The 144,179-nt window shown below is 39.6% G+C and overlaps 4 protein-coding genes and 1 pseudogene across 6 annotated transcripts; 4 read left to right on the forward strand and 1 right to left on the reverse strand.

The window, feature by feature from the left end:
- Positions 1–2,805: 2,805 nt before the first annotated feature.
- On the reverse strand, positions 2,806–15,107 carry rraga (Ras-related GTP binding A). Its single transcript, XM_056235192.1, has 10 exons — positions 14,986–15,107; positions 12,625–12,709; positions 10,568–10,667; positions 9,960–10,026; positions 9,639–9,861; positions 9,192–9,287; positions 8,023–8,145; positions 4,829–4,920; positions 4,633–4,748; positions 2,806–2,957 (listed from the first exon to the last, which is right to left on the reverse strand). Exons 2-10 carry the CDS (start codon positions 12,649–12,651, stop codon positions 2,854–2,856), a joined length of 948 nt encoding a protein of 315 aa, XP_056091167.1. The 5' UTR covers positions 12,652–12,709; positions 14,986–15,107; the 3' UTR covers positions 2,806–2,853.
- Positions 15,108–24,353: 9,246 nt separating this feature from the next.
- hdx (highly divergent homeobox) lies at positions 24,354–48,392 on the forward strand. 3 transcript variants are annotated; one of them, XM_056235185.1, is made up of 11 exons: positions 24,354–24,482; positions 28,961–29,220; positions 30,009–30,155; positions 32,508–33,473; positions 34,783–34,836; positions 34,949–35,095; positions 36,549–36,735; positions 36,876–36,955; positions 37,039–37,131; positions 47,877–47,999; positions 48,082–48,392. In XM_056235185.1, the coding sequence occupies exons 2-11, from the start codon at positions 29,185–29,187 to the stop codon at positions 48,229–48,231; spliced, it is 1,983 nt and encodes a 660-aa protein (XP_056091160.1). In that variant the 5' UTR covers positions 24,354–24,482; positions 28,961–29,184; the 3' UTR covers positions 48,232–48,392. The 3 variants fall into 3 exon arrangements, with proteins under 3 accessions (XP_056091160.1, XP_056091161.1, XP_056091162.1); XM_056235186.1 differs by having other exon boundaries at positions 37,042–37,131; XM_056235187.1 differs by having other exon boundaries at positions 34,955–35,095.
- A 7,876-nt stretch (positions 48,393–56,268) lies between these two features.
- Positions 56,269–98,775, forward strand: rps6kal (ribosomal protein S6 kinase a, like). The gene is made up of 22 exons (XM_056235184.1): positions 56,269–56,507; positions 59,123–59,179; positions 61,505–61,621; positions 66,946–67,027; positions 67,123–67,203; positions 69,128–69,207; positions 70,776–70,882; positions 72,458–72,495; positions 75,784–75,926; positions 77,317–77,387; positions 77,611–77,699; positions 77,829–77,893; positions 80,522–80,624; positions 80,731–80,858; positions 83,540–83,662; positions 84,859–84,948; positions 85,029–85,187; positions 87,869–88,030; positions 88,115–88,191; positions 90,072–90,189; positions 98,160–98,300; positions 98,374–98,775. Exons 1-22 carry the CDS (start codon positions 56,442–56,444, stop codon positions 98,500–98,502), a joined length of 2,226 nt encoding a protein of 741 aa, XP_056091159.1. The 5' UTR covers positions 56,269–56,441; the 3' UTR covers positions 98,503–98,775.
- Positions 98,776–100,708: 1,933 nt separating this feature from the next.
- On the forward strand, positions 100,709–109,871 carry si:ch211-274f20.2 (calnexin). Its single transcript, XM_056235190.1, has 13 exons — positions 100,709–100,925; positions 101,037–101,110; positions 102,355–102,413; positions 103,240–103,381; positions 103,465–103,546; positions 103,735–103,927; positions 104,111–104,279; positions 106,272–106,362; positions 106,442–106,600; positions 107,415–107,534; positions 107,617–107,716; positions 107,794–107,872; positions 109,709–109,871. The coding sequence occupies exons 1-12, from the start codon at positions 100,860–100,862 to the stop codon at positions 107,868–107,870; spliced, it is 1,332 nt and encodes a 443-aa protein (XP_056091165.1). The 5' UTR covers positions 100,709–100,859; the 3' UTR covers positions 107,871–107,872; positions 109,709–109,871.
- Positions 109,872–110,798: 927 nt separating this feature from the next.
- Positions 110,799–119,049, forward strand: LOC130070706 (uncharacterized; annotated as a pseudogene).
- Positions 119,050–144,179: the final 25,130 nt, after the last annotated feature.

Here is a 144,179-nt window from a genome sequence, read left to right on the forward strand (position 1 = left end):
TAGAATCCTTACTAAAAGTGTACGTGCGTCCGAAAGCCAAAAATGGCGTACGCAAACAAATATTCTGACTTATAAAACCGTGCGTACGCCAGAACCTGCGCAGAATTCACTTTATAAATCCCAGTCAGCGGAAGATTGAGCACACTTGCGTCTCCTCCCTGAAATAACCATATATGGAGCTTACAACGCCTAGTTTTACTATGCATATCCTAATCTGCATATCATTTGCATATGATTATTCATCCACGTGATAACATATGTTTAACGGTACAAGACATTTGGAAAATATGAAATACGGATGTGCCGTCACATTAGTTACATTAATAAAAAATAATTTAGTAGCCTATATCCTTGCCTTGTTTTTGAATAAATAAATCAAATAGTGTAAAATACATTTCAGAGAAAGTTTTTCTCAATCTTTTCCACTGGCCAAAGTTTAATTGATTTATATTTTTAATGGAAACAGATAGACCTTGTAGTGCATTATTTGCACAAAACTGTTTTCTCAGACAATCTGCTATTATCATGATAAGCAATTATCTCTGTAGTTAACACATTAAAACACAGCATGACAGAGGGAAAGTGTTTGAAAGCATTGCATCCACAACAAATATTTCTATTCATTGAATATAAAAAAATGTTGTAACTTCTCAGTAATGATTTCATGTAATTTAAGTGTCTAACTCCATTCATCAGAATGGCATATTTAATCTAAATGTTTATATCAGAAGTAAAACAGTTTTATTTATTTAAACTGTTATTGTGAACATATTTCACAGAACACTGTATTTATGATTATAATGAAGATTTACGGTTTTAGATAGGCTGCGTCAGTTTCACTAAAGAACAAAGGGATGGACATTTAAAAAGGGATGGATGTTTGCTTCATGTGATAGGCTTGGTGAGTGAAATTATATTTGTATTATCTTTCTGTATACTGTATGTATAATTTTCTTTAGAATGTCGGTCTAAAAGTGACCAAAAAGACATTTAGCTCCAGCTCACCATCGGTGTCACCAAACTGCTCCGTCTCCAAAACGTGCGTACGCACGGCTCAAAGTTTGCTTTAAGGTGCGCACATTCTCCCGTCAAGTTTGTTTTTTATAGATCACAACCTTTGCGTGGAAACTGGCGTACGTACGTTTCCAGCCCCGTTTTGTGCGTACGCACGCTTTATAAATGAGACCCCTGGTGACTGTGGGGGCCATTTTAGTACAGTGAACTCATTGTCATGTTCAAGAAACCAATTTTAAATGATTCGAGCTTTGTGACATGGTGCATTATCCTGCTGGAAGTAGCCATCAGAGCATGGGTACTAGCCTCGTGAGACCATCCTGATCTCGCGAGCTTTCAAGGTTTCACTCGCAGATCAGTCTGGATACTTTCCGTTAAAGAAAATTTGGGAGCAGTTCACCAAACGAACGTCCAATCAGCGTTGGCTTTGAGGCGGGTTGAGGTGTGACGCAACGAGAAGCGCGTCAGTTCAGTCTAAAGAACATGTCGGCTTCAGCGGATGAAACTAGCATCAGCGTGGCTATCGAGCGAGTTTTATCGGAATTACAGAGTATTTCTTCACTGAAAGAAGAGCAAAACACTGCTCTGGAGGCTTTTCTCAGAGGAAAAGATACGCTCTGTTAGTACGTCATATGCTTCGTTGATCTGATTGGTTGATTTGGCCCGTCTATCACCAACATAGGCCAATCAGCTAACCAGTATTTTCGCCCCTTACCAAAACTACTTCAACGGAAGGTTTCCAGATGGATATGCGGAGCAAATCCATCTGGCGGAGTCAGGTTACATGGGTACATGGTGGCCATGAAGGGATGGACATGGTCAGAAACAATGCTCAGGTAGGCCGTGGCATTTAAACGATGCCCAATTGGCACTAAGGGGCCTAAAGTGTGCCAAGAAAACATCCCCCACACCATTACACCACCACCACCAGCCTGCACAGTGGTAACAAGGCATGATGGATCCATGTTCTCATTCTGTTTACGCCAAATTCTGACTCTACCATCTGAATGTCTCAACAGAAATCGAGACTCATCAGACCAGGCAACATTTTTCCAGTCTTCAACTGTCCAATTTTGGTGAGCTCTTGCAAATTGTAGCCTCTTTTTCCTATTTGTAGTGGAGATGAGTGGTACCCGGTGGGGTCTTATGCTGTTGTAGCCCATACGCCTCAAGGTTGTGCGTGTTGTGGCTTCACAAATGCTTTGCTGCATACCTCGGTTGTAACGAGTGGTTATTTCCGTCAAAGTTACTCTTCTTTCAGCTTGAATCAGTCGGCCCATTCTCCTCTGACCTCTAGCATCAACAAGGCATTTTCGCCCACAGGACTGCCGCATACGGGATGTTTTTCCCTTTTCACACCATTCTTTGTAAACCCTAGAAATGGTTGTGCGTGAAAATCCCAGTAACTGAGCAGATTGTGAATTACTCAGACCGGCCCGTCTGGCACCAACAACCATGCCACGCTCAAAATTGCTTAAATCACCTTTCTTTCCCATTCTGACATTCAGTTGAGGATTTCAGGAGATTGTCTTGACCAGGACCACACCCCTAAATGCATTGAAGCAACTGCCATGTGATTGGTTGATTAGATAATTGCATTAATGAGAAATTGAACAGGTGTTCCTAATAATCCTTTAGGTGAGTGTATAAACTGTCAGTCTTTTCCTTAGAATTGGACTTTATAACTCACAATTGCAAAGATGTCAGAATGTAAGAGATGTAAACTCGCAATTGCATCTTATAAAGTCAGATTTGGGTGATATGAAGTCAGAATTGTGAAATATAAACTTACAATTGCGAGAAAAAAGTTCAGACACTCAAACTCTCTATGCTGGCAGTCTAGCGCATGCGCATGTGCAGACTGTGTTTGGGCCCGTCCACACGCTCAAGCTTCTCAAAGTGTCTCCTGGCGTTCCGGATGTTGATGAGGGTAGCAGCAGAAGCTGGAAGAGAGAGAGAGAGAGAGAGAGAGAGAGAGAGGCTTTACTCTGGGTCACAATGTGCTTTTCTCAAACCTCATTTGGAGTGCAGATGGTGAAAGAACGATTTGGAGGTGTTTTGAAATGCAAGGAAGGACAGTTTCTAATTGCATGCAGGTTCTGAAAGCTGCTAAACCTGTGTGTAAATGAGGAACTGTCAAATCCAACACAAGTTAAGCATGGAGTGCCACAAGGTTCAATCTTATGTCCCCTATTGTTCTGAATTTTTCATTATTGTCAGTCACTTGTCAAGTGATTTTTTAAAAACTTGAAGCAGGAGAATAAAGGCTTACTCTACTTCTCAGTCAATTCTTTCTCCACTTTTATCAGCTTTCATTCTTGTCTTCTGTTTATTTAAATAAAAGACTGTGTGAATGATCAGACAAGCCACTCTATCAATGCCATTATTTGAATAAAAGTAAATAAATTGCTGAAGATACAATGGAATATGCTAATGTATCATCAAACATGGCAGTGATGAGATGGAATGAAAATCAATCGAACCCTGGCATGAATAAGGTTGAGATGTTAAGACTATAAATGCACATTCTGTGGCATGGCTTCAACTTTTAAATAGAAAAAAAAGGAAAATTAACCACTTAACCCTTCATATTCATAATAGTGTAATACAGCACAATTATCAGTGATATCCAACACATACACGTGTTGACATCTAAAATAAAAAATGTGTTTCATGGTTTCACTGCCCATTTTTAAAACCAAATTCCTACACCTATTATAATACCTACATGCATCTTTCCCTGATGCAGAAAAGTTAGTTCATGCATTCATGACTTTAAGCCATTAGAGAATTATAATAATCTAGTATCAATGTCCTAGTCATGAATAAAGTCATGAATTATGTTCCCTGTGAACTATTATGTTTTTATTTTAAGCTCTCAATTTTGTGTATTATGTTCCCTGTGATTTAACATGTTTTTATTGCTAATGTTATTGTGTAATTGCTATTATGTAAAGCACATTGGGTTACCGTTCTGTGTATGAAATGGGCTATATCAATAAACCTGAACCTAGTCACCATAATCAAGCTTCAAGTTTCGTCAAAATGCAGAAACTAGGCAGATCCAGAAATCTTGCTGATGGATGCCCTTACAATTGAAACATACTACTCAATTACATTTATTTAATGAACACGTGACTAGTATTACCCACTCTGAGTACGGTAATTTAGAAAATATTTGGCAAAAATAAATATTTTAGTCAAGAAATACGGCTTAATTGTCATGAAAATGTCACCCAAAAATTACAGAATCTTGGAATTATATAAGAGCTGGTCATTTGTGGTCATGATATCCCCGAATAAGCACTGCTTCAGTCTAAAAATCAAAGAAAGGAAAGATTTCTTTCCCCAACATGTTAGACCACAGTTGAGTGTAATAACTAACCTATTAACCTAAGTTAATAACTAATGATCTTTGCAACGGAAGTGAATCAATCAAAACTAACTTTAGCGGGACAATAACTTTATTCTAGAGCTGCTGTAAAGCCCAAACAATCTGTTACTTTAATTTCCTATTATCACTGTAAAGCTGCTTTGAAAAAAGCGCAATATAAATGAAAGTGACTTGACTTGTAATGTGAGATTATCAGGTGGCAAAACCTGCATGCTGATGCTTACGTATAGACGGGTCTGACATGATCACCATGACGTAGGTGTTGGACGTGAACACGTCGATAAAGGCAGCAAAGTTAGAGTTTCGCACTTCCATGCTTTGGAAAGAGGCCGCCAACTTGCTGTGGGACAGAGAGAAATGTCAACATGACCATGACGTCGTGTTCAGAACTTACAACTACATGAGCAGAGTCTGACTGACCTGCAGCTCAGCTTGAACTGCTTGATGATGTTACTGATCTTCTCAAAGCGGTGAGCGTCACGCTGTTCCTTACACTGATAATGAGAGATCACCTGACAAGACACAAGTATACATGTCAAATCATTCGTTTGTAAAGCACCTTTACACAACAACTTCTGTTCATGTTCACTGCAGTTTTCCCTTTTTTGTGTGTTTTGTTTGCAGAGTTCGACTGAATCTGTATACATGTCAAACAGCAATTGTTATTTAAGCTAGAAGTGTCAGAAAACTGACCACAGAAATAATCTGCTCCTGCCTATTAAACCTGCTCAGTATCCAAAGAACTACAGTTTCAGGCATTTGGTGTTGGGCGGTTTAGGATGTCTGGCACCAGTTTACCATGATGGCGGAGAGTGGAAGAACGCTGACTCTCTCACTTTTTGCATTGCATATTTTCAGATAATCTGGTGTTAAAGGATTAGTTCAGTTCAGAATTAAAATTTCCTGATATTTTTCGACCCCCACATCATCCAAGATGTCCATGTATTTCTTTCTTCGGCCAGGATTTTTCTCCATATAGAGACTTCAATAGGGTTCAACGGTTTGAAGGTCCAAATTGCAGTTTCAGTGCCTCTACACGATCCCAGCCGAGGAATACGAGTCTTATCTAGCCAAACCATCGCTCATTTTCTAAAGTAAAATAAACATTTATATACTTTTTAACCACCAATGCTCATCTTGCTCTAGCTGCGAATGCGCCACACATTACGTAATCACGTTGAAAGGTCACACGTGTTCCGGTTCAAAAATGTAGGATAGGGCGAAAAACTCCATCTCATTTTCTCCTCCAACTTCAAAATCGGCAGACATCGTTGCTTTAACTCAAACGTTATCTAAAAAAAAAAAAAAAAAAAAGGTAGTCTTTGCACATTCGCTTTGTAAACACTAGGTCCGTACTTCCGCCTACGTCACACCATCAACGTGATTATGTGGCGCATCACAGCTAGTGCAAGACAAGCTTTTGAGGTTAAAAAGTATATTTATTTATTTTTAGAAAATGAGCGATTGGTTTGTCTAGATAAGACTCTTAATCCTCGGCTGGGCTCGTGTAGAGACTTTGAAGCTGCACTGAAACTGCAATATGGACCTTCAAACTAGAGGGCTGCATTGGGATTGAGTCCCGCCGGGTCCCGCGGGACCCAACGCAAATCTCGCGGGAGCGGGCGGTTTGAACTTTGCTGCGGGCGGGAATGGGCGGACAAAAAAAAACCCTGCGGGATCGGGAGGTTGCCTAACGACATGATGGAGATGTCAATGATGTGGAAAAGAACCTTAAACGAGGTATTTACAGCACAAAACCTGAGCAAGGCAAGTCTGACATTTACTATTCATCTTCCTGATCAGTGCGTCAGAATACATGCAGGCCAGGGAAACGAAACCAACAACCCCATGAATCTCTTTAATAATAGCAATACAAATACGCGCTTTTTTTTCCTGCGGGACGGGAGAAGACACAAAGTCAATGCATCTCTATTATTGTGCGGGAATAAATTCTCCAAGTTTTGCGGGTGCGGGCGGGAGTGGACATACATATTGCGGGAGCGGGCGGGAGTGTAACATACGTTGCGGGAGCGGGCGGTAATGGTCAGAAATTCGGCGGGCGCGGGCGGGAGCGGGATGAAGAAAACAGTCCCGCGCAGGACTCTACTTCAAACCGTTGAACCCCATTGAAGTCACTATATGGAGAAAAACCCTGGAATGTTTTCCTCAAAAACCTTCATTTCTTTTCGACTGAAGAAAGAAATACATGGACATCTTGGATGATGTGGGGGTGAGTAAATGATCAGGAAATTTTAATTCTGAAGTGAACTAATCCTTTAAATGATGATGTGACTATGGATAAAAAGTTAGTGTTTGACAGAGAAGGTTGTGTGTTTCACTTATAGCAATTCATTGAAAATCTGTCCTCAAACCATCCTTTTGTTGGCAGGCAACAAGCCCTCATTGGCAACATGGGGAAAGGTGGAACAAGGCACGTGTTAGCGACTCTGGATACCAATGGTCCACGGGGCCCTATTGTCCATTCAAGTTCCCCTGAAATTTGAATGGACCCTTCACTTCAGCAGGGATCTGGCAACACCATAACTATTTTGAAGCGGTTATGTCCAGTTTTTCAAAGTTTTCACCTTTCGTGCGCTCAGTGTGATTGGTGCCAGACCTGGTCATTCATTTTTGATACACTTATTAAAGCCTAGTTCACACTACATGATTTTAAAACGTCGGGCTGAACTGTGCGGTTCACACTACATGACTTGCTCTCTGTGAAATCAGGAGTGTTCAAGTTGTTGAGCTACTTCACACCACACGACACAACGTGATTGATCCGCAACAGGAGGTAACGCACTACACGAGTTGACAACAACTCTGTCACCCAACGATTCTATCTTGTCTACAAACCACGTTTTGTCACGAAAAATCACGCGATAAAACGAACCGGAAATGACGCCAATACCCAGCTAAGAAGAACACAACACGCGAACATGCCTTGCTCTGATTGGCTGCAGCTCATGACATCACGTGAGCTTGAGTCGTGCGAGAGCTCTGGATATCTAGCATGCTAGATATTTTTCTGGGCTCGGCGACGCGTCTGTGAGGTGTCTGCGAGCGTCTTTAATGCGTTGTTGGCTCTTTCATACTAACAGATTGGCGAGCGTTCATCGCCCGCTAATCTCCCGCGATTTGCACGCGATAACACCCTGACCTGTCGGCGAGCTCAACGATTTGCAAATCGGGCTTAAAATCATGTAGTGTGAACTAAGCTTAAAACAACCTCTGAATAGCCAGAGAACTGAGCAATGAATCGTTTTTATGTGAAGTCAAAATCTAGTCAGAATTCTAGTCAAAATCCCCACACCACAATGAGTTGTGTGCTTCGTGCAAAAGCATGACCATGCAATAATTCAACTCACTGTTGATTGTTTTCATTATAAATTAGTTTTTGCAGACCTACAATTTAGTTCTATAGAGCTGACAAATACATATAAAACTAAATTTTTAGTTTAGTTATATTTGACCATGTAAAACTGCAAACATAAAATGACAATAAAAGCATAACATGAGGTCATGCCGACATTTTGCAGCGTAAATTTGAATATACCGGTATGCAAGTATCGTGTGCAATGTGTGCAAGCACTGTGTTTCAGTTTGGTACAAACCAGGAAAGTAGCTCTTTCAAAAAGTAAGACTTCATCTGCCTCAATGATCTGAGCGAAGTTGCGCAGGTTACACTCAAGCTGCTGTACATTAGGAATGAGCTGATACACGATACTGGACCACGCCTGCAGACACAAACACACATGACAACATATTCAACTTTCTTACTGTCGGATTGGTGACTTATTTCATACTCAAACGTATTCAACTGTATTCTTTTAATGTCTTTTATCCATTTTTTCCTTTTTATCACTAATCGTTTCTTTATGAATTCCATACATTGATAGCCATGTACCATTTAATGTTATTCATTTCTACTATATATTTTGATATGTTTGATTATTTTCAAATGTAAGATCTTTTGTGTCTTCCTTTGGAATTAATTACTTGATGTACCAAATCATATCGAAATATGCATCTCTGCAGAGAATGCAAGATCTGCAATATGCTCTTAAAGGGAAAGTTGTCCCAAAAATGAACATTTTGTAATCACTTACTCGCCCTCAAGTTGTTCCAAACCTGTATGAGTTTATGTCTTCTGTTGAACACAAAAGAAGATATTTTAAAGAATGTCAGTAACCAGACAGTTAACAGTAGCCATTGACTTCCATACCAGGAAGAAACATTACTATGAAGTCAATGGGGCCCATCAACAGTTTGGTTACCCATATTCTTCAAAAGATCTTACAGGTTTGTAACAACTTGAGGGTGAGTAAAGGATGACAATTACATTTTATTGGGTGAACTATCCCTTTTAAGGTGTTAAAACCACAATGGCTTATTCTGTGTGCCTTACAAGGACCATGGTGACCTAATAAGACCTGCTTGGATACAAATAACAATAGGTACTACTTTCCCTAGTCCCTTCCTGTTACATAGGCACAACATCTAAAATTTGTCGTTTCAGAGGACACTGGGTTTCTTCTGCTGATGCTTCTCTTTTTCCTCTCCTTGCATTCTGCAAATATCTTACTTCTTTTGGGCCTTTCTTTCTACTCTGATCTTCACAAACCTCATCTGTTGGATACAATACTTTGGATATTACTTACTTTGGATATATATTACAATTAAAGTGGTGTAATAGTGCAATTACAATACTTTTTTATATACAATATATTTTTTTTTTATATATACAATTTGTTATTCCTTATTCAAATGCACACAGTCTTACTTTATACAGCGTCTCGTCCCAAATGGACGTTCTGAAGCAGGTGCAGGCTAGTGGGCGAGACAGTCTTTTTAGGTCCTCCTCACGCTCTTTAAAAATCTAAATAATCACAAAGAAATGAACAGATATTAATTGACACTGTTTATGTGGATTTCATTGTATTTTACCAGTCTGAAGACAGTCTACATGGACTTGCTCAAGACTCCTTACAGTAATGAGAATGAGATTGTCTTTGCATTTCAGTGATGAGAATTTGAGGGGAGGGAACATGCTTTTGTACATTAGAAAATCTTAGTACATACTAGTAGTTAGAGACAATTAATATAAAATGGGGCCATTTTTGGGATTCAATGTGACCCAGACGTCTTCTTGCAAGCAGGTTTCTTGAGATTAACAGTCAAGGGATTACAAAAAAGTCCTCAAAAAAGGAAGTTTCCGCTCATATCGTACCAGGTCTCTCTGGTCCTCCTGGACCAGGTCCATCTTGTGTACCAGGCAGAAGATCTTTGCGTCAGGCGAGTTCTGCAGGATGGCTTCCAGACACGACTGGTAGTAATGCATATCTTTCTCCAGCTCTCGGCTCTCCACGTCAAACACATAGATCAACACCTCTACATTGCGAAAGATGTTGTCTCTTTGACTCGTGAAGTAGTTTTCCATGAAAGTGTCCTGCCTGTGCAATTCACATGTAAAGATGAAGCGAAAATTAAATCATCTTCACAAAAGCCATCCAACAAAACTCTTTCGCACAGGGGTGCTCGTGACACTTACCCACCGCAGTCCCACAGGTTCAGCACCAGATTGCCCAGAAACCGCACATGAGAGTGCTCCACATCAACTGAAATGAGAAAATACACCTGATTTTAAGCTTTCACTGATCAATATTGATTTGTTTAAATATATATTGTGCCTGGATCGTAGTTCATACGTGTCATAATATATGTTGACATTAACATCATGCATCAGGTCTCATTTTAATTAATGTAAAACAAGGGAAATTATTTAATATGTTATGCAACTCTACAGTACAAATTAAAAGAAGTACCACAAATGATTTTTTAAGCCACTGAGAACAATAACCACTGCAGAAAACAGCCCTAAAAATAGTAATTTTTAAAACAAAATATATAGCAAAGGACCAGTAAATGTTTTAATGTGTTTTGGGAAAATTTCTCCACCTCTGCAGCCCGAAATCTCATTTGCACTTTTGCATTTTCTAACCTGAAGCTCTGATCACAAAAAACACATAAGAGCCTGGTGTCGCTGAAGTAAAACCTGATGCGTCTCGAGGTGTCATGCAGGTTTGGAACAAAAGGAGTTTGAATCAAACATGACAGGATTCGCATTTTCTAGGGAACTATATCTCGTAAATGTCATACTTGTGGCTCCAAGGCGGCGAGTGTCTCTGGCGATGTAATTTGCAAATATAATTGACCTCATACTGGTCTTTCCTGATCCACTTTTACCCATCAACAGCACCTGCACACAAAAAAGAGAGAGGGTCATTTCATGAGGGGAGAGCTGGAATCTATAAATTAGGGCAGTGCTTCTCAAACATGTGGTTCGTTTTACATTAAAGCTCTTTGTCGCCATCTCTGTTCGGAATCTGCAATTGCAGTTATTCGCGGAATTATCAACTTTACGTGGGTTGTGCCTCGGCACGGCACAGCACGGATGAACACAATGTTTTGAGGAGAGTGTGTGTCTGTCAGTCGCCGCGCCGGTGTCGATACTGGCATTCAGAATCACAGATGCAACTTTTTGAAAGTATGACCAACATAATCATTTTCACCGGAAAATGTCATCTGAACAAGTAACATCCACTTTTGTTCTGAACAACTAAGGGGGAAAAAGCATTGCAGTAAATCACGCTGATTAAATTTAACAATCGCTTATCAGATCACGTCAAACCGTGCAAAATATACTTTGTTCTCAAATTGTTAATGTTATCAACATCAGCATTGCGTGACTACATTTAATGCCCTTCCGATATGTATCCTTGTTTTCGCATGGGTCGGTTGCAGTCTCTTTTTTTTCCTGTAGCCACTCAGAAGTCTTACATTTTACAACGGGTGAATCTCCAGTTGTCACTGGTGATTGTCGTTTGAACCTTTCTGGATCCGCCATCAAATTGATAAGTTTAATTATATCAAGTGCTGTGAGAAAAGGGTATAAATCTCCACCTCCTGCATCCTCACACGCAATATAGCCTACTAGCCGAGACGACTCCTTTATGTGTTCAGATGTGTGTGTACAGATGTGTGTACAGATGTGACGTAATGACGTAAAGACATGCTCGAATCTCCCGCTGAAATCCACCAGTACCACTGGAGTTAAAAACATTATTACAAGCTTACCGTTTTGAATCGAGCTAAGGCAAGCAGATAGCGTTGAACACTTGCTGGTTATGTATTTGCTCAAATTTATTTTGGATAATTTTTAACCCAAAAAAGCTATGGAATGCAGCTTTAAAATAAAGCATATAATCTGCACCTAAGATTATCCTTGTAGTACTTTGTATGTTATTCCAACCGAAACACCACAGAAAAAGAAACTGTTTGTAAAAAGTGATTTTCTCTGCTTTTTGCTCAAAATGTTGCTTTTTTATGAAACTCGCCCACATTTAAGTGAAGCTGGAATAAAATGTTTAAAAGCAGAGGGTCTGTTCTTTCATTTGATATATTGCATGTTCAGATATTCACACAGCAAAAGATTCTGGGGGCCATGAACCTTTTGTGAAAATGATTCAACGCTGTGGCTGGCAACTTAAAAAAAAAAACACAGAAAGGGAAAGAGTTAGCATGGAAAAGATCAATTTTCTCACATGTTGCGTCGCGTCTGGTTAGGACACGGTGTAGGCTCTGGTGGTATGGTGGATTTTTGTCCATATTTTGTTTAGATATAATATGATTACTTGAGAATGTCATTGTTGTATGGCATAGGAATCATGTCATACCCTATGATTATACCCTATGATTATGTGAATCGCCGCCACTGGATAAGATGTTTTTTTTTTAATGGATGTCAAAAAAAAAGAAAGCTGACATTTCCTTTCTAAGTTAAAGATCGAGAGATTATGAAAAATATTTTTAAAGTGTATACGCAGCAAGAAAAAACAGCACTGAAAGCTGAAAGAAAATATGAATATAGCCATGCAAGTGCATTTACGGTTTATAATCTATATAGTTCAATAAGCTTAGAAAATATGTTATCTTAGAAACTTCAAAAGCTTTGCATATTAATTCTAAAGCTAAGTTATATTATACATTATATTGATATTCATTTAAAAGAAAAGCTTAATAGATACAGTGACAGTCCGACAACGGACGCACACATTGTTCATGGCTGTATAGTGTGTGTGGTAAATGTTTTATATCTTAAAGTGAAGTGAAACACATCAACAGTCACGGTGTTATATAACAGTGGTTAAGCTCACCTTCTTCTTCATGGCTGTGCTGGACATTTCCCCGCTGGACTTCACTTCACCACTGTAAACCACTGTAACTGCAGATTATCAAAACCTGCAACGAGACCAGAACACACACGTCATCACTCTTCTGTCTGACTGAGTGCCACAATAATCAGGACTCCATTAATTTAAAACTCTGTAGGTTTTCATCAGTACTCAGTCACCTTTATCACTGTAGGACTTCTCATTCAACAATGTTCTGATGTAAATCATTTTATTCTACATAACTGATGAAACTACATAACTAACTCAATCGATATCTCTGCAAAAGAGCACATGAAATCTGATCTCCCACCCAAATCTGATTTTCTGCAGATTCTGGTAGTTTTTTTGTTAAAGGGGTGATTCAGGATTTTGGACATCGGGCCTCATTTCCAAGTTAGCTTTATCAGTGGAGACAGTTTTCAAAAATTTTCATCCAGTCGTTCCAGTTGCATAGTTCGCCGGTGCTAGGCTAGCGCGAGTCAACGGTAACTGCTAGCCTGCCATTAAAAACAGTTTTACCCACTCCACAGTTCCCCAAAAGCAGATAAATTATAACGCCAGACTATCGATGTAAATGTCTGTCTGTGTGTGATTGCTTTATACTGACCTTGTGTACTGTATTTTTTTTTCTTTACCTCATAATGTAACCACTGTGATCTCCTGATGTGTGAAAACTTTTTTAAACATTTATGATACAAGCCTTCATGAGCTGCGCTTGTATATAGAGTTGTGCAGTATGACATCACTTTGTAGACCAAAACGCGGAAACGAGTTGCATTTGAGCACTTCCAGTTCCATCGTCCCGAAGTCAGTGGGTTTTTTGAATGGGGTTTTGGTTAAAAAGCTGAAATAAGGTCTATGGTGAACACAAGCTCAAGACACTTTCACGTTTTATTCTACGACATTAAATACACCGGTATTACCCCACTCGTGATTTTTTTAAGCTGTTACGTGTCTTGAAAAAAGGTGGCTGCTAGCAAGTGTCTAAATGGGACTACAGGGGCTGTCGAGGAGATTAAGCAGCATCACACTGAACAGGTAAACCCGCTTTTACAGCATCGGTATGCTCATAATTGTGCTCTTACAAACTATTCTAACTCAGACGTTCTGGGAAAATGTTTTTAGATAAAGACTGAAAGAGTTGTCAGAAGTTTAGTGATGGTGACGTTGAATCCGTGGGAGCGTGGTGGTGTTCGTTTATAGCCTACCTTTAGCTTTTCACTTCTGGCATCTGCATTTAGGCTTCAAAATTCAGAAACATTGTGTTCATCTGTGACAATTAAGGATGATCAAAATGGCATTTTCGGTTTTTAAATTCAGATTCAGTAAAATTATTGAATTTAATCAAAAAAGTCTAATAATAATAATACAATTAAAAAATAATTTAAAATAAGAAAAGACAAAAAATTAAGTCATTTTTGGTTTTCGGCCAAGTGCATCCAGAAGACAGTGTCAAATCTACGGTAAACAATTAAGTTGTAGTAACCTGCCATTGTTATCTTATGGAGCAATATCTCTAGGCTACATAATCTAAAAAACTGCATAACCTCGTGTGTAGGTTGATGTTTAATATAGCACTGAAAATTCTATTTGAATTATTAATTTCACCAGACACAGTTAGAAACTTAATGGCACGTACGTTTGGAAACTTAAGTATTAATAAATAAATTAATTATTGTGTATTAGATACGAAATAAAATCTGTACATTTACAAAAATAAATAAATAAACACCAAGAGATCGGCAAACAAATTATGCTCGAGATTTTCCAAGAACTTTGAGACCTTTTGCATCCCTATTTGAGTCGATTTCTAGTGGATGTACGTTATATGGTCCGTTTCCCTCAGGTTCGTTCACACACAGGTGTCAATCAGACTGAAAAGTACTACTACATCATCATCTTCGTCATCATCGTCATCACATGTTCCAGACAGTAACGTTTGACAACGACAGAGTGCCTGAATTAATTTGCCTTAAATGTGTTTCTAACAACCTCATTTGTGAAATACATGCTATGGCTTATGCTACACGCTATTTGCTTTGAACATTTGTCCAATACAAAGACAATCGAGCATTTTTCTGTGTCTTCAATGTCCAAACGAATTCTGAGGGCAGAGACGCGCTGTGGTTTTGCAAGATCGGGTATTTGTTTGTCACTTCCCGCTAATGACTTAACGTTACTCAGATCTTAAATACCATATTACGAAATGAAGACTGTTCTTTGTTTTCCTCTGCTGAAGTCGGCAACTCTACACTACTAGCGCTGTGCTCAATACGACAGAAGAGTCGAAATAGAAGAGACGCTTGCTGTTAATGTGGGTAATGTTGACAAATAATCACATACCTGATTAAACTCCCCATCGATGTTTGTGTCTCCTGCAAGTTCGCGAATGGTGACGACGAGCACGTGACTAACAGCTGCTGTCTCGCGATGACTTGACACACTCCGCTCGGATGACGTCGGCGCACAAGTGGCATTCACGTGACTAGAGTCACACTGTTTATCTTGTAAATACCGAGAATGTCTTTCACATTATTATTATCGGAGCTTGACATTGTTGTCGTTTTCAGTATTTTTCTGTGGACAGTTCTATTACCTTTTAGATTGGGTGTTGTTAATGGGCTTTGCGACGAAAAGCACTCTATAGTATTATACAAGCCGACCAACCCCCCGCCCCCACCCAGCCCCCCTCCCTCCTCCCTCCCTCCCTCCTCATCCCCCTCATCCATGTATAATAATATAATATGTATCTTCTGTTAACCTTCAACAAGCCTAGATAAACCCAGATAAACCTTCTGTTATTTAAAAAAAACCGTTTTGTTTTGAATAATAACACAAATTATTTTACACTATCACTAAAAATAATGCTTTATGTATATTTAGGGACATTGTTAATGAAAATATTAACTAAATGACACCCACTACCTATTATTGAACATCTTTCCTGATCTGATTCATGCATTCAACTTGAATTATAGCCTAATGGAATAATTAAGTCTAATTCTCAACTTTTTGTGCTTGCTCTTTTAAATTGCCTAGAATATCTATTTTCTGTATCATTTGTAATTTCAGTTTAAAAAAAAAATTTATTTTGTGTCTGTCCCTACGTTTTGGTCAAATCTGTTACCTCTGTTATAAAACAACATAAAAATCTCCAAAGCATTCATAGAAAAAGCAGGTGACTTGTACCAAGTAATGTCTCTTCCTCTGGCGGGAAACTCTGCAAGGCACTGAGAGGTATGTCGTTATGTCATTATTCTGCTCTCATTAATTTGGACAAAATGTTTAGGATACACCAATAGTAGATTAATTATTTGTCAAATCTGTTATTGTGATATTGTAATGATCCCAGCCTAGGGGCCCCGGGGAAGGTGCTAGTCCCTTGAAGGTACTGTCAGCCATTGTCCATATAGTGGGTATCTTCTTGAATGTGTGTCCTAAAATGTCTTTGTAATAAATTAGATAAAACTAGGCCCTCCCACACAGGCACTAGTCTGCCGGAGGAATCTATGGGAACACTGGGGAGAAGTGGAATCAAATACCAGCCTGGATGTCCTTGGGTCGGTGACGCCATTCCTCCCAGGGTCCTAACGTACCCAGCTTTCCTGGCACGCCACTTACCCTGGTATTTCCTCCTATCCGGCTTAAGGGTGTCTTTCGGTGATGATGAACGGTGATGATGTTGATGGTGAGGTGGTTTCTTGCCAGGGTTGAAGACAGCACACTCCTTGGTCTCCAAACAGCAGGAAGGTCTTCAGCCGCCCATGATGTCTCTCTACTGTCCTCCAATGGAAGTGCTGTAACGTCTGCTGGATCAGGAACTTGGGAACGAGGAGCTGGATCTTCATGTTGTCGCCTCCTTCTGGATCCGCCGATACATCAAGCCCTGGTGTTCCCGCAGTTCGACCCGGTTGGTTGGTTGAGTGGTGGGAGAGATGGTAAGTCCCTGGAGCATGTCGTCATCACCCTGGGCACTGGTGAGCTGCTCTCTGGAGAAGGGTAGGCTGGTGAAGATAGTGTCCAATTCTGGCCCCGTTGGAGTGAGGGCGCAGAATTTTCCGTCGGCCGCTCTGTTGTTGGTTTGTGAAGTGTTTGAGGCGGTGGGAATGCTAATTGGAGGAAAGCCAGGGGTCGACGTGGAAGTCACTGGGCTGTTCGTTGCAGTGGGAGGGGAGATGGTGGTTTCTGAAGTCTTTATTTGTTCCAACTATTTTGCCAACTTCTTGTCCCTCCTCTTTAAACACTCGCTGACATCTCTCTCCAGTGTCGCCACGGCATCCTTAAAGGATTCCTCCATTTTAAAGTCCACAGCCTCTCAAAAATACACTTCACGGTTAAGAGAACTTTCAACAGAGTCTTTAAAATCCTTCTCCAGTTTTAAAACAATGTTTTAAAGAGCAACCACCTCAGCACGTAGCTTTTTACACTCACATTGTTGTAAGAACCGTTCATCATTAAAACCAGCAGATGTATTAAAAGAAGCTGCATTATCTTGATTAGTCGTCATTTTAAAACACTCTTCTCAACACAGCTTTTAAAAATCTTTAAATGTCCCCGTACGGGCCACCATATGTAACTCTACCGATTAGGCCGATTGTTACAATATGATGAAAGCACATAAAATTCAGTTTTTAGACATGCAATTTGGTATCTGGTTGGATGTTAGCATCTTAAGCTAAAGCACAAAATGGTGTAAAATGTCAACTCTGTTATCATCAACTCTGTTAGTGGTTTAAAACATTTAACAATAACAGAGTTGACAATGAGTAACAGAGTCAAATATTCCCATCACATTTAAGCATCTTGCATTATTTTACATTTATTATGGAATCTTGGTAATTTTACTGAAAATTATACATTGGTTGTATATCATTCCAGGTTAAGGAAATTGAAAAATGGATGATGCTGTCAGCAGCAGAAAGGCAACAGCAATACGAGGCACTGCGAGATGCAGACCCTATTCTGGGTTCAGACTACATGATATCAGCCTGATTTTAGCACAATCTGTTTGACGTAGGGTGTCGTGGTGATTCGTAAACGACAATGGGCGTCAGAACAGAAGAATCCATCGTTTTATCTTGTATAGTATGTCATAGTGGATGACAACTGATGCCACGTCTGTGAAGCTTCACGATGTCATGACAGAAAGACTTGCATGTTTAATTATTTTCGGTCCTCCGCAACGGGTTCTGTCACTTCTTTGAGATTGACCAATAGGAGGCTTGATGTGTTGAGGCCTGCCGGCCCGCGAACTTGTGGTTGGGCATGGTTTCTGGTCCCACTCACACAGCAACCAGGAGAAGGAAGAGGAGGCCGGTCACGAGCTTGGCTTGACCAATGAGAAAGGTGCAATTTTCCAGCGGGAAAAATTCATTGTTTGGAAGCTGACTCATTTGTGTGATAGAAGTAAGTTGGTAGTTTGTGTCCCATTATGATCTGATTAATATAACAAGCATACAATACATGCTACAAGGAGGTGATATACCCCAGTGTGCAAGGTGTCACATTAACATTAATCTGATAGGAAGCATGAATTTTACATTATCTAGTGGTTTTGTCATAAATCATGCATAAAACAGTATACTGTACAAAATACACTATATAAGACAGTAATAATCATACACGCAATGTTCTGGAAATATGCGTGTTCCTTCATAGAAGGTGTTCTATGAATGAATGGGGAAGAGTCATTTTTATGGACATTATGTGTTTCAATAGGGAAATGGAGAGAGAGTTAACTCATTCACATTCCTTCTGGTCATAAATGGTTTTCGTGCCTGGGTGTTACTTGCACTTCGGGGGTTGTCCACAAAACTCGAACACATAGTTTGGCTGCTGATATCGTGTGAATGAGGGTTTGTTTTGAAATTTGTAAACCTCCTCTCCTAAGCAGCACTGTCAGCGACAAGGCTACTTTCCCGGCGGCAATCCAACCATCTCCATTGACTTTGCATTGCGAGAAGCTGCCTCCTTGTCATTTCTGACTTAACAAAAACAAAAAACAAAACAATGTCTAAAAGCTTCTATGTGACAAGGTGTAGAGCAAACAAGCTAAAAAACCCAGAAATAAGTTTTTATAATCTGTCGATGTGTTTTTAGTCTAGATTTGAACTGACAGTGTGTGTCTGCTTCCCAGACAGTGTTAGGAAGACTATTCCAAAGTGTTGGTGCTAAATAGGAAAAGGATCTACCGCCAGCAGTCGATTTTGATATTCTAGGTATTACCAACTGGCCGGAATTTTGAGATCGCAATAGACGTGAAGGACTATAATGCGTTAAGAGCTTGCTCAAGTTCTGGGGAGCTAAACCATTTAGTGCTTTGTAAGTAATCAGCAATCTTTAAAAATGTATACAATGTTTAATAGGGAGCCAATGCAGTGTTGACAGAACCGGGCTAATATGGTCATACTTCCTGGTTCTGGTAAGAACTCAAACTGCTGCATTTTGGACCAGCTGTAGTTTGTTTATTAAGCGTGCAGGGCAACCACCCAGTAGAGCATTACAATAATCTAGCCTTGATGTCATGAACGCATTAACTAATTGTTCTGCATTTTTAATTGAGAGCATATGACGTAATTTAGATATATTTTTAAGATGGAAAAATGCCGTTTTACAGATACTAGACACGTGACTTTCAAATGAAAGATTGGTATCAAAGAGCACACCCAGGTTCCTAACCGACGACGAAGACTTGACAGAGCAGCCATCAAGTGTTAGACAGTATTCTAGGTTATTACGTGATAACCGTTATAAGAATCTCTGTTTTTTCAGAATTAAGTTGTAGGAAATTATTAGTCATCCAGTTTTTTATATCAGCTATGCATTCCGTTAATTTTGTGGATTGGTAAGTTTCGTCAGGGCGTGAAGAAATATAGAGCTGAGTATCATCAGCATAACAGGGAAAACTAATGCCATGCTTCCTAATGATATCTCCCAAGGGTAGCATGTACAGAGTGAACAGCAACGGTCCTAGTACTGAGCCTTGTGGTACGCCATACTGAACTTATGATCGATAGAACATTTCTTCATTTACTGCTACAAACTGATAACGGTCAGATAAGTATGATTTAAACCATGCTAATGCAATTCCACTAATGCCAACATAATTTTCCAGTCTATTTAATTAAAAGAATGTTGTGGTCACTGGTATCAAATGCAGCACTAAGATCGAGTAACACTAATAGAGAGATACAACCACGATTGGATCATAAGAGCAAATAATTTGTGACTGATGAGAGCGGTCTCAGTACTATGGTACGGTCTAAATCCTGACTGAAAATCCTCGCAGATATCATTTCTTTCTAAAAAGGAACACAGTTGTGAGGATACTGCCTTTTCTAGTATCTTTGACAGAAACGGTAGATTCGAGATCGGCCTGTAATTGACTTATTCTGTAGGATCAAGTTGCATTTTTTAACGAGCGGTTTAATCATAGCCAGCGTAAACGTTTTTGGTACGTATCCTAATGACAAAGATGAATTAATGATATTAAGAAGAGGATCAATGACCTCTGGAAGCATCTCCTTCAATAGCTTAGTCGGTATAGGGTCTAACATACAAGTAGTCGATTTAGATGATTTAACGAGTTTAGAAAATTCATCCTAAAAAGTAAAGATGAAAAGTACACACAAAAAAACAATAGTTATGAATACTCTGAACTTATTTTAATCGAGTCCACTAAAACAAGGATATTTCTTAATTTTAAACGAACTCGCGCTTGCTAGCTCACAATGTCACACTCAAAGTCAAATCCAATAAGTTAAGATAACTCATAACATTTGAGGACACAGGTTACCTTAATTCGTTTAATTTTAATAGTTATGAGTACTCTGAAATTATATCAGTTGAGTTCACTAAAAGAAGATATACATTGCAGTCAAGAAATTAAGTGATTAATTAAGTGATGATTGAGCATTAGTGATGAACACCTGCAGTTAACAAGCAGAATCACTGAAGGAAAGAGGAACAACAAGAACAGAAAAAAGAGAAACACAAGAACTATAACTGGCTTCAGCCACAGCCTTAGATTAAATCAGCTGAAGATAAAAGAAGACATTAAATCTCTCAAGATCTCAGCAGAGGAGGATTAATCCACTCAACAAACAGCATTACCAGCTTCACTTATTACTAACCAGGAGTGCGTTTCCCGAAAGCATCGTTATCCAACTATGATCGCAATTTCCATTGAACTCTATTGGTAACGACGAAACTTGCGACCATAGTTGGCTTTGGGAAACGCACCCCAGACTGACTTTATTTCTGTCAGACGTCTACAGAGGTTCTTATTGAGAATTAACAGAGGTTTAGATGTTGATGATTTATTTAGTTTCATTTGAAGACACCATGATGTTGATCAGTGTTTGCTTTAGTTGAAGCAAGTTTTTAGACGGTTAGTTTTTAGATGGTAAATGGAAAAAGTTCAGCACAAAAAGGATTAGTTGGTGGGGAACTGACCCATATGCATTTGTACGATCGAGCCAAACTGAGGGTACGTTTACACGACAACGATGTGCTAAAACGGGAAAGTTTTTTCTTTGTACAGATGACAACGTTATCAAAACGATCCCCGTGCACACAGATCAGCGAAAACGACATAATGTCAAGTCAAGTCACCTTTATTTATATAGTGCTTTTTACAATACAGATTGTATCAAAGCAGCTTCACAGTGATAACATGAAAATAATGCAACAAACTTTGTTTCTAGAGGAAAATTGCATTATCGTCCACCTTAAAGGCACACCGTGTAACTTTTGGCCAAAAGAGTTGACGCATATGAGTTATTTTAAATGATTCCTCAGGCCAATTTACAGCTCTTGACACTATCAATGCTCCGAGCGGGGCTGCCCTCTTGACATACCGCCTATGTAAGTTTGGAGAAGACGCACCGGCTTTGGCCAGATCATGTGACCTGGAGAATGTATCGCAGGGAACACGGGCAAAAGAGTAATCCACGGAACAGGCAAGAAATCCAAAAACCAAGAGACATGAAACCAGGGAGAATGCTCGGAATTGCAGTGTAACACTAAACAAGACTTTGCAGATAATGAATGAGAAAACCAGGCTTATATGGGGTGAGCTAAACAAGATAATGAGACACAGGTGAATGTGATAATGGATGAAGAGTCCGGGCAGTGAGTTATGGGAGATGTAGTTTGTGAGGGAATGACAATAGTCTGATGTGGAGTGCACTCTGGTGGCTCTCAAGGGCACTACAGCTGGTGACGTTACATCATGTCACAATATATTGCAATACAAAAATAAATGCAACAATATGTATCGTGGACAGTGACAATATGTATTGGGTATATTTCACCCAAAATGAAAATTACTGTGCGTGAAAAAATCAAGTTTACAGAGTTTTAGTGTCAGAACTACATTAAACTACTATATATAATGTTGAATATAATGTAGAATAATGCAATGGGGGAACATTTGTAGGGTCCTGTTAATGCCAAGTGTCTGATGTTACCAGTAAAAGGGTCCAACATTATTTTAAATATATCTAGTCAGTGACAGAGTGCAAGCATATTCGTCTAAAATGATTCTGTTTTCAGGTTCAGAATCATGAATATTTTTTATTCTGGTGTCACTATTGTCCTGTGCATTGGGTTTCCAGCACCTAGTCCAAGCCTATTCTTTTACACACCCAATGTAATACCTAATTTACCATTTTGATGGAGTACCGCAATAATATCGTATCGTGAGTTCAGTAGGCTACAACCTAGAAGCTTTGCGCAGTTTCACTATACGTGAAATCTCACGGCCCACAGAGAAGGAAATGAATATTAGTTTTGTTTGTTTTTTGCGCACAAAAAGTATTCTCATCGCTTGATAAACTTAAGATTGAGCCACTGTAGTCACTTGGACTATTTGAACGATGTCTTTAACTTTTCTGGGCCGGCCAGTTTCGATCCCTTAAGAAGCCTATGGAGGAGTGATCCAGCTCTCAGATTTAATCAAAAATATCTTAATTTGTGTTCCGAAGATGAACGAAAGTCTTACGGGGTTGGAACAACATGAGGGAGAGTAATTACTGACAGAATATTCATTTTGGGGTGAGCTATCCATATAATCTCTTTAAATATCACAAAATAGCCTTGTCAGTCACTTTCTCATTAACACAAGATGTAGTTTTTGTGTGTGTGTGTGTTTTGGTGGGAACAAGCTAAACTGAATGGAGATCAGTTACATTCCTCAAATGAAATAGTGATGCAGGAATATGAATGATTACCTGATGAAGCAGTGATCAGGGAGAAGGAGATAAAGCAGGATAGTATCAAATCCCAGGTCAGGTGATGATCCTATTGACTACAACTCAATGTATGATCAATGTCAGCATTATCAGGAGGGTGCTTCTCTTTATATAATTGTCCATCCTCATCTGCCTTCACTAAAGGAAAGAAGGCAAGGTGCTCTGCAAGCTCACGTTCAAGTCATTTGCACTTCAAAAAAATCTGTTAAATGTCGTTAGAACTTTAATCAGGAAATTCCTAATAAACATTCCTAAAGCAAGATGCATTTTTAAGAATGTAAAATGGATGCTTTATTCAAACACTACTTTTTTTAATGAATGCATCTCATTGCAGTCATAGCAGTACAAATCAAACGCAAATAACAAGCACGCAAAACAAAAGAACAGAGAAATAATTAGGTATGATGCACCCTAGTTTGAAGAATGTTAATATAGTGCGTTACTCATTTGTTCCTGTAGTTATTCATTAATGAAGGAACAGTATTCTGTGTTACACAAATCACTGTTAATAGTTCAATGTCATGTCTCCACACATGTGTCGGCTTTCGTCAAAATGTCAATGCTGATCCAACCTTCTTAAAACACTGAAATGTCCAACTTGACCAAAATGATGGTTTGGATCAAAACTCATTGTATCAATGTCACCTTGCTAACGAGGAAAACCATATCGGAAGCAAAGTGAACTGAAAACACTCAAAGAAACAATGCAAAGACCCTGCAAACCTGAGTGAAAGAGAGAGTCTTGAAAAATAGTTAGAGAGATAAAATATGAATCCATATTTAGATTAGTATATCTTTCATTTGTTTAGCTTAGTAATCAACTAAAAGTGTTTATTTACTAAAATGTGGATCATTTACATTAAAACAGATATAGACATGTCAGAGGGCTTAAATAGCCTATGTCTTATCAGGACTTGTCCCATTTGAAATAGAGGAAATGTTACATTAAATACTTTTTTTTCACACTCCGTTTGGGGTGAAGAGACACTATAAGCCGGTGAAGTGTACTTTTAATCATTTTTATTCTCTGCTTTTATTTTAATTTAGTATGCATTATATTTATACTTTATTGTGCATCTGTTGTGATTATTTTATGGTTATTTTTTTTTTTTTTTTATGTAAAGCACTTTATATTACCATTGTGTATGAAATGTGCTGTATTAATACAATTTCCTTGCCTTGCCTCTTAAAATTTCTTAGGTATTATTTTATTAGCCTGCTTTATTACTTATATTTATGATGGTTATGTTATCAAAACTATCAAAAATGATGTTATGGTATTTTTTTCCTTATAGAATCTATAGCCTGGTATAATAATATGTATTTGTGCCCAGTATTCCCAGTAACTTGTAATCACCAGTAGCATCAGTGGTCTTTCTTTCGAAACCTCCACCCTCACCTAACAGTGGTGGGCGGGGTTTGTTTGTGTCAGAACGATGATTCTGCATCTCCATTGGCTCGTGTCATCTCCGACGTCACGATCATGATTAGAATTGATGATCGGACGTTTTGATTTCATTGTCTAGCCAGGGGATTCGTAAGGAAATCTGCTGAATTCGAGGGGGCCCGTTGATTTCTCAACAAAAGGTATCTTCTTTTAACACGCCAAGGAATATTGTAAGGTTGTGGTGACAGCACGGGTCTCATTCCAAATAGCCCGTGCCATACATTTATACCAGCATCGCTTTTCGAGCAATGCAAAATTATAATAATAATAATAAAAGTTTCGCGTGGTGGATTTGGCTCGCGCGTGGCCTCCTGGGCCTCTCTCGCGCACTAGCGCGCGTCAGGAATTTGTCTCTATCCTTTTCCCCCCTTTTTTTTAACCACTTTACTTCAGTTTAGTTTCGGATTTCATTTAATTTGATACCCCAACCCCCCAGCGTTTTATCTCCGAGATAAGGGTGGTCGTATGCACATTTTAGCTCTGTTTGAGATTATTATGATTTCATGCACGAGCGCAAATGTATTACGTGATATTATTTAAAACGCACAAATGAAACGTCGGCGATTAACGTTACCATACATTTTTCTGAGCATTCCAGATATTCACATGATACATCGGATCAACTGTTTGTTTACCATGAGCTGTCCGAGCAGCAGTGACACGCTAACGTTAGATGTTATTGAGTGTGTTTGTAATGGCGCGGGATGGAGACTTTAGCACTGCAGCTAAACCGCATCAGCACCGCCACTCATCACAACAAACACATCTCATGGTTACGCGATTACGCTGAGACACACAGCATTTGTATTAACGCAGTTTTAACTTGTTTCAATTTATTATAGGGAACGGTAATATATTATCTTGGACGAAATTTAGATTTCACTACATTCACGTTGTGATGAAAGGCACGCCTCTTTCACACAGTCTAACAATCTTTGGTAACACTTTATTTTTACGCTGTCATTGTTACATTGATATGTTACACGTAGTTACTAATAACTACAAATTATGTGTAATTACATGCAACTAACCCTAAACCAAACTAAACCCTTATCCTAACCTTATAGTAAGTACATGTAGTTACTTATTCTACATGTATCACTCAGTACTTAAATAATAACAGTGTAACAAAGACACCTTAAAATAAAGTGCAACCCGATATTTCTGTCATTATGTGAATAATAGGACTAACATTTTATTATCGCAATAGTAACTATGATTTGGCATGAACTATGATAACCATGAATCAGTGATTTTATGCTTTTTATTAAATAAGCAGATGAAGAACTTTCTCAGGTAATGTGGTTGGACTGAAATTGTAAACAATATTTTAGGTCCCACTTTATTTGTCCTAAATTTAAAAAATAAATAATCTAAGGTACTTACTGTGTTGTTGTATTGCAAAACACTTGCTGCTATTGAGGTGGGAAACAGGTAAGGTTAGGACAGGTTTGTGGTGGTATGGGCAGGTTTAAGGGTTAATGAGTAAGGGAACTTCAACAGTGTAATTATAGATGTAATTACAGAAATTAATTACAGCTGTAATTAAGGTATTTCAATACTTCAGTTTTTATTTTATTTTTTTAAAGTGACCCTATTATGCTATTTTAAAGTTTCCTAATGTAGTTTTGGAGTCTCCTACAACAGGTTTACACGCATCAAAGGTTTAATTTTCTCATAATATACATTAGTACATTTCAATGATTCTCAAACGACTCATCAGATTAATCAATCTCTCTGAATCCCTCCTTTCCGCGAGCTACTCTGCTCTGATTGGCCAGACAGCTCAGTCTGTTGTGATTGGTCTACCATGTATAGCGCGCACGTCGAAAACAAAGTAGTGAGAACGACAGACAATCTGCATTAATAGACACAGTTTTAGGTAATTGTCACGGTGTGGTGTGAATGAAAACAGGCTGAGGCAAAAGGCTCCAATATAAACGGTTTACTTATGAACAAAACAGGAAACAGCTACAGGCAAGAAGACAGGCAGAACACTCACAACAACACCTAAGCATTTACAAGAACCGACCAAGACAGACTGAACACAGGCAAACTAAATACAAGTCCAAATGAACACTAACGAGGTGAAGACAGGTGACACAGATGATTAAGACGATGAACAGGTGGATGATTGAGGGAGTGAGTACAGGTGTGGAGACAAGAAGGATTCTGGGAAGTGTAGTGCAGACAAGGACAGACAGGTGCAGACGAGGACTGTGACATTACTCCCCCCTCCCGGTAGGCGTGACCTCACGCCTTAGAACAGGGGTGGGAGGGTGGGCATCCTGGAGTCCGTAACGGGAAGGCGGACCGGGTGCAGGAGGATGGACTCCAGGATGGACCAGGCGGCCAGTACGTGGGCGTGGCCAGGGCGGAGCAGGACGTGGGCGTGGCCAGGGCTGAGCAGACGAACCCTCGGGCGTCCAGGGTGGAGCTGTCGGACCCTCGGGCATCCAGGGCGGTGGAGACCCTTCGGGCGGCCATGGTGGTGAGGACCCTTCGGGCGGCCATGGTGGTGCGGACCCTTCGGGCGGCCATGGCGGTGCGGACCCTTCGGGCGGCCATGGCGTTGCGGACCCTTCGGGCGGCCATGGTGGTGCGGACCCTTCGGGCGGCCATGGCGGAGACCTATGGCCCCCCCAAAAAAATTCTTGGGGAGCGTGACTCGATGAGGGACAGGCTCTGTGACAGGCTTTGCAGACGGAACGTTAACAGTCTCTGGTTGGGCAGACGGGACGTTAACAGTCTCTGGCTGGGCAGACGGGACGTTAGCAGTCTCTGGCTGGGCAAGCGGTGAGGGCTCTCTGCTGGACAGGACCAGTGGCGAAGGTTTTGAGCTGGGCGGAACCAGCGGTGAAGTGGGCTTTGAGCTGGGCGGAACCAGCGGCGGCGGAACCAGCGGCGAAGGAAGCTCAGGGCTGGACGGGACCAGCGGCGAAGGAAGCTCAGGGCTGGACGGGACCAGCGGCGAAGGAAGCTCAGGGCTGGACGGGACCAGCGGCGAAGGAAGCTCAGGGCTGGACGGGACCAGCGGCGAAGGAAGCTCAGGGCTGGACGGGACCAGCGGCGAAGGAAGCTCAGGGCTGGACGGGACCAGCGGCGAAGGAAGCTCAGGGCTGGACGGGACCAGCGGCGAAGGCTTGATGCAGGACGGATCTGTCTCAGGCTGGGCAGGCATGACGTGAATCGTCTCAGGCTGGACGTGAATCATCTCTGGCTGGGCAGGCTGGACGTGAATCGTCTCTGGTGCAGGATCAGCGGGCTCTGGCGCAGGATCAGCGGGCTCTGGCGCAGGATCAGCGGGCTCTGGCGCAGGATCATGCATGTGGATGGATGGCGTGGCGAAGATGGCTGGAGCCATCACTGGGGTGATGGTGATGCGGATACTTCTCTCCATCAGGATCCTGATGAGGTATTCCGTCAGGTCACGGCCAGCCAAGTCCATATTGTGGTCGGTCGTTCTGTCACGGGTGGTGCAGGCAGAAGAAGACAAAAGGCAAGAGCTCCAATGCAAATACTTTTACTAACAAATAAAACTTCAGGCAGGTACAAACAGGCAGTATAACTCTGGACGGGATAACTCTGGACGGGATAACTCTGGAGAGGACTGTGACAGTAATAGTGGCCCACAACTGATTAGCAGAAGTATTTCAGTAAGACAGTAATAATGTGAGTTAGCCAGTTAGCAGGAGACCTACACAATATAAAAATCAAAACTAAGTATTTTGAACACCATCTTTCAAGAGCAAGCGGTTTGCGAATCCTGCATTGAACTCCGAGATTTGAGAAGCAGTCGTCAGTAAAATAAAGGTAACACAGCAAAAGTTTAGGATTAATCTGCTGTGATATTGTGGTAAAGATGAACTTTAACTACTGATTCTTCACATGCTCGTCCTCGGGCAGTGAAAGAACTGGCTTTACCGTCACATTATAGAGCACAGCGTCTTCTGGACATGATGCTCTCCAGTATCCACAGGAATCAATCAGGGTTCAAGTTTTCCCTGGTCTCTGCGCGAGTGGACAATATGCTAATGTTTCATCTTGACGTCACAACGAAACGGCTTATGGCTCGTTTGTAAGAGTCGACTCTTACTTTTGAAAGACAAAAACTTTATATACGGTGCACTTTCAGATTTAAAACTTTGCAGGATGTTTTCATTCACTCTGTTACACACTACATGAAAGGTCATTTTCAAAAATCCATAAAATGGGCCCTTTAAAGTAACCCTTTATTTTACAGTGTCCTTGTTACATATGTTACATGATGTACTTACCATAGTAATAACAGTAAATTATGCATAATTACATGCAACTAACCCCTTAACCAAAACCTAATCCTACCCTAACCTTATAGTAAGTACACGTTGTTAATTAATATTACTCAAATATATAATATATTATTACTTAAATATATAATTACACTGTAACAACGACACCTTAAAATAAAGTGTAACCTTTTTTTAAATCTATGTAAAATGTACACAATATGTGCATTGTATCTACTGATTAATTTAAATGTTAGTACCCAGTAGTTAAAGACGTGTCATTATTTAAAGGGTTTTTATATCAATAATGACTGTTTTGAAGAACAACCTTTCCATATGGTCTTTTTCAGATCTGAGGGGTTCAGACCTGGAGAGTGCAGGAGCGTGTGTGTTATAACACCCTCCCAAATACAGCGTCCTCAGCTGAGACACCTCGTAAGAGCAGTTAGAAGTGTTGCGATGCCCGAATGCTGGTGTGAATAGATGTGCACACGACAGTGTGTCTCTGCTGTATGTTGAGATTCATAGTAGCTCAACCTGATTCCCGGGGTCTCACTGAACATCCATCAGAGGGATGGAAAAATGGCTGGAAAAGAGGAGCATTCACACTGTGAGTATCTATACAAGTGCATGTTCATTAGAGACGTGCTCTAAGGGGATTCACATACATTGTGCTGTGGAGTGCAATACAAGAGACCTAACCAATGCAATGGGTTTATTACTCTTACATTGAGAGATTTGTTTTTATTTTATAATAAAAGAGGGACATACATAACTGTTTAACCATAAGTTGCACAACTACACACTTAAATATTGTTCAGGGTTCAACATATTAAGCTCTATCAATGGCATTTAATGTGTAACCAGCAAATAAAAATTTGACTCATCTGTTTCACATTTTTAAAATGAATATTTAAATAAAGAGAATGCAAAACTTTCCATGTTTCCATCAAGAAATGTTATGAAGCATGTCTCAGTTGTGTGTCATGACCTCCTTGCTTTGGTTATTTGCCATACTGAAGCAGTTATAAATAGTGTAATGAAATACCGCCCCGGAGATTGTGGAGAATGAGTGAAATAGCTCACATAATGATTTCCCCATACACAGCAGTGGGTGAAACATTAAAAAATACATAAAAGAGTTGGATGGAAACCCAGACACTCTTTCAAAAGTATAACCACAAAACATTCGACGTGATTCTAATGCTTTCACCTACATTCAATCCAGAACATTAATTTAAAATAAAATAAAATCAATTGTGACACTACATTTGTGACTGTATATGTAATGTGGCTTTTCTTATTGCATAGGGTGTTCTTTATACTGTTGTCTTATTGCCCGTACTGTGCAGTCGTGTTTTGTCATTTTTATTATCATAACTTCCTTTCGTCTTACAGATGAACTTGCGGTCGGTGTTTACTGCCGAGCAACAGCGGATCCTGGAACGCTACTATGAGAACGGCATGACCAATCAGAGCAAGAGCTGCTTCCAGCTCATCCTACAGTGTGCTCAAGAGACCAAACTTGACTTCAGCGTGGTTAGAGTAAGCATGTTTTGTTTATTTTTTATTGAACATTTCATTTCAGACCATTTATGTTGTTATTTAGTGGTAAACCATCATGGACTTTTCAATGACTGTTCATTGAACGACTCATATCTAAGTGTACACTTATTTTTATTACAGTATTTACTCGAAATTCTCTAAAACATGTGAAAACAGAATTAACAATGCATATATCTATTCACATTACTATTAAATTCTTTATTGAAAGTGCCTCAGTGATTGAGAGCAATAGGGGAGGGGGATATTTTCATTGAGTAATTAATGACATATAATCAAAATTAGTAAAGAAAACAAAGATTTGTTAATGTCACGGATTCTCTCTGTTTCTGTTTAAAGATGTTAATTTTGAGTATTTTCAGTCGTCTTCTGTTTCCTGTGTTCTTGTCACAAGCCGTTTCTCAATATGTGTTCTTGTCTGTACTTGTGTTCTTGTGGACTTGGGACTGTTCCAATTCAAAGTTCACATTTAGCAAAGTACAGTTCAGATCCCCGTATGTGTTCTTGATCCGCCCGAGGATGCATCGAGAGGTGACTTGTGTGAATTTGAGACAGCCAGGTATCCCAGAATGCATCTCGCACCAACCAGAAAGCGTCAATAGCAGAGGAGAAAACACATAATTTAAAAATACTGTTATTGTGTCACGAAATGTAGTTTTAAGAGTTTTTCAGGCGATAATGCAGTTGCTTAAAGCTCAAATCTGTGGTTTATTTATAAAGATAGCACCTATTTGAAAATTTGATGGTTTTTTTTTTTTTTCGTTTTGTGAGATCCAGTCGATCACCGGGCGCTCAGCGCTCATGTACCCCGCCTGGATCTGCCTTTCCTCGGCTAGTCCTTCTGACGTTTGCTGCTGGCTCTGATGTCTCTGTAACTCATAAAAGACAAAAGAATTATGGCAATACTAGATTCTAAACCACTAAGAAATGCCACAATCAAGACCTCGAAGCAGATATGATGGAGAAACACTCAGAAACACCTCATAAGTGGCCGCTCCCCAGTATAAGGGGCTTTTCTTGCCATTAAAGCTTGTAGAACACGCCTACGTCTCCTTCCATTAACAATAATGGCTAGTGCGGTGGCTGCGATATATGCAAACCTACCAACATCTGATGCCAGGATTGTTGGAATGACTTATCACGAGAGGAAAAAATTACGTTTCAGTCGTATAACGTCGGTTAATTAATGGAAACGTCGTAATTTAGCAATAGTCTTTTATCGACATTTAGAAAATATCACAAAAGTTTTGCGCAAATCTGTAAAGGCAACACGGCTAGTGTCAATGTTGCAATGTTAGTGTCGTTATTCGAATACTCAAATTAGTTCTCATCAGAAAGTCTCTTATTAAATCTAAAAGGGAGGATTTATTCCACAATGTTTCATTTGGGGGGAAAAACAGGGAAACCTTTTCAATCTGTCCATCATGCAAAGTCTCGTTGACATGTGCTTCTACTTTCATGGTTCTTTATTTGCCATTTTGGAGCTTATTTAATTATAACATTTACTAATACATTATTAAAATCAAAAGTTGTATTTGTTAACATTAGTTAATGTACTGTGAACTAACATGTACAAACAATGAACAGCTGTATTTTTATTAAAAGCAATTCAATTGTTGATATCAAGTATAGACATTTCAACTAGTGACAATTGAATTCTTGATATAAAAAAATTAAGGTTTTTACTAGTTGAAATCAAGGATTAGCATTGTTACTAGTGGAAATGTAATTTCTGATATCAAAAATTGCCATTGTTATAGTAGAAATCTATTTCCTGATATCAATAACTATCATTTTAACTAGTAAAAATTGAATTGTTGATATTAAGAATTAGTATCCTGGAAATGAATAAAAGTTAATATGACTTGCCATACTGCCAATGCATTTGTATTATGGAAATAAATCAAGTTTAAATGGCTTTTTTTTTTTTTTCTAAAAATGTCCACTATTGTATGTTGTTGCCGTATGGCAACATATCATAAAGTAAAATAAAAATAAATTCAATTTTTCTTTTTACAGCACTTCAAGTTAAGCCATTCTAAGAAAAGAAAAAGAGTCAAAAAATTTTATCTATATTTCTATCATAATAATGTGAGCGGTGGAGGGTTAACTAACGTTAACAAAGATGAACTAATACAGTAACAAATGTATCGCTCATTGTTCGTTCATGTTAGTTAATACATTAATGTTAACTAATGAACCTTATTGTAAAGTGTTACCCTTTAATTCAATGGAAAAGTGCAGCAGGAACATTCCTCCAACATTTCTCCTGGTGGAATAGTTAGACTTTCTCAAACCTGATGGCAGTGCATGTCTCTACTTTTCTCTTTTTAGACATGGGTAGGAAACAAGCGACGGAAGCTGGCCTCGAAAGCGGACCAGAATGGTGCACCTGCTCAAGTTTTGTCCCATCAGCACGTTCCCTGTGGATCTGCCGGCGCGCTCGTGGCCGGGTCGGTGTTGACGGCTGAGATGGCAGCCATGAGGAGCGTTCAGCGAGGACCTGTGACCCACCTCCTCCCTCCACAGGCCTCATCCTCCTCATCCTCCTCTTCTCCCTCATCTTCCTCCCCACTCAGTGGCCACAGTGATGTGATTTTAACAGGCATTTATGCCAGCTGCTTTGATGCTTCAGCTCTCAACAGGACAGGGATGAAATCATTGCCCTCGCACACAGAAATGGAGCTGCCCGCTCGCGAGCGCATACAGCGGAAAGTCCCCGTCATCCCCAGCTCTAGCGCAGCACTTAAACCCTTAAGCTCTAGAGACTCTGCGGGAATCGCTCCCAGTTGGGCCAAGCAGTGCAGGACGTCCCAGCATCCGTCATGGCCTCAGAAAACGGCGCTGGATCATTGCGGTCCTGTGGGTGGCAGCGCTCAGATTCAGCATGTTCTCACCCTGGCCGGATTAGAGGACCTGTCGCAGCGAGCTCTCCCGGGAAGCACTCGAGACACCGCGGTGAGGAAAACCAGGCCGGTCGACGCGTCAGAGATCTTCTCGATTGCGATGGAAACCGCTGACGCTGACGACGAGTATTCCAGAGAAGAAGAGCTAGCGAACATGGGTGTGCAGATGCACTGCGGGAAAGCCTCCGTGGGCTCCAGCGCTGGCTCCTCTTCTTTGATTGACAGTCCGGGACTAACAGAGAGGAGCCATTCGGGCTGTGCGCTGAACCTCTCAAACTCTGCTCTCTTTGGGGAAAAGGGATGTCAGACCAGCAGCTCCTTATTGGTCAGATCATCCTCCCCTAGCAACTTCCCGTTAAACCTGCAGACATCTTCCAGAATCCCCTGTCTCAAGGTATGTCACATTGATTATTATTTTTTGATTATTTCACAGTGACCCACACATTTTCTGGACGAGCCTCACCCCGTGTGCTGTTACGATTGTTGTAAAGTTGCTATTAATGGCTGTTAATTTGGACAGGGACAAATTAATTTGATTCACACGAAATATCATTTTGATTGGTCAAGAAAAAGTAACTAAATAAATTGCACTGAATCTCCAAATTAATGTGAAAGCACAAAAAGTAATTTTGGTAACACTTTAAAATAAGGTTTCATTAGTTAACTACTTTAGTTAACATGAACTACGAATGAACAACACTTCTACAGCATTTATTAATCATAGTAGTTAATGCAAATTTTAACATTTACTAATACATTATTCAAATCAAACGTTGTATTTGTTAACATTAATTAATGCACCGTGAACTAACCGTGAACTAAACAACGAACAACTGGATTTTTATTAACTAAAGATTGAAAAATACAGTAAAAAAAGGATTGCTCATGGTTAGTTCATGTTAGTTAAAGGTGCATTGTGTAATATGTAGGAGGATCTGTAGACAGAAATGCAATATCATATACATAACACTGTTTTCAGGGGTGTATAAATACCTTACATAATGAACCGTTATGTTTTTATTACCTTAGAATGAGCCATTTCGATCTGAATACACCGCCATTTTGCGCCGCCATGTTTCTACAGTGGCCCTAAACGGACAAACTACTACAGAGCGCGTTTCGTCACTATGTTGTTCTTCATGGAAAGAAGCTAGCTAAAGTCAGCGAATAAAACACTGACACAATGATGAACAAGTAACAATAATATTCACAATAACATATCATTTTACTGAATAAAGTAAACATCATTTCTTAATTTATCTTTGTAAAGAAACCTCATTGCTTAATTGTCTACTCTCTGCTGTCTCAGATGACGACATCACTTCCTGTCTGCCATAACCTCACCTCTAGATGCCGCTAAAAATCACACACTGCACCTTTAATACACTAATTTTAACTAATGAACCTTATTGTAAAGTGTTACCGTTATTTTTTTCTCCACCAATTTAAAGTTTATTTTGTGCATTCATTTTCACTATTAAAAACATACTCAAAGTTAAAACATTTGGTATCAATATTTTATGTGGGGATCGATCCCCTCGATACAGCATCAATCTCGATATCACAAGTATTCATTCTTATTTCTGCACGTACACCTGCGTGTCTAAATTACCGAGACAAGCACGTTACTGAAAGGATCAGACTCAGGCTTATCTCAATTCCCGAAGGGCCTCAAGAAAATGTTTTGCTTTGTATTTCTTCAGGTAACGAGTAACATGTCAGCTCCCTGGCTTCATAGTAACTCCCGGAAAAGAACGGTGAGTCTCTCCAATATGCTGATGCTCTTCTCTAGCACTTATATTGAGCAGAGATCATTTTACTGTCAGTTTTTGATGATGGCTTTTAATAAAAGGTGTAGTGTTTATTAAGCTGCAGGACAGGACGCAGTTTAGCGACAGAGACTTGTTCACACTGAAGCGCTACTGGGATAACGGCATGACCAGCCTGGGCTCTCTGTGCAAAGAGAAGATCTCAGCTGCAAGTAATGAACTCAGCGTGGACACTGAAATTATCAAGGTCAGGAGTCTGTACAGAAATCATCTTTTTCTTGTCTTCTTTTATACTTAAGCAGAGACACAGCATAATGCAGTGGCAAAAATGTTGTTTTTGCATTTTTCCCTCGTAAACAATTTCATTATTCATAATTCTAGAAGAATAATTAAACATTTTCTTTCAATAATCGAATAGGCTAAAAGGTTCCTTAGGTCGTTTTTTTTGTTTTTCTATCGAGTAGATGCAGCGTCACAGAAAGGTTTAGCTAGGCGCCTGATGTGACTGAGTGTCTTCATCTGAATGTGCATCATGTCAGTGGTATTTATCAAAAGTACTGTTCATTACTTTACATTGCACATTTCCTTAGGGATAAAACCTCATAATTTAATGAGAATATAATATCACATTATTAAGATAATAATATAAATGTTAATTTAGCATCAAGAAGTGGCATGCAGGTGAGACGATGTCTCTGTGGTATTCTGTCAAAATGTATTTGTGTCTAAGTTACGGTCTGATTACTGTTTTAGTCAATTGATGACAATGATGTTTTATTTACAAAAATGATATTTTTCTGTCTTAGCATAAAGCATATTATAATCGCACACAAATATTTTGTGCACACTGTTTCAGTTTGCTTGAAATTGCCTTGGAAAACATCCTTCTCCTTGTAATATCAAAATGGTGTTTAATTATTGAGCTTGGCAACTAGCAGATATGTTACAATGATGAAATTGTAATGATGTAATTTTATTGAGAAAGCATATCGTTTTTGTTCTTTGATGTGAAATATACTCTCAATTATAGAATGAGCTCAAAGTAATAGTAGCAAACTGCATGTGTTATTTATAATTTAGGGGGAGGGGACGTTCTCATTCTAGAAAGCATTTGATTGGACAAAAACAGTGCTTTGTAAGTCATCATATTTTCTGGGTCCCTGCTCCCAGAGGAGAGAGTTTAAGTAGAAGTATATCAGTAAATCTTCTGAAAGGGAATTTAGTCATTGTTTAGAAGTACAGTATAGATGAGCATAGCTAACAGACAGACCAAAAGCATCAAAACTTTAACTTGATTTCAAGGGGTCTTTAATTAGTGATAATGTCCAAAGTAACTGTTCTATTACAAGGTAATTTTTCGAGCCAGTGGATTTATGGATAAACAAAGTTCCACACATAGTTTAAAGATTTCAGTACTACTAAAATGTTTGCTTGTTTGTTAAAGTACAATTTGACCAAATCTTCCAGACCCTCCTGATTCTCATTTATAGTCTACCTACAGTCCAATCCCTTTTCTCACATTACATCTTTGTTTATCGGTGATATGACTTCATTCTCATAAAATAGTGCCCTATAATTTTTATCTCACTTTATTCTTGGAATCCATAATTTTATATATTGTTGCATCAAAATCCAACGTTTTATATATATATATATATATATGTCATGTCTTTGCCTTTTTGTAAACCTGTATTTGACAGACGTGGATTGGTAACCGTAGAAGGAAGTACCGTTTGATGGGCATTGAAATTCCGCCGCCTAAAGGAGGGCCGGTCACGTTCCCAAATCCTACTGCACCTCATTCACCTCACATCCTTGAAGACGACTGTCCGGAACTAGGAGAGGCCGGCGAACACAATGATGCTATGTCACTCTGTTTGTCTGATGGTGGGCAAGATTTTCATGCTGTTGACAGATGAGATCACATTTTATGCATTTGTTAATTACATTGAAGATACAGGAAACTGTATTGTTTCAAGACATTTTAATGTGTAGTAATTGTACATTTGCCTTTTTTCTTTTTAAAGATGGAGCCAGTGATTATTATCTGAAAGAAAATGATGATATGAATGATGAATCTGATAGTTCCACCCCTGCTAAACATGTGGTATGAGCCCATATTCATGAATTTGTTAACCCAAACTCTGACCCAACCATTGCTAGTAACTCAAACATAAAACTTTCTTTTAGAAGATTGAAATCATCGAAGAAGAGGATGATGATTATGACGATGGCATGTTGACCACAGAGATGGAACAGATGCATAACCTCTTAGAGTTCAAGGTAAGCAGAGAACCATGAGATTATGAAGAATCCTACAAAGACCAGGACAATGAATTTTGCCCTGTATGCTTTTATAAAAAAAAAAAAAAAAAGGGATTTTGAAACACAGGCCTCTGCTTTGTGTTCATCTTCCAACAGCTTAAAGGGATATTTCACCCAAAATGTTGTTCCAAACCTTGTAAGCATATCTTTCTTCTGCAGAACACAAATGAACAATATCATACGGGTTTAGTACGACATGAGGGTGAGTAAATGATGACAGAATTTAAATTTTTGGCTGAACGCAAGGATCTCAAGTGTGTTTCTGAGTTCATGCACGGCGGGACCTTTAAAATGAAAATGCTTTCATTCCCACCCATCCCCACAGTTCCCACCGGTTGTTCTTCTGTTATTTTGTGCAAAACAGCTTGCGGAGTGCAGTACCCATCCTCTCTTTGAAGGCTATTAGGGCACAAGAGATTGTTACTATAGGCTGCCCCACTAAGGATGGCTGGGTGCCAACTATACAATTGGTCCCTTGGTTCCAGAGTTCTGGGGCGGCTCCTCTGACACTTAAGGGAATACGTGGCCGCCATTACTGCTGAGCATGCGCTTATTGATGGAGAATCATCGAGGAGACATTCGTTAGTCTCCAATTTTACGTGTAGGCTGAGGCCTTTCTGTCCAGGGAGAGTTCCTTCCTGGAAGGGTTATCAGGCTCCCTAGTCAGCTTTGGTTGAATTTCTGACCCTTAAGGTGGCTCTTCTGCTAGTCTTGATGTCTCTTTAAAAAATGGGGGATTTGTAGGCCCTGTCGGTGGGCCCGTCTTGCTTGGACTTTGCCCCTGTCCTGATTATGGTCTTATTGCACCATTCTAAAGGTGCCATCCTCTACCGCTTAGTTGGTTATGTTGTGGTTATCTGTGGAGCAGGAAAGTGTCACGTCTACTGAAGAAAAGACCCAAGAGCAGAAGAATGCTTAACAGTTTTATTGACAAATGCTGAAATATACTCCTGGACAAAAACTCAGCTGGCTCCAGACCAACTCAGGTAGATGGTCAAACAGGTCTCACTCTTAATCAGCCATCAACTATTCAGATCCAGGAATGAAAGATTAGAGTCCAACGAGCAAGATGATAAAGACCAGGCAGGCAATAAAACTGGAATTACTCGCGTGCTGTAGTCACACTCAAATGTACTGTTCATTAATGAAGCAGACTTGCAAGAAAGTTCAGATCCAGAGTCAGGAACGAATGGGATAGCCAAACCAGGGTGACCAATCCAACGTTGGGAGAAAAAGGTGAGACAGGAACGACAACACTAACTAGGCAGAGAACAAAAACCCAAAAATAATTAACAAAATCTGACTGAATTGACCAAGCAGCTCATGTGAGCAAACAAACTGGCAAGACACTGAGAAAAGACAAGAAAACAAATGGCAATGAGAACAGGTGTGCGCAATCGCCACGTGAAAGAAAGAAAACAAAAATAAAAACTAAGAAAAGAGACAGAGTGATCAAACCTGAGTCCTGACAGTACCCCCCTCTCTCAGGAACGCCACCTGGCGCACTCATGGGAAGGGAAAACTGGCGATGCTAATTTGATGATTTGACCGCTGACGGATGGCTGCCAGCGACCTACTCATTCCTGGATGGCATGCTTATTTGAGGCGTGGCCCCACTGAAGAATGGCGGCGAGAACACCCTCAGGAACTAAAGGCAGACCTGCTGGATATCACCCTGGGCACCTCAACTAGATTAGAGCTTGCCTGTCCCGATCCTTGATGCCCCAGACGACGGCCCCCACCACATGGCCCGATGGCAAAATAGTATTAGGATAGGGCACATCATCCAGGGCACCAAAACACTAGGACAATATGTCAGGCTTATTTTTAGAACCCGTTCTGTAAGACAGCACAAAGTTGAAGTGCCCGAAGAACAACTGAAATTCAAGCATTTAGCAGATCAAATATATTTCAGATTCCTGTGGTCAGTCCACACCCCAAATGGAACAGCCACTCCCTTCAGCCAGTGACACCACTCCCCCAAAGCCAGACTGACCACCAAGAGCTCTCATTGGCTGATGTCATAATTCTGCTCTGCAGTAGACAAACGGTAGGAAAAATAAGCACAAAATAAGCACAAATGAAGCTTATTATCATGAGGGGATATTTGAGACAGGACTGCTCTGATACCAAACTCTGAGGCCTCTAACTCCACCACAAACTGATGTGATGGGTCCAGAGTAATAAGAATGAGAGATGAAATTTGGACTTGGGGCTTAGAAAATGCCTCTTGAGCAGCTGAAGGCCAAATAAATTTAGATTTGATGGATGATAATGCTGTTAGAGAGGCTGCCACCTGACTAAAGTTCCTAATGAAACGCAGATAAAAATTGGCAAACCTTAGGAACTGCTGAAGGTCTTTTCGAGAGTCAGGTGTCGGCCAGTCAGAAAAGGCCCTTACTGTCGCAGGGTCCATGCGAATCCCCTCTACAAAAATGATGGACCCCAGAAACTAAACTGACTGGGCATGAAACATGCACTTCTCCACTTTGACAAATAACTAATTCTCCAGCAACCGCTGCAGCACTCGCCTGACGTGCTGGATGTGCAGCTGAAACAAACAAGAATAGATCAGACCGTCGTCCAGGTACATAAAGACAACTTTATTTATCATGTCTCCCAGCACGCCATTGACGAGTGCTTGGAGTGCCGGAGCATTAGACAGGCTGTAATGTAAAACCAAATATTCAAAGTGTCCCGTAGCTGTATTAAAAGCTTTCTTCCACTCGTCCCCCACCCTTACAAATGGGAAGAGTTGCTTGAATCCAACTTTGTGAAGAATCCAGCCCCCTGCAAAACCTCAAAGGCTGAAGACATAAGAGGCAGGGGGTACCTGTTCTTAATAGTGTGATGGATCGTCTGCCTCTCCCTTGTAATCAGCGCCACCCCGTCCCTTAATTCGCCGCCCTTCGCCAGGTTCCCGACTGGAGTGTGTGTGATTGTAGGGGAGGGGTGCTGAAGGGGAGAATTGGCGGCGTGTGATGAGGCACACCTGATGAGAATGAAGCCTCATCACAGCCGCTGTTAAATGCTGAGCGCGCCTCTCCTCAAGAGACCAGTCTCTTCCCTGTGCATGCACACTGGTGTCCTCGTGGGTCCAGAAAGGGAGCGCGGAGGGATTCCTGCGCCGACAGAGCTGTGAGTCGCCAGACCCGCGGGAATCCCTCGCTCCCTTTATATCGCTCCCACTATATCATGAGGCCATGGGAGAGGAGTTGTGAATGGCAGTGAAGCTACGCAACTGACGCTGATAGGACACATGACAGTGAATTTCATTCATACTACAAACATTAATACTATATAGAATGTACTTTTTTGAACAGTTGTAAAGCAAACCAAACCAAACATAGTACCTATGATACAGTATTCAATTTTGGACACAGCTAAGGAAATTCTCAACAGAGCACCACATCCCAGAGTCACCATGCAAACGGACACTAAGAAGTGTCATACTTCTTTCTTTTTCTTTTGTTTATGGTGACTAAACTCCAGAACAGATCATGTTCAGAGCATATGTTGCTATGGCTACTTGCATGCTCTTAAAGTTACCTCAGTATTTGGAATCGAAAGCTGGTTTCCATTTACTTATCCATACACTTACCCAGGTATGTTGCTTAACCTGCTTTCTGGAATACCACCTGGTATATACACTTAACTAGAGCCTTAACTTAAGTTGTTTCCTCTAAAAGCTAGATGCCAGTTGATTTGCCCCATTTTCCATCAAATGCAGAGTCTTAGTATGCATGTCTGATAGTAGATTTGTAGAAACAGACTTGACAATAAACCGAGGCAATACTGTAATTTTCGAATAAAGTTCAATATATAAAATCAAATATATATTTTTCAAGTAATCACGTATCATGCCAAATCCATAATTACACCATTCTGAGATAATCAATACAAAACATTGAAATAGAACACATCTGAGACAGAAAGATACATACCTTACATTAGAAAGATACGTGATAGAAACATCCAACACTGTCATGCTGACACTTGCAATAAATCACTTTGGTCACACAAAACATTGTATTTTACATTTAACGTGAATGTGGCAATCGTTGGGGTCCAAGCACATGTAAAGAGAACATGAACAAAATGGATGCTAAAGATACAGTGTAACAAAGTCCACTGATGACGAGTTGAAGTGTAGAACCCAAGTGCAGTTTTATTTAACAAAAGTAAACAGTAAAAAGTAAACAGAACTAAAACATAACATAAACATGTTATTTTATTTTGGGGCACTGAAGGATTCAGAAATCATTCTGCTTCTTGCAGTTCCAGTCCATACCCAAATTACTTAATTTCTTCTGTGGAACACAACAAATGTCCAGTTGGATGAATTCAACAGTATGGCTGTATAGGGATTGCCTTCCTATGTTTCTTTTCTTATTGTACCAATGTAAAAGGTGCAATTTTGTGCTTTATAAAGTGAGTCACAATGTGCTGCTGTTGTATTGAATTTATCCAGCTGGATATTCATGAAATTTTCACATTTTGTGCTCTGTAGAAGAAAGTAAGTCATTTGAGTTTGGATTGGAACAGCATGGACAGAAAAAATAATTATTTCACCTCTGAATTCTTCGCTGTCCCAAAATACAGGCTTCATACTGGTTTGGAACAACATGACGGTGAGTAATTGATGACAGAATTTTTGGGTGAACTATTTCTTACATTCTTAATTTATTAAAGTGTTATTACAGCACAAGTAAACACAACTTTCAGTTTTTAGTTGTTTCACTAATTTGCACTACGCAGCACGGCCCAGTGGATAACGGAACGCATGTTCAAAGAAGTTGCGTTTACTCCCGGTCCCAGACATCATTATTAAACAGAGCAGCGACATCCAGTGAAAAGCGTTTCAATTCGACACACACCTCTCTGTTACAAACCACAAATCACTCAATGATCAAAGTAGTTTTGAATCAGATGAAACGGCCATCCCAAACATTTATAATGAATGTACTGTAGTAACACAGTCTGTATTTACCATGGTTTGGGCAGAAATGTTAAATATTTGTATTGAATACAATGTTTGTCATGGATGGCTACTAACAGGAAGTATGCGACGAAGGAGAATTCAATACCAATAGTCTTTAATCCAAATGCTCCCATCCTGGAGTCCTGCCAGGTGACCAGGGTTGATGAAGGCAGGCTAAGTAGCCTCCAGGACGGTACCGGCAGTACAGGGAGCCAGAGAGGGATTCTCAGATTCTCAGGCATGACCTCCGTGGCTGGGAGAGTTGGCAGCTCTGGGACGGCCTCCATGTCTGGGAGAGCAGACGAATGGGTGGCTCCCGGACGGCCTCCGTAAGATTTAAGCTTGTTTCCAGCTTGACCCTGGCACAGTATGTGGATGTTGATACTGGCTATTGTGTACTACTGGCTAAATGGCAGCTGAACCTTTATGTTTCAACCTGTTGGACAGACTGCATCTCTTCCCACCTAATGTCTGTGTGACATATCCCAATCAATGTTTCACACCATGTTCGTTCATCTAGGCCAGGGTTAAGCTTAGGTTCCTTGCCACTGTCATCTTTGCTTAGTTGGGGACACTTAATATTCAGTAATATGATTGACTTTACTGCACTGACACTATCAGATGAGACACTCAGAAAATCCAAGGCCATGACTTCACCTCGGCCTGTCAACCCATTGGCTCCACGCTCCCTTGGCTCTACCGTGATCCGTCATCTTTCAGGCTCCACCGGGCTCCTTCATTCGGCAAGCACCACCTTGGTCAGGTGTCACCCTGTTTTCGCCACAGTCTTCTGGGTCTCCTGCTGCACCTCAGCCTTCCACCCCTTTGGCTCCACTGGGCTCCTCATTTGTCTCCTTGGCCCTTCAGACCAGCAAGTCAGTCAAGTCATCTTCCTTTATATAGCGCTTTTAACAATATAGATTGTTTCAAAGCAGCTTTACAGTGATAATAGGAAATTAAAGTAACAGAGATTGTTTTGGCTTTACAGCAGCTCTAGAATAAAGTTATTTTCCAGCTAAAGTTAGTTTTAATTGATTCACTTCCGTCGCAACAATCATTAGTTATTAACTTAGGGGTCGCTAACACGACACCGTTTTAACAGAAAACTCTTAAGTTCTCTCTACGCAAACTTTAAAAACGCGAACCTGTGAGAACACTGATGGCGTGCACATGCGCATTAAGAGTTCATTCTATAGGTCTGTGCGTTTGAATATATGTGTGCAGGCATGTAGTCCTTCCCTAAAAAAACAACCCTCAACAAACTATTTGTCAACAAACTATTTGTCTATAATACAGAATTTTATCGCCTCGGCGTAGCCACGTAAACCGGAATTATCCCGACAACGATTATCTGTACAGAGGTAAAGGGAAGGAGGCCTTCACAGGGGAGAGACTAGTTGACACTTCAGGACTGTATTGTCGTTGTGTCCAGGCGCAGGTCCTTCATCAGATCTGGATACGGCCTGGTTCCGGCGGACTGCAGTAAACCTCGGGATAAACAGAGAGACTAATATTAGCGTAGATACCATTCTTCTTATGATGTAACGAGTACATCAGGATTTATGGGAAGTGTTCCCGGTTCCAGCTGACCTAATCTATGCAGCCTAACATTGAATTAAAGAAGTCTATAGTGTGTTATGTGTATGCAAGGTCAAAGAGATGTGTTTTTAGTCTAGCTTTGAACTGACAGAGTGTGTCTGCTTCTAGGACAATGTTAGGAAGGCTGTTCCAAAGTTTTGGTGCTAAATAGGAAAAGGATCTACCGCCAGCAGTCGATTTTGATATTCTAGGTATTATCAACTGGCTGGAACTTTGAGATCCGAATTTTTGAGACGTGAAGGACTATAATGCGTTAAGAGCTCGCTCAAGTACTGGGGAGCTGAACCATTTAGTGCTTTGTAAGTAATTATCAATATTTTAAAATGTATACGATGTTTAATAGGGAGCCAATGCAGTGTTGACAGAACCGGGCTAATATGGTCATACTTCCTGGTTCTGGTAAGAACTCGAGCTGCTGCGTTTTGGACCAGCTGTAGTTTGTTTATTAAGCGGGCAGGGAAACCACCCATAATAGCATTACAATAATCTAGCCTTGATGTCATGAACGCATTAACTAATTGTTCTGCATTTTTAATTGAGAGCATATGACGTAATTTAGATATATTTTTAAGATGGAAAAATGCGGTTTTACAGATACTATTCACGTGACTCCTAACCGACGATGAAGACTTGACAGAGCATCAAGTGTTAGACAGTATTCTAGGTTATTACGTGAGGAAGTTTTTTGTCCAATCATTAGAATCTCTGGGTTTTTTTCTTCAGAATTAAGTAGTAGGAAATTACTAGTCATCCAATTTTTATATCAGCTATGCATTCCGTTAATTTTGTGAATTGTTAAGTTTCGTCAGGGGGTGAAGAAATATAGAGAGAGTATCATCAGCATAACAGTGAAAACTAATGCCATGCTTCCTAATGATATCTCCTAAGGGTAGCATGTACAGAGTGAACAGCAATGGTCTTACTACTACAGATATAAGCCGACAAATATTACTTCTCTGATAGTAGCTTTGGTTTGGCCATACCATGGTTTCCTACATACACCTAACTAAAGTAACATTACATTAAACAGAGGTAAGACAGTTTGCTGTCCTAAACGGAAATTCCCCTTTTGTCTTTACAAAAAAAAGTACACTTGAATTAGTGCTAAATATTAACCGGAACTCTAAAATCGCAGTTGGTGTGCCCTATATCCACTAGTCTCTAGAATCTAGTCCGTCACTAATCTGACGCAGATTTGCGGTAACATACGAATCCACTTAATCTACTTGGGAAAATAATTTCAGAGTAAGTCAGAATAAATCCAAATGTAACAATTTATTATGTCAGGTAAATGTATCATGCCAATTACGTAATCAGTTCAAAGATAATAAATACAAAACATCAAATGCTCTGGAATAAAGAGAAAAGATGTAAACCTGACATTAGAAAAATACATGATGCTGAATGTCTTGAGGACATTCAGCATCACAGGCTGATCTGGCTAAAGGATCGCGCCCTGAACCCTTTTCAGCATCTCCCTAAATACTCAGACTAGTTTATTTACATGGGGGCACACCCACAGCAGTTAACAAGATATCTCTGAACTCTCCACACCTTATTACCTTTTTGGTTTACTTTTGTGGGAATGAGACCTTTGTACCAGTCACACTGAGACATTTCAAATGATACCAAACATGTATACTACTGTATGATAATTGTTCACATTAAACTATATAGATTTTTGGGTGAATTCAGGTAGAGATGGGTGAAGGGAATGATATGTAAATTAGGAGGTGATCCACTCGAGTGTGATCGTGTCTCGAATGGGGATGTTAATATAGCAAGAGAGTTTTTCCAGTCTTACACCACCCTGGTGGCTAGTTCCTATAACTAAGTTCCTAGATTTACCCGGTGCGAAAGGGGCTAGGGTGTACTCAAAGGTCAAGAGAAATACAATTTCAAAATGTGGGGTTCTCGATCACTGCTTTACACAATGCAGTGATGATGACAGTAAACAGAAATTTAAACAATATAATATGTGCCTGGCCGTGAATAACTTTTTTCGATCTTTTTTTGTGACCACATAACAAATAATATAATTTTCAGCTTCATATGAAATTAGTCATTGCTGACACGTTTGTTTTTTTCCAGTGAAGAGCATTTTTCTACTCTATAGTTTTTCAGTTGTAGTTCAGTAATATTCGGGATGATTGTTGTGTTGGCTTAAAAATGTTATGCAGGGTTAATATGCTCTGCCTACTTGGGGTCTATTAACCTGGACTGTTGTGGTTAAAAAGAAGCAGAATAAAAGGATGGAGTGTTGAGCTACTGCACGTTTGTTTTAGCTGCGTTTTCTTTTATTAGTACTAGTATAAAATACAACAGTGATGCACCACTAATCACTGGATTCTCTCAGTAATTTGTAATACTTTCTCCAAATTTAAACAGTAAAATCACTTTCACATTCACTTGCACGATCACTGTCAAATATGTCCTTGCCACACTTAATTGATCCTGTTGCTATTTTTAACCATTTTATCACATTTGATAAACGATTCTTTCCTTTGCCTCTTCCAAACAGGGGTCATTCCTATGTTTATAGCACACGTGAAAAAGGGTCCTGTGTTTCCAGGGTCCTATGTGTCCCAGATTTATATGGCACATAAATGTAAATTTAAGTTCATCCCCATAAAAACTAGAGTAGATTTTATAAACGTGCCTTAGAAAAAAACATTACTGGTGTGCATCTTGAGACAAAACAATGGCACTTCCATATTTTAAGATATGTCAGTGCAAGTTGGTTTCAGTTAAAACAGCTCAAACATGCATTTTATTGCAGGAATAGGTTTAAGCCTTGTCTTTAAAAATGGGTGAAAATGTTGCTACCATGTTATTAAAAAAAAAAAACATTATGATGAAAAGTGCTGGCTACGGAAGCCCTGAACCGCAACGTAAAAAAAAAAATCTGTAAAAACAAACAACATTCTAGCATTTCGAGATTAAAGTCGAAATATTCCGTGATTAAAGTAAAAATATGTTGAGAATAAAGTTGTAATATTTTGAGAATAAAGTCAAAATTACAAGAATAGTCTTCCGTAGAAGTTCTTAGTTATTTATTTATTTATTCGTGAAGTCGAACTGCATGCTTCTGCCATGGATCTAAATATAATATTAGCTTTTTACTTTTATCTGGGCTTCTAACAAAAGGAAATTCTACAGGTGCTAATCTAACAACATGGCATTACCATTCACGATGCATCGATTTATTGTCCCAGCCCTAATATCAAAGATGGAAGGAGTGCCCTCTGATGGCTATCATAGGAACTCCAGCTGGTAGGCGTGACACTGGGGAACATAGGACCATTTTTCATGTGTTCATTATGTGCTATATAAATCTGGGGAATATAGAAACCTGGGAACATAGGTAGGAATACATCTAAAAACTTCTTATCATTAGGAAATCTGGCTTGAATCCTTCTCAGCTGAGCAGTTTCAGACCTACCTCAAACCCTGCGTTCTTATCCAAACTGAATCTGTAGACTTGCTTCTTAACTACAATCTCATTGGCTTTCTAACAATGTGTGTTACTCTTTCACTCTGGTTTTTGCTCTTCACAAAGAAACTACTCTCCTGAAGACTGTCAGTGATCTTCTAGCAGCTGAGTTTAGTTGTCTTAGATCTTGAACTAAGCATCACATTTGATGTACTCTGCTATCAGCATCTCACTAATAGACAACACATGCTGGGCTTTTCATATCTTAAATTGTGCACCCTTGCATCTTAGTTCATCTCTCCATGTATGCGAGGGAAGTAAATGAGGGCTTGGATTTTATGATTTCTCAAGTGGCACTTCACATGACATGACCTGTTGAAATATGTGAGATTTATGTTTAATTTAAACTTCATTGGTAAAACATGAATTAAAACTATTGTGACAGATGTGAAGGCGGAGGAGAATTTATACATGTCAAGTGTTTCCACAAAACCTCCTAGCATCCTCAGTACGCTTTCTCCATCATTGATCTTCCCCTCCTCACAGTGCAATTTTACAATTGATAAGTTCTTCATCATGGTCAACTTTATTTATCACTGAGGCTAAAATATCTAACTGATTAATTGGAGATGGTGATTGTGTGAAATATTGTGGAATGATAGTTTAAATATTGGTGATTTGTTCCCTCAGAATGAAGAAGTGCAGTTCCTTGAGAGTGAGCTGCAGAACCAGAAACAGAAGTTCTCAAAGCTGAAGAGCTTCACCAAAAGCCTGCTGATCGCTGTGAAAAATAAAGACAGAAAGAAACAGCAGGTAAGGAAACAGTTGGGTTAAACTTTTAGACAGCAATGAAGGAAATCAAATCTTGATCAGTGTGTTTTATCTGTGTTCTCAGGAGCTGTTAGCCAGTCTACCTCAGAAAGTGAACGAGGACTGGGACCTGGGCCTGGAAAATCACAGCATGTCTGGCATAGAGACGCCCACCATCCAGAAAGAGTCCTCTGTATCAGAGGAGGAGGGGGACACCGATCAAATGAGACTATAAATGCAGGGCAGCTTCCACCTCTTCTGTTACTCACATGTGCCACATAGTGCCTGTGGAAACGAACCAATAACTGTTGGATCCTACAAATCATTTTCTATAGCATATCAGACTGCCTTGGCCAGGTCCAGTACTATCAAATAAACGCCACTAAGTCAACACAAGATCTGTGTCTTATTATTTTTATGATGACTTGGAGCATACAATGTTCTAATTGAGATTATAAATAAACAGGTTCAAACAAGCAAGAGTGCTTTTCTGGGATGCGTTTCCCAAAGCCAAATGCGTTTTCTCTTGCAGGTTGCAGAACTTGAGACCATATTTGGCTAACGATTTGGTTTTGGGAAACGCACGCCTGAATGTTGGCACGCCTGGGATTTGGCCATGGCTGCAGGTAATTGCAGCTGTGCTGATATTCAGAATGACAGCATGATTCTATAAGCAAGTAACTTGTGTTTCCAAGTTGGTTTGGATTTTTGTTCATTCTCAGTGAAAACAGCTGCGTCAAACTGTGCATGTCAGCAAACCTCAGTCAGTCTGGAAATGTGTATGCGAGTCGAGCGGAGAGTCTTATTTAGTCACTATGATACAACCATCTGGCTCTAGGTGATGCAACATAAAGAGGGGAGGCCACACATGGAAGTCAATTTAACAGCCAAACATTTAATCAGAAATAAATCTTAATATTAATTCAAAAAAAGAACTAAAAGAAAAATCAATCCAGGGGTGAAGGGGAAAAAGGTGAACGGCACCAGCAGACTTGCTATATAGCTTAGGGTACATTTACACGACAACGATACGCTTAAAACGGAAACATTTTTCTTTTGTAAAATAAGTGTAAATGTGTATAAGTGTAAGTGTGCACTAAGTGTATATAGCCTGTCTTGTTGGCAAGGGCTATTTACACTAACCCCGCCCACCAGTGTCTGGTTGGGCCACACAAGATTAAAAAAGATGCACATACAAAGTGACCTCTGCAAACACATTACTTAAAACCAAAGCATCATAACAATCAACACAATTTATCGAAAGGAAATCCTTCATTTTAATCTTAGGCTCACATACAACTGATGTCACTTACCCTTTCCTTCTCACAACCTCCACCTACCCAAACTCCATCGTTCAGTGCCCTCAGGCACCCTGAAAACACTAAACAGAGTTAAAAGCCAAAGGTAAATGTAAGGGGCACTTATTATAATGTAGAGTGAAGTGCTACCTTTCTAAGGAACTTTTCACAAGAGGAGTAGACAAATGAAAGTACCAAAATAGTTTACTCAGAACATATAGCCGGCATTCCTGTATTTCGTCGGAAGGACAAGCTGATGGATAGGCTCACGTTGACTTATGCGTTTTCGGTATAGGACTTCATCAGAGAAGACCAGTTGCTCCATTATTCTCAACATCAACTGGACCTCTCGATCCTCCTGACGCCTCAACCTATATGGAAGTCGCTTTCTTGCTTTGACAAGCTCTAATACTCTACTGATGACTGGATCTTGCCTTTTTTTTCACGTGCCCAATCTTGAAGTGACATTTGCGGCAACGTACATGACCCAAGTACATCAGCTTGACAGAATTCTACAGAAATGGCAGAGGCCTCAATTGCTAAACATTCCACTGGTACCGGCGTTTGGAAGTCCGGTTCTGTACTTGCGGCTGAGATGTGCTGGTACATCTGACACACTGCCTTCACAGCATCAGATGGAAAATCAGCTCCTCTGTCGTCCTGTAGGAACTGGGCAAGGAAGCGCTGAATGCGATTATCCTCATCCTGAGAAGTGAAGTCAGGTTGGTATTCGTCATGAGGATGTGGACGCCTTGAGAGACCGTCTGCATCTTGGTTCTTCCTCCCAGCTCTATACTGGATGTTAAAGTCAAAGCTGGAAAGGGCAGCCAGCCAGCGGTGGCCTGCAGCATCAAGCTTGGCAGACGTCAGTACATACGTCAGTGGGTTGTTGTCTGTCACAACAGTGAATTTCGCTCCGTAGAGATGATCAAAAAGTTTCTCTGTGACAGCCCACTTTAAAGAGAGATACTCGAGTTTGTGTGCAGGGTATCTTCGTTCACAGCGGTTGAGTCCCCTGCTCGCATAGGCTATTACTCTCAATTTGCCTTCCTGCTCTTGATATAAAGCCGCACCAAGGCCATGAGTGCTTGCATCTGTATGTACCACATAAGGCTTCTTCGGGTCGGCAAACCCAAGGATCAGAGCTGTTGTAAGCTTTTGAATGAGAGTCTTGAATGCGTCTTCGCAGGCCATTTCTCATTAAATGGTCTTCTGAAATCTACACTTGAGAGACGTGTTGAGCTGCTATATGAGGAGGCGGACTTCCTTTTTGGTGGCAGGTAACCAGCTGTTAAGTCGTTCAGAGGCCTTGCGATTTTGGAATAGTCCTTTATGAACCTCCTATAATATCCAGCAAATCCAAGGAAAGACTTATGCTCTTTGATGTTATTAGGCCTAGGCCACGTCGTCAGAGCAGCTATCTTGGCTGGGTCGGTCTCTACCCCAGTAGCAGACACAACATGACCGAGGTATTTAACAGATGTTCTGAAGAATTTACATTTCTCAGGTGACAGCTTTAAGCCAAATTCCTTCAACCTCTGGAGAACTCTGAGTAATCGATCTTCATGTTCTTCAAGTGTAGCCGAGAAAACGATAACATCATCAAGAAAGACTAAGACTTCTCTCAAGTTCATTCCACCCATACAGTTTTCCATTACTCTCTGAAAAGTACTGGGGGCATTCGTAACTCCCTGTGGCATCCTGTTGAAGTCCCAGAATCCCATAGGTGTCAAAAAAGCTGTTTTGCACTTGTCCCCCTCCTCCATTTCTACTTGATAGTAGCCCGACTTGAGATCAAGGGAGGATTAAATGAATATATATATACACTCACCGGCCACTTTATTAGGTACACCTGTCCAACTGCTCGTTAACACTTAATTTCTAAGCAGCCAATCACATGGCGGCAACTCAGTGCATTTAGGCATGTAGACATGGTCAAGACAATCTCCTGCAGTTCAAACCGAGCATCAGTATGGGGAAGAAAGTTGATTTGAGTGACTTTGAACGTGGCATGATTGTTGGTGCCAGAAGGGCTGGTCTGAGTATTTCAGAAACTGCTAATCTACTGGGATTTTCACGCACAACCATCTCTAGGGTTTACAGAGAATGGTCCGAAAAAGAAAAAACATCCAGTGAGCGGCAGTTCTGTGGGCGGAAATGCCTTGTTGATGCCAGAGGTCAGAGGAGAATGGCCAGACTGGTTCGAGCTGATAGAAGGGCAACAGTGACTGAAATAACCACTCGTTACAACCGAGGTATGCAGCAAAGCATTTGTGAAGCCACAACACGCACAACCTTGAGGCGGATGGGCTACAACAGCAGAAGACTCCACCGGGTACCACTCATCTCCACTACAAATAGGAAAAAGAGGCTACAATTTGCAAGAGCTCACCAAAATTGAACAGTTGAAGACTGGAAAAATGTTGCCTGGTCTGATGAGTCTCGATTTCTGTTGAGACATTCAGATGTTAGAGTCAGAATTTGGCGTAAACAGAATGAGAACATGGGACCATCATGCCTTGTAACCACTGTGCAGGCTGGTGGTGGGGGTGTAATGGTGTGGGGGATGTTTTCCTGGCACACTTTAGGCCCCTTAGTGCCAATTGGGCATCGTTTAAATGCCACGGCCTACCTGAGCATTGTTTCTGACCATGTCCATCCCTTTATGGCCACCATGTACCCATCCTCTGATGGCTACTTCCACCATGTCACAAAGCTCTAATCATTTCAAATTGGTTTCTTGAACATGACAATGAGTTCACTGTACTAAAATGGCCTCCACAGTCACCAGATCTCAACCCAATAGAGCATCTTTGGGATGTGGTGGAACGGGAGATTCGCATCATGGATGTGCAGCCGACAAATCTGCGGCAACTGTGTGATGCCATCATGTCAATATGGACCAAACTCCCTGAGGAATGCTTCCAGCACCTTGTTGAATCTATGCCACGAAGAATTGAGGCAGTTCTGAAGGCAAAAGGGGGTCCAACCCGTTACTAGCATGGGGTACCTAATAAAGTGGCCGGTGAGTGTATATATATTAGGGGTGTAACGGTTCACAAAATTCACGGTTCGGTTCGATACGATACACTTGTGTCACGGTTCGGTTCGGTACGATTCGGTACGTTTCCGATACAGCAAAAAGAAAGAAATGCCAGAGAAATTTCCTTGATTTAATCTTTTTAATTATATTTTTATTAAAACTAACATCATAAAGTATGATATTTTTTAACTTTGAGCAATGATGGAGCTATACTTGACTTTTCTTAGGAGCTTATAAAACAAAACAGCTCCTTGGACAAAATTAAATGTAATATTGTAGTAGTTATAAACAAAGGTTTATTTTAGTTCAGATTAACATTTGAGGGCAGCAATTGTATTCATAATGTCAAAATAAAACCGACGTGATGTTACTTGAAAGCATTATAGCCTACTATTCCTGCCAAACTTCCATGGTTACAGTTAGTAGTGTTACTACAGTAAACCCATGGTGAATGTTGCTGATCTGTGGACACTGGATAGTTCATTCATGGCACAATGTTTCTTCCTGGTTTCCACGTCAGCGCTGTTTGATCCGTTAATAACGGAGAAATGCGAATGTTTCTCACTAGATCTTGCAGCGATGTTATTACTTCAGTGGCGAATTCAAATGCTTTCTTTACTGGATTTGGCTGTGTAGTAACAGTGCTGATGATTAAGATCGGCTCGCGCTGTATTTGTCCAAACTGATAAACGGTCCTTCAACCACACAATAACGAGTGGTTTCGTTCCGCTTACATTACATTTGCCATTTGATGTTGGGCAATGTTGTGGTCACGCACATTATGAGCGCGCTTGCCACGCGTGACGCGCCTTCATTTGAAATAACGAAATTTTGGTCGGCAGGAAAAATGGTCCAACGAACCGTTCGGTTCAAAAATGCGTACGGAAAACCGAACCGAAAGCCTCGTACCGAACGGTTCAATACGAATACGTGTATCGTTACACCCCTAATATATATATATATATATATATATATATATATATATATATATATATATATATATATATATTTTTTTTTAAGAGGTTAAGTGCTCACGGAAGAGATGGGTTTTCAACTGTCTTTTGAATGTCGTCAGGGATTCTACTTTCCGGATGAAGGTGGGGAGATAGTTCCACCAGCAAGGCACTATGAACGAGAATGTTCTGGAGAGGGATTTTGAGGCTCTCTGTGATGGTACCACGAGCCGCCGCTCATTGACTGATCGTAGGCTTCTGGTAGGTATGTAGAATCGTAGGAGCGAGTGAAAGTAGGAGGGCGCTGAGCCTGTGGTCAATCTGTAAGCAAGTGTCAACACCTTGAACTTGATGCGAGCAGCGAGTGGTAGCCAGTGCAGAGAGATGAAGAGAAGTGTGACGTGGGCCCTTTTGGGCTCGTTGAAGACAAGACGAGCTGCAGTGTTCTGGATCATTTGTAGAGGTTTAGTTGCACATGATGGAAGTCCAGCCAGAAGAGCATTGCAGTAATCAAGCCTAGAAATTACCAGGGCCTGGACGAGAAGTTGTGTTGCATGCTCAGTTAGGAAAGGCCTGATCTTCCTGATGTTGTGCAGTGCAAACCTGCATGATCGAGCTGTCTTTGTGATGTGGTCTGTGAAGGTCAGCTGGTCATCAAATATTACTCCAGGATTTCTGACCGATCTTGATGGGGTGATTGAGGAAGAATCTAGCTGGATAGTAAAGTCGTGCTGTAGAGACGGATTGGCAGGGAGGACGAGAAGCTCAGTCTTTGCCAGGTTGAGCTGCAGGTGATGTTCCTTCATCCATGCCGAGATGTCCACCAGACAGCTTGAGATCCGTACAGCTACTGTGGGATCATCTGGTTGAAATGAGAGGAAGAGAGGTAAGAGAAACCATGTGCCTGTGTGATGGGTCCCAGTGGAGAGGAGTACCTGTGATGCCCAGTGATGAGAGGGTGGACAGAAGGATCTGATGATTCACAGTGTCGAAGGCAGCAGACAGATCCAGGAGGATGAGAACTGATGATTTGGAAGCAGCTTTCGCGATCTGCAGGGCTTCTGTGACCAACAGTATTGGCGTCTCAGTTGAATGCCCTTTCTTGAAGCCAGATTGGTTGACATTCAGCTGGTTATTCTGAGACAGTAGGATAGATGATACTTGGTTGAAAGAAACTCATTCAAGTGTTTTCGCTATGAATGGTTGGAGAGACTCGTCAGTAACTCTCTACGAGTGATGTGTTTAATGTTGTTTTTTGAATGCTGTAGGGAAAATGCCAGTATGGAGGGATGAGTTGATGATGTGCTGGTAGAAGGTGTGAGGGGATGGGATCTAGAGGACAGGTGGTAGGATGACTGGAGAGGAGAAGTTCAGATACTTGCATTTACTTTTATGCATTTGGCAGACGCTTTTATCCAAAGCGACTTACATTGCATTTCAAGGTACACATTTTACATTCTTATCAGTTCTTGCTTTCCCTAGGAATCGAACCCATGACCGTGGCGTTGCAAGCGCCAACGCTCTACTGTTTGAGCTACAGGAAAGCTATTTCTACCTCGGTTAGTTGGTGTGTTTGGTCTGGGTTCCTGTGTGTGTGGAGCTGAGAACTGCCTGCTGATGGCTGTTGTTTTGTTGCTGAAGAAATTAGCAAAATCATCAGCAATTAAAGAGGAGGTGGGTGGTGGTGGTGGTGGAGGTGGACAGAGGAGAGAGTTGAATGTCTTGAAAAGTGTTCGTGTGTTAGAAGCGCTGTTGATCTTGTTGTGGAAATATGAAGATTTCGCAGCGTGAACATCAACAGAAAAGGAAGAGAGCAGAGACTGATACATACTCAGGTCAGATGGGTCTTTTGATTGACGCCATTTCCTCTCCGCTCCCCTGAGTTTGGTCCGGTGTTCACGAAGACCATCAGATAACCAGGGGTTAGAGGGAGTAGCACGTGCTGGCCTGGAGGAGAGAGGGCAGATATTGTCTAGAGAAGAAGTTAAAGTGGAATATAAAGTATCCGTTGCCGTATTCACATCCAGAGATGAGAACTGTGAGGGTGAGGGAAGAGAAGATGACACAGCAGAGGAAATATGGGAGGGAGAAAGTGAGCACAGGTTTCGTCTGCAAGTAACTGGTAGGGGGGTTGGGGGTGCATGGGTAGTGAGTTGTAGATTGAAAGTAATGAAGAAATGATCGGAAATGTGCAGAGGTTTCACCAAAATTTTGTCTGTGATGCAGTTGCGTGTGTAAACCAGGTCCAGTTGGTTGCCTGATTTGTGAGTACCTGTGGTGATGAGCCGTTTGAGATCGAAAGAGGCTAGGAGAGAGATGAAGTCTGTTGCATCAGGCTTCTCTAGATGAATGTTGAAATCACCAAAGACTACTACAAGTGGGGTGCCATCCTCAGGAAAAGAGGACAGCAGCACATCCAGTTCCTCTACAAAGCTTCCCAGTTGACCTGAGGGGTGATAAATAACTACAATATGGATCTTAATGGAAGTTTTAAATGTAATAGCATGATATTCAAATGAATTGTTATTGCATAGAGAAGAGTGAGTTGAGTATTTCTAATTGTTAGAAATGAGAAATATTTAAATGAATTTCTCTTAACTTGTTTGAAATACAAAATTTGTAGGGAAAAAATAGATTTTTATTTTATTTTATTTTTTATTGAACAAATATGACAGCAAATACATAGTTACATCTCAAAACAGAATTAAACAAAATTAATATAATTATAAACAGTAGACAAAAAGGCAGTAAAAGCAAGTAAAGTAAAAAGCAAGTAAAATAAACAGACAAAAAAAAAACAAAAAAACAAAAAATTGAGTCAGGGGTAACATAATTTTAAATAAATTCAAGAGAGAGAGAAATGCCCTTGAGTCCCTTTTTGTTTTCATTAGAAAAAAAGCATAAAAAATATACTTTGTGCTCAGTTGCTTGATGGGGAAATCCTCCGCTGGGTTGCGTCACAGTGACGTCAGCGCTGCCGTCTTCAGCTCGCGCGGACAGAGACGGCCATATTTGCGGGAATAAGCGAGCGGAGCGGCCCGCGCGGTTTGTGTGCTCCTGCAAATCGCCCGCGTCACTTGATCTTCATGCACATTTAATGGTCACACACGACGTAGAAATGCCTCACGGAATAAGCCTCTAGTCCAACCATATGATATCTTTCGGCCCCGCGCAGGAGTCCTCGCTCAAAATGGAGGTGCAGAGCGTCAGCAGTGAGGTATGTCATATATATGACAACATTCATTGACCAGTATTGATAATCGGTGATTTTAATGACAGTTGTGTGTGTTTTTGGTGATGATGTGAGCGAGCGTGTCCCTGTCGCGCGGGTGCGCGCGCGCAGTGTGGAGACTCGCGTGACGGCAGCGTTAGCTCGAGCGGTTAGCATGTGATAATGATGCTACTCGTGATTCCTGCACAATATTAAATCAAATGACGCTCATATCAATGACATCGTGTTTCTGCATTGTGTAAAACACGAGCGTTTTAATGTAATGAGTTAATGATGATAATGAAGATTAGCCTGCGCTTGTTGATCGGCTTCACCTTATGAGTCATGACTAAAGCGCGCGCACGCGCACACACATGCACACAGTCTCATCTGCCTTCATCTGTTAGTTACACACTGATTGAGCTGTCAACTTAAATCTGTACTCGTATCAGACAAAGGATGTGCGATATTATAGTTTCATCTTTCTCTTGTTTTGTCTGTTATCCGTTCTAATAAACTAACGTTAACTAAATATCTGTATTTCTCTCTATGTCTGTATATGTTAGCCTATTCTTCAGCTGTCTGTTGAAGATAATTTCAATAACGTTACGTAAATATTATTTCTCATAAAGGCTTTCTGTTTTGTTTTTTGGTACTGATATTCTGTTTCTGAAACGCAGATCAGTGTGCACTTGTATGGAGCTATTAATGTGTCTTTATTACATGTGAGAAAATAAATGATCTGAGAGAAAAAAAAAGTTTGAGAGAAAAAGTTTTCATATCAATAGCAAAAAATAATATTTGAGACTAAAAAACGTTTTGAGAGAAAGTATTTTCTCATAGAACATAAAAAAATATAAATTTGAATTTTTTTAAATTATTTCTGAGAAAAAAATCTCTCTCAAAATACTTTGAAAAAAAAAAACTTAAATATATATATTTTTTTGCTATAAGTGTGAAAACATTTTCTCTAAAAAAAGTGTTTCTCTCAAACCGCTTTTCTTTGCTCTCGATGCAATTTTTTGCTCTCGTGTCAGGATTTTGCTTTAGCTGTGAAAATTGTGTCATGGGCGGGGCCACGTTCTTTTTTTCCTATTAGAACGTTCCTATTGGCCAGTCGGTTGAGCACCGTCTTGTCTTGTCATCGGGAGTCGAACTGAATCATTACACCATTGTTCGGTTCACCTAGATAGATGCCTCCTCTGCCTTTAGATTCTCTGCCCGAACCCGAGGTCGGGTCGATATTTCCCGTCACTATCCTCGGGCCGGGCCGGGCCTTTGATCTAGAGACGTGCACTCCCAACGCAAAAAATATCAGTGTGATAACTTTTTCTCTCAAACTTTTTTTTTTCTTCTCCAGATCATTTATTTTCTCGCATGTAATAAAGACACATTAAAAGCTCCATACACTTGGGAATGGACTTATAGTAATGCAGCGTAAACGTTACACAAATCAAACGTAACTGCAACAGTCCTTGTCTTGCTAAACTGTAGGACATTTGCTGAGGTGTGTAAGTGCTGTCTTGTTCATAGCTTTTCCAACTTCGTTTCATAATTGATTATCGATTTTTGCATAATCGACTCTGTTATTGAACTGAATTGAATCAATATTGAACTTTCTCAATGAACTCTTTTCATAATAGTTGAACTTAACGTAGTTATTAAACTGTATTAAATCAACACTGAACTGAATTGATATGATTAATGACACTATATTGTCTATTTGGAACTGCTTTACGGCAGACTTTGCAACATTGATTCTGTTATTTTCCTGTTTATTACGGTGAAGCTGATTTGAAACAATCTGTATTGTATAAAGTGCTATATAAATAAATAGAGATGCATGATATATCGGCATCGGCCGATATATGTTCATTTATCGTTATCGACCCAAAAAGAAAATTTGGGCGATGTGTTAAAGCCGATAAATAACAGATTATTTCCTTCAGCTGAGACGCTTCACTGTTTGCAATGATGGGGTTTTTATTGCTTGAAATATGATCAATCACTTTGAAAAGGAAAATAGTAACAGTTCAGTTGTGCAGCGCAAATAATAAAAATATTTTTTATATATGAAAACCCCAAATTCAAAATTAGAATATTGTGAAAAGGTTTTCATATCTGTAAGCCATAATCATCAAAATTATAACAAATAAAGGCTTGAAATATCTCACTTTGCATGTAATGAGCCTATATAATATATTAGTTTCACCTTTTAAGTTGAATTACTGAAATAAATGAACTTTTGCACGATATTCAAATATTTCGAGTTTCACCCGTATATACGGAGGAGCAGGAGGTATCTAGAACCTGCTCTCAGAATAACACTCGCACACGTGGAAGAAAACGAACAGTCATTACGTAATTTAGTGGAAAATGAATGGAAATGATATTCTGTATAAAGAACATGAGAATAAATCTTTTCTCAGATACCAATGATAACAAGCACTCGGCATCCACTCTCTTCTCTTCTTCGGTGTTTGTCTAAACTGGTTTTGGAAACCAAAAAAAAAATTTGATAGAAAAAATAAGCAGCCCTAGTTTGGTGTGAATGAAAGATAACGGTTTCATGCTGCTGTATTGTGAAAAGCATAATGTGATATTTATGTGTTTGATTTCAGGTTAATGGGCATCAGATCATGGATGAGCCAATGGAGGAGGAGTCCTACACACACTGTGTGAGTAGTTGTGTAAATGCTGGTGCTTGGCCTGTGACCCTCTCAGATCTGCTCCACTTCCAGCGATGTGGGATGATGTTGAATGACCCTTAGAGAGAGCAGGGGGACAATTTAATTTGAAAACAGTGAATAACACATGCCAGGGCTCGATTATAAGGAGTGCCTGATGGCCTGAGACTCGCAAGAAAGATGGGATTATCATCACTGGCTTGATTGGCGTTGTTTTAAAGTCTTGCAAATTAAAACATTCAAGTAATTTTAAGCTATTTAAGCGCAGGATATATGAATGAATGAATATGTGGCCAGTGAACATTGCTACAACAGTGAAATTAGTTTAAATTTTTAGAGATGTGGTGATATGGTTATCTCAGATTTTGGTTTAATATACGATATGAGGTTCACGTTTCGATATATAACAACACTTACACTATACATTATGACAGGAAATTGTTTATTTTTAGAAAGTTTCAGCAAATTATAGTTTCTTATGAGAATAAATGTCTTTAATACACAATACTGTGATTCAATCCTCATCCTCATGTACCAAATCGTGTGTGTGTGTGGGCCACTGCTGTCATTTGTTGGTCTGGAGCTCTGACTGTGTTTTTGTGAATTCATGTTTTAATTTCATTATTTGTGAAAAAAAAACAAGTTTTTCTGAAGTGTATAGTATGTGTGTGTATATCAGTGTTTCCCCTAGGATTTCTTTCGGGGGTGTTACGGATGTGTGGTGTTGTCATAGATGCGGTTGTTTGTATCGGTGCATTTCTAGAGTGAGCTGAAATGACAAGCGCACATAAGTACAAACAACATTTATTTACACATCACACAACAAAATGAAATGGTTTTTTTTTCTCACAAATTCTGTGTTTTTTCTGGTAATCAAATGAAGACATAAAACATTAATTTAATTTATTCTAATCATGTGAAATTAAACACACTTTGTCAAACGACGTGCTCCACAATGAGCTTTACTGTTAGAATTAAAACATGGAAGAAAAATTGTGATTATTCCTTAAAAAAAAAGTTTTGATGATAATTTATTTGTATTAGTGTTAGTATTAGTATTACACTTGAGACGTATCGAATAGCATTCGGTGTGTGTGTGCGTGAGGTAAATGAAACTGCACGTCGTCTGTCACAAAACATTGGTAGGGGAAACACTGTATATTACAAAGTGATTCATTTGAAATCATTTCAATTGTTATGGAATGATTATGTTCAGTTGTTATTGCAGCAATGGTGCATGTGTTATTTGTCATTAAGTTGAATTGTGAGATATCATATACAGTGGTCAGAAAATTTATTTGGACCCTTAAACCACAATAACATATAGGCTATTTGCAATCTTTAAAGGGTTAGTTCACCCAAAAATGAAAATTCTGTCAGTAATTACTCACCCTCATGTTGTTCCAACCCCGTAAGACCTTCGTTCATCTTCGGGACACGAATTAAGATATTTTTGATGAAATCTGAGAGCTGGATCACTCCTCCATAGGCTTCTTCAGGGATTGAACTTGCTGGCCTCGAAAAATTATTAAAGACATTGTTAAAATAGTCCAAGTGACTACAGTGGCTCAATCTTAAGTTTATCAAGCGACGAGAATACTTGTTGTGCGCAAAAACAAACAAAAATAACGACTTTATTTCAACTATTAATTTCCTTCTCTGTGGGCCTCGAGTCAGTTCACTAGAGTAATAGCGTAAGCTTCTGTTGTTGTACGTCACACGCATCACGCACATGACCAGTGTCGGCCAATAGTGAGCCTACGTGTGACGTAGCTCTACGGAATCACACTACGTTAACTGACTAGAGGCCCAAAGAGAAGGACATGAATAGTTGAAATAAAGTCGTTATTTTTGTTTGTTTTTGCGCACAAAAAGTATTCTCGTCGCTTGATAAACTTAAGATTGAGCCACTGTAGTCACTTGGACTATTTTAACGATGTCTTTAATAACTTTTCGAGGCCGGCAAGTTCAATCCCTGAAGAAGCCTATCGACTAGTATGGAGGAGTGATCCAGCTCTCAGATTTCATCAAAAATATCTTAATTCGTGTTCCGAAGATGAACGAAGGTCTTACGGGGTTGGAACAACATGAGGGTGAGTAAATACTGACAGAATTTTCATTTTTGGGTGAACTAACCCTTTAACAAATGATCAAAATGGTGTATTGTACATTATATAGGCTTCTGCTCTTGAAAATATCCATATTCACCATTATCATGCACTTGAAGAGAATAATATGGATTGGTTTTGCATGGTTTGTTTTGATTTGTCACTTGTCCGGATGTCTACAGCTGTGTGTGTGTGTTTGTGTGTGCAGGATGAGGGGGCCTATAAAGAGATTCCCATCACTCATCATGTGAAGGAGGGCTGTGAGAAGGCCGAGCCCAGCCAGTTTGAGCTGCTCAAGGTTTTGGGACAAGGCTCCTTTGGAAAGGTCTCTTATTCTTTTACTTCATGTGTTTATGATAGGGCTGCAGCGGTACACTAAATTTATGGTTTGCTAAAACTTTGGTTCAACAATGAGAACAAAGAATCTGTATTAAAATGATTTATTTTGTAAACGCAATGGCTGACTCATTTGCACATGACTTCACTATGCATGTGACCCCTCTGACATAAGCACTAAAATAACAGTTAGTTATATAATAATAGTTAGTTAAGATTTCTGTTTCATTATGGCTCCTGTATGACTGAGAACGCTCGCATCTGAACGAAACTTTTGAACGTGACGCATTGTCTGAATAAAAAAAGTAAATAAAAGTGGTATTTTCAGGTACAAGTTATTGTTGAAGTTTCAAATATTTTTCTCAGCATCAAATCTCAGGTTTTAAATGTTTTGTTTTCAATAAGCAAAAATCAATTGTCACATGTACAATTTGAGAGACAGGTATTTTTCAGAGCAGCTTTGGGTCTGTTTTGTCGTGGGAACGTTGCTGTGTGTCTGTGCTTATTAAGGGCCCGATATACTTCAAGCGAAATACAACCCCAAACTGATGTGACGTCATTTCGAACAAAATCCGGCCGAAATGAACTTCAAATAAAGTTCGTTTTGGGAATTCGAAACTGCTTGTTTGCCGAAGTTTGCTCCGGCTGCTAAACACCTTAGTACCAGCATTGGTCCGTGGCAAATAATAAGGCTTCGCCTTCGTTCACATGAAGATCTTTTCTGGTTCATTTGGCCTGTGCAGTCGTTCAGGGTCAGACGCCCGTGAGTGAAAACATGAACACACTGGAGAGCTGCTTTATAGTAAAAAAAAAATAAAAAAAAATGCAGTTGTACTGACACTGTTTTTCATGTTTAAAACAGTAAAGCTGCTTGATTTTAAGCTATCTATCATACAAAGTGATCTATAAATAAACGTAACGTGACTTCACTGGAGTGCCGTAAGCTCGTGCAAACATAACCACTTTGCTATATATTTAGATGCTTTATGAAAATGCTTGCTGGTTTTCAATTTAGTTTATTTTGTTCTTTAGAGGAAAGCGCTGCACATATTTACTAGGGGTGTCACGATTCTCCAAATCCTCGATTTGATTAAATTTTCGATTCTAAGGTCACGGTTCGATTCGATTCTCGATTTTTACATTTATTTTTTTAAAGCCGAAACCGGCCAACCAGGATGCTCTCTGTCTTACATGCGCTTCATGAGGCACACACGCAAGGTCTCTCGCTCTCTCCCTCTCTGCCGTGCGCGCAATACGGTTTGGAGCACAGTTTTTTTTCTGTCTCGCATGCGCGCTCTTGCTCGCTCACTCTAGATTCCGGTAGATTTAACTAATTTGCGGGCATCAGGGAACCGCTATCAATATGCGGGAGACTCCAGGAACTTCCGCGAGACTTGGGATGTCTGCAAAGTAAACTGTGGCTTTTTTGAAGCGCGAACGTTGTCAACATAACTCACTGGAAATCCAGAAAACTTCCACACCTGCGACTTCAATGAAAGAGGAGGGGGTTCAAGTTCTGTCGATGGGTCTCCTGCATCTGCAGTTGCCATGCTATCTTTTAAATGGCTGTAGCTAAGTTAGAGGAGGTTGACCATAGACTCGCAGCACTTCAACACGCGTGTTTTCCCCGCTTGGCACGCTGACCGGCCGTGACATGGGGGCGTGGCAGCATCGACAATTCCATTTTTTAATTTGAAGTTCGAGATTGTGAATTAATTTCAATCGATTGACACCCTTAATATTTACATATTCATCCAACGGTCGCCCCAGCAGAGTCGGCTGTGTCAGGTGTTGGATAACTGTATATCTCTGCTCACGTATTTCAAACTACGTTTTACCCTTAAACGAAGAAGTACTTTTCCGTGAGTATATCGGGGCCTTAGAATACAATCACATATTTGGGCTTGACGCCCACAGCACAATAAAATATTGGATTGTTAAGATCAGCTCCAACCCTAATCAATCACACCTGCCTGGTTATAGTTGGGATGAGGTTTCTTTCATTCATAAATCCAACTTTAGCCAGAACGATCTGTTTTGAACTCTTCCCCGTGTCTTCTGGACCATAGAAGGAAACACTGTCAAAGGGGTCAAAAAATGACTTGCAGCAACATCTTTACATACGCCTTCATGTACAGGAAAGCCCATGAATAATGCCTCATAATATCTCAGATATAGTTATTCTTTATAATTAATTATTTAGAATGTTTAGCACATTATAAATAAAAAAAGGGTCTGCACTTTTTTCAGAAGAAACTTTTTATTTTCCTCATATTACTTTGCAATGTGTGGAAAGGAAAACCGGTCTGTTTTACAATGCTGTATAAATGCTAAAATAATCAAAACTGTATTAATTCTGTATTAAGTAGCTGATCTACTATGCCTCACTATTTCTAAAATAAAGTAGAAGAGAAGAAGTTTTACAGACCTGGTGTAATCAGTGCAATAATGAATTGCTACATCAGGTGGCTAAATGAATGTGATCATGAATTCATCTGGATGAGTTGGTTTCAGTTATTAAAATGCAAGTAAACAAAACAAACTGAGACAATGAACTAAACATGCTGAGAGAAGGAAATGGGAATATATTACATTCACATTCTTTCTCCAACAGAGAAGTTTCTGATGCATTACATTCAGGCTGTTCAATTGTTAAGAAAATAGCTAATTCGAAGCACATTGTTTTTTATTTCTTTCTCTCCTTCCCTTTCTATTACTGGTAATACTAGATCTACTTAAAGGGTTAGTTCACCCAAAAATTAAAATTCTGTTATTAATCACTCCCCCCTCATGTCGTTCCAAACCTATAAAACATTCGTTCATCTCCAGAAGACGAATGAAGATGTTTTTAATGAAATCTGAGAGATTTCTGTCCCTCCATTGACAGCTACGCAACTACTAGTTTGACGCTTCATAAAGAGATCGTAAAACTAATCCATATGAATTGAGCGGTTTAGTCCAAATTTTCTGAAGAGACTCGATCGCTTTATATGATGAACAGATTTAATTTAGGCTTTTCTTCACACATAAACATTCATCAACGCACACATCAGTTGTGGTAAACAGAAGCTCATGCATGTTCGCCTGACCTGAGAGAACCAATGAAGTTCATTCTCGTGTTACGCAGCACGATTGAGCTTCAGGAAGAACCAATGAGGTTCATTCTCGTGTTACGCAGCACGATTGAGCTTCAGGAAGAACCAATGAGGTTCATTCTCGTGTTACGCAGCACGTTTGAGCTTCAGCAAGAACCAATGAGGTTCATTCTTGTGTTACGTAGCACATTTGAGCTTCAGCAAGAACCAATGAGGTTCATTCTCATGTTACGCATCACGTTTGAGCTTCTGCAAGAACCAATGAGGTTCATTCTCGTGTTACGCAGCACGTTTGAGCTTCAGCAAGAACCAATGAGGTTCATTCTCGTGTTACGCAGCACGTTTGAGCTTCAGCAAGAACCAATGAGGTTCATTCTCGTGTTACGCAGCACGTTTGAGCTTCAGCAAGAACCAATGAGGTTCATTCTCGTGTTACGCAGCACGTTTGAGCTTCAGCAAGAACCAATGAGGTTCATTCTCGTGTTACGCAGCACGTTTGAGCTTCAGCAAGAACCAATGAGGTTCATTCTCGTGTTACGCAGCACGTTTGAGCTTCAGCAAGAACCAATGAGGTTCATTCTCGTGTTACGCAGCACGTTTGAGCTTCAGCAAGAACCAATGAGGTTCATTCTCGTGTTACGTAGCACATTTGAGCTTCAGCAAGAACCAATGAGGTTCATTCTCATGTTACGCATCACGTTTGAGCTTCAACAAGAACCAATGAGGTTCATTCTCATGTTACGCATCACGTTTGAGCTTCAGCAAGAACCAATGAGGTTCATTCTCGTGTTACGCATCACGTTTGAGCTTCAGCAAGAACCAATGAGGTTCATTCTCGTGTTACGCATCACGTTTGAGCTTCAGCAAGAACCAATGAGGTTCATTCTCGTGTTACGCAGCACGTTTGAGCTTCTGCAAGAACCAATGAGGTTCATTCTTGTGTTACGCAGCACGTTTGAGCTTCAGCAAGAACCAATGAGGTTCATTCTCATGTTACGCATCACGTTTGAGCTTCAGCAAGAACCAATGAGGTTCATTCTCGTGTTACGCATCACGTTTGAGCTTCAGCAAGAACCAATGAGGTTCATTCTCGTGTTACGCATCACGTTTGAGCTTCAGCAAGAACCAATGAGGTTCATTCTCGTGTTACGCAGCACGTTTGAGCTTCTGCAAGAACCAATGAGGTTCATTCTCGTGTTACGCAGCACATTTGAGCTTCTGCAAGAACCAATGAGGTTCATTCTTGTGTTACGCAGCACGTTTGAGCTTCAGCAAGAACCAATGAGGTTCATTCTCATGTTACGCATCACGTTTGAGCTTCAGCAAGAACCAATGAGGTTCATTCTCGTGTTACGCATCACGTTTGAGCTTCAGCAAGAACCAATGAGGTTCATTCTCGTGTTACGCATCACGTTTGAGCTTCAGCAAGAACCAATGAGGTTCATTCTCGTGTTACGCAGCACGTTTGAGCTTCTGCAAGAACCAATGAGGTTCATTCTCGTGTTACGCAGCACGTTTGAGCTTCAGCAAGAGCCAATGAGGTTCATTCTCGTGTTACACAGCACGTTTGAGCTTCTGCAAGAACCAATGAGGTTCATTCTAGTGTTACGCAGCACGTTTGAGCTTCAGCAAGAACCAATGAGGTTCATTCTCGTGTTACACAGCACGTTTGAGCTTCAGCAAGAACCAATGAGGTTCATTCTCGTGTTACGCAGCACGTTTGAGCTTCAGCAAGAACCAATGAGGTTCATTCTCGAGTTACGCAGCATGTTTGAGCTTCAGCAAGAACCAATGAGGTTCATTCTCGTGTTACGCAGCACGTTTGAGCTTCTGCAAGAACCAATGAGGTTCATTCTCGAGTTACGCAGCATGTTTGAGCTTCAGCAAGAACCAATGAGGTTCATTCTCGTGTTACGCAGCACGTTTGAGCTTCTGCAAGAACCAATGAGGTTTGTTCTGTTTGTTCGCCTGATCAATGTTTATATGTGAATAAAAGCCTAAATTAAATCTGTTATATAATACATTTTCTCCAGTTAATTCTTTTTATTTTAGTGTGAAATGAGACCTGAAATGAGTTTCTTCTGATGACTGACTTGAATTTTTCCATGTTGCGAACAATCAAGTTCTGTTATCCTGTATGCTGATATTAGGAAAGTTGTATGTCTGCTTTCTTGTGTCTGTAAACTGGAAGGTGATCTGTGAACTGTCCTGACCTCAGGTGTTTCTGGTGCGCAAGTTGATGGGTCCGGATGCCGGTCAGCTTTATGCAATGAAGGTGCTCAAAAAGGCATCTTTAAAAGGTCAGTGATTTGTCTTCATTAGTGTGAGCAACACATTTCTGCGACGGTATACTCATGTTTATTCATTATTTGTGTACGTGCATGTTGTGTTGCAGTGAGGGACAGAGTTCGCACTAAGATGGAGAGAGATATTTTGGTGGAGGTCAATCATCCTTTCATTGTGAAGTTGCACTATGGTAAGACTCAGATGATTTGTGTTTCTGAGTAATAGTTACTGGGTTGTTTGTTCAACTCCCAACACGTTTGGAAAGACGTAGCTTTGTTTTATTTAGTGAATGGGAGCAATTCAATTGTTGCAGACAATTTGCTATGAAAACATGAAATGTACTTGTTATTGTCTTATTTTGTGTGGTTTTAGAGCCCAAAATCAGGACAAACATTTCTAAAGTATAAACCAAAAAGGCAGTAGACCAAACTTTATTTTGAAAGATCAAAGCTTAGCTGAGGTACAGCCTCACCGACCGTACTTTGGTTTGCTCAGCCCTGTCCAATGACCATTTGAGCTAATTTCAGTGGGAGTAGTGGGAAACAAATCCCCCAAATACTACACAATCCAGATTGTATGCTTGGCATAGAAAGTTTCAATTTATTTGTATGAATATTGTTTTTATAAACTTATAAACGTTATGGGCGTGACCAGGGTCCGAAATTAACTTTTTGGCTCACCTGCCACGGGGACTGGTAGATGAAAAAATCCACCAGCCAAGCATATTTTTTACCAGCCAAAATAATAAACAGCCTTTTTGTGTCACATATACATCAATTTTTATATAGGCTATATTTAAACATTTTTGTCATTATATTTCTGGTCTATTATTTTCCATTCTTACTTTTATTTACACACAATTTACACACATTAAAATAATATTTTTGTGGTGGTGCCTATGAAAATAGTTCTGTACAAATGAAATGTATTAATTGTATATTTAATAAAATGTATGCAATAATAATATATTATAATTATTTAAAAAAAATATTTAGTTTTACTCTGCCTATTTTTTTACTCCATTTACTCTGACTGATCCGATCAGTAACTGAAGGACTGGAAATATCAGTTGTTTAACCATTCATTAAAATGAATCGGTTCAAAGGAGTCATTAGTTCGCGAATTGGACGTCAGCAAGGACATCCCACAAGATTTGTGTCAACACAGAAAACATTTCATCACTGGATAGGTTTTTTAGTTTATTTAAAGTGTGGTTTATGTCAGCTGAATGTGCGGAACGCTTTTCAGAGAAGATCAGGTATTTTAGCACAATTCACACCCAGCGGTAATTCAGGAAAAAAATATATCCGAATCCTCCACATGAAACTATGGTCTTCCGACCTTTTACCATCGTGTCGATTTATTTTGATTAATATGTGCCAGGGAGAGAGAGCAAGACAGCGCTTAGAGTCGGTGAAGCCTTGTTTATACTTTCGCCTGGCTCCGATGAGAAAGAGTGTGCGCGCGCGACCAGGCTCTCTCTCTCTGCTCGTTCTTCAGTTGCGCCCTGTCACTTTCAATTCGCCTTTGGCTAATTCCCATCCCGCAAACACAACAACTCCGTCATGTCCGTAGCCATCATGCCAGATATTTTATAACATTACAAAATGCAATTGTAATAAACATTTTATTACATATTTTGGTATGGACATTCACCCGCCAGTGGGACGGATAGCCTTTTGAGATTTACTCGCCAAACGGAAAATCTACCCGCTTTTGGCGCTTGGCAGGTGTTAATTTCGGACCCTGGGCGTGACGCATCACTGAAGCCCAGTGACCTCGTAAATCTGACCCTTATAAATTCAGAAAGCAGTGTTGTGACATAGTATGTATATTCCTCAGACATTGTCTTGTCTATCTGTAAAATGCTAATTGATAACATGAAGTGTCCTCTTTATGTCTTGCAGATAATCTAGTTAAGTAGATAATCGACTTAAATCCATTAAATAACACTTCAATACAGTTCATATGGCCTTAAAGGAACTAATTAAAATAAGTTGTTTTATCCTTTGCTTTATTGTTTTATGGTATGGTTGACTTTTCCATGGAATTACCCATGATTGACTTCTAGGTGTGATTTATCTGATTTTTTTTTCTCCCCCACTTTCTTACAGCCTTTCAGACAGAAGGGAAACTCTATTTAATTTTGGATTTTCTCAGGGGTGGGGATGTATTTACTCGTTTATCCAAAGAGGTAAGCATCGTGTGATCTACTCTAACAGTTTCTGTGTCTGATTTATGATGTTGATGTTAACAGACTAACAGCTCCTTTTATAACTATGTATTGCTATTTCCCCCCTCAACAATTGATTGTTTGTAATCCAAATGTCTTATAAAGTGTAATGTCCTCTGCCAAATTTTCACTTGTGTTCATTTGCAGGTTTTAAATGCTTTAGATTATAAACTTGAGGCCTATTCTCACCCAGAGCAATGCAACCAGTAAATGCACCAAAATGATATACAAATAACTCAGAATTTCATCCAGAGTGAAATTGTCTTGCGTTCATTTACATGCTTGAATGCTGGACTCATTTGACAAAGTACACCACTATTGTTAAACTGTACTCTACCACAGAAAACTGATTTGCTTTTGCAGTCAGTGTGTCGGGGTGCATAGATGAGAACTTGTCGCAGTGAAAATTTGTGTTCATTGTTAACAGGCCTTTAGTCTGTATGCATTGCCAGCCCTTTGTGTGTTTCAAGCACTTTTTCTATTTATTTGTTTGTCTATTTATTGTACGTTTTCTGTATTCTTAACAATGTTGATTCATGTGCTCAATCGCCAGACAAATTGCAGAGTTTACTGGGGCTCTGATGTAGCATTTCATCAAACCACTCCCTTATATTAGGGAATGAGGCATATTTCAATACAGCTTCTGTGTGGCAATTCATCTCTACACAGATTTGCTAGGTTTACATGCAACCTATTAATACATTAGTAATCGGATTGGTGGCTCAATCAGATTGAAAAGCTTTTATGTAAGCATCGCAGTCAATCTCATTGAGCTCAGTCAGAATCAAATTTTGATGGGATTGATCATGATCCCATCAATAATCTGATTGAAGAGAAAAAAATGCTTGAATCTGACTATTTTCTCAATCGGATTCAAAAGTAGCTTGCTTGCACAGTGCCCTGATGCGCAGTTTACTTGTGAACGTGTGTATGTATTTACGTCTTACAAACTGGTCAGTGGAGGAGACTGAATATTTAGTAAAAAAAACTCTTCTGACATATATGTTGGCTTTCTTTTTAGATGTCATCAAGGCAAAAATGACAGTTATACTGACGGTAGCACTAGTGACATCTGAGTGCAGTGACTGGGCACTATGCATGAAGTTTTGCTCAGAATATGTAATGCACATGACATGTGAGCGAATATGTGAATCTGATTGCAACATTTAGGGTCTTTCAGAATATTAAATCTTATTGGATTCATTTGGAAAATTATTGAATGTAAACACACCTAATGTGTGCCCTTCAAATGCGTTTTTCAGCTGTATTTGCCAGTAATGCATTGTTTAAATAGAAAAATAATGTTCATTATTTAAAATAACTCTGCAAATTCCTCAAGTAACAGAGAAAAAATAATTGATTGTATAGCGTCCATTAATTGTTAACCCAACATTAATATTCATTTCAAACAAATATGCTTGGCGTATATCCATCTTTTTCTTTGTCGTTATGATAATGTGTATTATATTGTTGTTGTGTGTGTGTATGTGGTCTTTGATGAGAGAGTAAATTTGTCCAGTTCTTACTAGGTTATGTTTACAGAGGAGGATGTGAAATTCTACCTTGCAGAGCTGGCCCTTGCATTGGATCATCTACACAACCTAGGCATTGTTTACAGAGACCTGAAGCCTGAAAAGTAAAGTATCCCCCTTCACCTCTCTGCATTTCTCTCGCTCCCTCTCTCTCTGTGTGTGTAGAGTAGAAACCATACTCTCTCTCTCTCTCTTTCTGGCATTTCACCTGCCCTCTCTTTTTGATCTTTTATTAAAGCTGCAGTCCGTAACTTTTTTGGGTTAAAAATGATCCAAAATAATTTGAGCAAGTACATAACCAGCCAGTGTTCAAAACTCTCTGCTTGCCGTAGCTCGATTCAAAGTGGTAAGCTTGTAATAATGTCTTTAATTCCAGTGGGACTGTAGATTTTCCGCGGGACATTCAAGCATGTCTTTGCGTCATTACGTCACATCTGTACACACAGTCAAGTATAGTCACCTTCATTTATATAGCGCTTTTAACAATATAGATTTTCAAAGCAGCTTTACAGTGATAATAGGAAATTAACATAACAGATTGTTTGGGCTTTACAGCAGCTCTAGAATAAAGTTATTGTCCAGCTAAAGTTAGTTTTGATTGATTCACTTCCATCACAACGATCATTAGTTATTAACTTATTGAACTTAACATCAACACGACACCGTTTTAACAGAAAACTCTGTTAAAGAGTGGTGTAGCCACGTGAACCGGAATTATCCCGACAATGATTATCTGTACAGAGGTAAAGGGAAGGAGGCCTTCACAGGGAGGGACTAGTTGACACTTCAGGACTGCGTTGTCGTCATGTACAGGCGCAGGTCCTTCATCAGATCTGGATCCAGCGGACTGCGGTAAACCTCGGGATAAACAGAGAGACTAATATTAGCGTAGACGCCATTCTTCTTATGATGTAACGAGTAAATCAGGATTTATGGGAAGTGTTCCCAGTTCCGTCTGACCTAATCTATGCAGCCTAACATTGAATTATAGAAGTCTATAGTGTGTTGTGTATGCAAGGTCAAAGAGATGTGTTCGTATTTTAAAGAGAACCAGTTCTAAGGAACATTAATTTGTTGGTATGACAATTAGAAATTAGACTGCACAGAAATGGGAACTGAACTACAGGTAGCCCTAATACACATTAAATGTAGTCACGCAATGCTAATGTTGTTAACAATAACAATTTGAGAACGAAGTATAATTTGCACGGTTTGACGTGATATGATAAGCGATCGTTAGATTCAATCAGCGCGATTTACTGTAATGCTTTTTCCCCTTAGTTGGTCAGAACAAAAGTGGATGTTACTTGTTCAGATGGCATTTTCCGGTGAAAATTCTTATGTTGGTCATACTTGCAAAAAGTATAATCTGTTATTCTGACAGCCGCACACTCTCCTCAAAACATTGTGTTCATCCGCGCTGTGCCGTGCCGAGGCACAACCCACGTAAAGTTGATAAATCTGCGAATAACTGCAATTGCAGATTTCGAACAGAGATGGCGACAAAGAGGAAAAAATACGGACTGCAGCTTTAAGTAAGGATGGATATGTCTGACAGAACCAATGTGCAAGATTATAATCGAGAGGTTTTGAATTCTTCGTCTGATTTTGTTTGTTGACTCTTGTTTAGTTCATGTATATTTGTATCTGTATTGGAGAAATGTGGTCTTAATTTTCAGCATTTTGCTTGATGAAGCTGGACATATCAAGTTAACAGGTACGTACCATTGTCCCCTTATTACATTACTTCCCTGCCTGTTGAACTTGTGCATGTAGATGGACGCAAATTTGCAATGTATTACATGTACTGTTAGCGTTTCACCCTGAATTATGGTGTGTTTGGGTCGTGGTCAGATGGGGATCTTTGTCAAACTCTGCCACTGGAGCGCAGCTGTTAGGGCTGGGTATCGATTCAGATGTCCCGATTCCGATTCACAAGATCTCAATTCGATTCTCTAATAAATTCGATTGAATTTGATTCTCATTTTTCAATTCAATGAATTAAAGGATTACATTTTCACTGGCCCCACCACAAAAAAGTAATAAATGAATAAAATAGTTCTTGTTTTTGACGATGTATCCTTGTGTTGTAATAAATAAGGTTATGACACCCACAATTTTAGATACCAGTGAAATTTAACAATTCTCGATTCCAATTTCAATACCACAGCTAAACCTACTAAAATACATTTCAAAGATTATTCAAAACAAGTAAACAGTCATTAATAAAAAAAAAAAGACAAATTAAATACAAGCAATAACACAAATAAATAAATGCAATAGAACAAAGTAGGGGTGTGACGGGTTCACAAGAACGTGGCGATTTTTGCACAATTTTCCAGAAATCCTCAATGACAAAATTCATGACTAGAAAAATTGTATACAGCTTCATTTCGAAATGTTTTAACTAATCTTTTAATGCATGCAATTTCTAGTCTACTGTATGAGTATGAATTATCAAATGCATTGAAAGAAAACCATATACAAGCACTGTAAAAAGTTTTACTGACTGGCTTTTCTCCTGTATGATCTCACATGAGTCTCTTCAGACCTTACTGTACATTTATGAGCTTTCAGAACTTCTGATTGAGGCTGTGTGAGAAGACCTAACTGAACTCCTTTACACAAATTGAACACAGAAATAAAAAGAGTATAAATAACAAAAATAAATAAGTTTTCTCTTAGTCTTATTAAGTGCAAACAATAAGTGCAAGTGGAACCATAATCAAAGTGCTGTAGCGCACAGACTCTTTATTAGGGGTGCACGATTCAGAAAATGTCACGATTCGATTCGATACCGATTTTTTGTCTCAAGATTCGATTCAAAATCGATTTTCGATTCAAAAACGATTCTCGATTCAAAAAACGATTCGCAGTATATAAATGTAGTTTACTTTTTCCTATGTGATTGATTGCAGTAAACACAATTTAAAAGAAAAAAAACACAACAAATTAAATGTAGTTTGATATTACTTTGTCTTCAAACAAAAATAAAAACTTTTGCAACTAAAAAGTGCAAAGTGCCAAGCTTTGGCCAGCTTTCAAATACATTTAATTCAAGTTTAAAATAAAACTTAAATAAAAAGCTTTTACATTTAGCTTTAAAGTGCTGTAGTCAGATCAAACAAACAATTATGCTAAATGTGGTTTAAGGACTACTTCAGCTACCAGGCTGACTGTTGAAATGTGAACTCGACTGGACACATTGAACTTCCTAAAAATATACTAATGTCATAGAACCCTTGCGAAATAGTTTTAAATAGATTTTAAAAAGCCACCGCTACTGGTAACATCTATGGTTAGATTGATTTGTTTAGATCCAGTGAAGTCGTTCATAGGCGTAATTTGCGGGTATCTCCAGTTAACTAGCAGAGCATTTATTTAGTTCGCTATTAAATAAGAGATCTGTTGTTTTTGAAATCAAGCTGAGCGCTGTCAGCGCTCGTTGTCGCTGCTATCAGTGTCATGGATACAGTGTTCTCTGTGGCTCGCGCAGTCTTCACTCGGACGCGCGCTTCATATCGCCGTTGTGGTTCCGGTGAAATCTCAAAATAAAATGCACACAAACGTGATGAACATATTCGGTTTTGATGAGAGAGAGAAAAAACTATACGAGTGCGGTTTAGAACCCGTAACCTCTGACACGCTTGGCAAAAGATCTACAGACCATTAAGAACTCAAACATAATCAGCGGATCGATGCATTTATTTACGGGTTGAGCAGAGAGGCTGCACAGTTTGACCAGCGGGCGGCAAGAACTTGCAATGTAACTATTTATCAGACCGGCCCTCGCAGCCTCGAAACACTACCGAACCACCGGTAAAAGTCCCGACTCACCCGATTGCCACTCCGCCCGTGCACGCCATAAAAAAAAAAAAAAAAAAAAATATGAATCGATTTTTGGAATTCTATGAATCGATTCTGAATCGGTAAAGATTGAATCGCGATTCAAATGTGAATCGATTTTTTTGCACACCCCTACTCTTTATCATTGTTGTGAAATTGCATTTTGCAATTTTATTTTGCACCGGCAGTTATAGGGTTAATGCGGTGAGTTCGGTAAAGGCCGGGTCGAGAGAAACGAGCGAGTGCGTTTGTGAACAGCCTCCCTTGTCTGTCGTTCTTCAGACGTTACAGTACTCTCTCAAAATTCAAAGTGCAAACAGAGACCAGAGCCACAACAACACCGTCCAGAGATTCTTGCTGCACTAATTGAGACGGCAACTCATGCTGGATGAGCAGAGCAGACTTTTACATTAGTTTATAATGGTTTTTATTTTTGATAAAAACAGCAAAACAACAGTTGAGGCGAATGTGAGTGTAGCGGTGGAATATTCGATGCTTATTTCACCCTCACACTCCGGCACGGCGATATCGCGAGACAGCTTTTCACTCGACGGGAAATCGCGTCACATTTTAGATCTCGGGAGATCTCGGGGTCACACCCCTAGAACAAAGATACAAATGAAATAATCAGTGCTTTAAAGGTTTTACAGGTTGGTCTAACAGTAGTTCTCAGGTACAGAAATCGAATAAAGTATACATTCAAATGTTCAAATGTAAAATAACTGCATATCTTCACGGTACAAATTAAATAAAGGTTAATCCTTATTACAAAAACGTTATTCAGTGAAAAGCAGTTCTAAGGTTTACTTAAGCCATAACCTACTGTGTTTACTTGGATACTCACAAAGGCGGGCATTTTCAGGTAAATTTGTGTGAATTTGTCCGTTTAAGCGCAGGGAGACGTGAAAGAGAATTCATTTTATTATTTTGAGAATCATATCGCTTTTCAGAATCGATATGGAAGCGAGCATATTTTAAAAAACGATTAATCGAAAAATCTATTGTTTTACCCAGCCCTAGCCGCCATCCTGCAGACATAACACCAATTTTCAAGTAAACTCTGCAGGACGGTGTCTCTCCAAGAGCAGAGTTCGACACCCCTGCTTTAGCTTTGTGACTTGATGCAAATATGACTAATGTGCTGATGTGCCTCTTGCAGACTTTGGGCTCAGTAAAGAATCCGTAGATCAGGACAGAAAAGCGTACTCTTTCTGTGGCACTGTGGAATATATGGCCCCTGAGGTGGTCAACAGGAGAGGTCACACACAGAGTGCTGACTGGTGGTCTCTCGGCGTCTTAATGGTAGGAGCTCAGCACAGCAACAACTCCCCTAATGAGCATGTTTGGAAAATGCCAAGTTATATATTAGGGATGAAACGGTTACCGGTTTGACAATAAAACCAGGATAAAATTCCTTTACTCTTTCAGTATTTTTTGGACATTTTCAGCACATTTTAACAATACTGTGTATACTTTTTTGGCTGTGCATACTGTGTGTAATTTAACATTTAATTGAATATTCAACAATAATATTAATCTGCCTGCATTGACACTATTATACAAGAACTGAACTGGACGATGACATCACGGTTTACTCCAGAGCGGCTATATATATATATATATATATATATATATATATATGAACTAAATTAATAACTTTTTTTTAAAAACAAAAATGAAACATCTCTGAACTTAAGCTGGACTGTGACACTATTTTCTTCTGGAAAAAAACTTTGTTGCATTATTTTCCTGTTATCTCTGTAAAGCTGCTTTGAAACAATCTGTATTGTAAAAAGCGTTATATAAATAAATGACTTGACTGTGCAATATTGGTAACATGATCATTTTGGTCACTATAATCGTGAAATGACATATTCATACCGTTTCATCTCTTTTATATATGCAATACTGTTCTCTGAAGCAAAGGAGCAAGGTGCAACACGGAGAGCATCACAGTTATCGTGATGAACGCAGGATGACCTGTCCGAGCGGGAAGGACTTGCTTAAGGGTTAGGAGCACAGCTTAGCACAATTGATGTAGAGTCTGTGCTGCGGAAATATGCTAATATGGGACAGTCCGTCAGTGGTCGTGGGCGGAGCATAAGCAATATGACATCATATTGCTCAGAGAATCCAAAAAGCTTGATTATTGAGTGTTTAGGCTTTTTGAGGATTAAAAAAAAAAAAGGAGTGAATGGATTTTTTTTCATTGTATGGTGGTTGTGTCCACACACTGCAAAGACACATTTATATGCAAACACCATATAAAAGTGAATTTTGCATCCGATGACCCCTTTAAAGGCGTTTTAAAAAATCTGGAAAATGTTCAGCATATGATGAAAAAATTATCTGGAAAGATGGATATGACAGTTTGATGCCGGGTAATTGAAGGAGTGTTAACTAGCGCTAGGGTTAGATTTTTATTGAGGTGAGTGCCTGGTCCGGTAGGGCTCAAGTGTGTTAGGGAGTCTGGTCTTTATGTATTGACAAAAAACACTGAGACATTTGAGGCATCTTTAGTGTGATGTCTATAGTAGATAGTCTTGATATCTGTGTTACCAAGTAAATTGACTGAAAGAGGACATTTACCTTAAAATCACATATTGGATTCCCAGACAATCGTGCTTTGATAATTTGCCCAAGTAAATGCGGCTTGTCGCCTTGTTTGATGGTTGATTTTTTTTTTTTCCAGTTTGAAATGCTGACCGGCACATTACCGTTCCAAGGAAAAGACAGGAATGAGACTATGAACATGATTCTCAAGTGAGTGTGGCTGTTAAATCATGCCAGTCTATGTGATGCTTAATTGGTCAAATCTCTTCTCAAGGCTGCCAGATAGAAAAATGTAATTGACAGGTAAACCAAAGAACCAATAAGGAACACTGCACAGTTCATTGGTGTAGTGGTCATGATGACCATGCACATAAAAAGCTGGTAATGTTGCTTTTTCTAATTTCTTTTTTCTTTTCCTGTTCCTGTACATCAGAGCAAAGCTGGGAATGCCACAGTTTTTGAGTTTGGAAGCACAAAGTCTTTTACGAATGCTCTTCAAAAGAAATCCATCAAATCGTTTAGGTAAGTCACCTGTGTTTCTTTTCACAGTTTGTGAAAACACTAGACCATGGGTTGTTGAATTTGAATAGAAACAAACTGTTGGTAGTGGTGTCACCAGTATGGTAATCAATCATAACTGGTCTGTTGCAGGAGCAGGTCCTGACGGAGTGGAGGAGATCAAACGACACACGTTTTTCTCCACCATTGACTGGAATGTAAGAATCTGTTAACCCCAGTTGCACATTGCTCAATTGCTCCATTTCTTGAGTGTGTGTGGTCAGACGGCATGTCAGATCAAGCTGTGTTTGACTTATGATCACATCACTTGTGTTTGATTAGTGGTTACACTTTCACTATATGGACAAAAGTTTTGGGACACCTGACAATTAGACCAACAGGGATTGTAAAGAAATTGCATTAATATGGAGTTGGTCAGCTCTTTGCAGCTATAACAGCTTCCACTCTTCTAGGAAAGCTTTCCACAAGATTTTGGAGCGTTTCTGTGGGAATATTTGCCCATTCTTCCAGTAGAGCATTTGTGGTGTCAGTCACTGATGTTGGACGAGAAGACGTGGCTCGAAATCTCCGTTCCAGTTCATCCCAAAGGTGTTTGATGGGGTTGAGGTCAGGGCTCTGTGTGGGCCAGTCAAGTTCTTCCACACCAAACTGTCTTTATGTACCTTGCTTTGTGCACTGGGGAACAGTCATGCTGGAATAGAAAAAGGCCTTCCCCAAGTTCCCACAAAGTTGGAAGCATTGCAATGTCTGGTATGCTGAAGCATTAAGATTTCCCTTCACTGGAAGTAAGGGTCCAAGACCAACCCCTGAAAAACAACCCCACACCATAATCCCTCCTCCACCAAACTTCATAGTTGGCAAAATGCAGGTAATGTTCTCTTGGCATCCGCCAAACCCAGACTCGTCCATCAGGCTGCCAAACAGAAGCGTGGTTTGTCACTCCACAGAACACGTTTCCACTGCTCCAGAGTCCAGTGGTGGCGTGCTTTACACCACTCCATCTGACGCTTGACATTGTACTTGGTGATGTGAGGCTTGCATGCAGCTGCTTGGCCACTGAAACCCATTCCATGAAGCTCCCGGCGCACAGTTTTTGTGCTGATATTAATAGCAATGGAAGTTTGGAACCAGTGGAGGTTGGTGGCTTTTACGTACCATGCGCTTCAGCACTCTTGTGATTTTTACATGGTCTTCTGCTTTGTTGCTGCTGCTGCTCTTAAATACTTCCACTTTCCAAACAGTTGACTCTGCAATAAGTCAGTTCATGAAATTTCATCCCTGCTAGATACTCCAGAGGTGGCACCCTGTCCCAGTACCACTCTTTAATTCACTAAGCTCTTCAGAACGACCCTTTTTTTCACATAAATGTTTGTAAATGCAGACTGCATGGCTTGGTGTTTGATTTCATACACATGTGGCAATGAGCCTGATTGAAACACCTGAATTCAATAATTTAGAGATGTGTCCCAATACTTTTGTCCATATAGTGTAAGTTACTGTTGTAAGTAATGCAGCCTTTCTGAAATAGAAATTTCTGATGATTTAAGATTAATACAACAGTATTAGATTGCAACAGTAATATAGCCTGGTTAAAACCAGACCATTCTCAGTTGTAACTGAGTTATGGTCTGGCAAAGCGTCATAGACCAACCATTTCCAGAGGGGCGTCACCAACGGACGTCGCGGATAGACCTAAACCCAATCAGAGCGATGAAGGACATGACGTATGCAGAGCGGCGGAGAATCTTCGAGTGTTGTTCTTTGCTCGGTTTTTTTTTTTTCAAATGGCTTAAAACAGACGCGATAGCTGATTCAAACGAGTGATGTTCGACGGCGGCATCCATCTTTGTAATGTAGGCTACAAAATCATGTTCAAAATCCCAGCGCTGTCGTCATCGTGTAAAGCCCGCCCCAACGTTTCTGATTGGTGCCGCGATTTCGGCGAATTGGAAATGAGCTTGAATGAGCTCTTTGCCAGACTAACTTTCAGAGCAAATCTAAATTTGCCGGAAGTTGCCTGGGTTTTCCTAGGCTAACAGTAATAGCAAATAAGGATACATTTGAAAAAGAAAGGGTTGGCTGTAGGAAATGTGGAGATTCTTTGAAGGGTGAACTTGATGTTTAGTCCCCCATGACACCCTAGCCTGGCTCCGCCCTCCTACGTACTTCCGCTCAATTTTAATTTTCCCTCAGTACTACGTCTGGGTTTGCTGTATATGACACGCTAGCCTGGCTCCGCCCTCCTACGTACTTCCGCTCAATTTTAATTTTCCCTCAGTACTACGTCTGGGTTTGCTGTATATTCTTTGGTTTTCTCCAATCAATTTTTTACCGGTCCAATCAGCGAACAGAGGGAGTGGCTGAGAACGATGACGTTGAGGTGCGCTAGTTTGAGTTGTAGACATACGTTACAACCAAACGTTAGCGATTTGGTTATGGCAGATCCAGAGTGACTCTGACTATCTGACTAACAGAGTGACTATCTCCAATAGTTTTTAACTTCAACAGAGTACCCGCCTTCAAGGAAGTTAACGCTTGTCAATGGAGAGTGACAAATTAAATGTGTACAAGAGTCTGGTAGGACCAGGCTAATGACACCCCACAGTCCACTACAAACTCACGTTTAGCTCTGACTCTGTGGACATATGCAAAAAAAAAGAAAAAAGTCATGCTTCACTCTGAAATCCATCACAATGCAGAAGAATGGGTTTTGAATGCCATTTCATGTTGACTTAAGTCTGGCTAATGATCAGGATTCACCTTTTTGTGTGTGTCAAGTGGAACGTATTTTATTGGAGTACCATGTGTTTATTGTGTCTGTGTAGAAATTGTACAGAAAAGAACTTCAGCCTCCATTCAAACCTGCTGCAGGGAAACCAGATGACACTTTCTGCTTCGACCCAGAATTCACAGCCAAAACTCCCAAAGGTACGATGGAGAATGTGTTCATGAGAGATTACAGTGCTGACACATGTATCTGCTAGCGGTTCTATGATGACTTGAGTTGTATTTTGTGTGTGTTTTCTGTGGGCAGATTCTCCAGGCATTCCCCCCAGTGCAAACGCTCACCAGCTCTTTAAAGGCTTCAGTTTTGTAGCTCCAGCCTCGCTGGAGGAAAGCAGCAAAAGTTCCCCACTAGTCAACATTCTCCCCATAGTGCAGGTAAATCACAATATTCTTTATATATAGTTTTTATATATATATATGTATATATATTTTTTGTACATTCAAAAGTTTTAGATTGTAAAGAAAAAAGAAAAGTTTTTACTCTCTTCTGCTCACAAAGGCTGCATTTTTTTAAATCAAATACAACAAAAACAGTAATTTTGTAAATATTTTTTACAATTTAAAAAACTGTTTTCTATTTAAATGTGTTTTGAAATGCAATTTATTACTGCGATCAAAGCTGGATTTTCAGCATCAATACTCCAGTCTTCATTGTCACATGATTTATTCTATTATTTATATGCTGATTTGATGCTCAAGAAACATCTATCATCTTATCAATGTTGAAACCAGTTGTGTACAATTTTTAAAAAAATGTCTTTACTGTCACTTTTGATCAATTTAAAGCTATCACACTTCAGGTCCATGAAGAAGACGAGGAAGAGTAAAGGAAGTAGAGTAGCTAGGCAACTGATAAAAACGGGAACGTGTTTTATTTGTACAGATGCTAACGTTATCAAAACGATCCCCGTTCACACGGATACACGAAAATGACTAATAATGCTGTATTATGCTGCCAGACAAGTGGTTGGCGATGTCACTTCGCAAAGAAAGATTACATACGCATTCTTTTACTACAGTGCACTCAAGCTGAACGAAGAAATTACATAATCTATCATGTTTTTTTTGTCCGATTTTCATTCGAAGGATGTTAACCTTGAAAATATTTGTATTACTGTGACTGTTTCTGGCTTTGTGAAGATGAAATTTACCCAGAAGTCAGTAATCCCTCCTCTGATAAAGTCCCTTTTTACTTTAAGGAAATGTCAAACCTTTGAACACAAAGTTTTCGAAAACATGTATCATCCTTGAGTCTGTTGTAAGAAACCTTTAATATAAAAAAGCCTATAGACTAAACACACAATAGCCTACGCATGTATGACGTCACCGTTTTTGTTGTTTACATGAAGACGTCCTCTTTGAAACCCATTTTCAAAAGTTTGCGTTTTCAAGCCACCAAAATGCTGTTGTCGTGTAAATAAATGGCCAAAACGCATAAAAAGTCTTCCGTTTTTAGTTAAAAGTGGTGTCGTGTAAATGGCCCCCGAGTGTCCTTGAAAACGAAACCAAAACACAATGAAAACGTGACAAATACATCCTTGATGAATAAAAGTATTAATTTCTTTCCCCCAAAAAATTCTCAATGACCCCAAACTTTTGAATGGTAGTGTATATTATGTTACAAAAGCTTTCTATTTCTATTCAAAGAATTCTGAAATGTTTGTCAAAACTGTTACACACACACACACACACACACACACACACACACACACACACACTATATATATAAAATTAGTGATACATGCATGCATGCATGCATTAGGGGTGTGGTGATATACTGGTATTGTCAATTAATCGTGATATTTAAAAATGAAATATGTTAATTAGAGGGTGTCTCAATATACCGGTATTGGTGATAATCGTAATATTTAAAATGAATAGTACATAAATGATAATATGACTCTTACATAATGCAGCCCCAGTCTCTGGTTGACATCCCAACCTACAGTATGTGGCGATATTGCACCTTAATTGTTTGCCACCTGTCATAAAACACTCCAAACCATTCTTTCACAATTTGAGTTAAGTAATAAAAAGCTACACACTCCATCAATTAGAAAATGCTAGAAACATAATAATCACTGCAATAATGATCCAATCATACACTCTTAAGCATTTGCCTATTTAAATCCTAACAGTGACTTATTTTGTCTGGGCAGTGTATCATCACGTGTGGTGTGAGTCGTCATCACAGAATAAAACAAAACCATATTACTTGAAATAAAATAAACATTAACTGAAATAAAATATATAAAAAAGTGAACTCATTTATATTTCAGCTAGTTGTCAAGGCAACATTTCTCATTTTCATTTAGTTTGTTGAAGTACTAAAACGAAATAAACTAACATTTAAAAAGCAAAATAAACCAGAACATTTTAAAATACAATTCTTTTTCAAAAAATGTACAAAAACTATAATAGTATATCAGTGATACTAAAATAGCTTTGATCATTACAGATGTTAAATAATGCAGTGTTTTAGTCTATTGTGTGTAACGCACAAGACATGTCGTGGCAAAAGCAAATCGGACCAATCAAAATCAGTGAAATCTAGATGACAGGAACTGGAAGCCCTGTCCTGCCTCTGACGTAAACCATGCGCTACTTCTGACAGCAGGACAAATGGATTGATGACACATTCTGGATTCATATATGTCTGTAAAATGTTTTTTTTTATTGTATTTTTTTATAATAAATGGCAGTAAAGACATTTTATAATGTTTCAAGTAAATGCTGTTCTTCAAAGAATATTGAAAAAAAGTGACGCTTTACTGCGGTTTCCACACTACAATAAGCAACACAACACAACCATTTTCAGCTGTAATAATAAAAATAAGCTTCTTGAGCATATTAAAATAATTAAGTCAAGACAAAGAAAATGGACCTTTGCCATCACAGGAAAAAATATAACTTTTTTTTTTTTTATCAAATAAATGCAGTTGGTGAACATCATTATCTGTTTTACAAAAAATTGTACAGATGCCAAACTTTTGATCGGTAGTGTATGTATGCATACATGTATGTGTAGATTTTAAATGCAGTGTGTGCTGTGTCAGATGCATGGTGGCTCAGCTCAGTTTTCTGACATGTACGAGCTGAAGGAGGACATCGGCGTGGGCTCATACTCCATATGCAAACGCTGCATACACAGGGTCACCGCCATGGAGTTTGCTGTGAAGGTGAGACATTACACCTCAAAATCAGGATTTCTAGGGGTGGAACGGATCGTAGTTCAACTTACTTTATTTGTACCCGGAGGTAGATGCTGTTTGTTCCTCACTGTAATGGCTCCAGGGACAAATGTTGATCCGTGATCATACGGACCAGCACGCATGTGATTCGTGGATTAACTGCTAAATTTAACTGTCGAGAGAGACAGAGACAGAGCTCGGTCCGTACAGTCGGTCTTAGACAACAGTAGAAATATTAGGTGTGTGCTGTCTCTTTGTGTCATTAATGTTAGTAAAACAACAAAATACAGCTTTAACAAAGATGAAACTATATTTAATGTCTACAGTGAACAAATAGTGCTATTTTACATTTAGGCTTAATTATTAATTTATGGACCTGAATACAGCCCCTTTCACACAGAGATTCTGGAAGATACACGGATAAAGCGACCCGGGATTTGACCCGGGTTCGTTTGATTTTGGTTCATTCACACTGCCAGTGATTTTCCAGAATCAGACAGTGCGTTCACACACAACCCGTAAAAATCCCGTAAAGGCACGTGACATCGATGTGACATGTAATGTCTCAGCAACGTGTATAGTTTGCTTATGAGCTGCGATTTCTCTCTGGGGAAACATTTTTTTTCTCTGATTCGATCATAAACTAGCGCATTACGTACCGTTTCACTTCAGCGTCATCATTACGACACGGCATTGGTTATGGCTTTTGTTCACACAGCGCGCGTTCCGGGACTGATGGGCAATGTTACTAGGTCCCCAACCCGGCATCGATCCCGGGTCGTGTTTGCGTTCACACAGAAGGCGTTCTGGCAATTTCCCGGCAATTTCCCGGGATCAACGCGCTGTGTGAAAGGGGCTTACTACTGTCAGACTTTGTAACTTTGTTAGTATTCATCTCTGCTTGTAATTTACGTATTTCTTCTTATTTTATTACTGACTGTTCACTTGTTTTTAATAATGTTTGAACTAGACCAGTTAGGCTAGTATGATCCAAAAAATGGTCTGATCCGTGGCTCAAAAACCGTAAATGATCCGAACCGTGAATTTTGTGATCCGTTCCACCACTAATGGTTTCTGATGCCTCAATGAGTCAACTTGCACATGAACGTGTCCATGCTGTGTTCTGGTGAACGTGTCCATGCTGTGTTCTGGTGTGATGTTTTCACTGTGATTGTGTTAAATAGATCATTGACAAAAGTAAGCGAGACCCATCGGAGGAGATTGAGATCCTGATGCGGTATGGCCAGCATCCCAACATCATCACACTGAAGGATGTGAGTGACATGACTCTGATCTCAAACGTCTCAGCTCTGTGTAAGAGTAACTAATTTGTGTGTGTGTGTGTGTCACTCAGGTGTATGACGAGGGTCGTTTCGTGTATCTAGTGACGGAGCTCATGAAGGGCGGTGAGCTGCTGGATAAGATCCTGAGGCAGAAGTTCTTCTCTGAGCGAGAGGCCAGCGCTGTGCTGTACACCATCACCAAAACTGTGGACTACCTGCACTGCCAGGGGGTGAGACACACACACACACACACACACACATTCTGCACACTATACACCGTATGAGCAACCTAAGAGTGGGCACTGACGTTTTTACCTTGATTGTGAAGGCTTCTGGTGTCAGCTGCTTCTGGTTATTCGAGCTGTACAAAAAAAGTCTGGTATTGCAAACTGCTATTAGTTAATGCACTATTTTAAATTATTATTGTAATCACAAACACTGGTTGTACTGCAAATTGTTTTACTGTTTACTACACTATTATTCTTCTAGTTATTTACATATTGCGGCTAGTGAATCGAACGCTCAAGTAGCCTGATTAAAACGGCGATAACAAAAAATATCTAGGGAATCCCCAAAACGCGAGAAGATTCTGCATTAATTTAGTTTAAGTGGTGATTGATAGTGAATAATAATATAATATATAATGTACTGATGGTAACAAGGTTGTGCTGTTGAGGCTCGCGCAGCTTCATGAGGAGAAATGGAAACAAACGAGGGCCGTTCACACAAAGAAACTCCGTTAACATACTGCGGTAAAAATTCAAAATGTGGAGTTTTTTTTCTGGAAAATATATATTACAGGTAAGCAACTAGGGATGCTCATATTGACCAGTTAACCGTTAACCGAAAGTAAAAATTGACCAATTAATACTATCAGTTAAACGGTTTAAAAAGGTTTTTTTTTAAAAGCTTCTTTTTTATTAGTTTACTGCATGGTTAAAAAACAAAATACTATAGTCTATATTTATTAACTCACGGGGCGCGTCGACATGCGCAACCACACACGTGCCTGCAGACATTTTTTTCCGAGCAAGCAAAATACTGTGTGGGACTATTTCAACAGAAAGGGCGACGAAGTTACCTGTAAAATATGCTGCGCGGTATTAAAATACAGTAGTAGTACAAGTACGATGCAGTATCATTTGCGAAGCAAACATCCACAAGCATCGAGTGAAGGACAACAAACTTTGCCCACCGTGTTATCAGGGAGAAGATGCGATGCACGGCGATCTGAGGAGATAACGCAGAGAATCTGTTCAATGGTAATAAAAGACACTTTGCCCACAAGACTAACCCCACATCACGTTGACATGTTGCTTTTTTAAAATAAAAATTAGACCATGTTTGGATTGAGGTAGGGCTGCGATTTTTATTTAACGAAAAATCGTCTAACGGAAAAAAATTGCCGGTTTTTGAAAGCTTCGTTCAAACGGATTCAGTGTTTTCTTTTTTCATCTTAATTTGTGAATAGTTAAAAAAATATATTTAGTGTTGGCCAATTTTATGTTTTTTATTTGTATTATTTTATTCTGTTTTTCTCTGTTGTCACTGTCAGAAATGCAGCAGGTGCGTGAAAATGTGATCTGAATCCAGGTTCTGTTGTTGATCTGTTCTGTATGCTGCTGTTTGCACTTTGCACATTAAAATAAACCATTTGATAAATAAAAAAAATTGTTTGTATTTTTAACGGGGCCCCGGATACGCGTCAATTTTATTTTATTTAATGCCAATTCAATATTATAATCTTATCAGTTAACGGTTAATAATCGCTTAACGAGTGGCGGTTGTCGGTCGGGAAAATTAACCGAAATGAGCATCCCTATAAGCAACATCACACGACCAAGAGTGAATACCATCACGACTGAAAATGTGACACTGATTTCATATGACAGTTCAATAAACAAGTAATTAATATTAAGTCACTTACATTTTAGACACAATAATATTGACTGTTTTTGTTCCATTTCAACAGCAAAAATAGTTCCAAACAAAGATCACTGCAGAACCATAACACATTTCACAGGAACGCCTAACCATGTTTTAATCACTGAATGATTCAGCGTTTGAACGAATCGGGTGAGTCAAAGATTCAATGACCCATTCTTAAACAACTGCCTCATTCCTGAACGTATCAGCAGTATGAACGAATCGTTTGAATAAATGGCTCTCTCATTAAGACGGTCACGTGCTGCCACCTACTGGTGGTTTAGGTTCGTGATTTAAAGTATCATCCTTTCCAACATTTCTTATTTGTATATTCAAAAAATATTTAAAATGATCTCATAACATTATTTAATGCAGTTTTAATTTTTCAGTGTAATTTTTTTTTACTTCATTGGTAAGAGCCCTATAGTGTCTCATTATTCTAATTTAATTTATTGATCAAATTTAAGAATTTAAAGACGAAGCATATATTTAAAATGAGTAGTTTTGGCTTGCGATATCTGAATGATTTTGATAGGCTACTGCAAAAAATCAGTTTTAGGTCAGCGCATATAACAGAGAACTTGATGTTGAAAAGAGTTAAGCGCAATAAACTGCGGAAAACAACTAATTGCGGTACAGGCGCTGTATGACACACACCTGATGCGCGCACAGAAAGCCGTTTCTCGGACAGCGTGTGATCCCGAATTCATCTCTCTTTCGCTGCTTATTGCGCTCAAACGGTGAAATACTGGACTGCACGAAAATATGGATGATTTTGGACGATTAAGACTTATAAGGTCCCCTAAGGCCCCCTAGTGGTCACTGGCCCTCCTGTTCGAGAACCATTGTTTTAGATCTCTGCATTGATTTTTTTTTAATCTTAAAAATGTAATTGATTCATATCCCCCAGCCCTGTTAACCAGTGTGAATGATTATAAGCCACTGGAATGAACTGGTGTTGTGACAGGCTGTGTTCCTGACGCAGGTGGTGCATAGGGACCTGAAGCCCAGCAACATCCTCTACATGGACGATTCAGGAAACCCTGACTCCATACGCATCTGTGACTTTGGCTTTGCCAAGCAACTGAGAGGAGACAACGGACTGCTGCTCACACCCTGTTACACCGCCAACTTCGTGGCTCCTGAAGTGAGGAATCGACTGCTCTGTGTGTTCTTCGTGTCCTGAGCACGTCCTGAACTGAAGTGACGGGCTTTGTCTGTTGTGTTGCAGGTACTGATGCGTCAGGGTTATGACGCTGCCTGTGATATCTGGAGTCTGGGAGTCCTGCTCTACACCATGTTGGCGGGGTCAGTGGGACAAGTTTTTATACACACTTGCGCTCTTATTGATAAAGTGAAAAATCATCGAAAAAGTTTGCGTAATTTGCTGTCTTCCATCCATTTGGCCTTTTACAGATAAAATGGTTTGTGTTAGGGCTGTGCGATTTTAAGACTGAAATCTAATGTTTTATCACTAATAAATTTTGAAATCATTTAAATGAAATGCTTGGTAGTGTTAAATTTGAAAGGAGGGCAATCACTGCCTTTTCAGAATGTAATGAACAGGGTTTGAAATTAACACCCGCCAAATGTGGGTAAAAATCAACTGTGGCGGGTAACGCTGTCAAACGCGTGTTATGGTGCGTTCAAGTCACTTTCGTCGGAGTGAGGTGGCGGTGTACTTTCTCTTAATTAATTACACAAAAATACAGCAAGGTTTGTAAACTCTAGTACTAGGAAATGAAGAAACAAAGATACGCATAAGGTGTGCTTTGCTTTTTTAGGTTTTTAGTGCAAACTTTATCGTTACTACATTGTTATTTTATAATGCTATCATATTCTGTGCAGGCAAGTAGCTTACTGCGCTGTAAATAGAAAAGCCTGACAATATCACAGCTAAAAACCTTGAAGTATTGTGGTATTCCGCCATGTTTCTCACTGACACGCCCCCAACTCGTAAAGATCGAAGCTCCCCACTCGTATTTACGACATTGTGGTGGCGTTCATGTGTGTTCAACTCGTAAATACGATCTATACGAGATGACTTGAACGCACCATTACTTATGTTTACTCACTTTGCTGGGGAAGTTCGTGTAAGCCAAATCTGCACGTATCTGGCTTACTTGAACATACCTGTCACAACGCAACAAATAACGGCACGCGATTCATTTGCACTGAAGCAATCGCGAAGATAAAAAAAAAAACAATAATGTGGCGATACTTCCCGCAGACCAGAGTTCACACAGTTCACACGCAAAGACCGAGGTGAAAAACAGCACTTCCTTACTGATACAGCTGCAGATGAGAGCTCTGAGGACATTTGAGCATTTGGTTAACAGAAAAGACATTGTAATTTGCCAACATCCTACAATTTTAGCAGACCCTGGCTTATCCTGAGACCACAGGTTTGTTTTGTTCTGCATGTGTTTGATGTTTCACCAAAAATACATTTTTGGTGAAAGGGATGAGGATGAAAAAGGAAGGGAGGAGATGGCTAGACAGGATTTTGGTTGAATAAGAAATGAATGTATGAAATTCAAATTGTATATAAATTTTTTTTTAGGTTTGACGTAGTTAATCTGGTTTATTTATTTTTTTGGCTAGTAGAAGTTCTGAATGGCCGGTCACTTACAAATTTAGTAGCCAAATTGGCCGGTGAGTGAAAAGGTTCATTTCAAACCCTGGTAATGAAACATTTTAAAATCACAAAAATTACAAAAAATAAGAATAATGTTTGAGACGTGCATCTTATTCTTACCACACTAATGTAATTGCCACAGCATCCATATACAATCGGGCATGTGAGGAATTCATGAAAAAGTCCGAATAGATTAACTCTTTCTGTTTTCACTGTTATACGCTAGGGATGCTATTACACATCTTCTGAAAGAGTAGGGAATCTCCTGATCTAAACATATGTGGTGCAGCAGCAGAAACAAGCGATAGCATAGGTAAGCAGATGCAGATGCAAAATAAATCGATCATCAACATTAAAATGGCATATAAATCAAAACTGCCTAATGTTACTGAATGAAATGTTGACCCGAGACGAGGTGCAGGACTGAAGCTTTGAGGCTGTTGATGAAATCGATCTTCTCCATCTGAGTTTTGATCATCGTTCTGAATCCAATCTGGATGTCGTCTTTGTTTATAATGTTGTTGCATTGATCTTTTGTTAATCTGTGTAGGTACACGCCCTTTGCCAATGGACCCAATGACACACCAGAGGAGATCCTGTTACGCATCGGCAGTGGAAAATTCTCCCTGAGTGGAGGAAACTGGGACTCTGTGTCGGACTCCTCAAAGGTAGCAGAGGAATAGCCACACTTCATTTGTTGTGATGCATTCATGTCAGAATTAAGAAGATTCATCATGTTTCCCGCTCTAAAATATAGATACAATATTTGAGTGCAATCTCTATAATGTTTGTTGTTGTTTAAGTCCTTTAAGGGGTCATCGGATGCAAAATTCACTTTTATATTGTGTTTGCATATAAATGTGTCTTTGCAGTGTGTGGACACAACCACCATTCAATGAAAAAAATCCATTCACTCCTATTTTTTAATCCTCAAAAAGTCTAAACACTCAATAATCAAGCCGTTTGGATTTTGATGTCATGATTCATTGGGTAAAGTTGTGGGAACCCGATACATGGCTTATCGAGCAGAAATGTGGCACTGCTGAAGCTGCAGCCATTTTGGTTGTTTTCATATGACATCACTTTGGTCAAGTAAGAAAAGTTTCATAAACGTATAGAATTGGGATGGGACGATTACCGGTTTCACGATAAACCATGATGAAATCTACTGACGGTTAGTATTATCGTTTAAAATTTAATTATCATTAAAACCGTGTTTGATTATCGCGATTTTAATAACTCACTGTAAATCCTGTCCAGCCAGCAACAGTCTGACGCAGGCGCAGCGCGCAATTTTTTATTTATTTATTATTATTCGAGAAGGAATTGTGCTTGGGAGATTTCCCAGCCTTTTAAGAAGACCAAATCTGAGGTGTGGTCATATTTTGGCTTTTACAAAAGTCCTGAGGGAAACTTGATCGAGGATGGTCACCCTGTCTGCAGAACAAAAAGTCGCTGCAATAGAAACACTTCAAATCTGCCGATCGTCTTGTGTGACCATCACCCACTGTTGTATAGCGAACGCACGGCAAGTTAACTTTGACCTCAATACCAAAACTACGTCTGGGAAATAATTGGGCACAAAATGTTGTTTTGAGTTGAAATATTTTATCTCACTCACTTGAAATAGACGTGAAGCATCCGCGAAGAAAAGTTAGCAGCAAGTGGCTTTGAGCCAAAGACGAACTAACAACTTCAAACAAGACTATTATTAAGAGTGACATTTTATGGGATAGTAACGTATAGATTCATTGTACACTTATAAAAAATTTTTTTTTACCACATAATTACGGGGACATATTGAATTGAGATTAATGTGTTAAATCTTACATGTTTATAAATCCATTTTGTACAGCGTACAAAGCAATCGTCCAGACAAGATGATTACAACAATATTATCAAACTCTGTAAACAATAAATCAACAATCAAAAACGGGAGATGCAAGACGACAAGTTGTATTTGAATGAAACAAGAGAGCGCGCCCGTTGTGATACATGGATGTGCGCTGTGTAATAATGCGTTGCTATTGATGACGGTCATTATAAAGAAGGAAATGCCACAGAATCTTGCTTAAAAAACTGCATAGAGCTGCTTATTTATTTGTTTTTTGTTGATTTTCAAATATAAAACTTGTTGAAATGTTTTCAGTGTGAGCATCAGTTCTTTTTGAACACTTTCATCTCATTTTAACAAAACCGTGATAATATTGATAATCACGATAATTTTGGACACTATAATCGTGATATGAAATTTTCATACCGTCCCATCCCTAGTATAGAATTACCGCGGTTATTTTAACAGCAGTAGCAGAAACATGGCGAGCAGTGAAATAGATACTAAAACACTGCAAAAAAACAGTTCTGCAAATAGTTATTTTTATCTGTCATGACTTGTTTTTATCTGTCTGTTTTTTCATCTACATTTAGCATTATTAATCAGCATGTTCAAAATAAACGTATAATTGGAAACAATTGTTTGTAGATGGAAAGACATAAACTTTGAAATTACTTGTTAACTTTGTTTTCTGCTCTTGATGAGGGCGTTTTGATTATTATGTACATTGTGTGTTGTTTTAGTAGACACTTCTTTAAATATACTTAAAGGTGCTCTAAGCGATGTCACGCGTTTTTTAGGCCAAAACATTTTTTGTCACATACAGCAAACATCTCCTCACTAACCGCTGGCTGCCTGTCCCCTGAACACACTGTAAAGAAACGCGATCTCTGTAGACAGCCCAGGCTCCACAAACAGCAACAAAAGCAAACTGCGGCGACCCGCTCCACGAAACATAACAAACTGTTCCAGCCAATGACCGACAAGAAGGGTTTGGGGGCGGGGTTTGGGGGGTTAGTGTGCGGATGAGGAGGAGGGAGGGTCTAGCTAGCCTCCGTTTTGTTTGACAATAGTTCGAACGTCAACAAGAAGTGATGTCACCCAGGATCGCTTAGAGAACCTTTAATATAAAATGGTCCAGACTTCAAGATGAACAACCCTAAACCCCCATACAATATATTTTTGTCACATGGCCCTTCTGGCTTATGTATCTAAATATAATCAATGTCACAATATGTCTATATAAGTCTAAATAAGTCTATTTTCAGCTTCAGAATCATGAATATTGTTATTCTGGTGTCTCTATTGTCCTGTGCTTTGGGTTTCCAGCACCAAGTCCAAGACTATTTATTAATTTACACCCCCAATGTAATACCAAATTTAGTATTTTAATCAACAGTAAATTTTGTTAAAGGAACACGCCGACTTTTTGGGACTTTAGCTTATTCACCGTATCCCCCAGAGTTAGATAAGTCCATACTAGTGCTGTCAAACGATTAAAATATTTAATCTCGATTAATCGCATTAAAGGTGCAAAATGCAAGTCTCTGAGTTTTTGCAGAACTACGCCTCCTCTGGCGAAAAGCAAAATTGCAACCAGAGTTGTGCACGCTCATGGACCACACACACACGCACGCATGCACGAGCTGTTCATAACTAGGAGCATCTGCCGCACAGATCTTTGGTGTACAGCCAAAATGTCTATTTTTACCGAAAAAGACAATATAGCCAATGCAACGCCGTTCTTCCTTGTTGGTCAATGACATGAACACCTTAGCATGTTAGCAATGGACACAAGGCTAACGTTACCGGTAGGTCATACCAGTGTTTCCTCTAGGATTTTTTCCAGCCGTGGTGGCAGGCCCATTGCGCCAGGGGGAGGGGGCGTGGCCCATGAGTGATATTCCCATTGGCCACGCCCCCTTATCCCAGGTGTTTAAACCTCCCAAGCATTATAACATGAATGGCGCCAATAAGAGCGGCAAAGTGATTATGCGCATCCCGTGCGCAGAATGATGCACTTGAAGCAACGCGAAATCACTGCGTGCAGGTGCAGCGCTTCGCATTGAAAAGTTCAAAGCACAAAGCGAAGAGATTATATCTATCTATGCTTAATGTATTATATCTATGCAACAGTTTATTGAGCCTTTTCTTTTAACAGTTTTAAATTTCAGTTAACTTACAGTGAGCAATGAAGAACAATTCATAGTGCTCTCTAACTTACTCTAGTGCTGTAGTAACAGACACCCGGGAGAAAGGAATATGATTTAGAAAGCGCTATAAACTCCAGCAAGATAAAGTAATTTTATGCAAACTATAGACCTTTAGCTACAAATAAAGTATAATAATGGGAACATTGATCTTGAAGAGAGGGTCGTCGTGTTACTGTCGTAACGTGACGTGCTGTTTGAATGCTGAATGAAGAATGACTGAGGAGAGATGAGTTTCTTATTTATACATTTTTACCTCACATTATGCTATTGAATGACTTTGGAAGTCTTCCAATACAGTGCGAAAACTTTATGGTGCTCTACAAAGTTTTGTATGCCTTTAGTGGGGCTTAACAATAACACATACAATATCGGACCGAAAAGCTGCAGCCGTGGCGGGATGATTTTAGGTGTGGCGGCCCGCCACGGCAGAATGAATGTAGCGGAAACACTGGTCATACACAAAAACATAGTTAGCATCTTTTATTGGATATGTTTTGTTTCATGTTGTACTATTCTTCCGAACACAATTCCTAGTTTATGAAACTGTTCACTAACAATGGTAGTAAAACCAATTCTGATTGTACATGTATCTAGCTTACGCTAAAGCATTAGCTGCTACACATTTTACGCATCGTCATTTGTTGTCATACATAGATTGGCTGTATCAAACATTGGAGACTGGGCTATATCTTACCGTTTTATCAAGAAAAAAGCCAACTGAGGATCCCGTTTGAGACCAAGAGCAGACCGGAGATCTCTCCATTTGTTGAATGCCTTCCCGAGGTTGACTCTCGTCTTACTCCGACGCCTGTCTGACTCCAATTTGGACCTTTTGGTGGCACTAGACAAAATTTTTATTTTCTTTACTTTACGTGGAGTTTGCGTTGGGGTTTGGAATGGACTACAAGCCGGTCTCTTTGAATCCATCTTCTACCTTTGACGCACGAGTTGTCTTCGCTGATGCGGAGAATGGCGGCGCCGGCGAATACACAAACCTGCGAGACATAGCCTGGTGAGCGTGAACGCGCATGACGTCACGCCCAGTCTCAAATTCGAGCCCAAATCCCTCTTATATATTTTACTGTACAGGATTATAGAGGCAATCTCAGTGATCAGAGAAGGGCTCATTCAGCCCATCAGGCAGTTCTTTAAGCATGTATAGGATAGAAAAACAGGTATTTTTAACATGAAAAGTTGCGCAATGCACCTTTAATGTCATAGTTAACTCGCGATTAATCGCAATTAATCACAAATTTGTATCTATTCTAAATGTCTCTTTCTTTTTGTCCCATTATTTTTGATTGCTCTTATCAACATGGAAAAGTGGATCGCATGGGCGTAGGTTTGGTCTCAGCTTTGGTGGGGACATCCCCCCCCCCCCCCCCCACCCCCCATCTCATTATATTGTATCCTGACCCCGATACACCATCCTGTATACTGTCAATAAAGAGCTAGTATAACTGTATAATCTCAAAAATGCACTCTCAAAAAATAAAAACCTGAGACTGTAATGCTGAACAACCAAACATTTTATTTAACATAAATTATTATGTATCTATCTTCTATTCTATATCAAATTCTATTGATATATTCTATCCTTAAAAAAAAAGCAAGTTTAACCCTCCTACCAGATATTGTTATTTGGATATTATCAAACAAATAATGATTCATTATATTTGAATAACCAACAGTGTTTACTTTTGCCTTTTTAACATTGCCAATATGTTTTTCCAGACATGTGTCTAGCAAGTATAGGCTACACTCACAAATACAATACATAAACAGAATGTAGAAACGAAAAATGTCTCAGATGATCCACTGTTTATGACTGCAAGATTCTAAGTTAAGGTAGGCTAATTAACATTCAGTGACTTGCTAACGTCTATCATGATAGCGCGACTTCTATGAGTCTATCCGTGCTGCACACCCCTAATTAATGCTCCTAACCTTGAAAAATTGCAGAAGCTAGGTTTAACTGTAACAATATCCTGGGTAACCAGGATCACCAGTTAATACTATTTTCCACAGTAGAATCTGCATTTGAAAGCATGGTCAGTCACTACTACTGCTAGTTATTTGTGTGGCTAGTTATTTTTGCCTACTTGCACTCTGCTTTATGAAAAAGCTTCGTATGTCCCCTTTCTTCTTCTTGGGTGACATAGCTGAATAACTACAAAGTACAAAAAGGGGCAAAAAACGGAATATTAAAATGTTTTACCCTGGCCTTTGTATATGCATGGATATGTGCATGCAGAGAGACAGCCCTGGGAACTTACCGTCGGCGTCGTCGCGCGCGCGCGCGCGCACACACACACACACACACACACACACACACACACACACACACACACACACACCACCCGCTCGCTGCCAGTGAGTGCAAGCACAAAAAGTAGTCCCGGCCCGCGCGTGTAGCCTGTCAGATACCCCGCCGCCAATCAAATTACGGCGTATCTTGTACTGTCGTCGTCCTGGCCGTTGGAATCGATCCAAATAGCAGCGCAAATATCAAAATAGCAGTTCAAAGGAGCTTGCTAAATATTGGTGGGGACAAATTTGTCATCTCAAAATATTGATTGGGACTAGTACCTAGCGTCCCCCCCCTAAACCTACGCCCTTGGTGGATCGGCTTGCTTTGTGCAAATGTTTTTTATTGAAAACAACATTGACAATACTGTGTTCAATTTCACACTAAAACATTTTCACTTGAAGCAAATAATCTCTCACACAATGTAACACTGTCCATCAATAAAAGGGTAAAAGAAATACTGACGAGGTCCTGATATTGACGAGGGGGTGGAGAATTCGCATCAGCTGTGTGTGTGTGTGTGTGTGCTTGGCCATCAAGTGGTATTTCAGACTGGACGTGCTGCGATTATGATAGCTCAGTTCACAACGACAAAACGCACAGATCCCTTTGGTCTTGTCAATGGAACCATTTGGCAACTTTTTAAAAGTAAACTTTTTTTAATTCAGAATCTTATTGGCATCCATTTCAGCGTCTCGCGCTCGTCATCCACTCAAAACTTAAAGTTAACCTACTATTTGGCCGGCTCGCAACAAGTGTGTTTCCGGTCTAGCTAGATCCGGTGCTTTCAGACAGGACGTGGAATGCACGGCACTACGCCAGTTTTCAAAACTTTTTGGATGCCAAAAAGTTTCTATTGGCCGCGCTGGTAATCGTCACAGCGGCCAAAGTTTAACTATTTTGAATTTTGACCGCGGTGTGCGCGCCGCTGCGCTTACGCTTTGGTTTACGAAGCAACAAAACGTCCTCGCGCGGCGCAAGCCATTGAAATGAATGGGTTTCATAGCGCAGCGCTGCGCATGCCGCGTCCTGTTGCAAAAGCCTGGGGAAAAAAACCTACAAAGTTTGCTAGGCCAAAAAGACCGTTAATCTCGCGATAAAAAAATTAATCGCGATAAAAAAAATTAATCGCGTTAAAATGGGTTTGCGTTAACGCCGTTAATAACGCGCTTAACTGACAGCCCTAGTCCATACATACCCTTTTCATCTCCGTGCGTGCCGTAACTCTGTCTGACGCACCCAAGTAGCAGTGCTTCGCCTTCTGAGAATATAGTTCCCAGTGTGTATACGGTTAGAAGATGCCTGTGTCTCGTGACCTTGTTATTTGTACACACTGTGACTATACAAATCACAACATATAAATAGGAAAATGTTCAGACAAGAGTTACTGCACGCACAGAGATGAAAAGGGTATGTATGGACTTATCTAACTCTGGGGGATGCGGTGAATAAGCTAAAGTCCCAAAATGTCGGCGTGTTCCTTTAACCTTTTACCATATGTCTTGGAGTATTAAAATAATAGTTGTTCAGTATCGTGGTATGTATCGAATCGTGACATGAGGGTATCGTTACACCGGTAATACAAACATAAACGTTTGTTACATTTATTCGACTTGGAGCAGATGTAGGTGTCCTTAATGATGTTGCATAGTTTATTCCACATCATGCACTTCTCAAGACTTACTTGAAGATCTAGAAGAAGTGCATCACATGTTCTCTTCTACAGAGTATCTTTGCGCGCTATTGTTGTCAAATTTGGTTCAAAACAATCCAGTTGTTTTCTTGAATTACATAATTGTACATAATATAACAATCCATAGTGGTTATTGTATTTGATTGGACGTCAATAGCACTAGTTCAGATGAGCACATTTGTTTAAACTAAAGCTAATAAGGGCCAGAATTTTGCTAAATAAACTGAAGTTTATTGATCCTTGAACAACATTCCTCTCCAGAAAACAATCGTAATCCTGTCCCTAACCCTATCCATAAATGATCTCTAAGATCAGGGAAATGATACATGAATAAAAATGGTGTAAAGCCCTAAACCCTTGTTGTAAGCCTAAACTTGTCATTAATTGTAAACGTATCCCTAATATGATTGGTTGATTTGAATGTTGTGTCAGGATCAAGGATGATGATCCAGGAACAGGTTATTCTTGGTGAAATCACATTCACTGTTTGTATGGTGGTTCGAGTGCTTTTCAAGAGCAGTGTACAGAAATCCCATCAGTATCTGGACACACTCTGGTTTTCTTTAAGTGTTTTACCTGTGTGTTGGCAGGACCTGCTGTCTCATATGCTGCACGTGGACCCTCATCAGAGATACTCAGCAGAACAGGTACTGAAACACTCGTGGATCGCCTGCCGGGACCAGAACCCTCACTTTCAGCTCACGCGCCACGAAGCGCCTCATTTGGTCAAGGTATGGCTCGAGTTTCTTGATTCCATGTTCTTTAGATGGAAGTTCTGCTTGAGATTGATGGTGTCTCTCGTAGGGAGCGATGGCTGCCACGTACTCGGCGTTGAACCACAAGACGTGTAAGCCGGTTCTGGAACCCGTAGCTGCCTCCAGTCTAGCTCAGCGCAGGAACATGAAGAAGCTGACGTCTACAGACATGTCGTGAAGCTCGTGATGTCCCTGTGCTCGTCTCCAAGGGTTGGCATCTCCTCTCGAGTTCTCGTACGTGATGCTTCAGGGAGTGCGCGACATTTGGGAGGAAACGCACGAAAGCCCCTCTTGTTTCTCTCTGGTAGAGTGAAAAACACCAGCTCCATCTCTCCATCGTGTCTGAAGTGTTTCACGCATAAGCGAGCTGTTTAGAATGTTCTTGCCCAATGGAAACCCAGATCTCATGAAGAAACGTCCAGGTCATCAAGCGCAAGAAACCAGTTTTTAGGACCATGAAGAACATTGCTTGACATCCAAGCCCTTTTCCCTAGATTTTCTAATACTGGTGTACAGAAATGAATGTCATCAGGGGGGTTTTCCATTAAATTCACCCGTATGTGGTACTTCGAAGTACTTTACAGTTGAAATTAAACTCGTTTTTCAACACTAAATGTATGCGAAGAGGATAGGATTTGTTTCTCTTCTAAGAATCGGGCAAAGGAACCTTAAAACATTACTGTGCAAAACATCTTAATGGTCCTAAAAACTGTTGTGGTTTTCTTCACGCAAGATTTACTGATGACCTGCACATTATTCATTTCTAAGCCACTTTTTGTCCTGTTAGTGTTGCGAACCACATGGCATTACCTCAGAAGCACTCAGTGTTACGCGTTCTTTAGCTCGATGTATTATAAAGTCATTCATTAAGTTTGTGTGGAACCTTGAGCACATTTGCACTGAGGCTTGGGCAGGTCGTTGCTTCTGCGAGGCGTTCCTCTCCCTCCATCTGTTCCCGTCTCAGACCGCTCTTTGCCTTTTGTTGAATGGGAAGTACATGAGCAAAAGGTGAAGAAATAAATCTATATTTATAAAATCGAATGAGGTGAATGAATGTAGATGAGATTGAATCCATGAAATCACATCTCTCTGCTCCAGGTGGAGGGGAACAAATATTCCATAAAACTTTTTAAAGACATTGTGGAAATTGTATCATATTGTATTTATTTCACTTATTTTTAAAATTTTATTTTTTCTTTCAGGTGATGTACATATTGACATTAAAGAACATTATTGACATGATGTTTTTTCTTGTGTGTGTGTTAATTCAGCCAAACAGAATCAAACAGCGATTTGTAGAAATGCCTTTTGATTTGTCAAACGTCTGATTCATATCTTCACCAAGGAGGACCTGGAGAAATCTGTCCGTTAGTCTCACTGGCACTTTGTTTGCTAATGCAGGAAGATACAGTATGTGATTTGAAATCTGCCATTGCATTTTAGTGTTGACGTACAAAAATGACTCAAATTATGATACAAAGACACAAGAAACACAATTACAATAGAACTATTCCAATAACAATGGCACGCACTACATGTCCAGGAGTATTTGTATACCCTTTATTCCAGGGATGGGCTTTCCTGCAGAGTTTATTGCCAACCCAATTTAAAAACACTTGAACAATCTAACCAAAGTCTTGAATCTAATCAGAGCTAAACTGCTGGACAGTGACCGCTAGGACCAGAGTGGCCCAATCCTGGGTTATACCAATCATTTCTGTCTGGACAAATTTTACTGTGTGTTCACACTTGGCCTGTTTGGTTGGATTAAAACGAACCCTGGTGCGATTGCTCTGTTAGTGCGGTTCATTTGAATAAGTGTGAACGCTGCCATCTGAACCCTGGGGTCACCAAACAAGCTGAGACACCCATTACTCTGACCTGCAGAAACCCACACAAAAGAAATTAAAAGTAGTTTCAATAAAAAAAAGGGGTTGTAAATAATGTAAAGAACCAAAGACAGGACCTACACACACCCCTGTAGAAGTTGCAGTTAAACTACACCTTTCCTCAGAAAAATCCCCCACCTAGGTCCAGCACATGCTTTTCCAGCATCTTCCCCACATTTGACCTCGACAACGTGAAAAAGATGGATCTCGGAGAGAGATCTTCATATTCTGCCTCTTTCCTATTGACTTCATGATTGAAACGACTGAAAAATATGTCTTGAGGTGTGGTACTGGTACCAGTGACAGCGGACTGTTGAATTACTGGATATGTTTAGTGTGTCTGTGTAGTGTGTAAGCATTGAAGTGCATAGATCGACGGCCCTTCGTCAATGATTCCTTATTTAAACTCCTTTGCCATCTTATATGTAAAGCACAAGGGCTCAGAAGGACAGAGATCAAAGTCCACGTTTATTAACCTATAAATACAGGAAGATGATTACGCACGTTACCAAGTTGAGGTTTAATATAGGCTCCTGTAAAGCATGTCTTAAACTAACTCGTTAAAAATAGAGTTGAGGGACAGAAATAAGGATCTTCATTAAGTATAATCTTTCTCAGACGATTGTTCCTGCTCACAGATGCAGATATGATGCGCTGTCAGCCTTTGTTCTTTGGCTTCTGTTTGTGTTTCGCTCACATCAGTGGATCACAGGTAAATATAATGGTTATATTGCAGTGTGTGTGACCAATGCACATAAAACGTATTAATGTGTAAAGAGTCCTATTTGCTTTTAAACCTGTTGAAACGAACTCTGCTGTTCAGAACGCAAACAGACCCGTCGCCACACCGGAAGAGGCTTATTTCGCCGAGGCGTTTGACGCAAACACGCTGGACAGGTTCGGTTTCGGAAACTCACTGACAACATACATAATACAGTTTATGGGTGTTTCTGCAACTAATGGCACAAAGTCCCGGCAGATTTTAGATTTATGTTCAAATTTGTCATATGATGTTTAATACAAACACTATCATACATTGACATAAAAATAATTACTGGTTTATATGATTTAATGAAAAATTATGAAGCATTCATAGGTTAAAACACCATTATTGTTCATGTCTCAACTGTGGTCTCAGTCCTGAGGTATGTAAAATGAGCTAATTCTTTTACAGTTTGACATTATTTCAAATTAATCAGTTTAATATAAATATCACTTTACTTTTTTTTTGTCCTACACTCTGAAAAATACTTTTAATAAAGCATTTGTCTAGTTTCTATGGAAACAGAAATTAGCACATGGCTGCCAGATTGGGCCACCCACGTCACTCAAGATCCAGAAAAATAAGATAAAGATCATCTTTTCTTCTGAAGTATTTATTGTGTCCTCACCATACAGCTTTGTATGCTATATAATTGTGTATTTTGAACTACATTTAATAAAAAAAAAAAAGTTATATTACTGTTCAATATTATAACAAAATGCCACAGCAATGTTTTGTTTTAATTATTATTCAGATAATTTTAAAACTTTAGTACATTTGATTAAACACATTAAAATGAAAATTCATTCAATGTCAAGATATTGCAAGATATGTTATCTTTTGTGTTTATGAACTAATTGATTTCTAAGGCTACTGTCTAACTTTTCCATGGCATAAAGAAAATCGTAAAATCCCCTAATTTTAAATGTTTATATTTATATATATATATATATATATATATATATCAGTATTTACAAAAATGCACAAATCTTGAAAATCTTAAAGCTATTTAAATGTCTTACATTTTTATAAAAATTAAAAAAGAAACGTGAATAAAATGAATGTTACTGTAATGTTGCGGGTAAGCATAAAAAAATATTTTATATTTCAGATAAAAAATTTAATGGCATGCAATTGTGTGTACATTTTAAAATGTATTACAGACTGATTAATTAATTAATTAAAATTCAAAGGTGTTGATTTTTTTATTTTATTTTTATTTGGGAGAGTCGAAAGTGACCGTAGTTGCAGAAACACCCATATATATAAATAATATAAAATATTAGTTTGCATTGCATCAAAGTTATGTCGAGTTATTAAGTGATGGTTGCTCATTAACATCAAATGTTATTCACTTGTCTCCTTGTTTGCATTGAAGAAACTGGGTTTTGTCCAAAGCGGTGCAAGATCAGCAACTGAAACTTCTCAAATATAATGGTATATGCATTTTGTGAATATAAATTTGAATATTGAAAACACTGTAGGGTAACACTTAACTTGAAGGGGTGTGCAAATGACTGTTATGACACCTTCATAATCAGGGACATGACATATGTCATGAATATGAAGGAGGTTTATGCATGTTTATGACAACTGTCATTAAGTGTCATTCGCTCAATTATGACATTTTTAATGCAAATATGACATTGTTTGAGATGTCTTTGTTATGACAACTTGACATAAACCAATACATCATAACCTGTCAGTGTCTTTGTAATGACAACTTGACATTACCAAGACAACATAAATTGTCATAAATATGTCATAAACATCACATAGCAGATTGATTATCAAACTTAAGAAACCACTTAGCTTTATGGGTTAACATTACATTAAACTGTCATGTGGTTGGTTTTTACATTGGCTGTCATGAGGCCATTATAACTCATCTCAAACAATGTCATATTTGCATTAAAAATGTCATAATTCAGCAAATGACACTTAATGACAGTTGTCATAAACATGCACAAAACGTCCTTCATATTCATGACATGCGTCATGTCATGATTATGAAGGTGTCATGTCAGTCTTATGCACACCCCTTCAAGTAAAGTGTTACCCAATGGGGCAGCATTAAAATGTGAGTTATACAGTCAGCCATTCATTATAACAAAATAACGCTGAAGGATGATCAGGACGTGATGCGGGTCTGAAGGAAGGGGTTTATTGTGCAATAATGACCTGCTGACCGTACTGTATATTATTCTGCTCTTTACAATGCTACTTAAATACATGGCAATATGAAAAACCTTTATGTACACAGGTGAGTGGGTAGTAGAGGAACCAAGTGAACCAAGATTTGTGGGAAACAGAGGCCTGGTCCTCAAATCCCCTGGGAGACACCACGCCATATCCACGTACCTGAGGAAAGTGTACCACTTTAAAGACAAACCGCTTTGCTTACAGTAAGATATTTTGATCAATTTGCTTCTATCCTTAAAACACACATACAATCGCTTGACTAAATCTTCTTTGGAAACATCTGCAGGTATGAAGTTTTCTTCCAGAAGCTGGTTGATTGTGGTGGAGCCTACATTAAGTTGCTTTCTCATTCAGATGATCTTCGTTTGGTAACACTTACATTTCACATACTCCTGTTACGCACCGGAACAGGTTTAGCTTGGTGTATTAAAACACGGAGAACAGTTTATTAAATGAGACAAACCGTCAAATCTTTACATTTTAAAAAGAGATTCACGATAAATAAAAGTGCTTTCTCTACAGGACAGAATACACTGAGTTGTCATTGTCGTTTTAGAGCCAGTTCAGTGATGCCACCCCGTACACCATCATGTTTGGTCCAGATAAGTGTGGCAGTGAACACAAGATACATTTCATCTTTAGCCATCGCAATCCCATCACAGGGACGTATGAGGAGAAACATGCTCGGCAACCAGAAGTGGATCTGAGTGACTATTTTATTGACCAGCGTCCACATCTCTACACTTTAAGTGAGTAGTCAGTAAAGAAATACATGTTCAGTGACAGTGACAATACTGTGATTTGAAGTAAGTTTACATTCTAATAAACTAGACAGTTCAATTTTAATAGGAAATCTTTTGTATGGAAAGTGTCTAATCTTGCATAATGACATGCTGGTTGCAATTTTATTTGAGTGAAAATGTTCTTTTCAGACTTGTATCCTGACAACACTTTTGAAATCTTCATTGACCTGACACTGATAAACAAGGGCAGTCTTTTGGATGATATGGACACTCACGAAACACAGGGACCTGAATATTCATCACATGCGGCTTTAGTGGACGGGGTTCAATCTTCTGACCTTAAGTTGGAACATGAAAGGTATGCTGATTTTTTTTTAAATAAAGTTATTTATACACTGAGAGATATCTGATAGATGAGTTGTAACAGTGTTTTGAAACCTGTTTAATATTAGCTCCTCCTGGATCAGTTTAAACAAAGTGGGTTTTAATCTTCATTGGTTTAGGAATGAATGAATTGTTTGAATGACTGGCTCTTGTAATCTTCAATCTTCACTCACAGATGAAGTCCCCAATTCACACGTGTGGACACAACCAACATTGACTCTCTTTGAACACTCAACAAGGGAACCGTCTCTCTGACAGTTCTCTGAAATCTGACAAATCTCTTTTTCAGAGCATTTAGAAGAAAAAGACATATTATGGATGTTCTTGTAGGAATTTATTGAAATTTATGACTTAAAGTAAAAGAGCTGCAATACCTTCCCAATTTTGAGTGGACAACGACTTCCAAGTTGCATTAGTAAAATGTATACAAGTATGTCGATGTGCCAATGTGAAATTAACCTTAAAGCGTTAGTTCACCCAAAAATGATTGTGTAATTTTTCTGTCAATTCTGTCTTTAATTACTCGTCCTCATGTCGATCTAAACCCATAAGACTTTCGTTCATCTTCGCAACACAAATTAAGATATTTTTAATGAAATCGGAGAGCTTTCTGTCCCTCCATCACATATAAACTTGACGTGCAAGAACCAATGAGGTTCATTCTCGTGTTACGCATCACGTTTGAGCTTCAGCAAGAACCAATGAGGTTCATTCTGGTGTTACGCAGCACGTTTGAGCTTCAGCAAGAACCAATGAGGTTCATTCTGGTGTTACGCAGCACGTTTGAGCTTCTGCAAGAACCAATGAGGTTCTTGGTTGAGCTTCTGTTTATGTTCGCTGATCGATGTTAATGTGAGTAAAAGCCTAAATTCAGTCTGTTTTTAATCTAAAAAAAATTCAATCTAAAGCTCAATTCATATGGATTAGTTTTACGATATCTATATTTATATGAATATATATTTATATGATTATATGGCGTCAAAGTGGTAGTTGCGTAGCTCTCAATGGAGGGACAGAAATCTCTCAGATTTCATCTAAAAGATCTTCATTTGTGTAAAGAAGATGAACGAAAGTCTTATGGGTTTTGAACGACGTGAGGACTAGTATATGATGACAGAATTTTAATGTTTTGGGGTGAACGATCCCTTTAATACTGATCATGCAGTCTTTAAGTAGACTTGCCCACTGAAGCTGAGCAGGGCTGAGTTTGGTCAGTACCTGGATGGGAGACTCCTGGGAAAGCTATGTTTCTGCTGGAAGAGTTGTTAGTGAGGCCACTAGGGGGTGCTGCTCACCCTCTGTGTGGGTCCTAACACCCCAGTATAGTAATGGGGACACTATACTTTTAAACAGCACTGTCCTTCAGATGAGACGTTAAAGCGAGGTCCTGACTCTCTGTGGTCATTAAAAATCCCAGGATGTCCTTCATAAAAGAGTAGGGGTGTCCTGGCCAAATTTGCCCATTTGCAAGTTTTGCCACAAGAACAAACTTAAGGGTAAAAAAAGGCCATTCTCAAGAGTTTTTTCTTTCTGAATTTAGAGAATAAGAAATTATGAGAAGAATTTTATTAAAAATGTTTAGTGAATCCATTTCCTTCTTAGCCTTTATCCCTTGGGACAGAAAATAGAATAGAATAGAATATACTTGTTTCTCTCAAAAACAATCTCTTGGTGAATTTGGAATTTTTGAATGGTAGTGTAAATTTGATTTGATACAATAAGAATGCTTTGAACACTAATTATCATTATTTATATATATATATATATATATATATATATATATATATATATATATATATATATATATATATATAGGGGAGAGAGAGTTCTGTACAGACTACGACGTAAACTTGAGTCTGTATTGTAAAAAGACTTACATAAATAAACTTGACTTAACTTGGCTTATGTTTGTCCATTACAAGCCACATCAATCTGTAGTCGTGTGTATGTGTGTTTGTTTGGACAGGTCAGATGGTGTGGCGTCGCCTCATGAGCGTTCATCTCGTCCTGCATTATCAAATCCAGAGAGCCGACCCAGCACAAACCCGAATGATAAAGTAGGCTGGCCCTCCGAAATATCTCATTAGCATTTTCCGTGTGCAGTTCATCATTGTCCTCGTGTGTTTGTTGTGTTAGGACAGCAGAGAGCAGCGGTTCAGCATGAGCCCCGTCGCTGCTGTGGGATTTGAGCTGTGGACCCTCACCGGAGACGTGATGTTTGACAACATCTTTCTCTGTGACAGTCTGGAAGTAGCCAGGCGTTGGACTGAAGACACGTGGAGCAAGAGGAAGGCAGTAAGCAACAGTTAAACTGTCCCATGATCCTTTAACTGGAACAGGTCTGCATCACCAAACTGACTAGCCAAAGTAACGGATTACTTTTTTTAAGAAGTAACGAGTAACGAGTTACACTACTTTTTAAAAGTAACTTCCCCAACACTGACAGCCGGTCTGCATCACCAAACTGACTAGCATCTGTGATAAAGAGCATTTCGCATGTTCTGTCATAATCTGTCTCATTTAGCATGCAGCTCTTATAAGCTCACATTAATGAGACCACATGCATCCAACATACTTCATCCACTGACACCCGATTAAAGTGATCTAGTGAAGGCAAAATGTGAAGAAATGGCGACCAGGTCGGTAACACTTTACAATAAGGTTCATTAATTAACATTAGTTAACTAGTTAATATGAACTAAGAATGAACAATACTTCTACAGCAGTTATTAATCTTTAGTTATTATTAATTTCAACATTTACTAATACATTATTAAAATCAAAGGTTGTATTTGTTAACATTAGTTAATGCACTGTGAACTTACATGAACAAACAATGAACAGCTGTATATTTATTAACTAATATTAACAAAGATTAATAAATACTGTAACAAATGTATTTCTCATTGTTAGTTCATGTCAGTTAATACATGAACTAATGTTAACTAATGAACCTTATTGTAAAGTGTTACCACCAAGTCTAGTGATAAGATATAAGATACTCGTTCACTTACAATCAAGGAAATTTAAACCAAAAATGTGTTTTTCATATGTTTTAAAATAATTAACAGTAAATTGATCACTTCTGTTTCACACTGTCCTCTTGTAGCCTGGAATGATCGAGAAGCTGTTGATGGCGACGGTCAAGCGGCCGTGGCTCTGGGGTGTCTATGTGTTCACTGTGGGCCTTCCCATCATCCTCTTCATTAGTTTCATGTGGCCTAATAAGGTACATAAATGAATACAAATATTCACAAAACAACTTTCATTTGGGATTGTTTCAATATTGTGTATGTGTGTGTGTATTTTAGCGGTTTGGTCCACCAGACCAAAATTATTACTATAAAAAAACAGACCAGCCTCAGACAGATGGAGCCCAGCACAGGGAGGAACACGTCACTCATCATGATGGTGAGAGATGCTTACAGGACCTGCGAAACTGCACTGTGCTCAGCATAAAATTCATTTATTTTTGTGTGTGTTTTAAGGTGTAAATCAAACACGAGTTGAGGCTAAAAGCAGAGCGGTCAAGAGGGCTCCGAGAAGCTCAGAAGTAACGAGTTAACAGTGAGTATGATACGGACAGGGTGAATCTCATGTCCAGGTCACATGTCGCCCCCAAAAATACAGTCTGCATTCTCATTACTGTAATGTGGACAAAAAGACCAATTTAATGGCAAAATAAGTAATAATTTATGGTGGTATTTGGTATTGTCACAAGTTGACATGGGGCGTCATGTTAAGTCAACTCAAGTCACCTTTATTTATATAGCGCTTTTTACAATATTGTTTCAAAGCAGCTTTACAGTGATACAAAGTTTGTTTCTGCTGTACAGCAGATCTAGAACAAAATAGCATCATAGACCAGCGATGGTTCATTTTTGTTGTAAAAAAGTTATTAATTTAGTTCATTTATATATATATATCCACTCTGGGGAAAAAAACGGTGATGTCATCATAATGGTGTCAATGCAGGCAATATTATTGTTGAATATTAAATTCTATCTAATATTAAATCATGGGGGGGCTCTGCAGCGGACCCTTTTATATGGTCATTTTTGAGGGCCTCTGTGGCCTACCGCTTTTCACATACAGTAACCAAACTTCATACACTTATAGATCTCATCAAGCCGAACGAACAACTTGTGCCAGCCTAACAGGAAGTCGGCTATTATGGGTTGTTTGAAAAACGCATGCTCTTGAATTTGATATACTTCTAGCCAAATCACCCAATTCGCCTTTGGCTAAGCCCCGCCCCCTTTAGTTACTGTTGCTACGTCCGACAAACAAACTTCATCTGGGCTCTGGTATCAACATGGCTTATGCTGTGACAGCTCTTCCTGCTGAAATTTTATCAAACTTTTATAAAGGAGCAAATAAAGTGTCCGATAGAAGTAGGCAATGTGGGCTGCAATATACGTTCGAAGGCTATATTCACGACATACAGGTGAAACGCAAGGAACAACAAGGCATCCAAATAGAGGCAAAAGCATACCGGTCACAGTCAAAAAATGAACCACCGCATATCCTACTAATCGAGACGGAGGCTGGGACTAACAATATCAAGGAGCAACACTGTTCATGCAAAGCTGGGTAGGTCTCTATTCACTTCTATAATCGTTATTACAAAGCAAACGGACTACGCGAGTATAACGTTGTATTTATTAGCAGCGTGAGCTACACTTGTCAGGATTTGACTTCGGTTTTGGGAAGGGAAACCCCCCTCCAACCTCTCTGGGAAACGCGTATCTGTGTTACAAATGCCCCAGGCACAATGTTTAACCATATTTTTGATAAAACTACGACGGCAATAGCCGGCCGACACCAAAAATATGAGACGCCTGTGTTAAAGTCAATGGAGCGCTGTGAAAAAGTGTCGGACCTCTGTGGGAGCTCGTTCTTGGCTGCGCTGTGATTGGTCAATCTACATTCTAGGGTGTGGCTTAGCCAAAGGCGAATTGGCACCAATCTCGGTGAACCTGAAGTCAAGGCATTGAGGATGATAAATTGCAAGCGGAGTTTTGATATCTCGAACGGTTTGGCCGTGGTGTTGAAACAAATTTGTGGCGAGAAAAGGGAAACAGGAAGTGTGCTATACCTTCTGCATACATTCATTGATTTGGATGAAACTTCAGCTGTGTGTTCGTTGTAAGAGGCCGATCACATGGATGTGCTTTTTGTGAGTCAAAGTTATAGCGCCAACAACTGGCAGCAGGAAGTGTGTCACTTTCAAAATGCTTTGAAATCACCCTCTTATTTTTGACCAGATTTGCTTCAGTCTTCATCAGAATAATCCTGACATGTTTTCATGGGATTTGACCCATGATGTTTCTGTCATTCCATAGATGTTGTTTACAGCCCCAATGGCTAAATGTATATTTCATTATTCTTTCATTTTCACAGTTCACAGAGTCAGTGGCAAACCTCAGCAGAGTGACATCAAGCATCATGTTAGTCCACGTCAGTCAAGCTTCCATCAGCCGGCAATCAGCTGTTCATTTTTATCACCGAGGTTCATTTAAATCCCCATTCATTCAGCCACTCTTCTTTAGCACGACTGCATGCTAAATTTCTGTAATCTAATCTGATATCTGTTTTGGGACTGTACTCAGTAATTACATTGTAATCATCCTTCCTCATGTATTTTGGCTCGTTTTGTGAAATGTAATTATGTATGCATGATTACTGGATCTGTTATGTTACCCCAAGGGGAGTTTGACGTGCTGCTCTTCCCGCTGTGTTCATCTCTGCGTGGACGGCGCGTGGAGTTTGCCCAGAACACAACCACACCGCCAACACTAACTGTATGCATTATCATTATAATAAAGTATACATTTGACAAAGGTGGTCCTGACTGAACTGTTATCATCCTGTTTTACAGTTTTTACAATTGCTATGACAGATTTTTCAATACGTTTAACAATTTTCCAAAACTCTTAACACAGTTAGCACTACATCCGTCTGTGTAAGCTATACTATTAACACATTTCTTGTTGCTTTAACACAAAATGCATACAATTAACACAAATTTAAAATGCTTGAACTTCTTTTACACACAAGCTCAAACAAGACCAAAACAATGGATTTTTACTACCAAATTTACCAATGCTTTAACACCGTATGTCAGAACAGATAACACCATGTTCTAAACCTAACCTTACAGGCTAAAGTCAAGGTAAACAGCTGCTTATATTGTGAATTGAAACACAAATATATCCCCTGTATTTTATTTTATTGTTACTGAGAAACAGCTGATTGAATAATGCAAATATGGGACAATGTGGCATTTCACAATTCCAGTGCAGTCACGGCCTGGTTTGATCCCATCAGAGGATGATGTCCATTTTCCTTGCCCATTACTCCCCTTTCCCTTTCTTAGCCTGGAGATGGAAGGTTTTTGACCATCGTCCACAAGACCAAATGTCCCTCCTGGATGCAATGGATGCTGCATGCCAAGACATCCCAGCTGAACACCTCCAGGGGAGGATAAGGAATGCCAAATGATTCTTCCCAAGAAGTCTTACCAGAGAAGTGTGATGTGGATGAGAACATGTGGCCAAATGGAGAAGACCGGGATGATTAGAAGATGGCTTTTTCTGTTTGTATATTTTGTATTTTCACCTACACTAATGCTGTAAATGGCAAGTATTGCATATTTTTATTATCTTGCAGAAATGTCCTGTTGCAAATAAAGCCTTTACTGCACCAATTCTGTCTCTGTCTTCTTTTTTTCATAAACCGTACATTCTATTCTGCTATTCTGAGAAGGGTCATTCATTTTTTTGTATTGAATTTCTACAACATAGGAAAAAAATGCACACATTTGCTAAACCCAAACAAAACAAAACTGTAGAGAGGCTTCAAAATAAACTGCAGTGCAAAACAATCTTCTGTATAAACAATACAATATACTGTCTATTGTATAAGGGCAGATCTGACATACTGTATATAAAATAATGCAGTTTCTGTAATTCCAGCTCATGTTAGTGTTTTTTATGACATTGTGCTATGATTGACTAAATGTCCCTGTTGGAAGAGAACATGTGTTAGTGTTTTGGTAGACATAGTGTATTGTGTTGTGTATATAGTAAAATTAGTGTTGGAGTGTAGTTTACAGTGCGTGATTTTGAGCATGAAATTAACCGTTTTGCCAATTGTGTGTTGTAGGTGTGTTGGTGCGTTAAGAGTTTAGAAACTTTGTTAAAAGTATTGAAAAAATTGTCATAGCGATTGTAAAAAACTGTAATAGTGTGAAATGATGAGATGCTGTGCAGATTTACATTCATCTCTTGTAATCGAGCCAACATATTATTACAAATAAAACTAATTAGGCAAATTCTCACAGCTGTAACCGTGCAGAACTATTCAGGCCTTTGTTCATTTTAAACCAGTGACTCTTTTTGTTCTAGTGTAGAATTAAAAATTGTCATTTTAATGTGATATCATTGCATTGAAAGTTACTACATTTTTGTGACAATGTATTGTTGAGTCTCTTCACAGACTTGAGCTTTATACTAATACCATTTCTAAGACAGCTTAATATATATTTTTTGAACATATGTTTTTAAACATATTACAAATGTTTATGTATATATATATTTTCTTAAGTAAATCAAGATTTACAAGAATGACAAAATTGACAGGAAGAATAATCAGTCAAATGTGCATTTCTATCTCTATAAAGCTGCTTTGAAACAATCTGTATTGTAAAAAGCGCTATATAAATAAATGTGACTTGACTAAAAAGACAACTTATCAAGACAGAAAATCTATTAAAAAAAAATTAAGCAGGTCAGTGCTTCTAATATGTACTTCTTTCACAATGCAAGTTATTAGACTGCGTCTGTCAAAATACATATGTTCCACCCAAATTATACCCTTCACCAAGGTCTAAAGCTACGTCCTTGCTTCAGGTTGAATGATTCTGATTGGCTGAGAAATAGATAAACATAGTAATTTTCCACACCCTCTCAACCGATGGCGACAGCCTCCCAGATGTCAGGTCCCGAGTCAACAATGCCTGATTGAAATGGCACCAAGTCACTGGTGTCCTCTGCGATAAACGCATGCCCAAACACCTCAAGGCAAAGATCTATAAGACAGTCGTCTGTCCAGTCGCCCTATATGGAGCGGAGTGTTGGCCCGCGACCAACAGGCACCAACAGGCCCTTCATGTAATGGAGATGCGGATGCTCAGGTGGACGCTAGGGCTGACCCGATGGGACCAAGTAATGAATGAGGACGTCAGAAAGACCATGGGAGTAGCACCGATTATGGAGAAGATGAGGCCACGTAGTCAGGAGCGAGAAAGAGTCAATAGCGAAGAGGTCCCTGCGTCTCAACCCTGAAGGAAAGCGACCCCGAGGAAGACCAAAGAAGCGATGGATGGATCGGATAAAGGAAGATATGAAACATGACAATGCCGCCCCCGAAGATGCCCTCGATCGGAAGAAATGGAGAGCAACCTGCCGAAAATCGGACCCCGCATTACGAAGGGACAAACGCTATAGGAGAGAGAGAGTAATTTTCCACACATATACAGATAGATTGAGGCATATCTCCATCGATTATGCAGCTGACACTCGGACCCTGAAGTTAGGCACGTCGTGACCTTCCAGTCAATCTACAATAATGCAGTTGTTCCTTAACATGTAACCAATAAGACTAACACACACCGACACACAGCTTTTTCAAGGTTGGATTTGGCCAGGCTCGAACTATAAACATGATAGTCCTCTCAAAACATTCTTTCTCTCAAGGAGAAAACACTTTAGTCTAACTGGAAAGTAAGGCTTTAACTATACGAAATGGTCCCTCAGACTATTGGTTCCATTGACCCCTGTGACTATAGCTGTCAGAGTACCCCAGAAAAGCAGATGTACACTGTTAGACCTTACCAGGTTTTTTTACAGTAAAATACTGGCAACTGTTAATTGTACAGTTATTTACTGTAATCTACAGTATGTTACTGTAAAAATTAACTAAATTAAAACTCAAATTAACTAATTTCACTTGCAGAAACCGACTGCCTTAAATTTACCAACTCTCATTTAAATGTATCAACAAAAATTTAAAGCTCCTGTAGGTAACTTTTGAAAACATGTATTTGCTAAAACTGTCATTATGTCCTGACAGTAGAATATGAGACAGATAATCTGTGTAAAAATCAAGCTCCTCTGGCTCCTCCTAGTGGTCCTATTGCCATTTGCAAGAAATACACGCTCCCGGTCAGAAACAACCAATCAGAGCCGGGAGGAGTGTCTTAGCACTGTCAGTCACGCTCGTGTACGCGCTGATCACACCCCTCTCTTGCACAGCGCGAGCGCCGGAGCGCGAGCCGTCGTTCAAACTCAAGATTGCCGGCGTGCTGCAGCTGTGCTTATGACGGAGAAACAACCTAAACTGCCAATTCTCGAGTGACACCTGCTCATAAAACAAAGAGGTAAAAGGAAAAAGACTGATGACGATAAACAAGCGAAAAAGAAAGAATTACACAGAGCCCATTGACTCGGTGTCAAAACTCTAGCCGCATCACATGTAGATAAAATGTCACGCACTCTGCTAAGCAACAATTGAAACCTGCTAATTCACTGGCTTGTCATGTTGCTGAAATAATGTACTAGCACACCTTATCTAGCATTATATATCGCTAGAATAATTACTTACATACTCTAACGTTAGTTACCGTTATATTAACGCTATCTTACTAGCTATTTATAACTTATAGAAAGAGTGCAACGTTATAAAGTTACATGTAAGCTATTGGAAAATACATAATGATTTGAGGACCAAGTTTGTAGTCAAAGTATGGGCAGGCCATAGTCAATGTAAAGCATATTATTGACGTTTAGTCCCAATTAGTGAATGTGCCATATAACTTTTTATCTGCCGTCATTGGTGGCCCTGTTTACTAGCCTGCGCGTTCACGACAGGCTCCGCTGTGGAGGACGAGCTGTGGAGGGAGGGCTGTAGCGCAGCAGAGAGCAAGGGGGTGGGACCTGTAAGTTGTGCTTGTTCAAATTTTCAGGCTAAGTCAACGTTTTCTCAAAACTCCCTACTGCAGCTTTAAAATATACTAATAATGTGAAATAAAGTATTATTGCGAACTTATTTCATTTGACACCACTAAAAAACTATTGTACATAAAAAGATTTCCACTGGATCAGCAACTACACAGTCACCGCTTGTTAAATAAAGCAATGATGCAGCGTATCATTAATGTTTGTAGATCTTCTCCTGCACTGAAGCACAGGCTCTAGTCTTCAGCACAACGGTGACCCCAAAAAAATTATTTTACAGTAAACTACTGGCAACAATGTTGCCAGTATAAACCTGTTTTATAACTTACAGTTTATTACTGTTAAAATACATTTCGTGGGTGTGTCTTTTTATCTTACACTGTTAACCCTTTCAACCTCACAGAAAAATACACACTACAAAGAGTAAAAAGTAACATTGACGCAGTGTTTCAGTGAGATAATTAAGTGAATATGTCAGTGATTGTTGAGCATTAGTGATGAACACCTGCTGTTAACAAGCAGAATCACTGAAGGAAAGAGGAACAGAAGAACAGAAAATAGAAAAACACATGACCTACAACTGACTTCCAGCCATCAGACATTATTACACTTATTATTAACCAGTATTACTTTATTTCTGTCATACATCTATAGAAGATGTTGTTGAGATGTTTAATTGAAAATGTTTGGTTTGAAGTTACCATTATAGAGATCAGTGTTTGCTTTAGTCGAGATGCTGACCCTTGACTTTTTAACATTAGTTTCTCTCTTGCTGCTTGAACTGTGTTTCTTCGGGTCGCACTTGTGCACAGGCACGATTTGTGAATGATGACAAATATAGTTTGTTCATTCACTAATCTCATTCAGAGTTTAATCCTCTGTAGAATTGTTACATTACCATCACTGTGAAACAACAGTAATGAGATACCATGACTATTTTTTTAACACATATGCACAACCAAAAAAACAAAGCTACACTGTCTTGTAGAAACACAGAGATATCAAACTTGCGCACATGAATTGCAACAATGGTGGCAATACTTTTTGTATTTATTTATTCATTCATGCAGAACCCAGAATGCATTGCGACATGAAACTATTGATTGTCACCATTGTTGAGATTCATACGCTGATTGTTGATGTCTGTGTGTGTCTAAGTCAACCAGGAGTTAAAAATGTTTTAATGTACTATATGATTTCATCATCCTTCATAATAACTGATTACAGAAACATTGCTGGATTTCATGTTGTAGATTCACAGATATATAATAAATATGAAATATTCATACATTCAAAAGTTATACACAGGATGAGATCAGAGAATCAGACATGTCCAGGATGATTGTCGCATCATCACAACAGCCAAAAACACCTGACAAACTTTCTCTTGACTGTTTCTTGCCATAACAAATGTGTTTTATAAACTCAGTTATAACAGCCAGAGAGAAACTAATGTTATAAACTCAAGGGTCAAGAGACCAACTAAAGCAGACACTGATGAAGGAATACAAATTTATTTAAATGTTTAATTTAGATTTATAGTATATAAACTGAGGAAGTTTATTAGTGTGAATTTTGTAACTAAGGTAAATGTCACAAACCTGCCTTTTCCTGTCTGTCTATTGCAAGTTAAATGCAAACCATTTGTCGTGGGGTTCCTGTCTCAGTGCGGGAAGCCCTGTGGAGCAGGTGTGAACACCTGCTATTTTATTATCCTGACTGTCCTGTCTCAATACGAGAAGGGACAGCCTTTCCTGTTCTCGTGTCTCACCGGATGAGGACACATGCTGAGCAGGTTCCAAAGCCTGTATACCTCATTTACATGTATTGTTACAGAGTGTTTCCACCTCCATGTAACTCCTCCCCCTTGAAATGCCTATAAGATACCATGTAAAGTTACTTTAGATTGGATTTGATTGAGATGACTGCAGCGACAATAAAGAACTTATACCTCAACAATCTCCTGGTCTGCGAACTTTGACTTTTCTACACTTGAGAAGAAAATAAGTTTCCTACAGATGCCGCCGTGACCCGGATAGAATTAACTTCACCAGAATCCAGAACTGGACCTCAACAAAGATCTCAAAAAAGTGGACTGAGTTCCAGAACTGAATCTTGAAACTTCAAGCAACAAAGATTTCAACAAAGAATTCCAGAACTGAATCTTGAAACAAGTTCAACAAAGATCTCAACAAAGAAGAACTTTTCGGACTGAGTTCCAGAACTGAATCTCAAAAAAGAGCTCAACAAAGCTGACTGAGTTTCCAGACTGAATCTTTCTGAACAACAAACGATTTGGTGAGTTTCACTCTATTCAAAGAACCACTGAAGACCAGTACAAATTTTATTCCTCTGCGCCGTCAGAGAAAAGTTAACAGACTGCTGTAGAGTTTGGTTAACTAAAGTTACCCTTTAAAAGTTTTCTTTTAGAGATGAAGATCGATCCTCTGTTCAGGCAGGGAAGTTTTTAGCATTATGTGCTAATATTTTGGTTTTATCCTCTGAATAGTCAGGGAAGTTGTTTGTATCCTCTGATTCAATCAGGGAAGATTAGCGTAAAGTGCTAGTAATTTGTGTTACCCTTTGCTCTGCCAAGGAAGGTTAACAATAGTTTGATCTGTGTTAACAAGTGTACCCTCTGTTGATCACAGAAGTTTTAGTGTTTTGTTTGTTTAGCATCATGTGCTAATAAGATTGTACCCTCTGTTGTAGACAGTAGAGAGAAGTTTTAATTTTTTTTGATTAAGTTGGTAACAAAGAAATCCACAAAATGGTTAGGAAGAATGCTAGACTGATTCCAACTACTGAGAAACGTGGATTAGCAAGCCCTTTATGGACAGACAGTGAGTTCAAGTCATTGTTAGGAGAGAAAATGGACTCCATAGTGACTGAGTCAGTTAGATTGGATTTGACAAAGAAATTTGGTATTGATCCAGACAAAGTTTGGTCTATTGAAGAATGCAAGAAGGTGTTAGGTGCATGTATCAGAAAGAAACACATGAAAGGCATAATCTGTTGCTATAAACAATATAGCTTATTCATTGCACAAGAACAAGCTCAGTGTATTGCTAAATTAAAAGAACAGAACAAACAATTGCACACCCAAGTGTCCTGTCTCAAGAAAAAGGTGGGCCACAACCAGGCCTCAACCAAATGTGACTCAGAAAACCAACAGTCAGATGAAAGCTATCCTGATTTACAGTTTTTTGATAGAATAGAGGACAATGTCAGTGCTGTATTGATGAAAGATGTAAATGCAGTTGAAGTGTGTGGAGCAAGACAAAAGGCTCAGACTAGGGGAAAAGGGATTGATCCAGTTCCATCAGCAACCCCCATACTACAGCTACAAGCAGTCAAATTATCTTTAGCTCCTAAAGAAATAGAGAGAATTGCTGAAAGTTTGCCATCAGTACATGGAAATTTTTCTGAGTTTAGGAGAGAATTGTCCAAAAAGATGCGGCTCTACGATATGTCTCTAGCTGAAGTCACCCAGCTAATATCACAGATCTTGACTGAGTCAGAATTCAATGATTTTGAAAATGCTGTAAACAATTCTGAGTTACAGCATGCCAGAAAAGATGAATTGAGAGAAGGAGTTCTGAGAGTGTTAAAGAACATTGTTGGACCAAAAGTGGACTGGTCAAAGATCACTAGTTGTGTACAGAAGAATTATGAAAATGTATGTGAGTACACAGAAAGATTTTGTCAGACAGCTGCAGCATACAGTGGGATTGTTGACACTCCAGAGAAGGTGCTAGAGGACAATGGTGCCCTCGTTCGCACATGGTATGATGGTCTTTTGTCAGAGCATAGAAATGCATTGCCTTTCTTAGACGTCACATGGGCTACCAGTACCCTGAAAAGTAACCTAGACAGGTTAGCTACTTGGGAAAGAGATTCTGATGTTAAAGAGAGAGTAAGAATTGCAGCAGTTTCCTTTAAGGTCAACGCAGAGAAGCAACAGAAACGCAAATGTCCTAAGAGAGAGGGCAGCAGTTGTTATTATTGTGGTAAACATGGACATTGGGGAAGAGAGTGTAGAAAAAACAAAAAGAACTTTAAACAAGTTAACAATTTTACTCAGCTTCTGCTCAGTCTGCTTGCTACTCTGAAACAGCCCCTCCCCTCGTCATCAAACTGGGGCAGCTCGTGTAGGTGTTAACCATTTGGGCTGTGAGTGCATAATTCTCCCCAGTAACTTACAACAGAGATAAAAAACTTATTTTTGTTTAATAGAACAAAAGGAAAGTGACTATCTCAGTTTTCCTTTGTGGGGACAATGGTTAAGTAAACTCACAGCCTTAAATGTTGTCTACAGCACAGGCCCTTCATTAGTAATGAGCTGGGTCAAGCTGTAAACGTAAAATGCCCTCATGTAGTGACCGCAATAATGAATCAAGCAAAAGTCATTTTTGTCACCATTCTCATGTATGATGTCTACAATGACTGAAGTTTTGTTAGAGGATGAAGGAGAAATGACTCACGATTGTGTTACGCAGATAAAGCTACACACTTCACAGGACAGGTAGTCAAGGAAGTGTCTGGACCACATCAAGTGATGTAAATTAAAGTAGCGGCAGTATTGTGTCAGGATAAACCTGGACTCATTGTGTCACACTGTAAACGTTGTTCCCCAACCCACAGGGAAATGACAGGACACGGAACAGTGAGGAGCCCAGGGAAGAACCGATTGCAACAGGCATCGGGGGCCAACCCCTGCGGTGAAGACTACCTCATAGGCCTTCCCCTCCATAGTCCACCCCTACCTCACTGCTTCTATTTAGGTGTCAAACAAATTAAGAAATAGGGAAAGAAGGAACAACAACAGCAGACTCAGAAAAGGATACAGCCGTAGTGTTTTAAACAAATACTGCGACAACCCTAGTGTTTGAACAAATACTGCTCTGTCTTTTGTTTTCTCTCTTCCTCTGTGCAGGTAACACTGGATGGCTGTCCTGAGACCCATACGCACCGACCTCCTCACCTGCATATGAAGCCACAACCTTCCAGAAAACAGCTAGAACCAATGACGAGCCAACTATCACAAAAGATAAAGAAAAGAAAAAATACACAACGCAGAGACCCACTTACAGAACCTTCAGTCATCCATCAAAATGATCAAGATTTTACCATCATGGACATCGCACAAAGTGTAGACTCCAGAAACCACATATTCTTAGAGAGATGAATATGTCAAGAAACGCCTTGTTTGCTGGAAAGAACGTTGCAGGCCACACCAGAAGATGGCTGCATTCCATGATTCACTTGTGTACAAACATGATGTTCCAAAAAGACATTCTTGATCTTTACAACAGATGACTGAAGATAAATTCTTCCGTAAAAATTTCTAATTTCACGGACCCTAATTGCATGTTTTGTTTCTGTGTCAACATGCAATTACAGAAAATCAACACAGAACAAGCTTGTGCCTGTAACTTACACAAGTTACATGAATGAATTTTTAAGTGTTTAAATTTGTTTATAATGTGGGAGTTATTTTAGAACTCCCAAAGGGGGAATTGAAGGAATACAAATTTATTTAAATGTTTAATTTAGATTTATAGTATATAAACTGAGGAAGTTTATTAGTGTGAATTTTGTAACTAAGGTAAATGTCACAAACCTGCCTTTTCCTGTCTGTCTATTGCAAGTTAAATGCAAACCATTTGTCGTGGGGTTCCTGTCTCAGTGCGGGAAGCCCTGTGGAGCAGGTGTGAACACCTGCTATTTTATTATCCTGACTGTCCTGTCTCAATACGAGAAGGGACAGCCTTTCCTGTTCTCGTGTCTCACCGGGTGAGGACACATGCTGAGCAGGTTCCAAAGCCTGTATACCTCATTTACATGTATTGTTACAGAGTGTTTCCACCTCCATGTAACTCCTCCCCCTTGAAATGCCTATAAGATACCATGTAAAGTTACTTTAGATTGGACGAGATTGAGATGCTACAGCGACCTAATAAAGAACATCTGCTTTAAAAGATACCTCTCCGTCTCCTGGTCTGCTCTTCTGACTTTTCTACACTTTAAGAAGAAAAAGTTCACAACACTGATCTCCATCATGGTGACAACAAACTTTATTATTAACTAAATCTCTGTTAATTCTCAACAAGAACTTTTGTACACGTATGAAATAAATAATGTTACACTGGTTTGTAAACTGGTTTCACACTCAGTGTGTCTGGAAGTCAGTTGTAGTTTTTGTGTTTCTCTTTTTTCAGTTCTTGTTTCTCTGTCCTTCAGTGATTCTGCTTATCAGGTGTTCATCAGTGTCTCAATTCACTCACTTCTTTTCATTCAAGTGGACTATATTAGTGAACTAATGTAGGGAATAGTAAATGAGGGTATAGGGTGTGATTGGGATCACAGCCTCTGAGTGTCGACTTTGAGCGCTGTTAATTCACAGTATATTCGGCTACTTTCTCGAAAATGCAAATATAACCCAGAATGCATTGTTTTCTACGGTATATTACTGTTTTAATGGAAAATGGTATGATACTGTCACTTTTTTTACAGCAAGGGTTAACAGTGTATGTATTGTATGTATGTATGAAGAAGTCCATACTTCGTTTCTGGAAGCCGGGCTAAATGAGCAAGCACTGTTACTGCATTCAGATATTAACAACTTTACTCCAGCTCCCAAACAGATCGAGACACATCACAGTAAACTCCCCGGTGTTAAATTAAGGGTGTTGTGTGCTGCTGGTCAAGCAAATGTTTGTGCTTTGTTTCTGTTTGATAGAATTGTAAATATATCTATAAAATACTGTTATTCTGGTCAGTAACTCCTCCCCGAACTTTCAGCTGTCCTGTATCTCACTCACTCGTTGTTGTAGGCCATCTCCGATGTAGTTTTCAGTCTGAACACACAGCAGGGCATATCTCACAGGCATTGGCGATTCTCTCAGATCGCGTCTTTGATAATCCACACTGTGTGATTGTCACTCGCGTGAACGAGCACAGATTTGCCAATGATTTCGGGCATTTGTCAGCGAAGTTTAATCTTTAAGATCAGTCAAATTCACCAAAACGAACCAGGTCATTTAAAATAATCGGTTCAAAAGTATGTCTTGAAATTTTAATTTCCTTTCTCATACAATGGTGTATGAAATAGTCAAAAAAGTCATAAATCATTCAGCCTAATTCATTCCTCTACCTGAAGACTTAAACCTCCTGCTGAGAATAATCAACCCGTTCATTTTGTGAAATGTTTTGGGGTCCTTCGCACGTTAGCCTAGTTAGATTTAATGTCTTTTCAGTTGATTTCATCTAAAGCTGTGGCTGGAAGTCAGTTGTGGTTCTTCTGTTTCTCTTTCCTTCAGTGATTCTGCTTGTTATCATCAGGTTTCTTCAATAATCAAACAATCATCACAAAGCAAAAAACATGGTTTAGACTTACACAGAATAACAGAGATGAGAGGATGAGTTTTTATAAAACCTGAAATATGAAGAAAAAGTCAATAAAACCAACTGAAATTGTATTTAGTCTGAGGAAACTACATTCATCAAAACTACATTCATCATACGTTCACAGTTCATGAGGATTTTGGGACAATGAGAGCCAACCTTTAAACACAAGAAGATACTCACCTTTATGAAAGAAAGCCATTGTCAGTTTTGACAGTCTAGTTTTTTTGTTTATTCACAAACCAGTTCAGAGGACGAGTTTCCTTTAGAGTTAGAGAAAAAAACAAATTAGCCATTGCATTTACGTTAAAAAAAGCTTTGTTTTCTCTTTGTTTCAAACACACATGTAAAACATTCCACAGCATTTATGATTTTGTTTAAGAGTTCAAATTGAGACTTTTAATTGTCAAAGCATATGCAATAAAGAATGAAATTATACTCTAGTGTTTCCCTAGGAATTATACGAATCATCTTAGAATCACAAGCTGTTTCCCAAAAACATCAGACCTGACAATTGTTGTATATCTACAAGTGCTCTGGAGTTATTAATAAAGTTTCATCCTTAACAATGTTGGAGTCCTGACCTGGTTAACCCTCTGGGGACCAGAGTGTTTTTGGGGCCCTTGGGATGTTTTGACATGCACTGACATTTGTGCTTTTTTCAGTTATTTATAAACATGTTAATGGCAAAGGTGTAAATTCACTCTATATAGCACAAACGGGGCTACCATGATGAGTGAGCAACATGTATGTACATGTTTGTATTTTTAAGAGAATAATGTTTATGCGTGGTTATTGAAAAAAATAAAAATGAAAGTTGCTGAAATAAGACCACAAAACATATATTGATTATTTCTTCACAAGACTTTTGAAAATTGTATCACATAGTCTAGAATATTTGCTCCAAAACTATGTGAGAATCATCCTGACTACTCATTCAGATAAGTCAATAAAGTATTTTACATTTTTAATGACGTGTTTTGTTTGAGAAAGCTTTATGCGAGGAGGCGTGATCTCTCATTAATATGTGTGGCATTCCACACCTGAGAAAGACAAAGACCCTCCCATAATGGCCCTATTAGGTGCTATCAGGCCATATCATTACAGGAGCCTCAGCCTTGCACAAAGAATGAGGAGATTTTAAAAAAGAATGGCTTTTAGATTGTTTGGATTTATATAAGGAAAATACAGGGTGCATACGTCTGGACACTTCTATCACACACCCTTCACCATATAGACATGGTTTTATTTCAGTTCAAAGTTAGAGTTGGAAACATCTTGAAAAGAAAATTGTCTTTTTCCATAAATGTCTTAGTTTGATCATACATATTTCAAAGTTGAGGATTCATTATTTTGATATAGCTTGAACAAACACTATAACAGCTTAGTTGATTAGTTTATTGACAAAACATACTATATATTTAACATATGAGCAGAAACTCCTAACAAAAGCTTTTTTGATGTCTATTTTAGAGTCTGTAACAGTGCGTATCTGTGCGTTCATTCATTCATTCATTCATTCACACACACACACACACACACACACACACACACACACACACACACACACACACACACACACAAACATGATTCACATTTAAACTATTTTTCCGTTTACAGACACTAACGTTATTCTATATCGCGATTAGAACAAAGCACTTGTAAGCATAAAACACTTACACTTCTCAGCTGAATCTGTTGCTCCTCCTCGAAGTGAAAATAAACCAGCACTTGTTCTGTGGTAAATTGTCCCAGGATTGTTCCTCATATAGCCGCGCAAGACGACACTAGATTAATCTGACTAAAAAATAATGTGTGTTTTCAGAGTTTATGGGCGTTAACGCGTCTCAATGTGTTGCTTCACATATTTGCGTTTGAATAGCGCGTGCTCTCCGTGGGCGTGTCACATTACCAGAGATAATCAGCTGAGAGAACGATAATGAGACGACACGTCTCTCTTTTTATATAGATGACATAAACGGAGAATATTAATTTTAGTTTTGAATCGGATCATTTAAAAGACCAAACTCAAATGATTTAAAAGATATATTGCTTATGGCTGGGTGAATAGTATTAGCTCAGTTGTGTTGAAGATTAGAGACGTGCTCCAGAAAAAAAGTTCACGGTGACTGAGAGGCAGAAGGCACACCCTGTTTATTTTCTTTATTTTACAAAAGTACAATATTTTATTTCGATTGTAGCCTATGTGGGTACATAAAAAAGTAGACATTTAACAGATTATTTTCTCATATTTCTTAACTCTATATGAACAGAAATGATGGTAGTACTTTAAGTCTATTTTTCTGCTATGTGAAAAAAAACGAGCAAAACGCGCCGGCGCGTTTCTGGTCTCCAGAGGGTTAAAGCCCAAATTACTCAACTATAACTACACACAAATCAATTTTAACAACACAACTGTAACACACACATCAAAACATGTTTTTGACATAAAGAGACTGATGAGGATCATTATGAGCAGAAAGAAGATCTTACCTGATATAATCTGATACACAGTGATCCTCAGCAGACACGACTGACTGAAGAAAAATATTGTGTGTGTTGAGATGATATAGTGAAGTAATCTGTCAATCATTCTAAAGAGGAATATAAAGCTAAGTCCACGGTTTTCCTTCCTCAAATTCAAATACAACTTTCCACACAATGCTACACAACAAAATCCCCAATGTTAAACCAACACTGTTCAGATCATATATGGTCCCACTCTACAGTGTTAAAACAACACTGAAGCAGTGATAAAGTTAATTAGATAATTAAGTGATGATTGAGCATTAGTGATGAACACCTGCTGTTAACAAGCAGAATCACTGAAGGAAAGTCACAATTTTAGTCACCATTATGGTGATCAGTATTTGCTTGAGTTGGGTAGTTATCAGTCAAATTAATTTTTATGTTGTTTATATAGTTTTTCTTTTTTACCCAACAAACATAAGGGTACAAACAAAAAAATCAAGTGCAAATACAAATACAAAAATAAGATGGTTCTTAATAATAACCCTTTATTAATGAACACTGTTAACAGGTTAATGCCACGTTTCCCATTCTATGACTTGTAAAATAATTGCAATGTATTCTCTGTAAAATTGCCTAATCCGCAGGGTGATGGACACGGAGATGGGTAAAAAGGTCGGTGGCTACACATTCTGCAGCGCCGCGTCTTGTGTAGGACAACTCGAGGTATCGCACACCGGACGCGCACTTTCTCAGTTTATGGCCACTGGCCAGCCAGCGTATTCTTATGTTTAAGGAGATTATGAAATTAAGATAATGTCTGTACTATGTAATGATTGAACTGTACAATTAAATACAATAGTTGCTGAGTCTGTGATCTGAACACTTTACCTCAGAGCATCCATTAACTGAATGAATTGAGAATATCACCTGAAAATCCGATAACATCAGCAATTTTCATTCAAGCAGCTGATTTCTGTAAATTAATGTAAAACTAAATGTACATTGCAGCACAAGGTGAAGTCATTTACGATGATTTGCGACAAATATAATATAAATTTAATATAAAACTATGTAAATGGCGCTCTGTGTCGCGGCAGGATTTTGAACAAGAGCTGTTGCTGGGCGCCTCAGACACACGCCGAATGGCACAACCGGTGTGTGTACACTCGAAGAGAAAATGTGTTCGAATTTTAAAGACGTGGCCCTGCGCTTCTCGTTCGGTGTGCGAGCCCCTTTAAAGTGCTGTTTTCTTTTGAGCCGAAGAACTCCCATTCAGGCGAACTTACTTTTTTCGGGTGTGGACAGTGTTTCACTCTCTCGCTCAGACGACATTCTTCTCAGAGTAGCTGCGCGGGCTGCGTCTTCTTTGATAGGTGTCAGCGGGTGCAATACAGCTGAGACGTCAACCAGGTACTCGCGCTGGAGTTTTTACGTGTCATGTTATCAACACAGTCCTATTAATTTTAAACATCGTGGTTATCGCCAATACCGGTATATCGCCACACTCTAAATTAACACGATGTCGATATTTCATGCTTTGAATATCACAATTATCGTCAACACCGGTATATTACGACACCCCTACTATACATGTAGGCAAAAATCTGTATTACCTGGCTGGTGTACTATTTCCTGCTAGATTCGGACATATACTCATTTTTTGTCTGAATATGCAGATACTTACGTTATATATAGTAGGAAAAAACAGCATGTGAAAAGTGTAGTATGTCCGAAAACTTCCGCCCACATTCTGAAGCTTACATCCGATTTTTTATACTTTTCTATCCCAGAAAGCAACGGGAGAGGATACGTCAGTGCAGTGGTCTCCAACGTGCTGCCCGCGGGCACCTGGTAGCTCATGTGGAGCCTGTGAGTTGCCCGCTATTCTACTAATTCCTTCTATAAATTGCCCCAACTTGCCAATAGCGATCCACTGTAAATCGGGGCTCCAGACTTCGACTAAATTGTATCATTTTGCAAACCTCTTTCGTACTGGTGTGGCTACAATTTTGCACTGTTGCCTCTACAAAATTACATAAATTAAAATTACATATATCATTTTGGGCTACTGTTTTTGATTACACATCACATCATACAACATTTTTTCCCCAGTGGTGGTGAAGAGCCATGTATGGTTACATGGGTTACCATGATCTACAAATGTATGATATGGAAGAACAATGGTACATTTTAATGAGCAAATAAAAAACAGAAGCAAGGGCTGTCCAGGTTAAACTCAGTTGCATTGACAGAATATTTTTATTCTGGTTTTTAGGTTTTTGCGTAGTGAAACTTCTAGGTTGTACGTCACGCATCACACACATGACCAGCGTCGGCCAATAGTGAGCCTACGTGTGACGTGCAACCTAGAAGCTTTGCGTAGTTTCACTACGTGAAATATCACGGCCTTACAGAGTAGTTGAATAAAGTCGTTATTTTTGTTTGTTTTTTGCGCACAAAAAATATTCTCGTCGCTTGATAAACTTAAGATTGAGCCACTGTAGTCACTCTGACTATTTTAACGATGTCTTTCATAACTTTTGGGCCGGCCAGTTTCGATCCCTTTAGAAGCCTATGGAGGAGTGATCCAGCTCTCAGATTTCATCAAAAATATCTTAATTTGTGTTCCGAAGATGAACGAAAGTCTTACGGGGTTGGAACAACATGAGGGTGAGTGATTACTGACAGAATTTTCATTTTTGGGTGAACTAACCCTTTAAAGATATATGGGTCAAGAGCCCAACTTAAGCGAACACTGATCTCCATAATGGTGACTCACAATTTGTGATTTTCTCCTTCAGTGATTCTGCTTGTTAACATCAGGTGTCTTCAATAATGCTCAATCATCACTCAATTAATCACTTAATTATCTCATTACCTTTAACACTCTTGAGTGTTACTTTAACACTCTGAGAGTGTGGACTCATATAAACACTGAGCAGTGTTCATTTAAAGGAGTCATAACCTAGTATTACCTTGGATACCCACGCTCTATTATAGTCTTTCAGGCCCTTCTAAAAAAGAAAAGTGGAAAAAAAATAAACACAGAGCTCCTCTGACCCTTATTTCTGAATGCATTATTGTCTCGCGAGATCTGATGCGATATTTTGGCTGTCGTGGACGGTCATTTTAATAATGCAAATGAGGGGCGTGTTGATTGGTGGCAGGAAGGAGGGGGCTTGACACCGCAGGTAACTTCAGCATATCATTCCAAAATGACGACATGGCGCAAGTTGTGAATGAACCCGACCTGGGGTGCGTTTCCCGAAAACATCGTTAGCCAACTATGGTCGCAAGTTCCGTCGTTACCAATAGAGTTCAATGGGATTTGCGACCAACTTGCGACCATAGTTGGGTAACGATGCTTTCGGGAAACGCACCCCTGGCCGCAACCTACGGAATTCAACCATATATGTTTGAGCCAGACTCTGAACCAGAGCTGGAAACGGAAGATATAGAGTCAATGGAAGGACGTCTACATCAACATGTCTCTGAATGGTAAAGACAATCATTTTGACTGAGACATACATTAACATCAGTAACGAGCTAAAACGTTTGTTGCTATTTTCTCCCACATAAGTTTACCTTTTATTTAATGTAGATTACATTAACGGAGATGTAGTCTACTTTTTTTATCTGCTCACAGTGGTTATAGAGATCAACGTTTGCAAGATGCATGTTTTGCATGAGTTTTGCTAATAATGTTTTGTGGTATATTGTTTTCATAATTACATTTAGCAAACAGTTTTAGGCACTGAGCATGGACTCCTGTACCGTCACTACTGTAGTGTAAAACAAAGTGGAAAGATGTGGCTAGCATTCGTAGAGTCCATTCCCCGTGTTTACCTCGAAGCTAACGTTACATACAATAGCCGCATTAGTTAGCTGCTGTTTGTTACACACAGTAGAGTAATAAAAACACAGTCTTACCGTTTCAATTTCAGGCAAGTCCCTGATTGTTGGAATGGCACCTTTTTCCAAACGTAGCTTCGAGGCCACCTTCGCCTGATATTGCCCCAAATTTGTAAAGGATTCCTGTGTAAAATGTTTAGCGCAGACACCTAACGTTGAGCCAGTTGATAGGGTTGTTGGAACAGTGTCATTAAAAATGAATTTCATCCACTGGTCCCTGGTAGTTTGGTCCGTTTTTGGTAGAGAAAACACATTTGAATGTTGATTCTGGCAGTCAACCACAGAGCAACTCACGTGTGCACTACATTTCTGCATCTTTCTTGACTGAATATGAGGGGGAGAGGGGCAGGGCGGGCTTCCTGCAGCATATGTCTGCGGTGTCCATATATGGTATATCCTGCCCCGTCTTGACGTCAAGTCGGGGGAGAAATTAAAATCTCGTATTTGAGTGCGTGTGCACGTGGGCTGGTTTACGAACCCTGGGGTAAACAAAGGCTTCACTTTTGAATATCGGCTTCCCGGCCAATGTATAATCGTTAGGCAATCATAACATACATTGATTCTCGTGGAAAAGTGAAAATTACAGGTTATGACTCCTTCAACACTGGGGATTTTGCTGTGTACGAAGGGTCCATGAACGTCTATATCGGACGTGCAGAACACGTCAAAAAAAGACGTCATAAAAACTTTAATTCTGGCTCCTCGACTTTTGTGACGAAGACGTTGAAAATACATCTTTTGGACATCATTTTGCTTAGTGGGTATGCCTTTAAAATGTGATTTCTGTGATCTCTTTCTTTTGGTGTTTAACAGAGTGTTGTTAGTCACTACAGTTTAATGTTTATGTGATAACATCAGTTCCCTATTGATCCCATCTGTATAACTTCATTATTTGAGAAGCCTTAGGGCATGTGTGCATTGTTTTTTTTTCCTGTTTATTGGTTAGATGAGGAGGTATGGTGTACCATTGTATGTTTTGTTTCTCTCTTTTTATTTGTAGGGAAGTTAGTTTCTGTTGGTTTATTGTTTTAGATTACATTCATTGATTCTGCTTATCACGTGTTCATCAGTGTCGGAACAGCCTATCCCTGATAGCAGACCAACATCGCATCAAGGTTGAAACTTAACATTTAGGGGTTGATGTGAGCTGACCTGCTCTTAGACTAGTCTCTATGAAGCATCTTCCACTGTATGAGCCTGTGACGTGCAGAGAGGAGGAGTAAACACGGTTCAAAACTGCTTTCCATGTCTCCTCATTAACGTCATTACCAATGTCTGGACCAGACGATGCACAAGCTGTGTCCCAGTGTGAAGGCTACATCCTTTGAAGGACGCACCATCCCAGCTAACACAGTCATTTGGTCAGTGTGACATTACTTTGTGACAACGTTGTGAGGACGTCGTGGTAAAGTTCCATTTTTTAGAATCTTGGCTAACGTTCCAAAAACGTTGTGGGCACGTCCTCAAAAGACGTCGCTAGTTTATCCCATGGAGAACGTTGTAGAGACGTGGTCCACTGGTCTCCAGATAACTTTCCAGAAAATTGCATTACAAGTATTAAGTTATATAGGCCTATGCCATTTGGATATTATATGGGACATTTACTTAAAGGTGCTATATGTACCTTTTTTTCTAAAATGAATTAGCAATGAGGGGTTGTCATCACACATTACAATGATCCACTTGTCGGGTTTTGCTATTACCTCTGAAGGCCAGTATTCCTATATCTATGTGAAGTCTCTGGGTCAGTTTTTCTGCGAAATCCATCGGATGTGACTTGCATGTGCGCTCCCGAGCCTCTCTCCTTTTTATATACAGTCTATGCGACGGCACTGCAGCTGATGACATGGAGTCTGATAACACCAAACACTCCTGCCTCCAGCACAACACACACTCCAACACAAACTCCACATAAATCTAAAAAACAAAAAAAAGTTTTATTTGCTGAAGCTCGTCAGGCCAAACGTGAATCGGATCAACTTCGGACGAAAACTCGGATCAACATCGGCAGAGCGTTTGAATTATGGAGAGACCTCCGCTATTTTTATTATGATAAATTACAAGTTTTCAGATATGCTGAAATAAATAATGGTAAACTGTAATGAAATAGTAAGGTAAACTACAACATACATAAGACATGAAATGTTCCTGTTCCAGGATAAAAAAAAGTAGGTGCTTTAGGATGTAACTTTTATTTTATGTAGATCTACTGTCTAACGTCACTCATCCCACTACTATCATATTGTTTATAATACACATATCCAGACACGTTCAGTACAATAATGTTACTTCCTACGGTCTTAAGGTTACACTGAAATTGTTCAGTCTAGTTCATTAACCGTTTTCGTTATCATATTATACATTCATCTATTTTGACATTTCTGATTGTGAAAGATACACGAATAGTTCGTGAAATGCCTTATGCTAGATAACATCACATGTCGGCTAAATGCAGTCAATGTAACCTTATCATGGTACGAGCATGGAGCATTAGTTCAACGTCAAGCTGATAAAAGTAGCCTATTATTGTAACGTTGCAGTGGGAGTTTACATGAGTTTCCAGCATGTTGTGTGATGCTTTCTCTGGTGTGTTGAAAGTATTAGTGTGGCCGGCCGGTACCATGAGTGCTCGCTCTTGTGTTCGAGCACTCGCACGAGCGCTCTTGTAAAAATTGGTTGCAATCTGAAACATCACCGATAGAGGCCGCTAAAAAATACATATAGCACAAAAGATTTAATTAAGTTATCAGTGGACTAGTGGACCACGTCTCTATAACGTTCTCCTTGGGATAAACTAGCGACGTCTTTTGAGGACGTGCCCACAAAGTTTCTGGAACGTTATATATATATATTTATATATATATATGTTTTTTTGTATTATTATTATTTTTTATTAATATTATTAAGGAGGTTGAGTGTTAGTAAAAACAACAATACAAAATCTTAAATTATAAAAGGGCCACTTCACGTGGAGTGGCGGCAATTTGCACATATGAGTGGGTCGAAGAACTTCAAAATGAGTTTTAAATTCATGAGATTTTTATTAATGTAGCCTAATGTGTTAAGTCTAGATGTTTATTTATGTAAATGCAGCTTGACTGACTATGGGCGTGCGCGTTGAACATGCGAGTCGCTTTCAAACACTGGAGCGGCGGAAAGTTTCCATGGAAACGGCGCAGGACCATACGCACAACCAAGGGGGTAATCCATCCGCCGGAAAATGTAGCCTCCCGGGAGCCGCCATTGTAGCAGACTATCACCTACTGTTAGCATTCCATTGACTCCCATTCATTTTTGCGTCACTTTGACAGCGAATAACTTTACATCTGAGGTGTCCAAAGACTCCATTTGTCCATTATTTATTTCTAAAGAAACACGACAATGTATAAAAGGCTCCATTACCTTGTCCACATAGCAACATTGTGTCGGCCCAGAGCCGGCCCAAATCTGGCACTTGTGGAATGCGGATCTGGCCCACATACAGCGTGGATGACAGCCCTTGGGTGGCCCACTCCTGTTTGCCAGATCTGGGCCACAAGCAGGCCCTACCAATGCCACATGTCAGCCAAGAGTAAGGAAATAAACCAGAAATGGACCTTATCTGAGCCACAAAATCTGTGTATATTAAATATGAAGTAATTTCTGCCTTAATAAAGCCTGTTAACAAGCAGAATCACTGAAGGAAAGAAAAGAACAGAAAAAGAGACGAGCAGAAACACAAGAACTACAACTGACTTCAGACACAGTCTTAGATGAAATCCACTGAAGGTGAAAAGAAGATCTCAGCAGAGGAGGATTAAACAACTCCACAAACAGCATTACCAGCTTCACTTATTACTAACCAGACTGACTTTATTTCTGTCAGACGTCTGCAGAATTTTTATTGAGAATCAACAGAGGTTTAACTCTGTTTAATTTGAAGTTACCATAACAGTGATTAGTGTTTCACTTAGTTGGTCTATTAACTCTTATTATGGCTTTTGTCTTTTTTGGCTGCGGAGACAGTGTGTGTGTTAAGCACATTTGCAGCAGCAAAGAAAGCTGAACTGAACATTATCATGTGATGATTTATTCCTGTTGATGGTTTTATAATCATCATGAAATAGACTGATTGTCTTCTGAATCTAACAATTGTGTTGTTCAATTAATATATTCATATCACAACCCCTGTTACTGCAGCATGAGAACAATCAGTTAGAAGATTTTAACAACGAGAACAAAAACACTAATCTGCTATGACACACAGACATCAAAAATCAGCATATGAATCTCAACGATGGTGACAACAATGGTCAAATGATTGTTAAATAATGATCACGTTAAAACACAACCAACACCATCAGATCACCTTTTCTATTTGTTCATCTGGCTGTTATAACTCACATACAGCAGCCAAACACTATCTAAAGTTAATGATTTATGGGCCAAGAGCCCAACTAAAGCAAACACTGATCTCCATAATGGTGTCTTAAAATTACACTTTTTTTTCCTTCTGTGATTCTGCTTGTTAACATCAGGTGTCTTCAATAATACTTAATCATCACTCAATTAATCACTTAATTATCTCATTAACTTTAATACTGCTTCAGTGTTTATATGAGTCCAAACTCAGAGTGTTAATTTAACACTGGGGGTTTTGCTGTGTTTACAACAGGTTTAAGCTGCTAACCTTGCATCTGTAGCAATACAGCTCCCAGCCTGTATGATGATGCATCAGCTGAAACAACTGTGGTGGTTTTTGGATTGTAAAGAGCCAGCCCCGACGGTGTGCTTAGATCTCTTTTAATGTTCTCAAAAGCTTTCTGGTGTTGCTCTCCCCATGCCCACATATTCTTTTTCTGCAGTAGATCTCTCAAAGGCTGCGTTTTCTCAGCTAGGTTTGGTAAAAACTTCCCTAGGTGATTTATCATGCCAATGAATCTCCGCACTTCACTTACATTTGTTGGCTCGCTCATTTGTGTGACTGCACGCACCTTTTCAGGATCTGCTTGAACTCCTGACTCATCCAGTATCTGACCAAGGAACTTCACACTCTTCTTAGAGAATTCACATTTATCATTGAGAGTCACTCCTTCCTTTTGCAGTTTTTGCAGCACAGCAAAGGTATGTTGATCAAGTTCTGTCTGGGACGCTCCGAACACTAATATATCATCCATGTGGCACAAGACTCCTTCTAGACCCGAGCTCCAGCATTTGCGACATCCTTTTCTGGAAATGTTCTGGAGCCGACGATATTCCAAAACAAAGTCGGTTGAAGCAGAACCTTCCAAAAGGAGTAATAAAGGTGGAGAGGAGGGCTGAATTCTGTGATAAAGGAATCTGCCAAAATCCTGATTTGGCGTAGAGTTTTGATAAGACCGTGGCTCCTTCAAGTTGACCAAGAGAATGTTCCACAGAAGGAAGAATGTATCTTTCTCTGCATACTGCGCAGTTGAGCTTTAGATCTACACATATGCGCACTGCACCGCTTGGTTTCGGAACAACGACCATGCCTGCGCACCAGTCAGTCGGTTGTTCTACTCTGGTAATCACTCCTTGATTCTCCATGCGTTCCAATTCCTGTTTCACTTTTGACATGAGGAGTAATGGAATACGACGGGGTGTTGACAGTGAAAAAGGCTTAGCGTCAGGCTTTAGAGATATCTCATAGTCTCCCTGCAGCTTTCCCAGACCCTGGAATAATTCTGGAAACTGTCTTTTCACTGACTCCAGACTATCAAGGTTCACTGTATCAATTCTTGCTATGATGTCTAGAGCATGGATTGTCGGCCGCCCGAGTAGTGCCATTTTCAATCCCGATATCACATATATGTCTTGAGTAGTGGTTTTATTTTTCGTGCTGAGTTTAGCTGTGCACCTACCCTTGACCTGCAGTGAATCTTGACCTGGTCTCAGCAGTATCTTTGAGGTTTTTTGCAGTTTACCAAAGTTTTCCTACTTAAACAGTTCTTCAGAAACCACAGTGACATCTGCTCCTGTGTCCACTTTGAACAACACCTCAGAATTATTCACTTTTAGTTTAATCAGCCAGGGGGCATCATTCTGCTCTGTACTAACAGTACCTAAGAATGCTATGTCACACTCTTGTTCATCGCGAGTCATGTTTACTTCACTTATCCCTCTGGACCTGCAAACTTTCGCATAATGACCCTTTTTCTTACAAAGGTTGCAGAATGCTTGTCTTGCTGGGCATTGAAATTTGCTGTGAGATGGAGTTTTTCCACACCACTTACATGAGATGGACTTTTCTGACAGTTTGCTTCTCTGCCATCCTAGCAGGCTTCCTCTGCATCATACCTCGTCCTTTATTGTAAGGTCGTTGCTGTGCATGAACAATGTCAACATTTGTTGCTATGTCACTTTTGAAATTGCCTTTCAGCTCCTCTTGCTGTTTCTTTACCAGCTCACTTTGGCATACACGTGTGACAGCCTTCTCTAGAGTGAGTTCAGAATCCATCTGAAGTTGCTCTGACAAACTTTTATCTCTCAGTCCAACCACTAATCTGTCCCGAATCATTTCACTATATAATTCTCCATAGCCGCAATGCTCAGCTAGGCAATGTAGTGCTGTGATGAAATTATCTGCAGACTCTCCTGTTTCTTGCTGTCTCTTATTAAACTTTGCACGTTAAAATATCACATTTCTTCATACTACAAAGTGTTCATTCAGTCGCTCCATGACAGTATTGTACTCACTGAGCTGTTCTGAAGTGAGACGCAGTGATGTGGGGATGTCCTCTGCCTCATCGCCCATTGTATACACGAGTGCATTCACTTGGTTCTCTTCTGCTTGTAACTCAAGTCCAGATGCAACTCTAAATCTTTCAAACCTTTTACTCCACTTTGGCCACTCTTCTGGTTTTTAAAAGTCAAACTTTTGTGGTGGCATTACCTGACACCGATCCATTTTCTCTCACGCAGCTCTCTCCTCTGCACGTGTCGAACGATCTTTTTTTTCACCTTCACTAGTGTGAATTCTTCTTGGCAAAAGGGCTCTCTCTGTCCTCCTATGCCGTTCTTGTGCAATCTTCTGACACCCTGTGTTAGGATGGCTATTTTTCGATGTATTATGCTGAAGTAAAACCAGGTCAGACGAACGTGATAACAACCTTTTTATTCTCTCCCACAACTCCCCACTAGGGGGCGGTAATTAACCATATAACATTTAACCATATCACTACAATTAATAAAATGCTCTGTTTTAGCTGTACAAAATGAATCATGGGTCTTGTAATTTTCATTAAAAAAATGACGGTGATAATTAAAAATATTGTGTATATTTTATTAGGAAAATTGTGATTCAGTGTTGTATAGAAAATATTGAGAACATTTCACTAGTAAAACCAAGAGATACATTTTCCAATTTTTTTTAAAGGAAACATACACAATTTTGAGGCTTGAATTGAGGAACCGATTAAGCTGATAAAATTCAGGAAAAAGGGCTACCAATTTATTTTAAGAGAATTAGCTCAATTATGTGGTTTTATTTATGGCGCTTTTCCACTACACAGTACCAGCTCGCCTAGGCTCGGCTCGACTCGACTCGACTCGCCTTTGTTTGGTTTTCCACTGTGTAAAAGTTGTACCTGTACCTGCTTTCGGGTACTTTTTTTCGTACCACCTCCGGCGAGGTTCTAAGCGAGCTAAGGCGATACTAAAATGTGACGTGAAAACAATGCCGACTGCTGATTGGTCACAGAGAATCTGCGTCATCATTGCACGCGCCAGATGGAGTATCCAGAATAACCCCGCCATTTTTAAATAGTTTGGCCAGAGATAGTTACTAAACTTACTACTATTATTATGGCAACTCGGAAGAATACGCCGTGGTCAAACGAGGAGGTGCAGACATTCCTTTGTTTGGTTGCCGAAGAGAGGATCCAGCGAGAGCTTGATGGGGCAACGAGGAACGAAAGGCGTCGATATGACGACCGGGTACTATTTGTGGCGGTACTTTCTGCAATGGAAAACGGAGCGAAAAGCGAGCCGAGTCGAGGCGAGCCAAGGCGAGTCGAGTCGAGTCGAGCTGGTACTGGTAATGGAAAAGCGCCATTAGAGACACCATTGCAAGTTCCCAGCATGCTTTGCACATGGCTGGTAATGGAGAGGAAATATTGAAATTAAGTGTTATTTTAGGTGTTTTTGAGTAAAGGGAAACATCTGTTAATGTTTAATGTTCAGTTAATGTTTGACATTTGAAAGAGTTTCTATTATGTTGAAGTTTTGATTGTTACCATTGTGCTGATGAGTAGGGCTTATATTAGGGTTGTGAATAACTGCATGCAATGATATTCTGAAGCAGTTTACTATGTTCATTGAGAAAATAACTTTGCAATAATGCTAGTGCAGTAACTAGTTTGGTGCTGTGCTAGCAGTATACAGTCTTTTAATTATGCAATATTACATATTCAAAGTCAACTATAAACAGATTATTTCCATTCACTCTAATTCACACATTTTAGAATGTCAACTTAAAATAAAAAAACATATTTCAATAAAAATATTAAATTCATTGTATCATAGACTAAATAATTAAGGGGATTTTACATGATTTATTCAGGTAGATTCCATGAACGAAATCAAGCCTTAACTACTCAAAAATATTATGTGTAATATTGTTACCATTTTTTTTAAATTAAATAGCAGTAACATTTTTTACAGTGCAGAGTAATACAGAAAGAGTTGTAAATATTTACTGTCAACGTTATTGTAATATTTTTAGATTTGTTGGGCCTACTCTTGTGCCCCAAGGGTCACACCTGTTTTTACCTGGTATTGACCACACAAGCAGAAGTTGCTTTATCGCTAAGACCTGAGGGAAAAGAGAGAGAGTGGGGAGACGGAGGCTCAGCTCGGGAAGAAGAGATAAACTCTTCAGATTAGCAAGCTTTATTGTTTTTTACAGGTTAAGATTCTCATGTTCAGTCTTAGTGGACATACATCAATTTCATTGGCACATTGGCAATGTTTGCATATTGATAGAGGTTGAACTAATGTTTAGGAGTGGTGACATTGTCCAATATATATAAGAAAAAATATTTTAGAATAGCCATGCAAAATATGATTACACAAACTATAGCTAAACAAAAAGCTAGCACACTTGTGGTCATATGAGGAAGTAACAAATACTTGTCACTTTTGTTTGGAATTTGTGACATTAGGATGTAATAGTGTGACGAAAGATCGCCTCTGCAGAAGAAAATCAACTCCTACTTCTACATCATCGCCTCTTTAGCTCCACCCACCGATTCACACATGTCATGCATTAGTAAATATGAGAGATGTTAAAACGGGATTACTCCTGCAACAAAACCATAGAGGATAAACGCCTCTGAGGATTACATGACGTCTTTGCATTGCCAAGTTGTGGAAAAACAGTCTTTGCATTGCCATCCTTGTGATCCTAAAATTAACTAAGTGCAGATTCACTTTATTTTTAACTAAATATTTGTAGTATTTACAAATTTAGCGGGGATGTTGAAAAATATTTTAATATGCAAAACTGTTACCCAATCATAGCAAGTCTTGACTGCGGCACGTCTATAAAAACTGAGGATAACTGACAAAAACAGGATCGAAAATAGATTATACTTCAACATTAATAATAATAATAATAATAATTCATTACATTTATATAGCGCTTTTCTAGGTACTCAAAGCGCTTCACATGGAAGGGGGAATCTCCTCAACCACCACCAATGTGCAGCATCCACTTGGATGATGCGACGGCAGCCATATTGCGCCAGAACGCTCACCACACACCAGCTTACTGGTGGAGAGGAGACAGAGTGATGAAGCCAATCAGTGTATATATATATATGGGGATGATTAGGAGGCCATGATGGACAGAGGCCACTGGGCAAATTTGGCCAGGATGCCGAGGTTACACCCCTACTCTTTCGAAAGACATCCTGGGATTTTTAATGACCACAGAGAGTCAGGACCTCGGTTTAACGTCTCATCCGAAGGACGGTGCTCTTTGACAGTATAGTGTCCCCGTCACTATACTGGGGCGTTAGGCATTAGGATGTTTTGTGATGTAAAAATCTTGATAACATTATAAGTGGACTTCAGAGAACATTACAAATGCAGTTCATGACCCCTTTAATACTAGGATCAGAGATTCTCACAGAGTTCATGTGACTAGCCCATGTTGAGCTGTACATTCCCATAGACTGTATGTACTTGGCTCTTTGGGACTTTAGGTCTGTTGATAGGTTTCATCGGAGTGCTCTTGTCTGTGTTAGGAATGTCAATATTCTCATACACACTGTCTTCCTGCATCAAGAAAACAAAAGTGCACTAGTAATATGTCTGCTGGGTCATTGCATACAGAATATTAAGTTGGGTTTTAGGTTATTTTTTAAGGTCAGAGCGACTTACTAAATCTTTGGCATCACTCTTCTGTTCATCTCTGCTTTCATTTTGCTTGTTGACAGGCGTCACACTGCCTATGGAAATATCAAAACAAAGAAATACATTGGTCAAACTTTCTATTGTTTTACTTATGCTGATTGTAGACATGGCTTGTTTATTTATACCTGTCTTTGCTGATGTCTTGCGAACAGCGATCAATCCAACTACAAGTATGATCACTGCTATGATGACCAGACCACCGACATTATATAGTATGTATACTGTAGTGTTCGAGGATGCTGAGGAAGAGATTGAAAGATATTTTTGTATCATTAAATTCTCAGGTAACTGTCACAGGTCGGGGGGGCCAAGCCAGACTGCACCCACCCCTCAAACCCAGGACCACCTTGAGGAGCGTACCAGAGACCAGACAGACAAGTGGGATTAAAATAAACAAACAATCTTTATTGAATAATAAAAAAAGGAGATTAAAAAGTCTTGACGTGAGTTTGTATCTTTTTCCAGGAAGGGGGACCCGCCTTTGGACCCTGGAGAGCGAGGGGTTCAACTGTCGTCCCAGCAGCAGGTAAGTATCTGGGTAAGTCAAACTTCTTGGGTGCGATGCAGGCGGACAGATGCCCGGACAGGGTTGGACCGGGACCGAGGGCTAGAAGGGGACTCTTCCACCAGACAGGTAAGTGGCGGGTTCGTATACCTCTCAAGAAGGCATGTGGGCGGAGGGGCCTCCCTGGAGGACAGGTGGGTAACTAGGTCGGTATGTTCTTGGGCCGTTGGTCGTTCCGAATATGGTCAGCACGGGGGTGTGGGCCAAGAGAGAATTCCCCGCCCGTCAGGTGGGTAGCCGGGTACGTATTTCCCCTTCAGGCAGGGCACACTCCCGTCTCGTCGCTGGACAAACAGGTGCGGGGTCCCTCGAGTCTCTTCCTCGGCTGGAGCGGGTGGCTGTGCAGGCACGATGTGGTCAGGGCAAACCTCTGCTCCAGACAGGTAGCACGCAAGCCGCACAGAAGAATCGTGGCTGGGTAGTGTGGCTCTAAACGGACAGCGCTGAGGCCAAGGTGGGTCCTTCCTTCAGACAAGCAGCACACACGAAGACAGCAGCAAAAGAATCATCTGGTGGAACAGACAGAGCAATTTATACAGGTGCAGACACACTCCTCTGTAGGGTGGAGACTCGGGCTTACGGCTGGACGGTGTGGCCCCGGCAGACAGCACTGAGGATAGGGTGTGTCCCTCCTTCTGACAGGCAATCACACAAGAAGGCAGTGGCAGAAGAGTCTTCTACTTGAATAGACAGGACAAGTTATACGGACAAGCACACTTCTTTTCAATATCAGAACGAGGGCTTCAGCCCGAGCGGGACATGCACATTCAACACTGAGGCTTGTTCAGCAAACACTGTGCGAAAATATAAACTGGGGAATACTGGCAGTTTAAGTATACATATGCACCCACACGCTGCAACCTCACGTCAAATCCAATACTGTGTGACACTTCAATTCGGGCACTGCATATCCACTCTCACTCTCAGTGCAATAAGGCCAGCACTCACCCAATAGTCAATCCTTCCACTGTTATATTGAATCAGCACTCAGAAGATGAAGAGATGCAGATGACTTCTCACAGCATGGAAAACAGCGTCTTCAATACTCTTCTCACACTCAGACGAAGATATCCGGATTTCAATGATGACTCAATTCACACTCTTAAAGGAGAACTCCGGCGCAAAATGAACCTTTGGTCTAATAAAACATTGGTACCTAGTCAACCGTTCTCTGAGATTTGTTTTCTTGATAATCGAATGTAAAAAGTTTTATCTCTAAAAACTGTTTAGCGTATAATGCTAGTAATGGGGGCATCTATTAAGTAAAAAGAAATCGCTAGTTTATACCACTAACAAGACTCAAAATAGCCCCACACTAACACAGTAACATAATGAGGGTCCCTACATGCAAAACGAAGCATTGAGAACTTTGTAAGTGTGCAGACCGTTTAATAAGAAGATAAAGATAAAGACAAGTCCACTTCGTGTATACAGACAGGAGCCGTCTTTGGAAAACAGACTCGACTAATCAAACCACGAACGACGTGCTAAGTGAGCTGAACTGTATGAAGTTCAGTGAACTTCTGAACTGTATGAATGGCGTTCGTGGTTTGATTAGTCGAGTCTGTTTTCCAAAGACGGCTCCTGTCTGTATACACGAAGTGGACTGTCTTTATCTTTATCTTCTTATTAAACGGTCTGTACACTTACAAAGTTCTCAATGCTTCGTTTTGCATGTAGGGACCCTCATTATGTTACTGTGTTAGTGTGGGGCTATTTTGAGCCTTGTTAGTGGTATAAACTAGCAATTTCTTTTTACTTATTAAATGCCCCCATTACTAGCGTTATACGCTAAACAGTTTTTAGAGATACAACTCTTTACATTCGATTATCATGGAAACAAATCTCAGAGAACGGTTGACTAGGTACCAATGTTTTATTAGACCAAAGGTTCATTTTGCGCCGGAGTTCTCCTTTAAGTGACAATTACACTCGTAATCAATACACTTCACAATTCCTTATTCGACTTAGTGCAAGGCATGCATTCACACATATCCGATGTTTTATTACTTAACTTCCTCTCAGGAATGATGGCGTTCTCCAGTCTTGACTGTATCTCCACACCTCTTCCACTTCCCATCCAGTTCACGTTTCCAGCGTGTATCCACACAGATCACCGTTGCACCCTTAAGCCAGCCAAATCCTCACAGCCCTCTCCAAAGATCCCAGTGATTTCAAGCCACTGCCAAAGAAAACGATTTCTCCCGGGGGAGTACCACACTCAATTCTCTCTTCCTTTTCCTTTTAACTGTTTCCTCAAGCCCCGGAGCCCTATCGCTGAACCTCACACCAATCGCCCGCACCTGATACCGTTTTTCTCATCAGCTGCCGCTGTCATGGAAACCAACAACAAGCGGAACCGGCTCGATGTTTCACTGTTATTGTTCCGGAGGGAACACACTTCCAGCGGACATTGGTTCCGCTTCTTTTTGTCACTTGTGACATAACCATCATCTGCATAATTTCCTTCCAATTAAAGAATAATTGACTTGTTGATGTACTTAAGTAATACTAAAAAGTAACAATAATCACCATTATGGTGACTTTAAATCAAGTACACATCAATTAAACAATATAATTTCTTACAGTGGCATAGATAAAGACAACTGTATCATGTGAATTTGATAATGATACAGATAAAAAAAAAAACTCTAGTAACAGTGCAGTTACTAGAACAGAAAATTACTATGATGTCAGATAATTTTTCTGTTGATTCACAGTAATTTTGCCCAAACATTAGTAAAATGACCCAGCATGCATTAATTTCACTGTAAATTTGACTACATTCATTTATCGTAAAATAATACTCTTTAAAGGAGAACTCCGGCGCAAAATGAACCTTTGGTCTAATTACACATTGTTACCTAGTCAACCGTTATCTGAGATTTGTTTTCATGATTATCGAATGTAAATAGTTTTATCTCTAAAAACAGTTTAGCCTATAAAGCTAGTATAACGCTAGTATATAGGGCATAGAGTAATGACAAATAAAAATCGCTTGTTAATACCACTAACAAGGCTCAAAATAGCCCCACACTAACACGGTAGCGTAATGAGGGTCCCTACCTTCAAACTGAAGCATTGAGAACTTTGTCAGTGTCCAGACAGTTTAATAAGAAGATATTTTATACATACAGTCAACTTCGCGTATACAGGCAGAAGCCATCTTTGAAAAACAGTCTCTACCAGTTGATCTACGAACGCCGATCCAAGTGCGCTGGTGAGATGTGAACGAGCTAAAAGTTGTGATAAGGTGAGCGCGAACAGCAGGCTTGGATCAGCGTTCGTAGATCGACTGGTAGAGACAGTTTTTCAAAGATGGCTTCTGCCTGTATACGCGAAGTTGACTGTATGTATAAAATATCTTCTTATTAAACTGTCTGGACACTGACAAGTTTGAAGGTAGGGACCCTCATTACGCTACCGTGTTAGTGTGGGGCTATTTTGAGCCTTGTTAGTGGTATTAACAAGCGATTTTTATTTGTCATTACTCTATGCCAGGGGTACTCAATTAGAAACCTAAAAGGTCCACTCACCAAATTTTCCTTGCGTTCAGGGTCCGGAACAGTGATAGTCAAAATCCAAAAACAGAACTCCAACAAAAAAGGTGGTAAATCCCACAAAACGTTCAAACTATGTACAAAAGGTGATGTGGTCTGGCCTTATTAGTGTGAAAAGTGACACCTTTTTTGTGCCACCAGTTATTTAAACTTGGGCATAAAAGGTGTGAGGGCCAGGCGGAGGCACTGATGTAAGTGTTCATTACTGAGGGTGCTCCTGTATTTGTTTTTCACCATATTCATGGTTGAAAAGGCAGACTCACAACAATATGTTGAGGGAAACATGGTGAGAATTTGAAGGGCCACCTTCTGCAAGGAAGGGACACCTGCTGCAGGGACCATCTTAGTCCAGAAGGTGGTAGGGTCACAGAGAGACTCCTGCAGTGCAAGGTTTTCCTGAAGCTCAATTAGCTCTGATTGAAGAGAAGCAGCACTAGCCCATGGGCAGATTTTCAGGGCTTCAGTTGAAAATTCTGCGATGTTTTTGACAAGGAATGGATTTTCCATGCATAGTAAGACTTGTTTTCCCAGAGGGAAATCTCCAAAGCGAGTTTGGAAATTTTTTATCAGCTTGTCCAGGAATTCAGCATGATTGTGATGATGATGTGTTCCTGCTGTTTGATTTAAAAGCTTTGGGAAGTGAAGCAGGTCCTGCTGTAAGTCACACTTGAACAGCTCCAGTTTCTTCTGAAAGGCACAGACAGCTGATGTGAGGTTACACACTGTGTTATTTTTGCCCTGGAGCTTCATGTTCAGATCATTGAGATGGGAGGTAATGTCAGATAGAAATGCAACAATATCCATTTTTTCTTCATTCTGCATAAATTCCACAAATTATTTTGCTTTTGCACTCTTCTGATCCAACAGAAAGGTTTCCAACTCTTTCCGTAATGTCCAAAAGCGCTCCAGTACCTTGCCTTTACTAAGCCTCCGGACATTGTTGTGAAGGAGCAAATCATCAAATTCTGCATTCACCTCTGTTAGGAATGAGCGCAACAAGCGATGCTGCAGAGCAGATGATGCCCTCAAAAAGTTCACAAGTCTCATTACTGTTGTCATGACCTCTGCATACTTTTCTTCAAGACTGGCACACAAAACCATCTGATGAATTATGCAATGATATGCTTTTAGTTCAGGGTGATGAGCTCTCAAGCGTGCCACTAATCCTCTCTCTCTTCCAGTCATACATGGAGCTCCATCAGTAGCAATGGAAATAACATGCTTCAGGTCTATCTCTCTGTCTCTCAACATCTGCATCAGTGCTTCATAAATATCATCCCCTCTTGTGTGTCCATGGAGGGCTGTGAGGCCTAACACATCTTCACAGAATTCTCCCTTCTCTTCATCAAAAAATCTGACAAACACCAGAAGTTGTGCGTTGTCTGTGTTGTCTGTGGATTCATCCAAAGCCAATGAAATGCATTTAGCCTTTTTTATTGCAGACTTCATTTGGTCAAGCAAATCCTCAGCAAGGACTTCAGTTCGCTTTACAGCAGTGGAGTCAGACAAAGATATTTGGTTTA

Source organism: Rhinichthys klamathensis, unplaced genomic scaffold, assembly GCF_029890125.1.
Source record: "Rhinichthys klamathensis goyatoka isolate OS25496 unplaced genomic scaffold, OSU_Roscu_1.1 h1tg000414l_1, whole genome shotgun sequence".
Classification (NCBI taxonomy): Eukaryota; Metazoa; Chordata; class Actinopteri; order Cypriniformes; family Leuciscidae; genus Rhinichthys; species Rhinichthys klamathensis.

Coding starts and splice junctions, on each gene's coding strand:
- rraga (XM_056235192.1), bottom strand. CDS start 12,651: ATGTCCAGCACAGCCATGAAGAAGAAG. Junction 9,862..9,959: donor AACCTGTGGGACTGCGGTGG/GTAAGTGTCACG, acceptor TGAATTGCACAG/GCAGGACACTTTCATGGAAA. Junction 2,958..4,632: donor CATGTCAGACCCGTCTATAC/GTAAGCATCAGC, acceptor TCTCTCTTCCAG/CTTCTGCTGCTACCCTCATC.
- hdx (XM_056235185.1), top strand. CDS start 29,185: ATGGAAAAATGGCTGGAAAAGAGGAGCATTCACACT. Junction 34,837..34,948: donor GTAACTCCCGGAAAAGAACG/GTGAGTCTCTCC, acceptor GTGTTTATTAAG/CTGCAGGACAGGACGCAGTT. Junction 35,096..36,548: donor TGGACACTGAAATTATCAAG/GTCAGGAGTCTG, acceptor TGTATTTGACAG/ACGTGGATTGGTAACCGTAG.
- rps6kal (XM_056235184.1), top strand. CDS start 56,442: ATGATATCTTTCGGCCCCGCGCAGGAGTCCTCGCTCAAAATGGAGGTG. Junction 70,883..72,457: donor AGAGACCTGAAGCCTGAAAA/GTAAAGTATCCC, acceptor CTTAATTTTCAG/CATTTTGCTTGATGAAGCTG. Junction 75,927..77,316: donor GGTCTCTCGGCGTCTTAATG/GTAGGAGCTCAG, acceptor TTTTTTTTCCAG/TTTGAAATGCTGACCGGCAC.
- si:ch211-274f20.2 (XM_056235190.1), top strand. CDS start 100,860: ATGATGCGCTGTCAGCCTTTGTTCTTTGGCTTCTGTTTGTGTTTCGCT. Junction 103,547..103,734: donor ATTCAGATGATCTTCGTTTG/GTAACACTTACA, acceptor TTGTCGTTTTAG/AGCCAGTTCAGTGATGCCAC. Junction 107,717..107,793: donor ACACGTCACTCATCATGATG/GTGAGAGATGCT, acceptor GTGTGTTTTAAG/GTGTAAATCAAACACGAGTT.